This window comes from Peromyscus maniculatus, chromosome 8, assembly GCF_049852395.1.
Source record: "Peromyscus maniculatus bairdii isolate BWxNUB_F1_BW_parent chromosome 8, HU_Pman_BW_mat_3.1, whole genome shotgun sequence".
Classification (NCBI taxonomy): Eukaryota; Metazoa; Chordata; class Mammalia; order Rodentia; family Cricetidae; genus Peromyscus; species Peromyscus maniculatus.
In genome coordinates, this window is record NC_134859.1 from 44,305,296 (window position 1) to 44,427,191 (window position 121,896).

General features: G+C 50.3%; 3 protein-coding genes and 1 long non-coding RNA gene across 7 annotated transcripts; 2 read left to right on the forward strand and 2 right to left on the reverse strand.

Moving 5' to 3' along the window:
• The first annotated feature begins 11,153 nt into the window (after positions 1-11,153).
• Positions 11,154-25,453, forward strand: Med9 (mediator complex subunit 9). Its single transcript, XM_006973619.4, has 2 exons — positions 11,154-11,421; positions 23,764-25,453. The coding sequence occupies exons 1-2, from the start codon at positions 11,210-11,212 to the stop codon at positions 23,978-23,980; spliced, it is 429 nt and encodes a 142-aa protein (XP_006973681.1). The 5' UTR covers positions 11,154-11,209; the 3' UTR covers positions 23,981-25,453.
• Positions 25,454-26,339: 886 nt separating this feature from the next.
• On the reverse strand, positions 26,340-32,213 carry Rasd1 (ras related dexamethasone induced 1). Its single transcript, XM_042284116.1, has 3 exons — positions 29,232-32,213; positions 27,692-28,642; positions 26,340-27,555 (listed from the first exon to the last, which is right to left on the reverse strand). The coding sequence occupies exons 2-3, from the start codon at positions 27,975-27,977 to the stop codon at positions 26,999-27,001; spliced, it is 843 nt and encodes a 280-aa protein (XP_042140050.1). The 5' UTR covers positions 27,978-28,642; positions 29,232-32,213; the 3' UTR covers positions 26,340-26,998.
• A 149-nt stretch (positions 32,214-32,362) lies between these two features.
• On the reverse strand, positions 32,363-119,899 carry Pemt (phosphatidylethanolamine N-methyltransferase). Of its 4 annotated transcripts, none has more exons than XM_006973616.4 (7): positions 119,680-119,899; positions 106,865-106,972; positions 48,677-48,792; positions 38,914-39,059; positions 35,728-35,839; positions 32,960-33,034; positions 32,363-32,621 (listed from the first exon to the last, which is right to left on the reverse strand). In XM_006973616.4, the coding sequence occupies exons 1-7, from the start codon at positions 119,740-119,742 to the stop codon at positions 32,564-32,566; spliced, it is 678 nt and encodes a 225-aa protein (XP_006973678.1). In that variant the 5' UTR covers positions 119,743-119,899; the 3' UTR covers positions 32,363-32,563. The 4 variants fall into 4 exon arrangements, with proteins under 4 accessions (XP_006973678.1, XP_006973679.1, XP_015847958.1 ...); XM_006973617.4 differs by lacking the exon at positions 119,680-119,899 and adding an exon at positions 112,324-112,607; XM_015992472.3 differs by lacking the exon at positions 106,865-106,972 and having other exon boundaries at positions 119,680-119,889.
• LOC143266871 (uncharacterized) lies at positions 32,564-45,854 on the forward strand. The gene is made up of 3 exons (XR_013041671.1): positions 32,564-32,695; positions 42,805-43,020; positions 44,867-45,854. It is a non-coding gene; the product is annotated as an uncharacterized LOC143266871 (long non-coding RNA).
• Positions 119,900-121,896: the final 1,997 nt, after the last annotated feature.

Consider the following 121,896-nt stretch of genomic DNA (forward strand, 5'->3'; position numbering starts at 1 on the left):
TCCCTCCCTCCCAAGAGTAGACAATAGAGACTGCGGAGTCACATTCTCAGACAAGCCAAGCAGTAAAGAAGACCGAGACCAGCCCAGCTGCCTGGGAGAAGCTCCATCCAACTAAGTCACTTGGAAAGGACACACTCTCTCTTAGCTGCCAGCAGTAAACTCCAGGTTCAGCTCCTGCAAGTAAGTAACCCCAATAAAACCCACCGGTTCACCAAACTGGACTTTGGTGGGATCTGTACTTTGGTCTGTTGTGGCTTCCTATCTGGGCTGAGTAGATGTGTGTTTCCCCCCAAGAAAAGTCCTCACACAACAAGGAGCAGGAGGAGAAGAGGAAGGGAGGGGGAGGGGAGATGAGAAAAGAGGAAGGGGAAGAAAGGAGCAGGAAGAGAAAGGAAGAAGAGGAGGGGGAGGAGGATGTAGGAAGGAGGAGGATAACGGAAGGGAGGAAGGGGAAGAGGGAGGGAGAAGGCTCACATAATAAAGGCTTCCTGCTTGGCCTGTGATGTGCTGCTTGGCTGCTAGTGGTTGCCTAGTTAGAAAAGGTTAAGTCATAGATGAGCTCTTTTTAATGGGACACTGGTACTCCACGTCTTCCTCTCTGCTTCCTAGCTGCCATGAAGTGAGAAGATTCTTCCATTCCATGCTCCTGCTGTGATGCCCTGCGCTGCCACAGGCCTACATCATCAGTGCCCGTGACACCTGAGAGTGGTAGCCAAAAGGAATCTTTCCTGTGTCAGAGCTGGTCCTCAGGGACTTGTGACACTGACCACTGATGGTTAGCACGGTCACCAGCCATATTTGGCAGATGTGTGCCTTGTAGCTGCTCCTCCTGATTGGTGCTTAGGGAGCCTGGCCCCGCCCAGTGGGAGGAGCTGACCATGACTGGCTTCCCCGTGTGGCTTCCTGCCTCCTCGCTTCCCTTACCCAACTTTCATCTGAATTATTCTCAGTCTATCTGGGATGCTGTGACAGAAGGGTCATGGGCTGGGTGCGTATGAACAGTAACAGTTTGTGGCTCACAACTCTGAAGGCCGATAGTTGAAGATCAAGCTTATGCTGGCAGATTGACTAGCCCACCGCCTGAATACAGACACCCCCTCAGTGGCTGGAAGGGGCCAAGACTCCCTGGAGTCTTTGATAAGGATACTTAGTTTCATTTCCTGTTGCTGTGATAAGATATTCTGACAAAAGCAGCTTAAAGGACAAGGGGTTTATTCCAATTTACAGTTCGAGGGTACAGTTCCTTCATGGTGAGGAAGGCAAGGTGGCAGGAGATTGATGCAACCACTCACATTGCATTCACAATCAGGAAATAGAAACGTGAATGCACGCTGGTATTCGGCTCTGTTTCTCCACTTACACAGTCCAGGATCTCATCCAGAGAATGGCCACCTACAATGGGAAGGTCTTCACACCTCAGTTAACACAATCAATCCCCCACAGATACGCTCAGAGGGCCATCTCCGGAGTGATTCTAGATTCCGGTCAAGTTGACAGCTAACACCAATGATGAGTCGTACTTATCCCAGACTGAGGACTGTCTCATCTTGACCAATTAGCTCCTAAGGCCATAGCCTTGAAAGTTAGGATTTCAGTCTTTGACCTTGGTGGTAGATGCATCAGACCATAACTACTTGCTCAACCCCAATGTACAGTCCAGGGCTGTACCTGGAGGAGGCTAGCCTGCAAGAGCACGTAGCTGAGGCTAGCTTTGACAGTGACAGCTACTGGAAGACTTGTCACCAGGGGCCTTACACTTCTCTGTGGTGAATTTCCCAGGCAGGAAGCTACTCCGCTCCCTGCGCGGAGGACGGCTCTTCACACACATTCTTAGGCCTTTGCAGTTGCAGCCATCCCTGGCCAGGTGGTTACATAAGAGTCCCCCTTGCCAACTGTCAACAAGGCCACCTAGAAACTCAAGACATCCACACACCAGCGCTAGCTGGCTGCAGGCTAGCTGAAGCTCTTCTCGATTCTTTCTACTAGTCCTGATTTTTTTTTTTTTGAAGAAAGAAAACCAACAACATGCATTTCCTGCAAAACTCAGGTGAGTTAAGAGCCCAAGAAGATGATGGAGGGCAACAAATCCCACCCCTAGCTGCGGCGGCGCTATCAGCAGCTAATGGCCCCTGGGAGGAGGAGTCAGTTTTCTTTACAGGTGTGACCATGCTCCAGAGCAGGCTCCACACCTGAGAGTGTTTGGGCACCCCAAACTAGACTTACTGGGTTTAAAAGAGAGAGAGAAAAAAAAACAAGAAATTCGGTTGGTAGAGAGGTGGGGGTGGATCTGGGAGGGGTTGGAGGAAGGCAGGGGAATAGGATCAAAATACATTGTATGAAATTCTTGAAGAAGTAATAAAAATATTGTGAACATAAAAAAGAGGCTGGGAGGAAGCGCCCAGTTTGGAAACATCACCAGAAATGCCACCATCTGTGCCAGGTTTCATCCAAGGACAGGATCATGCAGGTGTCCTCTTTCCGTGCCTGCCCTCTCTCTGTGGACTTGGTGACCTCGGGTGACTCGTGTAGTCTTTGGGCTTCTGCTTCTTCATCTGCAGGGTGAGATAAGGTTTCCAGGCATGCTAATGCCCCCAGTCTCCTCAGAAACACCTCCTTTGTGGTACCCTCCCTCCCCTCCCTCCACAAGCAAGGATTGGCCAAGCTAGACGTTGAGTGCCAGGGGGCCGGCAGAGGGCATGTCCTTACTTTTCCCAAGTCACACTGTTTGGCCCAGGATTCACTCTCTGGGTAGAAGGTAGCCAGACTCTAGCTAGGGCTTTCTGGGTCCTTGGTTTACCTCAGTTCATCTGTGGCATTTTCACAGGACTAGCAAAAGGGTGTCGGTGTTCCCGATGTGCCCCTGAGGAGAGTGTTCCAGAAGGACAGGCCCAGGGACTGCGGTACCCTCACCCAGAGCCCTGTGAGTGCAGTGAGGTGGGGTAGGGGTGCCTAGCTCTGCCCAATGGCTGGCCAGGGCCAACTCCAGAAAGCCCAGCTGTGGGGTCCAGCTGCTCTCAAGCCTCACAGCTGTCTCGTCTGCTCACCTGGGTGTCCCATTCATCGTTCCCACCCCTTGGAGCCAGAGGTTCATCTAGAGAGAACCAGAAGAGGCGCTCAGCTGAATGCAAATTATACTGAAGGGCAAAGGACTCATGGCTTCTGGGGTAGAAAGAGCTGAAATGTGAGCGGTAGAGAGAGGGGTCGTCCCCTACAGGGTCTGTCCAGCCCACCCCAGCCCCTGACCAGGGGTGCGGACAGTTCAGAGCTGAGTGAGGAGGAAGTAAGCCTGCATAAAGCTCAGAGCACAAGCTGATCACCAAAGGCCTCTCAGCGGGCCGGGTGACACATGCCTGGGAGCCCAGCCCTGGGGAAGCTTGAGGCACAAGGATGAGAGTTCAAGCTACCCTGGGCTCTGGAGCAAGCTTGTACCCTGAAGGGAGAGAGGGAGGGAAGAGAGGGAGGAGGAGGGAGGGAGAGAAAGGAAAGGAGGGGGAGACTGGGCCAGAAATAATACACTTTCCCAGGGAGAAATACCTCCACACGTTTAGAGATAATAAAGGAAAAGCTATCTCAGACCCTATGTGGAAATTCAGGCCTCACGCTGGATGCCACGTGTAGCAGGCTTTTTGTTTTGAGCCCCAACCAGCTCCCAAATCATGACATGGAGACTTTTTTTCTGAGACAGAAAACCTGTCTCACCCAGAGAGAACCAGAAGAGGCACTCAGCTGAATGCAAACTGTACTGAAGGGCAAAGCACTCATGGCTTCTGGGGTAGAAAGAACTGAAATGTGAGCGGTAGAGAGAGAAACCGTCTCTGGGTGAGACAGGGTTTCTCTGTGTGCTTTGGCACCTGTCCTGGAACTCACTCTGTAGACCAGGCTGGCCTCGAACTCACAGAGACCCGCCTGCCTTTGCCTCCCCAGTGCTGGGACTTAAGGCATGTGCCACCGCCACCTGGCAACATGGAGACTTCTTATTAGTTAGAATGCTCGGCCTTATCCTATGCCTGTCCCACTGGCTTGTCTTAGAACTGAACCCGTTTCTCTTCACCTGTGTTTTGCCTGGGCTTTTCCCTTTCTTTCCTTCTGCATGTCTTATTTTCACTGCTTCTGTGTCTGGCTCCCTTGTTCTCTTCTCTTCGGCCTAGATTCCTCCTCCTACTCATTCTCTCTGCCTGCCAGCCCCACCTAGCCCTCTCCTGCCCAGCTATTGGCTGTTCAGCTTTTTATTAGACCAATCAGGTGCCTTAGGCAGGAAAGGTGAAACAGCAACATATCTTTACAAAGTTAGACAAATGCAGCATAAACAAGTGTAACACACCTTTGCACAGTTAAAATGTTCCACAGCGTAAGCAAATGTAGCATATCTTTGCCTAGTTAAAGTAATATTCCACAAGCGCCCAGGATTTAATGGTGGTTGCAACCCTGCACTGACCCCTTAGACTGCCCGTTTGAGGTGTGTTCTTTGATATCAGATGAGCCTAATGGCTGGTCAATGGATGAGCCTAATGGCTCCGTCCTCTGTGTGGCACTCGGGATGCCTGTCCCATAATAACCCCCCATCCCCCCCTACACCAAGAATGAAACACAGTGTGGAGAGAGGGCTGTGAGCATCCTGTCCTTTCGGGCACACTGGTACACAGTAGCTGGGGGCAGGGGTCCAGGGGTGGGGTGGGGCTTGCAAAGCTGCAAGGCTGTGTTTTGAAGAAGCTTTAGAAGGAGGTGAGAGCCTGAGGCAAGCCTATCTCAGCCCTCCTTCCAGTTCTTGTTTTCCGTAGCTTTGGAGATAGACCCTGAACATCCGTGGTCTGCCCTCCTGCCCCAGGAGACTGACGACCTAGCCCCAGGGGCAACCACCTTGGCAACTACAGGGTGCTCCCTGTGCCCCTGCCCTTCACTGTTCCTCTTATACCATCAGTTCTATTTTTACTTTATAAGTCACATTTGGAGCTCCTGGGGGTTTAAACCAGGAACTCCTCCACATGGAGCATGTGCTCTCTCATGACTATTATTTCAAAACTGGAGTTAATAGTCAAGGTGAAAGATGTACGGTGAGTCAATGGGACAAAATAATTTCTGGGGAGGGGTGCCAAGAGACAAAAAGACGAACTAGAGTAGGGTGTTGGGTTTTTTAAGGGGTAACAGAAAGATTGGAGGCCGAAGCTTCGGAGCAGCTGGCATACAGAAGAAAGCCTCGGCTAACCAATAATTTGAATGAAAATGACTTGCTAAAAAGCTCAGAAGGAGTATGGCCTCAAAACGGTAATGAACCACTTTAGACAAAGTTGGTTCCTGGAAAGAACTGCATTGTTTGTGTTCTACCAAAAAACGGTTTGGTGATATTCAGGGAAAATGGTTGGAAAATAGCAAAAAGGAGAACAGGGGACTAAAAGAAAATTTTCTGAGTCTAAAAGAAATAGTCTGATTTTCTGTGCTGAAAGGTGCCCACGAGAGGGCTTCTGGGAGAAGTTGGGTGGTGGAGTCTCTTTTGTAAGGAGAGGTGACTGAGAGGAACAGAAAGGAAGAAAATTAAAGGGGAGGCTGGGTGGATTGGGGCAGGCAATTCATCCAAGGTTCATCAACAGCTCACGGTTTACAGTCCAACTCGACACACATAGAACTACCTCTCTCTTGAGCTGTGATTGCTTTTTTTTTTCCCTTAAAGCCTCACAAAAAGCAAAGCTTCTCCACCTGCCCAACATGCCAGGTGAAAAAAAGGAAAAGAGGAATCACAGGTAGGAACACGCTCAGTTAAAGAAGCCCCCATCACATGATGGCGGTGGCGGCTGGTGGAGACGAGAGTAATTTTGGACTTGGTACAGAACTCAACACAAGAAAGCCCTTGGGTATTTGGACGCAGATCCTCTTTAAACATTCCAACCTGGTTTTGCTTTTCTTTCTTCTCCATGGGACAGTTTAGAGCTGAAAAGCAATTGCCTGTGCACCCTGCCTGCACTGATCACCTGTCTCCACACATTTGCACCAACACTTGGCACAGCAGCTCTAAGCATCAGTGCTCTCATGGGCCCATCTGCAGGTGAGGAAACTGAGGCACAGGACTTACCACAGGTGGTACAGCCAAGTCCCACATAGCAAGTCCCTTATCATTTATTTTTACGTGTATGTGAGTGTCTCTCTCTCTGTGTGTACATATACCCATGCACGTGGGTGCTAAAGGAGCTCAGAAGAGAGCTTAGATACTTGCGGGTGCTGGGAACTGAACTTGGGTCCTTCAGCCCCTCCCCTTGCAACTTAAAAAACAAACAACTACAACCCATGTTTCTGTGCCTGACATCTGTGCCATTTTCCAATTCTCTGTCCCTTTAGTGGGTGGCGGTAAATCCTCCAGTTCCTTTTCTCAATCACACACACACACACCACACCACACACCACACACACACATTTATATCGATATCTATATATGTGTCTGTGTCTAGGGACAATATATGGTGTGGCTTTTTCATATCTTAAACATTTATATAATGCTATGGGTTGGAAAAATGTACCCTAAAGGTCCCTGTGTTAAAAGCTTAGTTACGGGTGGCGGTGGTGGCACACGCCTTTAATCCCAGTACTCAGGAGGCAGAGGCAGGCGGATCTCTGTGAGTTCAAGGCCAGCCTGGTCTACAGAGTGAGTTCCAGGACAGGTACCAAAACTACACAGAGAAACCCTGTCTCTAAAAAAACAAAAAACAAAACAAAACAAAACAAAAAAAGCTTAGTTCCCAGCCCTGGTGCTATATATAATGATGGACACTTCAGTGGGAGGTCTTCTGGCCATTGGAGGAGTTCCCTTATAGGGGATTGTGACCCCTGAGTCCTGTCTTCTTCATTTCTCTCCTTTGCATTTTGGCCATGAGGTGAAAGTTTTGATACTCCTTGTCTCATCACTGTCCCTAAAGCAATGGGCCAATTTGTCATCATCTGAAACAGCAGTTCTCAGCCTTCCTAATGCTGTGACCCTTTAATACAGTTCCTCATGTCATGGTGACTCCTCCCATAAAAATCATAAAATAATAATAATTATTATCATTTTGGTTTTTTGAGACAGGATTTCTCTGTGTAGCCGTGGCTGTCCTGGAACTCATTTTGTAGACCAGGCTGACCTCGAACTCATAAGAGATCCTACTGCCTCTGCCTCCCAAGTGCTGGGATTAAAGACACATATCACCATAAAATTATTATTACTGCTACTTCATAACTGTAATTTTCCTACTGTCATGAATCATAATGTAAATATCTGTGTTTTCCAATGGTCCTTGGGGTTCTTGACCTACAGTTTGAGAACTGCTGCTCAAAACCTTTTAAACCTGTGTCCCCAAATCAGTCTTTGTTTGTTTGTTTTTGAGATAGGGTTTCTCTGTGTAACTTGGGAGCTATCCTGGAACTGGCACTGTAGACCAGGCTGGCTTCAGACTCACAGAGATCCACCTGCCTCTGCCTCCTGAGTGCAGGGATTAAAGGTATGTGCCACCACTGCCCGGCAAAATCAGTCTTTTTTCTTTGAAGTCGGATGCGTTTTGTCCAGACGTGTTTTTAGAGACAGTTAGACTTGGTTGTAATACACTACTCAGGGGACACCTTTGTGCCACTTGGTTTTCCCACCAGTTCAACTACTGTGATGGTGAACTCTGCCTATGTTTATGTCTTTGGTATGTGTACACCACCCAGTGTCTGCTGCGAGCCGCAGAAATATCATAAGAACTCAGCTGGTTATGGCAAAGTCACTACCTGGAGGAATCAGGGAATTCCTCCAGAGGAAGCCAAATCCCAAGTTTTTGGTGTTACTTGGCTTGTTATATATCAGCTGTATTCTGTTTTGAAAATCATGTGTGCCTTCATAGTTTTCCCAATTGACTTTTCCCTAAGAAGGGCTAATAGTGTGGACTGGTCACTCTCTGGACATACACATTCCAGGTGTTTGGAGAACAACCTCAGGAAAGGCTTTCTCTGGAATCAAATTATCTCTCTTGGCTACTTTCAAGGACTAGCAGTAATAACAGTCCACATGCAAGTCTCCTGAAATCAGGCAAGAAAGGAGCTAGATATGAGAACAGAACTGAAGCTGTGTATAAAGGATGTTATGCCAGAGGAATTAAAGCAAGTGGACAATAGAGCTCGGTGTGCTGAGATTCTATTTCCTGAAAATAGTCCTCGCCGTTAGTAGTTCTCTCTCTTGAGCCCCTGGGATGTATAATATTAAGGCTGGACCCTATAATATTATACAAGAAGTGTCGGGGGGGGGGGGACACTTGCCACATTTGGTTACTGATCACTTGAAATGTGGCTAGTTCAAATAGTGATGGGACATGGGTATAAAACGCACACCGGATTTCAAAGACAATGTGGTGAATAGGATAAGCACCTCAGTAATGATTTTTAGCATTCTTCTTTGTTGAAATGATAATAGTTTTTATACTGAGTTAAACAAACTATGCTATTAACTCTAGTTGTTTTGTTTTTAATATGACTACTGAAAAACTGGAAGGCCCCATGCCTTACATCTGTGGTGCATGTTGCATTTCTACAGGAGAGTGCTGATGGAGACCAGCTTCTCTTTTTAAAATGAAAAATCCTAGTTAAATAATTAAGATGATGTTTTAGGAGCATTAACTTTGGGTGTATTTTTATTTTATTTTAAAATTTGAATTTAATTTACCATTTATTTATGGATGTTTTGTCTGCTGTATGCCTAGTGACCATGGATGCCAGAAGAGGGCATCATATCTTCCAGAACTGGAGTTACACACAGTTGTGAACTGCCCATGTGGATGCTGGGAATCAAACCAAGGTCCTCTGGAAGAGCAGCCAGTGCTTGTAACCGCTGAGCTCCCGAGTATATTTTAATATGCTGCCACTCTAGGTTTTATTAACAGGAAAAGGAAGAACACCCCACACCCAAGTGAGAATACATTTTATATTACTTCACACAGATAGTTATCCCCAGTGTTAGTACATTTTGTATTCTAGCAGACCACAGACTGGATGATTAATAATGAACAGAGAGTTTGTACATAGTTGCAGAGGCTGAGAAGGCCAAGGTCAAGGGGTCACGTTTGTCAAGGGGCTTTTGGCTCTGTCACAGTGTGACAATAAGCATTGTGTAACTAGAGAGCAAGAGAGGACAGAATGTGCCTTTATAGCAAACCTATTCCCTTCGAAAGAATTCATTCCTAAGGTAACGCGAATTCATCCATGACTCATAAAGGAGCTACCCCTGACTCTGGGATTGTTTCTCACACATGAACTTTGGGGACACATCCTCACTATTGCAATACATGAAAAACCCACTCAGATTTCTTGTGATGCTATGGAGCTATTCAAAGTGAAGTTAAGCAACTCTCCAAAGTCATACCACTCCCAAGAGTGGAGCCCGGCTTGAAGGCAGGCAGGCTGCTCAAGCCTGGCCTTTTAGCCACAAACCTGATGGAACAAGGTGCCCTGAGAAGCCATGCAAACCTGCCCAAGAAGGTACAACCGCAGCTTAACTGGATGAAGCCTCTCACATAATCTCTCCATGTCTCAGTGGCGCCCTCCTTTTCTAACTTTCATCAGCATGGCTGCACAGACACACACACTTATTTGCAGCGATTTCAGCTTTAATGAAACCAGAATACAGAACATTTCTCTGACATCTGTTTTCAGTGTTGTGAAGTCAGCTCTATTCTCTGCCACTAATTATATTAACTATTTTTAGGGCAAACTGTCAGTGCACCATACTTATTCATGCTTCCTACATTCCCAATCTGTTTTCTTTAGCCATATCTATTTATATCTTAAGGGCTTTTTAAAGAGATGCCCTCATTCTGCCAATGATAAGTTTGGGGCTTGTAATTAAGTTATAAAACACACTGGGGTGAGGAATGACATGCCATGAGGGTATTACTGGTGGCTACTAGATTGCTTTTTGAATTCTGAATAAAAATTCATGTTAACACTTGGAATCAAAAAGTTGCAGATCAGGAAGGGACCTAAGATCACCTACCTGTAGATTTTAGACAACAAACTTGGAAGCTCTGTGACCCTGTGATCCTGGGGCTGCTATTATAGCCTTTGTTAACTTCAGTTTCCTTCTCTATAAAATGAAAAACTAAGATGGACCTTCCAGAGTTTCTCGGTGGGTTAAACGAGGGCTTTAATTGTTTCTTGTCACTTTCATTCCACCATAGTAGTGGCAGCTGTGATTTACTAACACTGCTATTTTACCATAATTTCCCCCCGCTACCTCCAAAGGTGTCTAATCTCTTCTGGCACACTTGGTCCAATTTCAACAGGTCATTCTGTCCTCTATTCCCCACCTCCCAAGACTCATGAACCCTCCCCTTGGGTGGAGAGATCCTGGGTTAGAAGAAAACTCTACAGTTTCCTGCAGTAAGAAACATTTTTCTGTCAAAGACACTTAGTCCCACAAGTGCTTATATTTCCTGAGCCCCCTTCCCCTTTGGGTGACTAGCCCTTCATGTCATATTGTGAAGTTGTGTTGCCACCAATGGGATGAAATGCAGTCACCACCTAAGTCAGGGTTAAAAGGCAGTGAGTGGGCATTTTGTTGAGTATTTTTGCTGTCTTGGTTGGGGTTCTGGTGCATTCATTTTTCAAAAAGAAATCACCAAATCTCACTGTTTCTGTGTTCCTTTATGCAACACTGCAATTATTCTCTTCCCAACACTTCCTTCATCCCTCTGTTTGGGACGCTCTCTGCAGGCCCAAGATACGTAGTCTGGCCCCTGCTAGATGCAGACTAAGTGCTTGAGAACAATTCATTTCTCCCTCAGCAACCATGTGGAACGTGGAGAGACAATGTATTTGTATGGTGTGTTTTGCTGTCGCCAGTCCGGGGCCCTCCTGGAGGCCGGCGTGACCCAAAGAAGCGTAGGTCCTTGTCATCCGGATGCTCACTGCCTAGAGCCCCATTTTCACACGGCGCTCGCTGGCGTCATCCGTTCTTCCTGCCATTCCCAGCGTGTGTGTGGGGTCCTCGTTGGTGTTTTGACCCTTCTCCGTCATGCGAACTGGAAAAGGATGACTGAAATAGGTCCGTTACTCCAGGCTACTTAATTTAGCGGTCCCGACACCTGTCGCCTAGCAACAACTCGCCCGGCGGCGCCCAGTGCGCAGGCTCAGAACCTTTTCCCGCTCGGCCTCCCGGGCGCGCAGCTGTGACGCAAGCATTTCCGCGACTTTCGGCAGTCACCGCACGCGTGGTCCCATGGCTTCCTCGGGGGTGGCGGGTGGGAGACAGGCCGAAGATCCACTGCAGCCACCGCCCGAGCTGCTGCCGGAGTCCAAGCCGCCGCCGCCGCCTCAGCCTCTGCCGGTCGCCGCGCTCCCGCCGCCGCCGGCTCCGCGGCCTCAGTCCCCCTCGGGCGCCAAGGAGGAGAATTACTCCTTTTTACCGTTGGTTCACAATGTCATCAAATGGTAAGGGCCTAGGAGAGGTCAAGACGCCAGCTTTCCCGGCCTCGGGTGTTGCTCGTTCGGTCGGAGCCGCCGAAGCCTGGGCTCTCTCTGGGCCACGCCCCATTTTCCCAGGGGGGCCCACGGTCGCCTTGGGAGTTCAGCCACCTCCCAGGCCTGGAGAGCTGCACTGTGCACCCGGGTAAAGAAGCCCACGTACCGAGCAGATTCACAGGTTCTGCGGTGCAGTCCTCGTCTTCGTATCCCAGATCCCGCAGCGTCTTGGAGATGGCTCTCAAGTCCTTACACACTTAGTCTGGAGGCGTTTGTTTGTTTGTTTTTGTTTTTCGGGGTAGTGTTTCCCTGTGTAACAGCCCTAGCTGTCCTGGAACTCGCTTTGTAGACCAGGCTGGCCTAGAACTCACAGAAATCCTCCTGCCTCTGCCTCCCGAGTGCTGGGATTAAAGACGTGTACCACCACGCCCGGCCACCTGAAGGCAATTTTATACATATGTAGTTTTAATTTACCTGCATTTTGACTGTTCACACGAAGCCTAGTGTGGAATTTCCCACTTGTAGCATTATGTGGGCCCTTAAAAGTTTTCGAACATTGGTGGATTTTAGATGTTAAGATTAGAGAGTCTTGCCGGGCGGTGGTGGCACACGCCTTTAATCCCAGCACTCGGGAGGCAGAGGCAGGCGGATCTCTGTGAGTTCGAGGCCAGCCTGGGCTACAGAGCAAGATCCAGGACAGGCGCCAAAACTACACAGAGAAACCCTGTCTCAAAAAACCAAAAAAAAAAAAAAAAAAAAAAAAAAAGATTAGAGAGTCTCACCTTGTACACTGTTCCCATTTCAGTGTTAGATAGCATCTTTACCAGTGTGGCACTGTACATACTATGGATGTATACTGGAAAGGAACCAGCGATTTGCCATCACAGGACTTACCAGTTAGAAGCAGAGAAAAACAAACATAATAGTCTATCGTTTTTTAAAACTGGAGAGGGGAGGGGTAATGCTAGAAAACATTTGAAACAAAGACACGGAAGTTGCTCCACATGATTATGTCCCAGTGTTAACTACTCTAATGGAACATCCAAAGATGTGGGTGTCATGTTTTTGGCCCAGCATCTCCAGTCTCCAAGATGGCTTACATTTTTTGTTGTTATCCCATATATAGTTGTGTCAGTTCCAAGAGGTACACTGTTGTACAAGCATTCTCATCTCAAGTGTGCTTTGATAAACTTGGGTGGCCCAGGACAGTCACCCCCTGAGGCCCCTTGGTGCTGTCAGGATTCTTGGTCACAGTAAGAGAGAGGTGGATGGTTTGGTGGGTGAGGATACCTGCAGTGCAAGCAAGGACCTGAGCTTGAATCCCCAGCACCCCCATAAAAAGCCAGTCATGGCTGCTCATGCCTGTGACCCCAGCATTTCAGGGCAGAGACAAACAGGTCTTGAGAGGTCTGGCCAGCCAGCCAGCCTGGCTGAAACTGTGAACTTCCCATTCATTAGGAGACCCTGTCTCAAGGCAATAAGGTGAAGAGTGACAGAAAAAGACACCCTACCTCGGCGTGCCTACCTGCACACTCACAGGCATTCACAGACCTGAATAACAACCCCACCTCCCCCAAAACACACATACAAGGCATACCACACAGATAATAAACAGAAAAGAGTCTTGGTAACATGGGAGGTATGAAAGTTGCTGCTGGAGTATTAGGACATCTGTTGAAAGGGGGAATTTTATTTATATATGTGTGTGTTTGAGACAGGGTTTTGCTACAAAGCCCAGACTGCCTTTGACCTTTTGATCCTCCTGTCTCAGCTTCCTGCGTGCTGGGACTGTAGGTGTGTACCATTACACCTAGCAACTGTGAATCTCTTAGTAGGAAGGAGTGTGCTTTAAAAATCACAGTAAAAAGTTCAGTATAGTAAATGCATAAACTAGTGACATCGTTATCATTATCAAGCATTAGGCACTATCTGTAATTGTATGTGCTGTACTTTTATACATCTGGCAGTAATTATTGTTTTTTTTTCCACAGTAGTGTGAGTGATGTATTCTGCTGCAGAGTTACCACAGCTACCGTGTTCCTAGGCACATTTTGGTTACATTATAACCATTAGACTATCACTGTTTATATGATCTGCCATTGACCAGGTTATTCAGCGCTGACTGGATAGCCACAGGACACTAGGTGCAAACCCCTGAACTTGTAACTTCTGCTAAACCATTAAATACTAAAAGTGAATTAAGACAAGATTACAATACCAGTCATGTTTATGAACATTGACATGCCCTTAGATGTTTCACTGATATGGAACTGCCATTTGGCCTAAACATCTTAAAAGCCAGCTTCATTGGAGCTGAGGCAGCCTAGGTCCCTTGCTGTTGGTGGCTTGGTGCTTGCCTTAGGATTATCATTGCTGTGATGAAACACTATGCCTGAAAGCAGATTGTGAAGGAAAGAGTTTCTTTGGCTTACACTTCCATTATCACTGGAGGAAGTCAGAGCAGGAACCTAGAAGCAGGAGCTGATGAGGAGGCCATGGAGGAATGCTGCTTAATGGCTTGCTCCACATACCTTGCTCAACCTGCTTTCTTTTTCTTTCTTTTGGTTTTTGGAGACAGGATTTCTCTATATAGCCCTAGCTGTTTTGGAACCAGGTTAGCCTCCAGGTTGGCTCAGAGATCCAACTGCGTTTGCTTCCCGAGTGCTAGGATTAATAGTATGGGCTACCATGCCCAGCTTCAGTGTGCTTTTTTACTAGAATCTAGGCCCATCATCCTAGGGGTAGCTCACCCACAATGAATGGGCTGGGCCATCCTGTATCAATCACAAATTCAGAAAATGCTTTATAGGCTTGTCCTCAGCCAATCTTGTAGAAGTATTTCCTCAGTTGAGGCTTCCTCTTCTCTGATGACTCTGGCTTGTGTCAAGTTGACATAAAACTAGCAGCACAGTGCTCATGTGCAACTTTTCAAATGACCACAAAGCTTTGGTTCTCACGTTAGACTCTTGGCTTCAGACAACACAAACGTCGTGTTTGTGGGGTAAGGCGTACCGTCCCCTTTGTGATAGCTTTTGGTGAGACAGAAGAGAGGGAGGCAAGCAAGCAAACAACAAGCCCTCACATCTCAGGCAGTGCTGGAGTGTTGGGGTTATCCAGAGTAACCTGGATAGACACGGAAAAATTAAAGCACAGATGGGTGCCCATTCACCCATACTGCAGAGCGGATGCTCCCAAGCCAGCAGAGCGCTTGGGTTGGTTGGGCCAGCCTTAGGGACAGGAAGTGAGATGTACCAAGAACATGCGATGGACTCAGAGGGTCTGAGTTCAAGTCTGTACTGAGGCTCACCTTACCATCTTTGTAAATACTTAACCTTCCCAGGCCGTCATTTTCCTGTCTATTCATCAGTAGATCCAAATGCTGGGCATGGTGGTGCACACTTTTCCTCCCAACACTCAAGAGACTGAGGCTGATCTCTGAATTTGAGACCAGCTTGGTCTCCATGTCTAGTTCCAGGCCAGCTAGGAACAATAGGTTCAAACTACAGCTCTGTGGCTTTTGGCTAGGTAGCCTTGGGCAGGTAACTCCACTTCTCATAGAACTGGGGGAACTCTAAGGTGCATGCCTATGAAAGATGGCAGGTTGATCATGCGGGCTTGTCTAAAAGGATTTTTTTTTTCTTTCTTTTTTTGGTTTTTTGAGACAGGGTTTCTCTGTGTAGCTTTGGAGCCTGTCTTGGAACTCACTCTGTAGCCCAGGCTGTCCTCGAAAACAGAGATCGGCCTGCCTCTGCCTCCCGAGTGCTGGGATTAAAGGCGTGCTGGGATTAAAGGCGTGAGCCACCAACACCCGGCCTAAGAGGATTTTATATTTTATATTTATTTATTTAGCATAAGAAGAGGAAGGACAGGCAGTGATTGCTGGAAAACAGCTGGCAGGGGCTAACTCACCCACTGACTTGGAAGTAGCTGCCTTGACCATGTATGGCATCCCCACTCCTCAGGGCCTGTAGTGGTAGAAAGGAGGTAGTCTAAGAATGGGGAAGTCTAAGAAGGACACACCCACAGTCCTGACTCCTCCCCTGCCCGAAGCAATCAGATAATACCCTTCTTCCATCCTGTGGACAGTGAAACATTGCTCTGCTCAAGATTGGTCCTTTACAAGGTAAGCCAGAGTCAGGGTGGGATACTGCCTACTTCGGGGCTGGGAAGGAAAACCAGCTGGAAATGGGGTATGAGCCCCTCGGGCACCCCTGCAGTGTGGCTGCTAGCCTGGCAGAGAGTAAGGTATCCTCCTGGAGTGTCTGACCAGCCAAAGGGAAAAGACACTGGGAAAGAAAAGGACCCGGGGGAGAAGAGCCTTCTTCAAGAAAAACCAGTTCCGCTCATCCTACAAGAGTGAAGATGTGTCATTCCTACTCAGCCGTTAGCAGCTGACGTGTAAGTATGTGACTGGCAGCTCTGGCCACTAGGCACGTAAAAGAAACTGCAGCAAGAAAGACAGCCCCCAGGCGGAGGCGGCGCACGCCTTTAATCCCAGCACTCGGGAGGCAGAGGCAGGCAGATCTCTGAGTTTGAGGCCAGCTTGGTCTACAGAGCGAGCTCGAGGACAGCCAGGGCTATTACACAGAGAATCTTTGTCTCGAGGGTGGGGGGAAAGAAAAGGAAAAAAGAAAGACAGGATCCAAGAGAAAGCAGAATGCTCAGAGAGGTACTGCCAGCTGGTACTGTCTCCATGAAAAAATTAGGTCCAGTTTGAAAGCTCTGGGATATTGGGTGAGTTTTTAGGCAAGTGAGGGGAAGAGATTAGGACTATGGCGGGGACGGGAAGGAAGGGACTTGGGAAGCCTGGAGTGGCAGCTCAGGGTGAGTGCTGCCACTGAGTTTGATACTCCAAGAGGGAGGAAGGTCGGGTAGACAAGCCGTGCACTCAGGACTCCCGAGGGCACAGTGGCTCAGTGTGCTGTGTTCAGCAATCCAAGGGAAGAGGGAGATGGTGGAGGAGCCAGGACACTGAGGGCAGCATTTCCTTTGGAGGGTAATCCTTTTTGGAGGACTAAGCTGCCAGCAAATCTTACAGGCTGGGAGTCGGGGATGAGGACCACCCTAGTGGTCCAGGGTGGCTCTGCCAGGCCCGGATGGATGCCGTGTTCTGTGCTTCCCTCAGCAGCCCTTGAGCTGTGTGCCCCCCTTTTCTAGGATGAGTAAAGACGGAAAGTCTGAAGCAGAGGACATAGCCTTGTTCTAAAAAGCTCAGCATTAATTACATCATAAGGGGGTATTAATTAACAAAAGGAACAGTTGCCACATATAACAAGTTGTGGCTGCTGGAAATGCCTTAAGTTTCTTCCCTGGGTTTATATACGTGTGTGTCTTTTCAGAAAGTCATAGAAATGGGAACCAGGCTGTCTTGTGCCATTTCCTTAGGCTGCTGTAGATTCCATCCTGTGCACATGCAAAAGTCTATCTCATTAAGGGAGCTGCAGAGAATCCCATCTGAGATGCAGCCGGTCTTCACATGGAGGCATTTTGGTATTTCATTTTTGCAGCAGGCACCATGCTGGGATGAACAGCCCTTTGCTTGAGCTGGAGTGAGGTAATCCTCAGCCATGGAACCTCTGAAGCAGGGACATGCAGTTTCTATTTTGACAGCTACTGCTCATTCATCTTTTTAGCTGACTCCTCCAAACTTCAGATCAGGCTACTTCAGTTAACTTGAAAACTCTATTAACCTGAAATGGCCCATAAATCTGCCACCTGAGAAGCACTAAGACAGATTAAAGATCGATTCCATAGATGGACAGTAGGAAGTAATCTGTCTCCTAGTCCTCTCCACTGCCTCCCTCTCCCAGATCTGTGCATAATTCCACGTAGGACTGAGTCATCAGTCCTTGAAATGTTCCACCCAGTGACTCTTAGTGCATATGTGCTCTGCTCCTGTAGTTGGAGTTGAAATGAGTACGTGGGTCTCACTTTCTCAGTGCGTTCTCTGGAGTCTCCAGGAGAAATTTCTAGTGATGTGGTATGTGAATATAACATTCCAGTCACTATTAGCAAAGTTGGAAAGAATGCATCGATTTATGCTTCTGTTACCAGTGTATTTCTCTTTTCCCCGTACCCCTGCTGTTACCATTAATCTTTTAACTGGCTAGTCTGATAGACAGATAGGTCAGAAATGATAGTTGATTGGTATATTGTATTATTTTCAGTATATCATCTTTTTCATATGCAATTTTAATTTGTTTGTTTTGAGACAAGGTCTTACTATGTAGCTCTGGTTGGCCTGGAACTCACTATGTAGACCAGGCTAGCCTTTGACGCAGAGCTCCACCTGCTTCTGCCTCCTGAGTGCTGCATTAAAAGGTGTGCACCATCATGCCTGGCTTGCAGTTTTAATTTTCTGTTACTGTTGTTTTTTGTGCCCTTCCCTGCTAGTTTCCTGGGCTTCTATTGAGGCAGGCTTCTCATCTCTGCCTTTCAGATGTAAATTCCCAGGTTGTTGACTCTTCTTTCATTTTTGGTAATGGTCATGGTGATTTTTTTTTTACTACTTCAAATCGTGATTTCATATAGTCAGATTGGCTCAGCTTTTCCTTCACAGCTTCTGAGTGTGAGTCTGTGTTTGTTCTTTTTCTTGTCATGTGACAAAACCCTACAGGGTAGGAACCCTACCAGAAGATGTCTGTTTTGGCTCACTGAGAGTGTTTGTCCATCATGATGGAGAGTTAGGCAAAACACAGTTGCATCTATCTATCATGATGGCCAGGAAGTAGAGAGAAGGAAGAAGGAAGGGGCCAGGGAGGGACAAAATACTTCCCAAGGACATGCTCCCAGTGTCCTAATTCTTTCAGCTTTGTTCCCCGTACCCCGTAGTTTCTAGAACTTCCCATTAATAGTGTCACTAAGTGTTTAAAATATTAGCCTGTAGGAAACATTTTGTATCAAACCTAACAGATGCTTAGAAAGGCCTTGGAACTCATTCTAGAGCAGGCTAGCCTCGAACTCACAGAGATCCACCTGCCTCTGCTTCCCAAGTGCTGGGATTAAAGGCGTTCACCACCACTTCTTAACTAGTCTCTTTGCCTTTAAAGTCTCTCCAATTCATTCTGTGGGCGTTATCAGGTTCATTTTTCTCTGCCCAAATTTTTCTGGAGTATTGTGCACTACAGTACCTCTCTGTACTGACACTCAGGAGACTGAGCTAAGGGAGATCTCATTTGAGGCTAGCCTGGGCTACATGGTGAGACCATGCCTTTAAAAAAATGCTTCACTCAGTTCCCTTTTCCCAAATTGAGCCCAGACTTTTAGCCTTTTATTTAGGGGTCACAGCAGACCATATCGTATGCCCTGACTGGACAAGCTGCCACTGCAGAGCCGGGTAGTTACATGTGTTTTTGCCTGGGCAGAGCACTCATGGAACCTTTAAGGACTTATCTAGAGGCCACTCCTACACTCAGGATTTTGTGAGCCAGAACTTTCCACTGCACCCTGTGACTCCGCCTGGTACCTGAAAACTGTGGCTGAAACAGCCCTGCTTAGAGTTGGAGTCCAGACACTGGCTTTGCGCCCATCGTCTTTCCCATAGTTGAGTGAACAATTATGTGAACTACATGTTTGCTAGGCCTGATGGTGCAACCTTGTGATCCCAGCCACTGGGGAGGCTTGGGTGAGAGGATTGTGAGTTCAAGGCCTACCTAGGCATTAGAAATTGAAGAGGCCTGAGGATGTAACTTAGTGGTTCAGTGTTTGTTTGTCAATCATGAAGCCCTAGATTCAGTGCCAGTGCTAGAATTTACAGGCTGTGTACTTACTTATTATGTTGAGAGAGGGTTTCTCTATGTATCCCTGGCTGTCCTGGAACTACTATATAGATTAGGCTGGCCTTGAACTCATAGAGAAGTGCCTGCCTCTGCCTCTCAAGTGCTGAGATACAGGTATGTGCCACTACACCTGGCCTGTTTTTTGAAGTTTGAACGAATGAGGAGAGGAAATGCTTGTAAGAACTATTATAAACCCATTCTTTGAGGCCTTCCTTTGTATATAGTGAAGCTACAAAGGACATAGACAAGAAAGGAGGAATAAAGTGTAGTCTTCAAATTCAGCTTGTCTCATCTGAGATTGAAACTAAGCGTCCGAGCCTACCAATTCTGAAGTGAGGTGTTCCTGCCTGGATGCCGCTTTTTGGTCCACCCAGTTAGTAAGTCTGTTGATTTGAGTACTTAAGCAATGTGGCTTTAATTAAATGTCATACTTTTGTCAGATGTCTTAGGTTGCTAGTGGGTACAGGAGAGCCATTCTTGTTGACCCAGCACAGGGAGTTCAAGTGACGGCTCAGGCATCCCTCCCGCCCGCCCATGCAGGTCAGCAAGACCTCTATTCTGGGAACAGGGTGTTGCTGACCTGCCTCTTCCCACACACAGGCTCCTTGCCAGCTGAGGCCTGCTGGGCTGTGTAGGAAGTGCCCCTACAGACCATGTCTGGGATTCACAGTTCCGCTGCCCCGTGTCCACTGTGTCCACCCTGTGTCCACCCAGTGCCCACTCCTTCCGCTGTGTTCTGGAGCAGAAAGGGTACCATTAGAGCCTGTCTGGAGACTGTTTGGAAAAGCTGCATCCTGGCCTCTACGTCTGTTCTTTTCAGACTCACAGTAGAACTACCCAGGCCCTGATGGTAGTTCAGGGTACTTCATAAGGGCGGCTTCCCCAGCAGAAAAGACAGTAAAAAAAAAAAAAAAAAAAAAAAAGCTGCCTGGGAAGGAAGGGGTCCAGGAAAGAGTAAGTTAAGAGTGCTCTCCTGGTGGGCTCCTTCACAGTTGAATTTGCCAAAGTATGGGTGTGTTGGGGTGGAGAGCCACCCCCAGCTCAGACTTGGATTTCTAAAGGTGGGTGGGGCAGAGAGATTAGGAGGAGGGGAGGACTTGGGTGTCTAAGAAGCAGTGGCAGTAGTTGTCTGAAGTGTGTGGGGGAGGGGAGTTGGCTGGACACATGGCTGGGAGAATTGGAGAGGGCCACCTTAGGTGTGGGGGCTGCTGTCCCCTTGAAGGATGCAGGCAGAGGCAGGCAGATGGCATTTCCACTGTGGATGCTTGCAGGCTCCCCCGACTCTGGGAGAAAATCTGGATGCTGGAGGAGGAGATAGACTTGGAAAAGAGGGCTGTGGGAGTTAGTCGCTGGAGTGAGGGAACAAGCCCACAGGCATGCTGTAAAGCAGTTTTTTCAAACTTCTCTAAGGAACAGAATCTTCTGTAAGTGATCACTAAGAGATTGAAAACATCTGCAATCCTGTGGCAAATGAAAGCTAGTGTGGGAAGTCCAAAGCCACTGCACCAAAGACCTGGTGGATGTTGGCAGAACTACAGAGAAAACCAGATCACTGCTAGGCAAGAAGTAGCCACTAATAGCCAGATAAGATTGCTCCCAGTCAGGGGAGAGACAGCCATGAGTTCTGAGGAGATATGTGTTTAGGTTTAGGAAGGGGTCTTCCTGTGCCGCTTGGACTGGCCCCCAACTTGGTCTTCCTGCCTCAGTTTCCCAAGAAACAGGGATTATAGGTGTGTGTTGTTGTGCTCAGAGGGTATTCTGTCAATATATATGAAAATTTATATAAAGCCTTTGACCCAGAATTCTCCCTGGTAGGACATTATCTTTCTAGAATACTTGCACAGTTATACGAAGATGCAAATATACGATGTCCATTGCCATTTTAATGAATTACAGGCATTCCAGATAATGGTCCATAAATATTTTCACAATGTAATCAAATGCATATTAATGTGGAAAGACCTCCAATATGGATTAAGTGAAAAGACAAGAATGGGAACCATATTTGATGTGCTTCTGTCAAAATAACGAAAGTTACACATGGTTGTATGTTAGTGCACATTTTGAGATGATCTACAACAGTTTACATCATATGCTAACACAGGTGTCTCTGAGACTGGGACTGAAAGGACTTCCCTTTTCCAAGCCTTGATATCGATCACTTTGAATTTCTTGCCTCCGCATCTACTAATATTTAAGAGAAACATTTGGGGACGTGAAAGCCGCTGGAGTCGGTACAGTGGGAGAAAAGGCTGAGGACAGAGACGACTGAGGGGACTAGCCCCAGGGTAGGTCAGCAGGGCCGGGCATGCTTCTGAGGGCGACAGAAGTTTGTTGGAAGAAGACGTAGGCAGCCAGGTCAGGTTACCCGGAGGTGAGGAGAGTGACTGGCCGGTTTGAGAGGTGGTTGGCCTGCTGACCCCTGGCCTCCTCTTGTTTCTGCACTGCTGGAGGATACGCTGCTCACTTGTTGCCAGTTTGTTTCTGTGCCAAAAAGAAATTGGGGGAAATCGGCATTTCTGAGATGCACCCATTGTTCCTAGCTTTTGTTCAAGAGCCTGGGACTTGTACCTGAGTGCCTGTGCTGGCTGCTAAAAGGATGCCCTGCTCTTCATGCCCCCATGGCCGTAGTATTTCTGCCCACCCTTTGAGAGAGCACAGGAGGTGGACGTGGTGCTCTAACTTTGTCCTCGTTTGGATGATCTCCATCGTTCCTGACCTAGTCTCTCTCTTCCCTTCTAAAGTTGGATGGTGACTAACGCTGAGCACAAAGGCAGGCCCATTTAGCGCTTTCGACTTTTATTCCCTCACTGTGGAGCCTGACCCTTTTCTTTAGGCCTGGGGATTTCACTGTTTCACAGTCATCCTTCCATAGCAGGGTCCCTCTTGGTTTGAGCAGGTTCCTGAATAGAGTGTTTTCCTCACCCCGGGACTTCTGTGCTATTTACCACTCCCAACTAGGGCAGGTGAAGAGCCTGCTGCAGACGCCTGCAGTCCATCTCCTCTCCAGGCGCCTTTCTCCACGCTTCTCTTTCCTGAAGTCTACCCCCTCCCCCAAAGTTCACCCGGTAAAAATGGATCTGTTGAGTTTGGAGTTTCAGAAGTGAGCATCTTACACATGGCCCACACTTGGCTTTCTAAATTAGAATTTCTTCAGGGCTGGTTAGGTTTGCTTCAGGAACAATATTACTATAATCCTCCTTTCATGTTTTAATTATGTGAGGTTTGTTGTTTGCTTTTAATATATGTTTCTAGACTTACAATGTGAACCAGATTTCTTAAAAGAGGATTTAAAATTCTGACACCTGATCAGTGGCAGTCCTCCATGTCTGTGCTCTGAGCTGGAGCTTGTTCCAAAGCTCATCTGTTTCCTTGCTTCCATGGTGATTCTTTTGTTCTTAGGGTTTTTGTTTTTGAGGGGGGTGTGGTTTTTCAAGACAAGATTTCTATGTGTAACAGCTCTGGCTGTCCTGGAACTCGATTAGTAGACCAGGCTATCCTTGAACCCACAGAGATCCGCCTGCCTCTGCCTCCCGAGTGTGTGCCACCGCCCAGCTGTTAGGGTTTTTGTTCTTGTTTTGCTTTTGCTTTGATGGCAGGAGTGGGGATCTGAGTGGGTCACAGCTGTGAAAGGACATGAGTGATCCACTTTCACAAGGAACTTGACCCAGAAGAAGGCATTTGCAGAACCACGGTAGAAGAGAAGATCTGTCTCCTGAGAACTTGCAGTGACTTGTAGCTGAGTTAAATTCATGACTAGCGCGATGGGAATTCGTCTTTGTTAACTAAAGCCTAAGCCAGCATCACACCTCAGTGAAATGAAGGTCCTGCTAACTCAAAGTCTCCTGGTTGGCCTGAGGTCAGGTGGAGCAGAGCATGCCAGCAAGTTTGCTGTTCTTTGTTTGGGGTAGCAGGCAGCTGGTGATTGGTGCTGGTGCGGTCATTAGCGTGCTGTGGCCTTGCTCTCCAGGCAGTCACTCTTTGGACAGGTGGTGTTTTGAAAACTTAGTTTGGTGTACTGTGGTGGGTGCGTGTGTATGGTTGGGGAGGCCAGAGGAGGGCATATGGATGTCCTGCTCTCTCACTCTTCCTGTATTCCCTTGCACAGAACCTGAGGCTTGCTACTTTAGCCCGTTGGCTTCTGAGATCTGCCTATTTCTACACCCCACCCCACCTGTGCCCTTCTACTTTACATGGGTGATGTGACTCCAAACTCAGCTTGTCATACTTGGGCAAGCATTCTTTAGCCACAGTTGTTTCCTGAGTTTACTGCCCTGTGCAGAGGGCCAGGCCAGCGAGACACCTGTGATTTGTCAAATGTGCTAGTCAAGGGACTGTTTGATGATCTAACTTAAAGCTAAAGAAAAAACCAGAGACCAATCCCTCTCTTCTGGGGTGGGCATCCTAGTCAGGGGGCAGACATGGCAAACAACATTCTGAAAGGTATCAGAGGGTGTAGAACAAGGAAGCCCCTGTGGAGATGAGCTGCACCTGCTAATAACTGACTGCCTTCTGCTCCCCCTGCCGCCCATAGCATGGACAAGGACAGCCCAGATCTCCACCAGGACCTGAATGCTCTCAAAACAAAGTTCCAGGAGATGCGGAAGCTCATAGGCACCATGCCCGGCATCCACGTGAGCCCTGAGCAGCAACAGCAGCAGCTACAGAGCCTCCGGGAGCAAGTCAGGACCAAGAACGAGCTTCTGCAGAAGTACAAGAGCCTCTGCATGTTTGAGATCCCCAAGGAGTAGGGCCAGCTCCCAGGACTGCTGCCAAGGGACTGAAAGCTTCACCCGGTCCTGTCCAGCTCCTTGGGAGCCCTTCTCTAAACTATGAGGCCACATGTGGCTGGTGGGGAGCCTCAGTGGCTGTACTCAGCCTTGACTAGCTATGCCCAGGCCCCATCAGCAGATCTAGAGGGCACAGGAGGAGAGGAGGACGCGTTCCCGTCTTTCCCTCGGCTCCTCCCGCTCCCGATACCATCAGTGGGTATCAGGTACATACTGTTCCCGTTAACAGCAGTTTCATGAAGCATTTGCATAGAGTTTGTGGGGTAAATTAGGCCTGCACTCAGATGGCATGAATTTAATATAATTAAAGAAGGCTGGGAGAGTGTGAACGTTGTTTTGAAAGGCCAGCGGGTGGGTGGCTTCTCCCCGCCAAACAGTTCACTTCCTTTTTTGTTTGAGCTACTGAATGAAAGTGTATCTCCGGGGCGTCTGCCCAGAGTCCTGCCAGCCACCAACTCCAGTTTCCAGCCTCCTGCTTACTAGCCTTATAGGCTCTTGCTCCCTTTATCTCCATCACTCCAGGTAGTGCTCAGAATAGCCAAAGCACTGCTTGCCTGGGGCCCTTTGTTCTTCCCACGCTGGCTCAAAGAGGCTGTTAAGTAAGCAGCTCTGCCCTGATTCATAGGCCCTGGCTTACAGCGTCATCTCCCCTCTAGCCAAGGAGTCAGCCACATTCGCTACCCTGCACATGGTCCCTGCACACTTCTGGTTTGAAGCAGAGTGGTTGGAAGGGGTAATCGGGTGGTTTCTCAGCCAGGGGTGGGTGTGTGGTCTGAGTTAGGTCTGAAGGGCAGGGGGAGCTAAGCCTGGAGGTTCCATAGCTGTGCTGTAGAGTGTGCCCAGCCAGTCCCAGGTGGAACACTGTGTTCTCTCCCTCCCAGGCTGTTACACTGAGGGCAGGGTGGCCCTTTCTGTCTCGGGAGTAAGGTGAGAGTACCCAGTATTGTTTGGATCTTGACATGAGCACAGCCTGGGCTGACCAGTTTAGGACTTAGCAGGTGCCTGCCAAGTGGCCTTGTTGGCAGGAGTGCTGGCTGGGATGTTTTTAGCAGGGTTCTGGTGGCATTGTCTGTCCAAGATGCCTCACAGTTGGGCCCTGGGATGTGTGTAAGAGGGTGTTGAGTTCCAGTCGTTTGGGCAGAAAAGAGGGCTCTGAATTTGAGTGGAGGGTGCCAATTAAGCCGCATCTACTTTGGAACTGTTATATAACTGAATCAGTTATTTTCTAGGAAGTTTGAGCAGTAGGTGAGCCAGTTTTAAGGCTCTGCCCGGTTTCTGTGAAGCACAGAGCACATGAAATGAAGGAGCTTCAGATCCTCCCATAGGCGGAGAGGGAAGAGCTCCTCAGAGGCTCGAGGGATGGAGTCTTCTCTGCTCCAGTGTGCTGACCTGTCATTTTCAGACATGTAATTAAAGTGTGCTCTGCTCCCAGGACACATGGTTTGCCTGTCTTTTTTCTTCCCCCAACAGTGCTAGGAGTCAAACCCCAGGATTTCAGGTTTTTTCTAATTTATGATGGATTAGAATGGACTGTTGATAGTGTAGAAGCAAGATGGCTGCTCCTTCCTCCACCCAGCAGCATGTGCATCCCGCCATCCGTTTGTTGTTAAGTGAGTGTTTTCCTGTGATTTGAGTGGTACAGTTCCTTGAAAGTGGCCCTTCCCAAAGCAGGGCTGAAGCCTCCCACCCCAGGACAATCTTGAGCATCCCTTAAAGCTCCAGACTCTCTTGAAAACCACTAAGTACCTGGCTCATGGGGTGCAGCAGTTGTGCTGATCCTGAGATACCATGCTGATCCCCACACACAGTGCCTCTGTTTCTCAGCAGCAGAATTGGAGGCTTGGAAGGTGACACTTGCCCTAAGTTGACATTAGGAGTGGCAAGGAGGTCTGGGTCACAAGCCATGAGCCCTCAGCCACAGAGGGAGAGAGCAAAATGCAGAGATGAGCCTCACTTGGTGAGTGCTTTGGGGAGCTACACTGCAAGCAACCCTGGGGCAGGGGGCAAGCATCTAGCATTGGTGTCTTCCCAGGTACTCTCTCAGGCTCAGGCTCCTCCTGATTTGTGATCAGGATCAGAGCTTCCAGAGTGACGGCTTTCTGTAGCCTGCCATGATTGAGTGGCCCTGTGGAAGAGGAATATGAGTATCCTCCAGAAACGAGGCCCTCTGTGACAGGCCAGGATAGGCCAAGAGTGGACAGAGAAAGCCAGAAAGGTCTAGAGCACATCCCAGAAGGCAAGGTCCCATCCCAGTTCTGTTTGGCCACTGCCACTGAGGCAGGAACCCAGCTCCCTAAAAGCAAGAGCAAAGGAAACATCGTTTTTAATTTTTAAAATTATTTTTATTTTAAATAAAAAAATAATAAAGACCTCACACAATAGAAATGTAGAGATTTTGTTCATGTCATGTTGACACTGGAACTTAATTAAAGTGCAAGTTTTGTGTTTTTTCTTTGAGCAATTCCACACACACACATGTAAACAAGTCTCTTGCCTATGATTGAACCCCCACCTCGCGCCCAAGTTTCCAGTCGCGGAGGGCTGAAGTGGCTGACAGCTGTCATGGCAACACCAATCACAGACAGGATAATGCCTTGTTGGTCCTGGCCCTTCAGCAGGCAGGACCGATACTTGAAGTCTCACAGGCTGATGAACTTCACACACTCTCATTCTCAAGTCTGAGAAAAAAGCCAAGTACCTCTGCTGGGTCCTGGCATCCCACAAGTGAGGGCAGGCACCAGCGGGGGGTATCAGTGGCTAGAGAGTCCAGTCTTAGCCAGTTCTCTTTCCTTTCCCAACAGATGACTGTCCCTTATTGGTCTGGCAGCGTCTCCCGGTACGCAGGGCTAGGTCGCAGGAAGCGAGGGAGAAGGCCAGTTGGCACCCCTCACGGCACGGAGCGCGCGGGCTAGCCCGGGAATCTGATTTGACTTTTGAACAAAAAAGGTCCTCAGGTTGTGTGGCCGATGCTGGGGGCACCTAACTGATGACACAGCGCTCCTTGTCCTTGGCCTGGCTGCCGACATTGGTCTTTTCACGAATGTACATGAGGTCGCTGTGCACGCTAGGTCTGCGCGCAAAGGGCGCCAAGATTCCAAAGGCGTCCCCGGGATCGCCGCCGCCGCCGCTGCCTGCACGCAGAAGCTTCTTGTTCCTCAGAGCCTTTTTGTGCAGCACGTCGCAGTACTGCACGGACACCTTGCGGTGCAAGTCAGGGCTCATCTCACTCGGCAGCTTGGCCATGGCAAAGAGCGCACGGAACATCTGGTCCAGGCTGCTGTTCTTCTTGGCCGAGATCTCGAAGTAGGCACAACGCTGAGGGTCGTCGCCCACCAGCTGCTCAATCTCCCGCTGCTCCACTTCGCGGTAGAAGTCCCGGTCCCCTTTGTTACCGCAAATGACCAGGGGCACGTCCACATTTTCGTTGGTTTTGTTCTTGAGACATGCCTTGGTGTCCAAAATCTGCTGTTTGAGCCTTTGCACCTCCTCGAATGAGTCGCGGTTGTCCAAGCTGAACACCAGAATGAAAACGTCTCCTATAGGGAAATGAGTGGGAAAGGTGAGGATGGTTGTCAGGAGTTAAACAGCGTACAGCCCCGGCTCCATGCTCGACACACCAGTCCCCCAACCCCAAGACTCCGACCTCAGGGTCCCAGCCGGCCCCCCACTCACCTGTTAGGATGGAGAGGCGCCGCATGGCAGGGAATGGATGATTGCCGGACGTGTCCAGTATGTCCAACTGGTAGACCTCGCCGCGGATCGAGTAAAACTTTCGGTGGAAGTCCTCGATGGTAGGGGTGTAGGCGTCCTCGAAGCGGCCCGTGAGGAAGCGCGATACGATGGCGGTCTTGCCTACCTTGGATGAGCCGAGGATGACCATCCGGTAGCAGTTCTTGGCAGGGATACTCAGCTCAGAGTCGCTCGGGCACATCTTCTTGATCATCGCGGCCAGTTTCATTGGGCAGAGAGACCCCGGGGGCAGATGCGGGGCCGAGAGAAGGCAGAGGCTCGGGAGTGGTGGAAGGGCTTGGCTTCAGGACCGCTAGAGCTTGGCTGGGCGCTTGGAGACAGCGAGCTCTGGTTTTCAGCGCCCCACACCGCCCTTATATGCAGCTGGCCGAAGCGCCGGGGCTGGCGCCTCCCAGCCAAGGTGCGTCACGTCCCGCCCCCGGGCGCGCCCTGCTCCTCCCAGACACAGCGACCTCCGCCTTGGAGCCTGCAGCTCCACTCCAGCCCTACGTGCGCTGGGAGGAAAACTAACTCCAAACTACCGCAGTGCGAGGATCTGGCGCTTCCCAGCTTCGGCCACAGGGGTCCTGGCTGTGCGGGTGACTCTCTGACCTCTGGGATCCCCATTCTCTCAACACCAATGTGCGGACATTCACTTCCTTGGGCCCCGGTTTCCCAGAAAATATGATTTGGTGATAACAGCATGTTTGCTGGGCATTTGCCCCAGCGCCAGCCCCTTAGGTACGCGGGTCCGTGCCAACTTTCCGGGCGTTGTGTTCCGTGTTTTGGGGTTTTTCTGCGCGAAGGTTCCGCGCTTTGCGCTTCTGCCACCAGAGGGAAGCAGAGAGCCCCGCGGACACGCTGGGAGGCCGAAAGTTGTGGCAAGGAGAGGAGCTGTAAGGTGTAAGGCAGGAAGCCAACTGAAACCGACCCCCGACTCCTGCTATTCTCCTAACTAGAGATAATCTGGTCTGTGGGGACCTCAGCAAGGGACAGCTACCATTATCTGTCCTTGACAACATACTTAGAGACACACCCTTGAAAGAAAAAAAAAATCAACCCTAGGACTGCATCTGCCTACCGTCTTCTCTTATGGCTTTCTTGCTTTTTCTCTCTTGTGGGCCAATCATCTCATTTTGCATTGAGGGAGCTGAGTGGGGCCTGAGAGCAGGGCCTTCTCCATAGCTTAGTTTCCCTTTCTGGGAGATGACATTGGTCCCTTGATTGTGAAATTATAAATGCAAACACTTTCCAAGATCCAGGCCTGGTCAGAACAATAAAAGTATATAGTACCAGGGAGGCTGCCCAAAGAGGAAGCCAGCAGCGGGTTGATCAGTAACCAGGACTGAGTCATGCTTGGGGAGAAAGAGGATGTGTTGGCTGCTCGTAACTGGTGATGAAGGCAAGCTGTGTTTTCATTCTGTTTTGACCTTGTCTGATTAGGAGAAACCCAGAGACCCACCAGCTGACAGATGCCACTCACCCTAGCAGGTAGTCTTTGTGCCCCAGGAGCAGGGCTAAGTCATCCCCACCTGTTGAGATATTTGCAGAGTGCCCCCAAGGTTTTCAACCCTTCCTTATGACCCAGGATCTCAGCAGAAGCTCAGCCTCTGTAGAGCAGCAGCAGCCATCCTGCCCGGCGCTACATGGCCTGGGGGTGTTGATTTGGTGGTCCTGGTCCTGTGATAATACCCTCCTTGGAGAGAGCACTGGAGACAGAGAAGCAGCACTCTGTACTTTACAGATGAAGAAACTAAGGCTCAAAGAAGCAAGCTGCTTACCTAGCAAGCAGGCCTGGGGCTTGGACCACCTGGTTCTCATTGTCCCGTCGACACCTCTGCTTGTGCCCCCCACAACAATGTCCACTGCAGAAGCTGCTGCAATTGTCTGGCCCATTTCAGTCCAGCAGGACATCCATATTCATTCCCCTTCCCTCCTAGGCTGCTTCAACATCCATAGCCATTGAGCAACCCGGGCCTCATCGGCTAGATCTAGGACAGGCCAGGTGGGGTGAGTCCTTCGCCACTCTCAGTTCTTGCCCCTGCCGATGCTCCCCTCCCTTCTCCATCTGGGGGGAGTGTCTCTCCTCATCTGTGAGAAGGACCTGAGCCCGAGCCAAACACAGGACTGCTATGTATGTACAGGGTGCTCGCTGCAGGAAGGGGCCACTCAAGGCTGCACGTGAGGGCAGCTAACCCCAGAGCGAGGCCCTTTGCCTCCAGAAGGCACTGTGTGGAAGGCTGGGGCCCTGACTCAGGAGGGCCAGAGCCAATGTCACCATTCCCCTGGGTCTCCAGTCCCAGGAGATCCAAGGGGTAAGAATAGAAGGGTGGGTGAGCCGGGCAGTGGTGGAGCACACCTTTAATTCCAGCACACAGGCAGGTAGAGACAGGCGGATCTCTGTGGGTTTGAGGCCAGCCTGGTCTACAAAGTGAGATCCAGGACAGCCAGGGCTGTTAACACAGAGAAACCCTGTCTTGAAAAACAAAAACAAAAACAAACAAAAAAAGATCAGAAGTGGCAGGCCAAAGATCTGGTCCAGCTCTCCCCACATTGGAAGAGCAGCAGGGGGGTGAGTCCAGCAGGACACAGGTGTGGTCCCATCATGCAATGCCCTAGGGGCACTCTGGGACTCTGCAGTCTCCACCAGCAAGGACCTCACCAAACACGGTCACTTGCCAGAGTCTGGAGGCTGTAAGTCTGGGTCCCCAGAGTGTGCTCTTGAGAAGCCTTTGAGAGGTGGGGCCTGGTGGGTAGCCTTGAGGTTATTGTGAGAGTGCCTTTGTGAATGTGATTGTGGGGCCCCAGCCCTTCTCACTGCTGCTGACTCTTGGCCATCAGGTGAGCAGCTTGCCCTACTGTGTGCTCCCACCACAATGAACTGACGTGGCCTGGGCTCAAAGCAACGGGGCCAGCTCATCGGGAGGCGGGCCCAGCTCTCTGGCAACCGGCCCACCTCGGCCTGCAGAGCCTCCCGGGGGCTCCATCCCCTCTCTGTCTCCTGCCGGACTCTGACTGACATGTTGGGGTTCAGACACACGTGCCCAGGCCTGCTGAGTGTATGACAAGAACACATATGGCCCTCTGTTCTCAGAGAACAAACTGTAGGTTCCCGTTCCTCTCCCTAGAGCCCTCTGCAGCTCCTTCTCACCTCTGAAATCATATCACCTCCATGTGTGCCTTGGCTGTCGCCTCTCCCCAGCTGTCAGAGAGCTGGTGCTGCCTCTTCCCTCTGCCCAAACCCGCAGCCTGGCAAGCGAGCCAGTAGGTCCATGTGGGGACAGCAGCGATCAGAGCTGAGTCCCTTGGTGCGGAGGATCAGATAAGGGCCAGCATTGGCAACGGAGCCATCTCTGCTCCATTTGGTACCAACGGTACCAGTGTTCCTCTGGCCTGGGCTTAGCACGACATCTGCCAGGGCTGTGGGATGGGACCTGCATGGGACTAGCTACAGCGAGGACACGGGTGAAGCTTGATCGCTTCGCTGCTCTTGGCATCTTCTTTCCACCCACCAGAAGTGTATGAGGGAGGGCAGGGCTCAGGATGACAGCCCTAGACTCTGTCAAGGAACAGGGCAACAAGAATCTGAGGCCACACTAACAGAAGGTGTCATCCTTGTCTGCCTAACCTGAGACTCCAGCCCGTGCTCTGGCCTGGGGCCGGGAGGGGAAGCTCAGGCCTCCTCAGAGGGCCTGGAAATGTAAGCTGGGAGATCCGTGCACAGTGAGCTGTTAGGCCCAGGGCACTTGTGAAAATCCATTCAAGTCTTGGCCAGGGTCCTGGGTGACAATAACAAGATGTCAGGTGAGGGTAGCACTTAGATACTGTCCTGTGAGCCCCCCGAGGCTTCATAGCCTTGGGCTGGAATGGACACAGGCTGATCCTTTGGACTCCTCAAATCTCACAAGGCTTTCTGGGCCAGTGAGGAGCCCTGACAAAGGAAGGCAACGGAGACTAAGGGATGAGGGCCTCTGGTGAGTTGGGACAATCACCCCAAAGTCCAGCAAGCTTAGGTACCCCTAAGCCATCCACCAGGAACCTGGAATCCTAGGGGTCAAGGTGGGCCCAGCTGCTAATGGCCATACAGTGCCAGGAGGAGCAGAGGAAGGCTGTCCTTTGGTCCCCTCTAATGCCCAATGTCAACTTCTGCCCACACTTTCCATCTCTCCAGCTGAATTTTACCCAGCTCGGGTGGATGGGGGATGGGGAGGTGGGGAGTGGGGGGATTTATCCACTAGCTCCTGCCTTCGGATGGCAATCTTAGTGGAATGTCAGTGTCAACCTGATAGACCTCCACCCTCAGGATGATCTGGGTCTCCCAGCAGCGAGGGCATGTCCCGTGAGTGCTGGGGCATGGATGGCAGGTGACCCAGGGTGTCCGCTGCCCAGGAAAGGCTGTGGCTCCAGCCTATTGCTGAGGTCTTTTGAGAAACAGTTCTCTGTGAATCCCAGACAGCACCAGGAAGCTACACTGGAAAGAAAGGGCCAAACCAGCCTGGGCCAGAAGCCCTCCAGGGATGTAATGCTTCTTGCCCTGCCCAGTCCTCCTACAGCCTAGAGCCTATGCCCTGTCTTCCCTCCTGGGACCAGATGGAAAGGGGCCCAGAGAGGTGCTGAGGTCACAATGCCTTTATTAGTGTGTCGGGGCGTGGTGGGGATGGGAGGCTCAGTGGTCACATGGCATAATGCCTGGGCTCCCCACGACTGGTTTCCAAGGCCCAGGCGCAGTGGCCAGTGCTGCTCTCCCCAAGGACGGTTGATGCCCGGGGCAGCCGGGAGGCCAGTCCGGCTGTCCACAGATCCCCCACGGCCCTGTTAGCTCCTTTTGTGCAGCCTGGTGGCTTTCTGTTGGTAGATCTCAGCAGTGAAGGGCCTGTGGACAGGAAAAGGCTCCAGGAGGCTGTTCCGGGACACCGCTGCACCCCAGCTCCAGAACCAACCCCACCGGTAAGGACAGGACCCACATTCCCACGTCTCCCAGAACTTTCCCAGAGGCTTCAAAGTGCAAGAGGGGCCTGGAGGGACCAGGACCACTTGCTTGCCGGCCTAGGTCTCGGGTACCAAGTGTCCCCTCCCCACCCCCAGCCTCTTGAGCCAGGCCAGCAGCAGGCCCGGTGAAGCTCGCCAGGCCCCATGAAGCAGCTCTAAATGAGAGGCTTGGTCTAACTTGGCCATCACATCCATCTCCCTCTCCACCACAGCTCTACTCACTCCTCATACAGGAGAGCCACCACGTAGACGAGGGCCACCAGCACCGTTAGCAGCAGGCCTGTGGGACTGGCGTGCCTGCAGACAGACAGACCATCAGTTGGAAGAACAGAGACACTCCTGCCGACACAGTGGGTCGGTCCTTGACTGATGCTGGGATGCTCGGGATGAGCTGCGCCTGGAGGGACCCCTTCCTAAGTCTGACTTTCTAGAGAGGCTCAGGGAGACAGGAGGGGAGGAAGGACACCTTGTCAGGCCGCCCCTGCTTCTTAGCCTGCTGAGATCGAGGCTCAGGGACAGGGATCTGCCCACCAGACAGTGTTCTTAGAAAATACGGCACTTGTAAAAAGCCAACCCAGGGCTTCCATGGGCACATGGCCTCATGGGCAAGTTCTGTCACTTGACCTCTGGCCCATAGAGAGGTGCAGCCCATAGTCACCATCAGGGTGGCCCACAGCAAGACCTTCCCCTCAGATCCAGCAGTCCCACACTGGCCCTCTGCCATGCCCACTCACACTGGTCAGTCTGTCCATAAGTCTGTCTGGGAAGGGCAGGAACACAGGGTCCTGCTTTGCACAGGCCCATCTGCCCCTGCGGTCCATCTACCCCCTCTGCCATGCCCCAGCCCCAGAGCTGTCCTTCCTGTACCCCAGCAGTTCCAGCCCAGAGGAGAGAAGTCCTTGGCAGAGTGTCCCGGGCATATCTGTCATGGCTCTGCAGGTGACCAGTCTCTGACCTCACTCTGCCAATGAATGCAGACAGCCTGTCAGTGACAGCAGGGAGGAGCCCAAGCATGTCTGCCTCGGGTTTCCAGAAATAGCTGCTGCCGAGCGCCCCCAGGCTATTTCTATGGTAACCTCTGGCTCCTGCAGGGCCTGGGCTACTTCATCTACCTCAGCAGGAAGGGAATAAACCAGAGAGGACAGGAACAGACCTCAGCTTACAGGGAGAATCTGCTCTCCTCGACTGCCCCCATCTAGATACCCAAGGGCAGAGGGCACACGAGTGTGTGTGCCCTACAGCGCCCTCTGCCCTCTGCCCTGTTCACTCACTAATGCCCACTTGGACCTCACACTCACCGGTCTGCCCATGTGCCCATCTGAGAGGGCAGGGACACAGGACCCCTCCACTGGACAGCACAGAACATCTGTAGGGCTCATCTGCTCTCACACTCTGGCCACCACCTCTGCCACTGCCCCAGGCCCTGAACTGAATTCCCTCAACACTTTCAGGTCCCAACTTGTGTCTCCCCCACAGAGCTCAGCTGGGCTCTAACTGGGACTCTGTCCTTCCTGTCCCTTTCAACTTGGAACTTGGGACAGCTCTTGATGTGGGTGTCCTGGCCTGACCATGGGCATGATATTTCCCCCTCCCTCCTGGCTAAATAAGCACTTTGTCCCTAGCCAGGGGTCAGCTGCGGTTCTGGCCACATGAGGTTTATGGGTCAGGGAAGCCCTTGGAAGATGGCTGATGAATGAAACCTTGGGTTGGTGCGTTGAGAGCCCTCAACATGAAGCTGGCAGTGAGCACGGCCCCACGGTTCACTACCACACAAAAAGCAAGTATAGCTGAAGGGACATGCTTTGGAGCCAGGAACTTAAGCACCAAGGCCATCTCTGCCTCAGTTTCCCCACCTGTCATGGGAAAGGATGGACTCACTGCCCTTGATCTTCTGTCATGATTCCTAAATGAAGCAAGTCTTCAATTGCCTACAACAGTCACTGATACGACCCCAGTCAAAGGCTTGTGGGAGACCCTGGAAGAACTTGCCCTGCCTTGACCCAAGACACTGGGGTGGGTGACAGTGCTCCCAATGGCTCTGGGAGGCCAGCTCTCCAGCAGGGGTTAGGTACTGTGAACAAACACCCCCTCCTCCTGCCTCAGCTAGCAGCACCAGGCTCATGGTAAATCAAGTCCCAAGACCTGCTAGGAGGTGGGGATATGGGCATGGCCAGTCCTGTCTGCTGGGTCCCTGACACCCCCATCTCCAGGAAAACCTGGCCACTTACTGCCACAGCGGTCCAGCTTGACTTCCTAACAACCCAGGGTAGACAAGGTAGATCACTGACAGATGGTCACACTGAGCGGAGCCCAGGGTACCCATTCCTTGTTGTAGGGTGGGGAGGTGGAGGACTGGAGAAAGCGAGGCCCGGGGCCTGTGTCAGTCTTCGGCACCTAGAAATAAATCCCTTGCCCATCTGCTAGGGATTCATATGTGCGAGTGAGACAGGAGAAGCAGGAGACGGGCCTGCTGGGTCAGTGTCTGCTGCCACTGTGATGATGTAATGGTGGATCTCTACTCAGCCCTCCGACGAAGGCTCCATCCGCAGTATGCTGGACCTCTTCTTAGCAGTGCACATCAATACTCTCTGGAGGCAGCTGTCCCATGTCACAGAACCCTGACCTGGCCACCCCGAGCTTGGAGTGACCTTCACTCTTGGGCACTGGGCACTACTGGTGATATAGAGGGACATGTGTGCGGCTCTGCCATAAGCGAGGAGACAGGCCGTTGGTCGCTGACTCCCAGCACGGGGCACTAGAAGCCCAGAGGAGGCAGGAAGGACTTTCTGGAGGAGGGGTCCCCATCAGGTGGGTTTGGAAGAATGGTCGAGGATGGAGGTGGGCAGGTTCCAGTCAGAAGGGACAACACGTATGTAGCATGGGAGAGGAAGTGTGTGTTCTGGGAGATCAGGAGGCGGCAGGATGAGAGGACAGAAGAGAGCTGGGCTTGGGTCTGGACACCAAGGGTCCTGAGGGTACCAAGTACTCACATAAGTGCCCAGCCCAGGTAGTTGGCTGTGCTTCCCCAGTACATGGGGTTGTCTAGCACATTGAAGGGAAATGTGGTCACTCTGGCCTCTTTGAGGATCCCAAAGTAGTCACCTGTGGATGAGACGGGGTTGGATGTGAGGGTCACTTAGCCATCTATATCCTTGGCCACACTATTACTGAAGGAAATCCCCATTGAGCCTTGGAAGATCTGCAGGAGAGGTGGGGTCCTGTGCCCCAGGAAGCTCCAGTTAGTGGTGGGATCCACACCCACAGCTAAGGATCAGAGCCTTCCCACCAGCTCCACGAGTGAGCCGGGCACTGAGCCTCCCAGCTCGGCCCTCTTCGGAGCCCCAGCCACTGGTCTCTCCCTTCTCCCCACCAGGTGCCTGCCTCTGTGTCTGCCTGTCCCTCTCTTGAGAAGCCCTGTCCTGTCAGTGCAGATCTCCCTCCCAGGGCCTTCCTCCCTCCTTCAGAAGCTCTTCCCACTGGTTCCTTCAGAGTGTCGGTCCTCCCTTATCTGCCCGGCTCTTCCCTCCTCCCACCCTGGCTGCCCCCTTCCCCCCTAAGCCTCATTCTTCCTCTTGGGGTGGCCAGATGCTAGGGTGTGTGCTGATGAGCTCTGTTACCTTGACATGACCTAGAGTCCCCTGGGAGGAGGGACCCTTAACTAAGAAATTGTCTCCATGAGATTGGCTTGTGGGCCTGACTGTGGGGGCATTTTCTTGATGAATGCTTTATATGGGAGGGCCACGGCCCAGCTCAGTGTGGGTGGTGCCATCCCTGGGCAGGTGGTCCTGGGTTGTATTTTTTTTTTTTAAAGGTAGCTGAGCAAGCCATGGAGAGCAAGCCAGTAAGCAGCATTCTCCCATAGTCTCTACTTAGTTCCTGCCTTAATTTCCAGCCTTGGCTTCCATCAGCGATGGACTGTAACATGTAAGCCAACCACACCCTTCCTTCCCAGGTTACTTTTGTTCATGGTGCTCATCACGGCAACAAACTGGGGCAGATTAGCTGAGGCTCCAGCCTGCCCACCACATGCCTCCTGTCACTCTGGAGGTCAGCTCAGGGGAGCTGACATGGGGCAGGGGGAGAGACCACCAGATGGCCAGTCATCCAGCCACCTAACCAGGCCACTCTCACAGAACAAAGCATCTGGCCCAGGTCTCTACCTGGTGAGTGTCTCCCTTGGGCCGGGGCAGCCCTTCCCAGCAGCCTCTCCTCTGCTCCCCATTAGAGCGGAAAGACAATGCAGCTCCATCCCAGGCAGAAAGTAGGGCAGCCAGCTCAACAAGGGGAGCCCCTGCAGGAGGGGCCTGGCAGAAATGGTGCTGTCATTGTCGGGGACAAAAGGTACAAGAGTCCAAGAGGATGCCTGGGGACCACTGGGAGGAAGCAGGAAGCGGGGCAGTGGGGCCTGACGGTGGGTGGCACAGAAACCTGCTTCAGGCTGAGTCACAGGAGAGGAGCGGCCATTCTGCTCTACTTCCAAAGCTTGCAGGGCCCTCTGCTTTCTAGGCCATTCTACCAAAGCCATGGCAGATCCAGATCCACCTGCACCCCTCTGACTCACTCTCCTGCTAAGTTTCCCCATCTGGCCCTGACCATCCTCGGTGGGCGCCCCAGCCTGTCCTCCGACACCCGGGTACCTCCACCAGCTCCGTCCCTGGCTCTCCACCCCTTCTGCCTGCAGCCCTCCCCTCCCCTCCGCACCCCACCCTGCTCATCTGTCTTCCAGGACTTAACAGTACCTTGTTTCTTTCTTAGGTGGCCACAGCCCTTTTTCTACTCACAAGTCCTGGGGGACCCTCCTGCGGTTCCCTGCTCCCTATCTCTGTGAGGAGGACCACTTTCTACACTCGGCTCCCTCCTCTGGTCCTGGCCCCACCATTCCCCATCCCCAACTCTTTGTTGCTGAGATCCTTTCAACGGCTCCTACCTCCTTGGGAAGGTTCAGTCCTCCAGGCAGTCTTCGGGGTCTCCATCTGCTCCCTAACCCTGTCCCGACTGGCACAGCTCTCCAGCATCACTGCCTGCAGCCCCCACTCTGACCTGCCCTCTGCCAGCTCGCGCTCTGCCTCTCCTCTCCCCAGGCCGGTCTCACTCTCTCAGGATGACTCCCAGCAGCTCCTGCCTGAGCAGCAAGCACCGAGCCACCAGTGACAGCACCAGGGTGTCTAGTTCATATGCTTCGTGGTTCCTCATGGCACTGTCACTCCTGAGCACACACTTCACAGCTCCAAGTCTGCTGCTGAGCAGCCTGGCCCAGGCCGAGCCCAGGCCAATATGTCTGTCCTGGGAGGCTAGGTGATAGTAGTGCTTTGAAGACCACTAGGGCCCTGGTGGAGGTTAAGGCCAGAGACTGGTCTGGTTTTTGCATGATCAGAAGCCAGGAGGGACCAAATCTGATGGCCCTGTGCAGAGCCAGCTCTCTTCTGTAGCTGTGCCAGCCCCGGGGACATCCTGGGAGCTGGAGCGGGCACCGTTGTAGACGGGGCCTCTACCTTCCCCCCATCAATGTTCTGAAGGCCCCTTACCCTCAGGCTCTTCCGTGGAAGTCTCTCTTGAGCTTGCCCTCTCTTGCTTTCAAGATGACGGAAGTCACTGTTGTCGTGAGTTGAGGTGTCTGGCCAGACCAGACCACTTTGGGTTCCCAGGCCGAAAGTACCAGGGCCCCAGGGAGTGGAGGATGGAGAAGAGACCACATCTCTCTACCCTTCACCCCACCCTAGACCTGTACAAGTTTTGCCTGTACCTACCATAGCCAAGATCCCACCACCTGGTAGCCAAGTGTGCTAAGTAAAGCCCAGAGTGGTCACGTGGTGGAGGGTCTCAGCCCTGTCTGCCCTCACCCCAGTCCCAATGGTACTCTGCACACCCTGTGCACCCAGGCACCCTACTACCTCACCCTTCCATGCAAACAAGAGCTGAGCTTCAAGGGGAGCTGAGCCCAGGAGAGCGCTCTGGGGCCCACAACCAGGGCTAGGGTCTTTCTTGTCTCCCAGGAAACAGTTTGGTGCCCTGGAGTCCGATGAGCTAGCAAAACTGAACCTGTCCTAGCCATGACAGGCTGGGTCCCCCAGTGGCTTCTCAAGGCACATCAGAGATAGTAGATGACAATCGCTGGACTCTGCTCCTCCTTGCACCCCAGTATCTGCCCAGAGACACCCCCTACCTCAGGGGCTTACCTAGAAAGGTCCCAGTGAACCCCAGTGCAAAGAAACTGGACAGCACAAATACGATGCCCCCACCCAGGAGTACAAGGCCCAGGAAGTAGGTGGCGTGGTTATCCAGGCCCTCCATCTTGGGCTGGCTCATCATGGCCTGTGTGAAGCTGTGGAACAGAGGACAAGGAGAGACAGCATGTCATAACATGTATGGCAGGTGTGCTGCCTTTCTCAGAGTTGTCAACCCTGGGGTCACACGCTCAATAACCACAGAGGCACTACAGGCAGGGCCCAGGCTCCTGCTGCCAACCATCCTGGGGTCACATGTTCAACAACCACAGAGGCCGGGCAGTGGTGGCTCACACCTTTAATCCCAGGACTTGGGAGGCAGAGGCAGGAGGATCTCTGTGAGTTCAAGCCAGCCTGGTCTACAGAGCGAGATCCAGGAAAGGCGCCAAAACTACACAGAGAAACCCTGTCTCGAAGAAAAAAAAATCAACAACTACAGAAACACTACAGGTAGGGCCCAGGCTCCTGCGTGAACTAATTATCCAGTCTTCAGTGTCATGAGGACCAGACAAGACCAAAGGCCCAGGCTGGCCAGAGTTTTGTTTGTTTGTTTTATCTTTTCAATGAGAATTCATAAATTCTGGCATATATGCAGAATATCCTAAATTTTATAAATAGGTCACTCATAAAAGCCATGGCTTTATGCACGTTAGTAGGATTTAGTCCAAGGGCCAGCAGTTTGCACATTCCGGCCTGTCAACTTGTACTATGAAGGAGAAACAAGCTCATAGAATGGGTACACTTCCAGTACAGGGTACACAGCAAGCCCAGACCTGGGGCCTGAGCTTGGCATGTGCTACGTGTGGTGATGGGCACCATTCTCCTTGCACATCCAGGCCTGCGGCTGGCTGTGCCCATAGTGCTGATCTGCTTGCCACAGCCCCTGACTAGGCCAAGCCACACCTGGGCAACTGGCCTAAGTTTTAAGTCCCATCAAAGGCCCTTTATGTCCTCCCCTCAACTAGGCTTTGTGGCCAAGTGACTGCAGCCCTACTCAAAGGTGGAGTCTGAGCAGAGGGGCTCATGTGAACAATGGCAGTGCGGTGGCCTTGGAGGGTCAGGTTCTCTGTGGCACTTGGCACAGGAGAGGGTGCAGTGTTTAGGGAAGCAGGTCGGTGACAGGTCTGGGCCTCCCCAAGAGGAGTGTGGTACTGACATGAGGAGGGTGCTGAATATGCAAGTGTTCAAAAGAAGGACGTGTAAGGCAAGCACTCCTGTACAGACACATTTCCACTCTGTCCACAATCACAGTGCTCAGAGGAGACATGGAGATTTGTTGTTCACATACAACTACATGTACTTCTCTCTACAGGTTCCCCCAACCCACTGATCCACCCACCCATCTGTCTGTCCGTCCATCTATCCACCCACCCACCCGCTACCCACCTACTCATCCATCCATTCATCCTTTCCTCAATCCATACACATGCCCATCAATACATCCATGCATCCTTCTCCTTCCATTCATTAACCTAGTCACTAGAGACCCAGCTACCTGCTTATTCATCCACCATCACCCAGAAGCTTTTTTGTCTTTCAGCAAAACACATCATTCACTCGCTGGAGAAGGTGGTTCCTGTATGCTGTTCCTGGAACACACTAAACCTAGCCTCGTTGGAATTCTTCCTAAATCTGGTGTTCAGCACAGACCAGGAGGCAGATAAGAAAGAAGGGAGGAGCCTGGCGGTGGTGGTGGTGCGCGCCTTTAGTTCCAGCACTCGGGAGGCAGAGGCAGGTGGATCTCTGTGAGTTCGAGGCCAGCCTGGTCTCCAAAGCGAGTTCCAGGAAAGGTGCAAAGCTACACAGAGAAACCCTGTCTCAGAAAACAAAAAAACAAAAAAACAAAAAAAAAAAGAAAGAAAGAAAGAAAGAAAGAAAGAAAGAAAGAAAGAAAGAAAGAAAGAAAGAAAGAAAGAAAAAGAAAGAAAAAGAAAGGAAGGAAGGAAGGAAGGAAGGAAGGAAGGAAGGAAGGAAGGAAGGAAGGAAGAAGGGAAGACATAGGCCCGAAACAAACACCACGACAGAGGCTGGAAGGTGACCTGCCACCAGCAGTGTATGGTGTCAGGGCAAACCCACAGGTGACCTGTGACCAACAATGCATAATGTCAGGGCAAACTCAGCCATCAGTTCAGCTGCCCTGGCTCAGAGTTCTCCTGCAGCTCCAGGGTGAGCTGCTGAGATGGATTTGCAATTATAGCTGCCATGGAGCTAGGAAGCATCACTCACACTCTGTGTTGTGAGAGGTAGCTGCACCGACAGCCCACTCTGGACAGCACAGGGACTCCACCCTGCAGCTCCTGCTGCTGAGGCTATGGAGAATTAGACTCCCAGTCTCATACCCTTCCTGCTCTCCCCCGAATGTAAGTGCAGTGGGAGAGACATATAGACCAGGCCTTCAGGCTGAGCTATGCGGGCTACCTGCAGATACCTGCTGGGCCACACTGCATAAGGCCCCACAGCACAGAGAAGGTTGACTCTTCAGTAGGCTGAGTGACTCCAACTGCCTAGTAGCCTCTGGACTCCATCTACCTGAACAGAGGACAGAGAGCCTGTGGGGCTCTTTCTGGCCAGGCCTAAGCCATCTGTCTTGAGTTCTCAGCGACATCATCAGTGGCCACATAAGAGCTGCAAACTCCTGGCAGAAAGGGGGAAGGATGCTTCGAACAGACTTGGAACCTAGTATCGGTCTCTCCTTTAAGACACTGCTGCTGAAGGGCAGCATCCACCGAGCAGATCACAGCTCAGACTGCAGAGAGCGGAAGGACAGGAGCAATCTGAGGCTAACCCCATGACCAACTCTGGGAAAATGCAGAGCATGTGGGGCACTGTGCTAGCGGAGGTGGTAACGTGGGTATTGAGGAGCTCATGCTTCAGCTGAGATCTGCAGGAAGAATTCACATGGTGGGGTGTTACAGAAAGACTATTCCAGAATGAGGAATAATGGCCAGGGCTAGACGCCTCGAGGCTCAGGAAAGAAAAAGTGCAGCACAGAGGTGTTTGGAAGGGGCTACACAATTGCACGTGCACACGCTGGGCGGAGCAGAGGGCCAAAGACTGGGGGTCCCTGTGGAGGGAGACTGCTGGAAACACTCTCTACCAGTGACTGCTGGTCCAGCTGGGAAGGAAGGAGATTGCAGACCTTGTCTGGAGCCCAGAGCTCAAAGACTCAGTGCCCCTGTGCCCAAGGATGGTCCAGCCCGGCTCTGTCTGCATCACTGGTGGACTTTCCTCCAGTGGTTGGGCTAGGAGTAGGCAGAGAGGCAAAGTGCATCCCAGGTGCACACCTGCTGAGATGGTGTGTGCGTGTGTGTGTGTGTGTGTGTGTGTGTGTGTGTGTGTGTGTGTGTGTGAGCCTAGTGGCCCACACATGGAGGTACACTAGAATTGATGCCCAATTAGGTGGCTGGTTAAATGTTTTCATATATCATGGAAGCACAGTCCAGTCCACAGGGAGAATTAACTGGAAGCAAGTGCTCTGTAACCACACTCCAAAGCAGAGTGGGGTAGCAGGAGCAATTTTCCTTCAGAGCTACTCTGTACCGGGTGTCAGTGATGAGATTCTGGGGTCTGGGTTTGCCTTCTATTTTATGTAAATTTTATTTTATTTTATATGTATGGGTGTTTTGCCTGCATGTATATGTCTGTGCACTACTTGTATGTCTGGTTCCTGTGGAGGCCAGAAGTCACACCCCCTCTAACTGGAGTTACAGATGATTGTGAATCACCATGTGGGTGCTGAGATTTGAACCCTCATCCTCTAGAAGAACAACAAGTGCTCATAACCACTGAGCCATCTCTCCAGCCCCTTGAGTTCTGTCTTATTGTTGTTGTTGTTTTTAAAAGGATTAAACCTTCATCAGCAGCGAGACTGGAGGCTGCCTGCGCTCTGCTCCTCATACCAGACCACTTGAGGTGTGCACAGCTCCAGAGAGGCTGTCACCTGTCCCCGTGTTTCTGTGGCTTCACTAGTGGGCTGCGTTTGCAAACAGCCATGCACAGGGTGGCCTCAACTCTCCTCAGGCTTCTCTTCAGCTGCTCTTCACAGTCCAGCCAAGCCAAGTAAGACCAGGGAACAAGGCATCTGGTGGGCTTATTTTCCTAATACAGAGCACAGTAAATCAAATGCTCATCACATTATTCCCTATAGCAAGGCCCTGAGTTCATGGCTACCACACCACACTAACCAAAGCAGCCTCCCAAGGTTTCCCTGAGCCCTGCAGCATCCAGAGGGACTCATTACACGGGAGGAGGGCAGCAGCATGGGATAAGGCAGCCACCAGCTGGCCCTGCCTCTCCTGTCCTGTGAACAAGCAGGTCCTCAGCCTCACCATGTGAAAGGTGACACATAGCACTGTCACTCAGAACTGCAGGCTGTGTTGGGACCCCAGCTGAGAGGACGGATTCAGCTCTATTTGGGTACCATTCTAGCCGGTCTTCTCCATCCTCCCTTCCTGGGATCCAGGAAACTCAACTCAGACCCCCTTTCTGCTTCTCCAGCCAAGCACAGGGACCTCCACTAAGAGAGAGCAGGGCAGAATGGCTTCAGCGGTTCCCTGGTGCCCAGCCTCGTTGGTCATCCACACTACCCAGGGGCCTTTCTTTAGCCTGTGGCCCCGGGAGAGGGCTGCAGCCCAGGCTGGCTGCAGTCAGGGGGCTGCTGAGGGAGGGGTTTCAATGGATGCCTCCCAATCCAGCAGGCTCCCTCCTCACTCAAGGCACAGCCAGAGCCCAGCCAGAGCCCAGGCAGAACAAACAGTTCTTTGCTAATCGCTCCCTTGAGTCTAGACTTTGCCTTCACCTCCAAATAGCAAGTTAGTTTATCCGCCCTGGTCTCTTCTCAGACCACCAGCTAGTGCAGGCCAGCTGATACATCATGAGTCCTAGAGACTCGCCCACCACCGTGGAGTCCTGGCATTGCAAGAGGCAGACAGACTTGGCTCAAGGGCACATGTGTTCTCCTCCCATGCTGCCTCGGTGGGGCACACACCATCTGGGGTCATATCATCCCAGGTGACAAGGACAAAAATCAGAGGGAGCATCCAGAATCAGGGTTGGCATGTAGCTTGACAGTGCAGCACCTGCCTAGCAGTGTGGAGCCTGGGCTCCATCCTAGCACCATAAAGAGTAACAAGCACCAGGCTGACTCCGGGAGACCAAGGCAGGCCAGAACTGCAGAGACTGGCAGGACATGGTAGCCACTGCATGGGCATAGAGCTGTCATGGGGAAAGTTTGAGAACCAGAAGGTGGCTGCACAAGGCTGGGACCACCAAGTGTCACCAAACTGCGTACCAGCTATTATTAGCTTGTGTGTACTTTAACATACACCTAGAACATACACCTACATATGGGTGACAGTCAGATACAAAGATACTGGGGACTAGATTAGAAGGGGTATATGGTGATATATTGTATATCCTAATAAACCTATCTGGAGATCAGAGGACAGAGCCAGCCACTAGATTAGACATAGAGGCTAGGCAGTGGTGGCACACGCCTTTAATCCCAGGAAGTGATGTCTGGGCAGAGAAAGGTATGTAAGGCATGAGGAAACAGGAACTCACTCTCTTGAGGCTGAGGATTTTGTAAAGGTAAGGACGTGGCTGGCTGTTCTGTTTCTCTGATCTTTCAGCTTTCACCCCAATATCTGGCTCCTTTTTTTTTTTTTTTTTAATTATAAGACCTTTTAAGATTTGTCTTACAGGGATATAGCCAGAGGACCAAGGGACAGGGTCTTTCCAGCTGTCTGCTGGAGTCCAGTGCTTGAGAAGGTGTTGAGTCCAGACACAGAAGCACCCTCCACCCACTCTTGCAGGAGTCATGCACAGCTGGGAAGTTTTTTTCTGTGTGGCCCAAGCTGGCTTTAAACTCCTGGGTTCAATCACTATTCCTGTCTTGACCTCTCAGGTAACTGGAACCACAGGCATGTACCACCAGGCTCAACTTACTGTAACATCCACTGAGTCCTCTCTTCATGGTCCTACCTGGGCCTGAGGTGGGCTGTGATACCATTTCCCTGGCTCCCCCTTCCTGGCCCTGGTGCCCCAATAAAGTCTCCTCACATGCAGCCATGCATGCCTGTGAACCCAGCCTGGCTCCTGTTTTCCTACCAACACCCTCCAGGAAGAGGCTACCAATCCACTTCACAGAGGAGAAAGCTCCCAGAGGTAACCTGCTCAGGGTCGCCAGCACTAAGGGGCAGAGCTGAGGCTGACCAGGGACCTTCCCCAGGCTGGCTTTGATTCACAGTAGGATCCAGAGAAGGCTGTTGAGCCAAGGATGCTTGGAACACCTTCCTGTCTGTCACAGCCGAAGCAGGATGTTGCTCCTCTGTTATGACAGTCACAGTCGAAAAGACAGGGAGCTCAGGCTGGGAGGAGTACAGAAAACCTGGAGCACTCCCGAGCTGCTGCTGGGATGCAAAGTGGAACAACCACTGAAGAGAGCAGTGTGGCAGGACCCTGAAACATTAACAGAGTGACCCTGGGATGCAGAGCGTCACTCCTCAGAACACACCCAAAGGAACTGAGGAACTCAGATACTTGCACACCATGCCCACAGCTGTACTTCTCAAGGGAGCTCAAAGTGTCACAGGCAGATGGATGAGCAGAACTTCATTAACCCCCACAGCAGAACGTCACTAAGTCTCGTGGAGGAGAAAGTTCTGACCTGTGCTCCAGCATGAGGTCGTTATGCTGAGTGCAGTATACTGGTTACACACCCTGATTCCTCCTACACAGAGTTCCTGGAGAAGTGACATGAAGGACAGAAGCAGAGAGGGGAACCAGGGCCAGCACATGGGAGGGGGCTAGTGCTTAAATGGTACAGAGTTTCGGCTTTGGAAAATAAAGAGGTTCTGGAGATGACTGATGGTGGTGACAGTTATAAAACATAACCTGGTGGTGGTGGCGGTGGCGGTGGCGGTGGCGGTGGCGGTGGCGGTGGCGGTGCATGCCTTTAATCCCAGTGCTTGGGAAGCAGAGGCCAGCCTGGTCTACAGAAGGCACAGTTCCAGGACAGGCTCCAAAGCTATACAGAGAAAACCTGTCTTGAAAAAAACAAAACCAAAAACAAAAAACCACAACCAAAAACAAACCAACACCGAACTGTTTAATGTTACTGAACTAAACCCTTGAAAATGGGTAGGGGTACAGTGCTTCCCTGAACTGTCCTTATCCGGTGGGTCACATTTAAACCTTGACCACGGTTCAGCTAGGACAGTAAGATGAGACACATTCCAAGGCTGCTCCCATGACCCAACACAGGAAGGAGACCCCAGGAGCCTCGGGGTCTGCCCACACAGCATTTCTGACAGGCATGCCACTTCCCAAGGGCCGGAGCTCTCCAACTCCCCAGCTGGTGCTGGGGTGTTCCTCAGGCTCCGCAGCTGCAGAGGAAGCAGCAGAAGGGACCTTGTTGAGCCACGGGTGAACGGGGGCCTGCTGGGAAGGAAGGCTGCTGGCCTCCAGCTCTGCATCTTGAGCCCCAGTCACTTCTCCCCTAGGGGTCCTGCATTCTGGGAAGGAAGCCCTGGCCCTCCAAGAGTCCTCAGAGAGAGGCAAGGAAGCTAGACATGTTGCTCATGCCTGTAATCCCAGAATTTGAGAGATAGGATTGCTACAAACTCAGGGCCAGCCTGGTCTATAAAGTAAGTTCCAGATAGCCTGGGCTACAGAGCAAGTCCCTGTCCCCAAACAACAAACAAAACAAACCAGAGTGAAGTTTGAGAAGCCAAGCAGAGCCCAGAGCAACCAGATGACCTAACTACAACGGGGAGATTTTTTTTTTTAAGTTTTTTTTTTTTTTAAGTTTTATTATTTATTAGGTATACAGTGTTCTGTCTACATGTATGCCTGCAGGCCAGAAGAAGGCACAAGATCTCACTACAGATGGTTGTGAGCCACCATGTGGTTGCTGGGAATTGAACTCAGGACCTCTGAAATTGCAGCCAGTGCTCTTAACCTCTGAGCCATCTCTCCAGCCCCACAACTGGGAGATTTTAGAGAGCAGACTTTAGAGAGTAATCCGGGCATCAGCCAGGCTTGTCACAGCTGTGTCGTAGACCGGGTTGATCTTGCTCTGTCAGGAGACCCCATCCTAACAAAGATACTTAAGAATAAAACCCACAGAAGGACGGAATGAGGGCTACAACCCCACAGGACCAAGTGAGAGGTATACCCAGGAAGAACTTCTCACAGCTGAGGGGAAGAAGGCCCATTTAGCACAGCACCTGGACTGGGGATAGGCAGGGCTGGCTGGAACTGTACAGGATGGAGTAAGAGCTCAAATGACCTTTGAGGTTGCTAGGTTGAAAGCACCTGGGCAGGGGAATGACCTCTGATAGTATCCCTTAAGGGTTGGGATGGACATGGGCTCTCTAGGTTGTCTGAGGAGCTTAAAGATGCCTTCCTACCAGGCACCTAGTGGCACCCATTTCTAAAGAAGCCTAGGAAGGGAATAGCTGACTGGCCAAGCTCATAGAGAACATTCCCAAACCAGACCAACTTCATCAGGTTGGAGAACAGAGAGCAGAATGGAGGACCAGTCACGTGGCATGGGGAAATCAGATGTGCAGCCTTAATCCACATTTTTACCCTGTTGTGGGGATGGACAAGGCCACCCTACAAAAGATGCTTCATGTGCCAACCAAGGATAGGTGTCAAAGGACCTGCTCCCTCTAAGGATGATGACATTTGTAGTACTTGTCCAGCCTGGAGATGTTGAGCAGCTCAATCCCTCAGAGACAGGAGGCACGGACCAGCTTCTGGCAGAGAGACAAGCTAAGTGGGACCCTTGCCCCATCCCACACTCCTGATCCACACCAAGGGAAAAAAACCAAGGGTCTGCAGTTAGGGTGTCCCACTATGGGGAATATGAGTATGAGGGACCTAGGCCCATCACTCATATCCCTGCCTGGCTTCCCACACACCAGACACTGGGTGACTAGATGGCCACCTCAGAGGTGCCTCCTGCACCTACAGAGCCAAGCCAGGATAAGAGGAATGGACAGGCCAGGTGTGCGTGTCCTATCTAAGCCTCAGTGGTCGGTCCACACAGGGTACTTTTCCAGCCTCGGCGCTCTCAGCTTCTAAACTGCAAGAGCACGTCAGAAATGAGCTGCTGTCCTGCCCACCCCACCTTCTTTAGTGCCTACAGCAGTACACAGGCTTCCTCCAGCCTATGTATGCACACGGCCTGGGATGAATCCACGGGACCTGAGAAGCGGACACAAGGCTCAGAAGTAGCCATACTAGTCTTGAGCCACATCTGAACAATGGGTTCCACTGTCCACATCTGAACAATGGGTTCCACTGTCTTCCTGCACAGCCTGAGACCCTATGGCACAGCTCAGCTAGGCCCACTCCAGGGAGGGAGGTCTATGCAGAGGCTCAGCTCCCTCGCCTTACCATCTACACCATCAACTGCTCTGGCCATTTTTCTTGATGGGGATATAAGCAAGGAGAATCTCCCCAGGTATTGTCCCTCTGCTCAAGCTGTCCCTTTCACTGGACAATGAAATGTCATATCCAAAATCACAAGGATGCCTCTGCCAACAGAGATCCAGGTGGCTGACAATGGCCTGAGGCCTCTAGGAGTAGTGCTCCCTGGACATTCCGACACAGAACTCCCAAACATCGGTGGACCAGCTGGCCCTCCCTCTCCTGCTGACCATGACTTTCTCATGGACAGCAGCCTTCATGGTGACCCAGGGCTTACCAGTGGGAGCGGAGGACGTTCAGAAGCAGGATGCTGCTGCCCAGGAAATAGCAGGCTAGGTAGGGGGACCCGAAGGCCCTGCTCAACTTGCGAGTTCTCTGCTCCCACCTTGCTACCTGCATGAAGGGCCGAGAATAAGAGCGAGAGGTGAGGTGTTTGCTGGGGTACAGGAAGGGTGGAAGAAGCAGGTCTGAGTGCCCAGGCCCAATTCCACGGAAGGTGAACGATAGGGGTGCAGCAGCTGTGGTCAGTTGGGAGTCAGCGACATCTCGGGGCTGTTCTCCACCATCCCTTGGTGTAGGCAGGTCGGGGTGGCTAACAGGCTGGCAATCATGCCTAAATGTGGCGACTCAATTCTCAGGCTGTCTTGGGGACTGTGTCTCCCATCTCATGCAGTTCCAAGGGCTCCTATCGTCAGAAAGAGACAAGATACCACCAACAAAGAAGCCTCAATGATGGTGGCCCCAAGCCTCTTCCTGTCACCATCAGGAACTCTCACAGGATTGTTTCAAGGGGCAAGACAAAGGAAAGGCAGGCCTTCACCCCACTGTGCTCAGCCTGGCCTCTCCCAAAGGTACAGACTGCACATGCATCATTTTAGTCTTAGAATCCAACTAGTCACATCTCAACTCTCAATGTTAATTAGCCAGTCAGAAGAAAGGAGGCAGCTCTCTCGCCTCTCTGCAGACCCCACCCCTGAGTTCTCTACACACATCCACATCCGGGTTGCTAGGGTTGCCCCACTGGGCTCTGGTGCATTGAGCCTGACCCAGGTGCTCAGATGAACCCTCTGCTGATGCAGAGAAGGGAGGAAGGGTGGAGAGGATGCCAAAGGACAAACATACACTCTGATTGCCTAATTATGAAAGCGAGCTGTCCCCCTCCGAGTCCTGAACATGAATATGTATGTGTGTGCACATGTATGTTTGTGCACATTAGCATGTCCATGTGTCCGTGCACATGTATGTGCATGTGTGTATCCATATATCCCTGTGTCCATGTATGTGTGCGTGGACGGCCCTCAACTCAACTTGGAATTTTTCAGTTTTAGAACGGTGCAAAGTCTTGTTTTGGGTGGAAGCCACACTCAAAATTTGCATTCAGTTCTTCCCAGCCTGTGACGTGTGATCTAATCCCCTCACAGCACTGAGCAGTGTCAGGGTACAGCCCCATCGATCATGAGAGAATTGACTGCTCCTCTACAGTGGGCTATGCAGGCAGAATTTTTTTTGTGGGGGGGACCCTTAGTCAATAAATGCCATGAGCTAGTCAACAGTTTATCATAAAATAGGTTACAGCAAGAGCGGCTGAGCGGGGATAGTTATTTAGATGTTTTAAATACATTCAGTGGGGTTTGTCTGTTTTTATATTTCCTACTATGTTTGCATATAAGTATGGAAACATGTAGACACACACACACACACACACACAGACAGACACACAGAGGCAGGCATGCACGCACAAGTACCGTGGAAGAGATGTGGAAGTCAGAGGACAATTGTTCATTCCTTCTACCATGCCGCCTCTAGGGACTGAATTCAGGTCATCAGGCTTGGCAGCAAGTCCCTTAACTTGCTGAGCCAACTCACAAGCCCCCAGATAAATTTTTTATTTATGGTATTTGATGTTTTCAATTTACTATGGCTCACCCTGACCAGACCCCCACCATAGGCAGTGTATATCCATTGGGGGGGGTCCCAAAGCCCCCCACATTGCTGACACTGCCAGTGATTTTTATTTGTGGAGAGACTGGGCTATTTCTCGTAGCGCTGCACTGTTTCTTTCCCACCATTCTGGGGCACAGGACACTAGGGACCGTCACTACATCTATCACCATCCTGGCCCGCAGTCACTGTCTGCTGCCCAGCTGACTCCTCAAACTGGCCTGCCATTTGGGGGAGCTAACTGGTGGGGAGGTGCTCACCAGCTCCAGGTACTACTGATGAACTAATTGGCGTCGGGCAGCTGATTCTCCATCTCCAGCATCCCCGGAGATGCTGTCCTCGAGCCCACATAAGGGCAGGAGAGGCTCTCCCAGGCCTTCTCCTTTGTCATTTTTGGTGCACTCGCGAGGTCTCTTGGAAGGCAAACAGCCCTTAGACCTTCCTGGAAGGTACCCCTCACCTCAACCCCCTCAAGATGCTGAGTTCTCTTAGGAGGAGGAAGGAAGGAGGGCCTTGGGGGGGGGGGTCCAGGGATCCAAATGCCTATGGCCTAAAGCCACTTCAGCAGACTCTTTGGGACCACTCCATGTGTTTGTGTTTGGACTGAAACTCAAAAGGGTTTTTTTAGTGCTACAACTTCTTTCTTTGGGCGTTTCCATCACCCCACAGAAAAGCCTATACCCATCAGTACCCACCCACCCCATTTTTCTTCCCCACCCCTGGTACCCACCAGTCCGCTCTCCATCTCCAACAATTTGCCATGCCAACATTTCACATAGACCCACAGCCTTTGTGGGTGGCTTCCTGCAATTTGTGCGAAGGGTATATGAATTCGAGTCCTTGAAGCAACATTACCCTGTCCAGTCACAAGGTGGTGGACATCAGGGAATTGTCACTTTGGCTTTTTTGAATAATGCTGGCAGTGAGCACTCACGTCTAGGGTTTTTATGGGCATGTGCCATCCTCTCTTCCGGCCATACACCCAAGTGCAATTGCTGGGGTCGAATGAGGAGGGGGAGGGTGGGCTCAGCCCAGGGAACTTTGGCATGGGTGGAGGGGTTGGCAACCCTAGTTAGTGCTACTGTTGTCAGTGACACTACTATAAAGCATCAGTTGCTGTGGAGTCACTGTTTTTCTTGGTCTCAAAACAAGGCAAATGCATGGGAAATTCCCATCCACAGGGGCGGAGACGGAGACTGGGGCCTTGGAGACTTCCCCTTAGGCCCCAGCCTAGAATTCTTTCTATCCAAACACCTAATCTGTAGATGTAACCAACCGTCTTATTAAATAAGAAACACAGAACCAATGTAAAAGAGAAAACCAAGAGATCAGAGCTCAGAGCTAAAATCTTACCCTTCCTCCTGCAGTGCTCCTAGCTCCCCGAAAGAGACCTATTTCCTGCGTGTATATCTTTAAATAATCTTTCTGTTCTGCCTTCTCATTGGTTGTAAACCCAAACACATGACTGCCTCGTCACTGCCTGTTAAGTACAGCCCTCTAGGTCTTAAAGGCGTATGTCTCCAATGCTGGCTGTATCCCTGAACACACAGAGATCTATGGGATTAAAGGCGTGTGCCACCACCGCCACGCTCTTTCTATGGCTCTAATAGCTCTGACCCCCGGGCAACTCTATTTATTAACATACAATTAAAATCACGTTTCAGTACAAATAGAATACCACCACACTAATCAGCACGTTTGCTTGTTGTCTTAGTGAGGGTCACTGTTGCTGTGATGAAACACCATGACCAACTTGGGGAGGAAAGGGTTTATTTCACTCACAGTTCCATTTAACAGTTTGTCACCCAAAGTAGCAAGGGCAGGAACTCAAGCAGGGCAGGGACCTGGAGGCAGGAGCTGATGCAGAGGCCATGGAGGGGTGCTACTTACTGGCTTGATCATGAGTGCTTGCTAAGCTTGCTTTCTTATGGAACCCAGGACTATCAATTCAGGGTGGCCAAACCCATAATGGACTAATCACTAATAAGAAAATCCCCCAAGCCAGATCTTATGGGAGCATTTTCTCAACTGAGGTTCTCTCTCTAAGATAACTGTAACTTGTGTCAAGTTGACATAGAATTAGCCAACACACTTGTGGTCACTGGATTACCCATCTCTGGTTCACTGATATTTCTTCTCCCAGTTGGTAATATTCTCAGATATAAAGTCTCAGGACATGTGGGATCACACAATAACATCTCTAGCCCTAAGGGACCTTCCCATAACCTGCATCACACAGAGGTCGTGGAATGGAGAGTCACAGTTGGGGGGACTTCCTTGAGAGAGGGAGGGAAAGAAGGAAGAAGAGGAGAAATCCCAATATTGGGTGAATGGAACCAGTGAACAAGGCATTGGAAATGGCCTAGGAAGAAGCCAAAAGGGAATGGAAGGGTTCTACTGTTGATGTGAGCTGTGGGGACATCTGTCAGGACTGAGACAGCTGTGCGTTTCGAGTATGTATGCTTCACTGTACGGACAATGTACTCTAGGAAGTTCTTAGAAATCGCATCTTTAGGGGTTGGGGGTTTAGCTCAGTGGTAGAGCGCTTGCCTAGCAAGCACAAGGCCCTGGGTTCGGTCCTCAGCTCTGGGGGGGGGGGGATTCATTTATAGCCGGGCGGTGGTGGCGCACGCCTTTAATCCCAGCACTCGGGAGGCAGAGGCAGGCGGATCTCTGTGAGTTCGAGGCCAGCCTGGTCTACCAAGTGAGTCCCAGGAAAGGCGCAAAGCTACACAGAGAAACCCTGTCTCGAAAAACCAAAAACAAAAAACAAAAAAAAAGATAGAAATCGCATCTTTGCTGGACCTGACCTCTAGGGTCAGATGAGAGAGTGAGGCCGGCTGCCAATGACATGGACCCTGCAGGCCCTCCCTCATCCCCTGAAGGCAGGTCTTTTCTCCTGGCTCAATGAGGTCTTCAGTACACACCCCTAAACACCCAAGGGTACACGGCAGGCCTGCTGAAGCCCACATCGCAAGAATACTCTCATGCAGCAGGAGGGAGGCCACCCTGTAGCCAAGCAAACTAAGCCTGGAACAGCCCAGACAGGCCTTGGGTCCCTGACACCAAGCTCTGCTCTGTTTCCAGCCTTTGGTGTTCTGGAGACAAGAGGAGGTACCCTTGAGCACTGTGACACCTGGGCCTCCCTCACATTGCCAACTCCACCTGTCACTTAGCCTGTGACAGTAAGTGAGGAATGTACTTTTTGAACAAAATGGCATCATAGAAAAGGGGGAAGGCAGCCAGCAAGTCCTATGAATAACCCCATCACTTGGATTCAACAGCTGTTATTTGAGCCAATCAAATCGTAGCCTGTGAAGACTCCCAGATCCCAGGGTGACTGTTCTGCTGTCCTTTTTCTGGATGCTGAACTACACACTTCATCCAAGAGGCAAGAAAAGGTGCCAGGGCTTCAGTGAAAGCTGCTGACACATGAAATCCTGCGACAGTTTAGAAGCAACCCATGAGCACTCATGAGATCATGCACCAGAGAGAGGCCCATGGATGTGATTGTCACCAGCCTGCTACCACGCTGAGTCAGCGACCTCCTTGTGTGGTGGGAGAGTCAGACCAGGTGATGGACAGGAACTTTCTGGCACAAGTGTCTCTCCCAGGGGTATGAATGCTGTATCTTCCCTGGGTCTAGAGCTACCTGAGCAGGGACCTCGCTCTCTTTCTTCCAGGACCCACTCAGGTTGGGAAGGTGTTCTGGCCATAGCAATGATGCCATCCTGGCCATATCAGTAGCACATATGTGTGCCTCTCCCCAGAGGGCCACACACCTGCCAATCTAGCCAGAAGGGATGATCCTCACTGGAAGTTTCTAGGGTTCTGTTCTTGGTTCACTAGGCACTACACCACTGGCCTCAGACAGTAGTCCATGATGAGTTTTGGTCAAATTCAAAGCACTAAACATATTTTATCCAACAATTAAACATTCTGAGTTCTCATATTAACACTCTGGCTCCAAGTCTGGGATGAAAAATCTCTATGATGAGATCACTGTAGCAGCCACTCTATGTGGCCAGCGTCTTCCCTGCTGCTCATGTATGGCGGAAGCTCACACAGCCTCCAGCAGGCTTACAGTGACCTCACACTCCACAAACCCTCAGTTTGTAAACCGCCTGTCGTCAGACCCCGTGCATTCCGTGGTCCTGGTCAGTGTCCACAGGAAAGAAGACTGTCTTCAGAGGCTCCTGTGGGGTGCAAACCCATGATGTCAGAGCCAGGAGCTTTCAGACCCCCTGGTCACCTGTCCCTGCCACATGGACCCTAGGATTGTGGGGTGTAAGGAAAGGCCCCAGGAGGCTCCAGTGCAAGCGAGTAAAGCCTGGTTATGCTGTGGGTGGCAGCCTGCTCAGATCATGGAGTCCGTCTTTTGTTGGTTTGCTTTGTCTTTTGTTTTCTTGAGACAGGGTCTCACTGTGTAGCCCTGGCTGTCCTGGAACTCACTCTGTAGACCAGGCTGGCCTCAAACTCACAGAGATCCACCTGCCTCTGCTTCTGTGTTGGGATTTAAGGTGTGAGCCCCATGCCTGGTTCAGAAAGTCAGTCTTTCCAAATGAGGTGACCTTACTGAAATAACTCTACCTACCATAGTTACTGAGGGGTTCCAGATCTATAAACATGCTTAGTTAGCTCAGGACCAGGCAAGTGCTTGGGAGATGCTTCTATTTACTCTATTGTCACAAAGAGTCGTGTCTTCTAGGGCCCTTTTCCAGGAATGCTGACAACTCTGTCAGGGGTAGGACCAAAGAAGGTCAGGGTCTGCAGGATATCCTGTGAGTGTACTTTTAGTGCTCATAACCTAAAGCACAGAGTCAGTCTCCAGCTCAAGAAGGCTATGGGAAATACTCTCCCACAACACCCATCCATTCACTCATCTGTTCATCTACTGATATAGATCCTGCCCATTCACCTGTCAGTACATCCATACCCACCCTTCTATCCATCCATTCTCTATCTACCCACCCACCCACCCATTCATCTATCCAACCGTGCATTTACACCCCCATGCATCCAGCTACCCACCTACCCATCCATCCATTCATATTCATGCATCATTCTACCCACACACCCAACATTTACTTGAGTGCTGTTATAGGTCAGTAACTGTTAGAAAGTAAGGTGCTTTGAAAAGCATAGCAATGGTGCTCTTGTTTTTATGCCATGGGTGTGATTAAAGCCAAATGTGCCTCATTACTGAAAACGCCAGCATGAGCTTCTCCCGCAGGGAGCCACTGGGCACAGTGGAACTGACTAATGAGAGCAGGCGGGTTCTTCCAATCCAGTGAGAGCTACAAAGGCAGCAGCACTGCTTTGGGGGACTAGATTATTTTCTGGAAGCATCCTCTTGCTTACTTTTCACAGCTCCAAAAAATCCTGGAGGGAACGGCTAGTGAGGGTAGATTTTCTTTCTTTTTTGGGGGGGAGGAGTTTCGAGACAGGGTTTCTCTGTGTAGTTTTGCACCTTAGACCAGGCTGGCCTCGAACTCACAGAGATCCGCCTGCCTCTGCCTCTCGAGTGCTGGAATTAAAGGTGTGTGCCACCACCGCCCGGCAAGATTTTCTTAATTTAAGGTTAATTTTTAATTTTCATTTGTGGATGTGGGTGGGTGGTGGGTGGCCAGAAGAGAGAGTTGGAGCCCCTGGAACTGGAGTTGCAGGTTGTTGTAGCCACCTGATGTGGGTGCTGGGAGCTGCACTCGGGTCGTTGGAAGAGCAGCAAGTGGTCTTAACTGCTGAGCCGCCTCTCCTGCCCCAGGTGGATATTTTAAATGCCCCATTGGAAAGGGACAGGCTTCCTGTGTTTACTGAAAAACTAGCTGCCAGGCATCTAGATGGTGTCCAGCAGAACACTGAGTATGTGGAGTACTAGCTTCCGGGCTGCAGAACCAGCTCCTCTTACCCCGCCTTAGCAGGTGACTCATTGTCTCTTTGCTTTAGCTTCCCTTTCTGTAAAATGGAACTAATAACAATCTGCCTCAGAGGAATCACTGTGCTTGACATTCGTGGAGAATGTGTTGGGAGCATGCGCACACTGGGGGAGATGCTGCTTGTTTCGTTTTGGTCCCTGAGAGGAAGGGTGCAGTCTTCCCCCACATGGAGCCAGGTGACACTAGGTAAGAGGAGGGGACGCTCCAGAGGACACGTGGCTCCTGTCTCCCTCACCCAGGCAGGCTCCAGAGAAACAGACTCTTAGTGGGGGATCTAGTGTTCTACTACCCATTCCTTTGGCAGATAGGCTCTAGAACGGGATTGGGTTTGGATCCCTCTGGCCCAGAGGTGTTGAAGGCACAGCTAAGGCCACCAAAGCCACCAGGTATCCACTGTCCCGACAGTCCTAGAGGACCGGGCCAGAGGCATGAGAAAGCTCCTCATATGTGCATGCTTCCTAGCCCAGGACAGAGGTGGGAACACACCTGTGCATTCAGCCAGCTGAGGTACACATCACACACACGCTGGCAGGGTCTGGACCATCACTCCGCACTCTGCCTGTGTGCTGTGGCCTGGGAGCTCAGCAGCACCCAGCAGTACCCGTCATCATCTGATGAGCCAGGCAGCTCGTGGCCCAGAGAGCAAGCTCTCGCCCAGGCCTCCCTGCCCAGCATGCCTCCCTCCTGCACTCACGCTGCTGCGGCCTTGCTCTCAGTTGCCATTCCCAACACTCAGTGCCGCCTGTCATCCAGGTACTGGCGGCCTCGCTCCTTTCTGAGGCCTATCTTTGTCTACCAGGGGACATTTTCCTCCTTGGAACTTTGAATCCTCTGAAAGCGACCGTCATGGATCCCAGCTGGTCACCTCGGATGAAATTATCTTCTGCTTCCGTGCTTCTGAAACCAGCCTGATGAGAGAGCCAGCCCCCTCCCCCGTGCAGATTCACTTATGCACTGGACTGCCTGGAGAGGGTCCCAATCACATCTGGCAATCAGGGCACAAAACCCTGGCCAATCTAGTACTGGCTGCCATTTCCAGTCAGCCCACTGCTTGAGCTCACTTTCTACCTAAGGTGCTGTGGCAGGTGGCAAGGGGGGCAGACCTCCTACGGTTCTGTAGTGCAGGGAGACACTGTCTCTTCCTCCCCCTCCCTAGAGAGAGGGGGAGGGAGGGAGAAACCCCAAAGAAGAAGTCCATCCGATTGTTAATTCAATCTGGATTCTAATTTTGGCTACAGAACTGCCTGTAGCATCCTATGAAGACAGAGCCCTCTCCTGAGTCCATCAGGAAGGGGTGGGCACCCTTGAGAATGACTCTGCCAACAAGTGGGAAGGGAGATGCCTACACAATCATCGGAGGAACGCTCCAAGGTGTAATGTTCAGTTAAAAAGCATGCACAGAAGAATCTCAGCTGGTTTCCGTGCAGAAATTAATAGGATTAATTCCATTTAGATGGTAGGGAACCCAAGAGCCAACACAATCCTGAGAAAGGACTGGGAGAGCACCTGCTTCCTGATTTCAAACTTATTCCTAGCAACCGTAACCACACGGTGTAGTGCTGGCACAAAAATGAACATACAGGATCCAGAAACTCCCTATGCTCATCAACTGCTTTTCCACCAGGCACCAAACCAAACAACCAGGGAAAGAGTAATAGTTCAGCAGAGTGCTGAGGCAGTGGATGGATGAGGCAGGAAGAAAATCAGTGACAATTAAGGGGCCATGGGAAGAGAATGAAGCCTGTCAGCCTGGGATCTGAGAGTCAAGAATCCTCAACACAGCTAATGAAGCCAACAGAGACAGGATTTCCTAGACACCTCAAACTAGGATGCTAGAAATAGCAAACTGCTCATCTGGGCCGAGTGTCGTGGCCTGAGTCTATGTCAGCACGCCTCTCCCATCCTGAGTCTAAACAATCTGCCACCAAAGCCTCCTCACATTATATTTACAAGAGGAGAGAGTCTATCAAATAAAAGACATGGGTAAACCAGCTCATGTATTTTGACAAATTTTGTTTAATCTTTCAACCTTGATGTAAATTACATCCTTTAAGCAATGTGACTTTAAAAGGCATAGAATCCTATATATAATTATTTTAGAAAAATTTGCTAGCTCACTTTTTAAAAGATTTTTTTTGTATTTTAAAGGACTTTTTATATTTTTATCTTTATGTGTATAAGTTTTTTGCCTCCATGCACCATGTGTATGCCAGGGAAGCCGGAAGAGGGTGTTGGATCACCTGGGGCTACAGTTATAGGCTGTTGTGAGCTGCCATGTGGGTGCTAGGAATCAAACCCAGGTCCTCTAGAAGCGCAGCCAGTGCTCTTAACCACTAGGCTATCTCTCCAGCCCCTATATAGTCACTGTGAAGACACCTAAGTGTGACCCTCTTCTGAGAACCTACACCCTTGCCCTAAATATAGAATGTCTTTTTACCAAATAATTCTCTCCTCTCCCCTCCTCCCTCTAACATAGCTGCCCTTCAGTCTGAAAACTGTATTTTCTCTTATCTCTACTTAATAAACTTGTTACCTTTGCTTGTCCTGGAACTCCTTTCTGTGGAGTAGTCAAGAATTCAGCTTTACCCGAGTGGAGGTTCCTGGGGAGGAGACTCCTCAGGCTGCTGAGAGCACACACCACCACTGACAAGCCACACACACACAGAATAAAGCAGGGACCCTGCCTTGCACCCCCACACATTTAGTCAAAATAATGAACTATCTGAAGATGAGACATAAACCATTAAATTCTTAGAGGGAAACAGGGATATAAAGCTTCATGATTTTGAACTAAGGGATAGTTTCCCAGAATAATTCTAAAAGTACTAGCAACTAGAGGAAATCCAAAAAATAAAAAATAAAAAATAAAAAAATAAATAAAATAAAATAAATAAATAAATAAACCGGATGGTTGCACACAGAAGAACGCAAATAGGTCCTTATTTGTCACCCTTCACAAAACTTAACTCCAAAGGAGTCAAGGACTTCAACATAAGGCTGGATGCCCTGAATCTGAAGAAGAGAATGTGAGAGATAGGCTTGAACACATGGCACTGGAAAAGCCCTTCTGAACAGGACACCCACAGCACAGGCACTGAGAATATCAGTTAGGAAGTGGGACCTTGTGAAACTGAAAAGCTTCTGTATGGCAAATGACACCATCACTCAGGCAAAGCACAGCCTATAGAATGGGGAAAGATCCTTACCAATTACATATCTGATAAAGGATTGATAGCTAAAATGTATAAAGAACTAAGAAAGCAGAACGCCAAGAAAACAAATAACTCACTATAAAAATATGACACACAATTAAACAGAAAATTCTCAAAAGATGAAACACAAATGGCTGAGAAACTGTTTTTAAAAATGTTCAACACTCTCAGTCATCAGGGAACTGCAAATTAAAACTATTTTGAGATTTTATCTTACACCAGTCAGAATGGCCAAGATCAATAAAACATATGACAGCTCATGCTAGCAAGGATGTGGAGTAAGGGGAACACTCATCCATTGCTGATGGGAGTGCAAACTTGTCCGGTCATTATGGAAATCAGTGTGGCAGTTCCTCAGGAATCTGGGGATAGATCTACCTCAAGATCCAGGTCTACCACTGTTGGACATAGACTCAAAGGACTCCACACCCTACTACAGAGACATTTGTTTAACTTTGTTCATTGCTGATCTATTCATAACAGCCAGAAATTGGAACCAGCCTAGATGTCCATCAACTGATGAATGGATAAAGAAAATGTGGTACGTTTATACAATGGAATATCACTCAGCTGTTAAAAAAAATGAAATCATGAAATTTTCAGGTAAATGGTCAGAGCTAGAAAAAAAAATCATACTGAAGTAACCCAGATCCCAAAAGACAAATGTATAATCTCTCTTATGTGGGTATTAGCTTTTAAGCCTTCAATATGTGTGCTACCATCTAAATAACCACAGAGGTTAGGTACCTAGTAAGGGACTAGGGAAGAGGAGAGGCTCTCCCAAGGAAGAGGAGCTAGACACACTGTTAGACAACGGAGAAACTAGCCCAGGAGGACTGAAAAGGGAGGTAGGAGAAGAGACTTTGGAGGGGGGGCCAACACTGCACACATGGAAACCTACGGTCAAAGCTTCCTAAAACACACACATGGAGGAAAGGAACCTAAATGGCATCAGCAAATAACCGGGGTGATAAGGCCCCAACGAGACATCTTACGCCATCAAGTAAAAGTAAAACCGCCAGTGCCAGGAATGGGTTACATCTTGTTGAGCTGCTGACCAAGGGGGCCCATGCAAACCTCCAAACATCACAGACTATTTTGTCAAGGCTACTGGTTATTCTCCACAACCTGATGGTAAGAACACAGGAAGACAGCACTTACATATGCCACCAGAGAAGTTAAGCTGGTACCTAACTAGAGCCTTCACACCTACTGACTAGCATTCATGGTACTGGAGGGTACTTTGCATGCTACCAGAAGAGAAAATAATCATCAGTGTCTCCCAGCTACAAACCCTGAGACCTGCCAAGTGACCTGCCTGCAAGATACGCAGGTACATTAGGCACAAATGTGATGAGAATAACCAACCACTTTCTGATTGGATTTAAGGCCCAGTCCACAAGATGGAATCCATGCCTGACATTGCTAAAGTGGCCAAGAACCTGAAACTAGAAAGGCCATGGGCCTAGGGGGAAACCTGATACTATTATTCTGCTAAAGAAACACAGCAATAAAACAACTCCTAATGGCATGCTGCCATACCCATAGGTCAGTGCCTTGCTCAACCCACTACAATCCCAGTGCTGTGAAAGATGGAGACATGAATTCCCAAGCTCCTACTTATAGCAGAGCCACACCTGGACAATGTGCAGAGAGAAAGAGACTTTAAAGAACCCAGCCCCAAGTAGGATGTCCTCATCAAACCCCTCCTCAAGGATCAGGAAGCTAGAACCAGTGACAGCATGCAGTGTGTGCACACACATGACAGTCCTCTGCAGTAAGAACCAGTGAAAGACACAAAAATGACCATCACACATCACCATAGAGTAAAAGAAACTGGGCCCAAAACATACTGGATAATTCCACTTATAAAAAAACTTTCTAAAAATGCAAAGTGTTGTCTACTGACAGAAAGCAGATGAAGGGCAGCCAGATGGGGGTGGGGGCAGGACCTCACAAAAACACTCACAGAGACTTGTGGGGGATGGGTATGCTCACAGCCCTAGCAGAAGACATAACTCAGTCTGTAAAGTGCTTGCCATGCAAACAGGAGGACCTCAGTTTGGATCCCCAACATCCACATAATAAGGAGAAAGAAAAACAGCTGTGTGTACCTGTAACCCCAGTGCTGGGGAAGGCAGAGACATGAAGATCCCTGGGTTTGCTCGTCAGCTAGTGTTGCCAAACTAGTGAGCTCCAGGTTCAGCACACAACTCCTTCTCAAAAAATAAGGTGGAGAGTGATACAGGACACCCAACATTAACCCCTGGCCCCTGCACACACATGTATATATATGCACACACAAACACATAAAGCCCACACACAGAGAGAAGTGGTGAGGATTCCCCGTTCTGTCACTCTGTCCCATGTGACCAAAAGCCCCCAGCACTGTCTTAATCTGTGGCAGGAGACCTGATAAGGTCACTATCCTTACTGTAAAACACACACACACACACACACACACACACACACACACACACACACACACTCTGTTGAGTCCATCCCCACAAGGGATAGCAACATATCTCACAAAAGGACTTGTCCAAGGGCATCGAGCAAATGCATCAGACCCAGGGTCTGGTCCCAGTTACAGCCCTTATGAGGATGACCTGACTTGCTCGGCTCCTGCTGTGATAGGAAAGTTCTGCACAGACCCAATCCCCAGGAGAGCTGTCCATCAGCCTTCATCACCATCTGCACTTGGGCATCACTCCAAATCCCAAATCTTGAACCCAGCAAGCTGGAGGTGGAGGTGAGCAAAGGCAGCACCTTTTCCCCTGGCTGACCTCAGGCTCTGTCCTTGGCTACCCAACAAACTCAGACTTTGCAAGGGACCCACCCCTAAGTTTCAAAAGCCATCTAGGTGTTGCTGGATCTTCCTCCTGGAGCAGGGAGGACCTGGGGACACTGTCACCTCCACCGAGAGCTCCATTGGTGCCCTTGTAGAGGACATATTACAAGAAAGAATTCATGAAACTGTGTTCTCTACTCACTAGCTAGCTCCCATGGGTTTCTAGAGCCTGTGGCCCCTTGCATTACTCCAACCATAAAGATTGTCTTCCTGAGAACCATCCAAAGCTCAAGAGTTTGTACCCTAAAGCTGCAGACCTATGGATACATCTGCCTCTCGACAGCTAGCCCGGTAGCTCCCAACACCAGCCTTGGGCAGGACCACTGTACAAATTGCTCACCTGTCCATTGGTTATGGTTCTATCTCCAGCTTTGGTGTTTGTCTTTTTTGGGCAGGGGATATACCGGTTAGTATTTCTGTAAGGTTGACAAAACCTAGAGCCGTCTGAAATGAGGGAACCTCAACTGAGGTTGCCTAATCAGATTGTCCTATATCCATGTCTTCAAAGAATTATCTTATTTAATGATTGGTGCAGAAGGGCAAAGCCCACTGTGGGCAGCACCATCCGTAGGCAGGTGGGCTGAATAAGAAAGATAGCTAAGCATAGGCCAGTGAGCAAGGCAGTAAGCTGCTAGCAATATCTTTACCCATTATCTGGCATCCAGTGTAGGGCATGAACCCATGACCCTGGGATTAAAAGTTCCAAGATTGTTGTCCATTCCGGGCAAGCAGGACACAAGGAAAAGCAACTGCTGAACCTTGCCAAGACAGGGTAAGATGGTCTTTCAAAATATTGTGCTTCTGAAAATGGCCTATCAGATATTCTAAGCTTATAGCCAAGAGTGGATGCCCCAGCGTTGCAGAGAAACATTGGTTGACTGTCCAGGCAGCCAGCTGTCTCTGTCATTTCTTGCATTCTTTTGGAAGTTGCTTGCTTACACTTCCTGTTCACAGAAATACTATTTTCCTTCTCAGGTCTTTGATGGGGTTGAAGACTAGATAGTTACAGTTACAATCCTCTCGTATCTTAGTTAAGAGTATATCAGGTACAAGATTTAGATTCTTCAGGATAGGAGAGCTATTGGAGTAATCTCTGTAATTTGCCATTTTCCTATGGTCTGGACATTTAGTATGTGTTTCTTGCTTGATGGTGTTCTGGTTGGTTGCAGTTCCATTTTTGTTTATGTTATTACCCTTTCTTTCTCCTGGACAATACTTGATCATCATTCTTATTGTATATAGTTTTATATTAGGTTTAGAACCTTCTTATTTAGACAAAAAGGGGAAGTGTAGTGGGGATTTGCTCCACCCATGACCTTGGGCTATCTGGCCTGATAGAGGCAGTGCTTCTTACCTGCCTATGTGACCACTTAAAAGGAAGGATAACATGAGTTGTGCTCTCTTGTGTGGTGAAGACCTGATCAGGTGGCTTGAAGCAGCGTGTGATCAGTCCCCAGCTTTCCAAGGACTCTGCAACTGGATTTACCTTATCCTGTCTCAGTGAGTCTGTTTCTCCCGTAGAACCCCTCCATCAATTGATATATATAGACCATTGCAGCTCCCGTTACAGTAAGCCTCATTTCTCAGTTCCTACTTGAGTTCTTGCTGTGACTTCCCTCAGTGATGGATAGGAAGCTGAAACAAACCCTCGCTTCCCCAAGCTGTGTTTATCACAGCAACAGAAAATAAACTAGAATGCGGTGGGGGTGCCAGGGAAAGATAAGATGGCTGAGAGGTGAAGAGGGAAGTCAGAAACAGGTCTTGGCTTCTGAGACCCTGAGGCCTACAGCTCTGCTGTGGGGGGTGGCAAGGCAGACAAGCAGATGTTTACAGAGGTTTCTGTCAGTGGGGACTGAAGGCCTTCCTTAAGCCTCCTCTAGGAAGGGAATCTGAGGTATGGATAGCCCCGCATAGGGTTAACATGAGTGAAAGGAAAGTAACCTTCCAGGAGGCTTGGGGAATGTCTGCAGACCTGGAGGAAGGTCACAGAGCTGTACTGAGGTAGGACCTCATCTATGTGTCCAAGCTGTGACCTCTAGGAAAGATCCAGGCAGGAGGAGCCAGGGAGCAGCTAGCTGTCTTAAGAAGCCCTCAGGGGAAGAGAAAGATGACTCAGTGGTTAGGAGCACTGGCTGCTCTTCCAGAAGACCTGGGTTCAATCCCCAGCACCTACATGGTAGCTCACAACTGATCCATGGGATCTGACATCTTCTTCTGGCCTCCAAGGGCACCAGGCATGCAGGTGGTACACAGAGATGAAGACAGACAAAACATCCATATATGCAAATTAATAATCAGTTTAAAAACCTTTTTAGAGCCCTCTGAAGGCGAACAGATTGGTTCCTGGTACCCATAATGTGACTTATCCTAACTCCCAGCCCATTCTCTCCTGTCCGCAGGAGGGCATCCGGCAGAGCATTCACTGGCCCCGCGGTCCCTCAGGTCCTACAAAGGGAGATGTGGGATGCTAGAGAATGAACTGCTGGGGGATCACACCACTGCATCAGTGTTTCCTCCAAAGGCAGCTCCCCAAGAGCCTTAGGCCAGAACAAGGACTATGTACCATGGAGGCCTCGGGCTACTGACATCAGTCAACATACTGTGTGTGTATACACGTGTGGTATGTGTGTGTGTGTGTGGGTGTATGCACATATACATCTGGAGAGCCTCAGAAGCTGTCCACCTTTGTCTTTGGAGAACTGGCCTAGAGCTCACTGGTTAGTGCAGGCTGGGTGACCAGTGACCCCCAGTGGCCAGTGAGCCTGTCTCCGCCTCCCCAGAGCTAGGATTACGAGTGTGCTCCACCATTCCTAATTTCTCACAGGGGGACTGGGGATCTAACTCAGGTCCTTATGATTGTGTGGTGAGTACTTTATGGACTGAAATCGCTCTCCAGCTCTCAAGCACATATTCTTTTTTAAAAAATTCATGCTAAATCCACTGAAAAGGAAAGGAGAGGCCGAAAGGTTTGCACCGAGATTCATCTACACCTGTGGCTTTCCTAGCACAATGATCTTGAATTCAGAAGAGCCCTTTTAGATTGTCCTCTTTATTCTAAATAAAACACAGCTCACCCAAGTAAAGCCACTGGAAAATAACCTAGAGATGACTCTTCGGCTGTTAACCAAATATGGTGAAACCCGGTGGCCTCTATAGTCAATATTGACATGGACTTCAGCCTGCCTTGGGAAGGAAACTTGCAAGTATCTGGTGAACACTGGAGTGGTTGTCCTGATAAGCAGTCAGGCCCTGGCCCCAAGCAGCCTGTCACAGGAATCAAAGGAGGTGGGCAGCAACACATTCATCACATTAAGCCAGTGGTGCCTACCGCCAACCAGCTTACAGGCTGGCTTTGTTTTTATTGCAGGCTTAGTTTGTTTTTTTATGAAGAAAGATAGGCAGATTTTCCAGGAGGATGCTTTGTTTTGTTTTTAAACTTAAGGTCAGATCGAGACAAAATTCAGTTTTTTTAAGATATGTCCTGCAATATAGTCCAGGCTGGTCTCTAATTCTTGATCCTTCTGCTTCAGCCTTCCAAGTGCTATAACTACGGGAACGTGCCACCATGCCCAGCAAATGTATCTCTTATACACAGAGTCTACAAATGCTGACAAATAAATGCAGTCATATACACACTGCCAAGACAGGGAACAAACTTGTCTACCCCTTGAAAAATCCCTGGAATAACCAAGTCTGCTCCACCTCTCCCTGGCCTGTGTACTCCTTTTATGCTTTGTGTTCCCCAGAAAAGCAGTCATGTGGCCTGTGGCTCCTTGCATTACAAGACGTCTCTGTGATGTGTGAGTAGATTTGTGACTCGATCCCTGAGTATCTGCAAAGGATTCCACAGGACAGACACACCGGGTTGGCTGACCCAGAGGCTGGCTACTTGGGTTGAATGTAGGATGCTGTTATGCTAAACACAGTTGCAGCAGACATCTGCACATGTAGAGCTGTGAGGCTATGGAGTTTCATCTGAGTGCAACCACAGAGCCTGGCTGTTACCACGATTGCTGCGTAGGGGAGATGAGGTCCTTCCTTTAGGTCAAGGAAACATCAAGCAAGACTCTGTGCCCTCCTCTCTGCCAGGGTTTAAGGAGTAGCTGAATGGCCATTCCTACCCAGAATAGTTCAGGATGTCAACAGCACTATGTACAGGCTTGCAGCAATATGGAGCTCTATGGTGAGCAGGTGCCAGGCACCAGGCTAGATGTTATCTCCAAGAACCCCACAGGAAAGAGCTCCTGGAACATCTTCAGGTACAGTGGCTTCTCCAAGATACGTCAAGTCATCAGAGGACCCAAATCTAATCTAGGCTCTTCTCATAACCCTTCTTCTGCATGGATGACATCTCCGTGACCCAGGCTTCTCACTAGTCATTTGAGGGGGCAGGGAAACTTCTATAGGGACAGGGTCAGTAGCAACTAAGGCTCACTGGTCTCCACGAGCGGGATGGACAAGGTCTGGCTCCCAGGAGGGAAGGCTCACAGAGGTGCTGGGGTCAACAGTGGCAGCTACATCGTTAGAAGACTTGGGCACTGTGGGCCTTCATCCCCAAGGGGCCTGGTCCCCAGCCCTGGATCCCACAGGCCATGAGGGCCATTCACTGGATCTCAAGAGTCTTCTAAAACTAGGGGTGTTGAGCGGAAACAAGGGGCCTTGAGGGGTAAATACCTGGATGACTGTTTTCCACGGATGGATTCTGACCTTCAGAGAGTAAAGACCTTGACAAGGGATGCACAGCTCTGGACAAAGGACTATGTCTCAGGTGCCTGAAGCTGTTTGGTCAGCTCTCTGCAGAGAATCCAGAGTCTCTGACATAGATAAAGGTTTCCCCAGAGGACTGAGCTGCTGAGCCTGGTTCTATGGTCAAGCACCCCGGGCATGGCCTCCTGGGCTAGCTCTACGCACTGCCTGCTAGGTGCTACCTTTTAGGAGGTCCTTCCAGGACCAGCGAAGCTCCCTGAAAGTCTACACTTGGCCAGAAGGGCACAGCTAATCCTGTCATTAAGGTGAAAGCAATGTGAGTGAGTGGAACTCCTGCAGTTAATCTAGAAACAGGCGGGCGGGGCGGTATCTGTGGGCTCCTGTGTCACAGCCAGAGGGATGCTGGCCTAGGATAAAGAGGGCCAGCTGAGGTAAGCTGAGGCATTTGCCCGGCACCCTTGGCCCAGCACACTTTCCCAGAATTACCCCAGGTCTCACCCGCTGCCACCTCTCTCCACCCATCTGGCCCACACTGTCTGCCCTAAGCACCAGGAGCCAGAAAAGGCCTCGGCCTTCTAAGGAGAGCCATCTGAGAAAGCTGAACCACGGCAAGGACACGAACAGCTACAGAGCAGGGCTTCCTGAGCTTGGACAGGATCATCTTTCACACAAGAAAAGAGAATGGTTTGGACCTTGCAGGAAGACAGCAGTCATAACTCTGGCCTTTCGAATACCTCTCAGGGCCCTGGGGCTTCATCACATACACAGATCTGTCTGGTCCTCAGTGGGCTCTGGCAAGTGGAAGCAGTTAGAGCATGTGCATCATCTCACTGAGATGCGGAGAGGCTGCCGTGCCTGCAGCAGCTATGGGGGAGGGGATAAGCTGGAGGCCACCCCTGGTCGTCCTCCCCACAGACCACCCAGGCTGGAACATCTTGACACCGAGAGCCTCGGGACACAGCTCTGCTCTTGGTGGTTGCTTTCCTTAGCGGCTGTCCTGCTCCTCTTCTCAAAACCTGTCACACCCAGTGTGGTTCCCAGCATCACCACAGAGCCTGTTAGAATGCCGACTCCCAGGCTCCACTGGAATGTGGCCTCAGAACTTGCATTTTGTTCGCCCCCAGGGATTATGGGAAGAGCTGAGTCATTCCACTCTGCTCTATGGGCCTCACACACACCCTATAACCATTTCCACGGCCAGGAAGTTCGTCCCTCAAGCCCCGTCACCCTCGGCTGTGATTCTCTCTTCAGCTTTCTGTCCACAGATGCTATGTGAGCATGTTGTCATACTGTAAGCAAAGCTCTAACAATGGCGGTACAGAAAGAACCTGCCCCTTCACCATGGCCAGACACCTTACTATGGGTGGACTGCCAAAGGGGAAGAACTGAATTTATTGCCTTCTCAGGGTCGCTGAAAGAACCAAGTCCTGCTCAGCAGACAGCGGCAAGAACCTTCAGGGACGCAAGAGACATTGGCTGTGTTCAGCAAAGGACAAACCCAGTTCATGACTTTTCTGACCCCAAACAGAACGGCTGAACTTGGCCATGAAGTAGTTTGTGACTTGCAGTTACTAGTGACAACATGAAGCTTTGTCCCTGGAGATGAGGAGAATTTCAAGATGGAGCTCCTATTCTGAGGCACCTCACAACAGAGCCTTGTTACCATCATGCGGGGACACAACAGGAAGCAGACACAGCTCAGAGTCTGTAAATGTCCCTAGTGGATACAGACGGGTGTCTCATGGAATCCTCCGCTAAATATGAACATTTATACAAGAGGCGACAAAGGCTCTAAGTAACTTGCCAAAGCCATAGAGCTGGGTCGTGGGAAAGAGCAGCTCAGTCCACACTTCTAAGTCCTACGGCCTCCTTCGACCTCAACTAGCCCAGCCAGACTAGCTGAAGAGATGCAGTGTGGCCACCTGAGAGGAGGATAGAGTGCAGTTAATAGCTGACATTTCACATCTGAACCGGCTCGGCCAAACACAACTATTCCCCTACTTACTTACTTCCTTGGAGGCCCAAGAACCTTTTCCTACAGGATATGATACCTCAGACCATCCTCCACACACAAAACTGGTGCAGAAACAGGCATCTGAGCCACCACACTCCAGGCTAACACCAATCTGCAGAGCTTCCACCCAGTGGTACACAGCTGTGCTTTGGGAGGATTAGTTCCAGGGCTGCCTTCCTCCTGAGCATGGCCAGATGGAGCCCAGGTCCACATGCCCTGGGAGAAGGCGTTTCCTATTCCACAAAGCTCCCCAGTCTCTCCAGTTTCCATAGCGGCAGCCACCACGTGTCCCCCTGGCTGTGGCCCTGCTGTGTTAGGTGGCTCCCCACGACTGTCACAAACACCAGTGATGCCTGATTGCCATGCGAGAGCATTTGTTTCGCCTCACGGCTTCTGAGGTTTCTATCCACCGTCAGTCTCACCTCACAGTTCCCGTCCATGATCAGCCAGGTCATGGCTTCCAGTCTATGGCACATCATGACAGGTATGTGTGGCAGAACAAAGCCTCTCACCGCAAGACTGGGAAACGAGAGGGAGAGGGGGCAGAGTCCCACTTAAAGACCTGATGTTCTCCTGCTGGGCCATACCCTTTAATGCCCCACCACACTCAATAGTGACACAGGCTGGGGGCCAAGCCTTCAACACACGGGCCTTTGGACACATCTCCCTAAACCTCTGTAACCCGTCTAGAGCGAGACTGCTTTGCAGCCTGTAGGCTGGCAGGCAGGAAGACACTTGTGTCCCTCCTTTTGGCTACCAGAATGTGAACAGAAGGCCTCAGCCTTGTGCCAGCCACAGGCAGAACTTGTCTCTGGAAAAGTGATGTCACGTGCTGGTAATTTTTGGGCCACCTTACAGGAGAGGCTAGAACAAAGGCAATGATGACCAGGACCACACCATGCCTAGAATGACTTAACTGTTTTCCTCTGGCCCTCTACCTCAACCTTACCCTCACATGAGGACCCTGAAAATGGACTGGTCAGGAAAGGGCCACTGCCCAGTCTGTCCCTCTTCCCAGTGTGGTCACATTAAATAATTCTTCTTTTTGTACTTTTAACTATTACTCATTTGTTAAATTGGCCTTTTAAGAATGGGCAAATGGACCTGGTTTATTGGGGCTCTCAAGACCCAGGCTCTGACCCTTAATCTTGGCAACCTAGATGGGAGATAAGATGCATTTTGGGGTGTCTGCCACCTGCAACAAGCTGACCCTGGGTGTGTGTAAAGACAGGATGTCTCAAGCACCTGCTGTAATCTCTTTACTCCGGGGAATTTTTTTTTTTTTATCTCCCCACTTAAGCCGGCGTCAGCTGCTTTTTAAACCTCTATTTAGTGAAGCAGATAAACGAGGATTTGGACTTTGTTTTGAATTCTTGGGAAAGTGTGGCTAGTGGTGAGTTTCCTCTCCACCAGTGTGACTCAGGCTTTGCCTTCCTGTCTTTGGGAACTCAGTTGAGCTGTTGGGGTTCTTTTGTGGAACTCTTTGGCTATTGTGTCATTTATCAGACATTCCTTGCCAATTAGGAAGTTTTTTCCAAGCAAAGTTGTAATTCTGCTGAACTGTCTGGACATGTTCTGTGTGACAAGGGGAGTTTGAGCCTCCATGTCTGAGCCAAAAGTTCTGTAGACAGTTCATTTGAGACAGGAAAAAGAGGTGTTTGTGTGTAATGATAAAAAATATTAAGTCTTTCCTGCCTCTGTGACCATGACCCTTAGGGAGAGTTGTAGCTAACTAGTCCCTCACAAACTTAAGATTGTTTCTTACGACATCAATGGGGCAAAACCAATCTCTGCCACAGAGCTCCTGAAAATAACTGTTTTTAAAAAAATCCCTCTGGCCACTTCATTTCTTTGAACTCATTATGCACTGATAATTGGGATTACATTACTGCCTCAATTTGGGGGGCTTTGTAATCAGTGTTTAGGAGACAGTCAGTCATACATTTCAATGACTGCTTAAATTCTGGTATCCAGATTTAAGCATGTGAACATGCAACTTTATATCTACAATTAAAGCTGTTCATAATTTGCTGTGTTACCAACATAATTTACACTTACTTTGGAACCTAAGTCAAATGGTTTAAAGGAAGTGGAGATGTCTCTAAGACATCTTCCTGGATTCGAATACAAACCACTTCTCCACACACAGGTCTCTTCCCTTTGATTTACAAGTTACTTAGATTTGGAATTTCTACTCATGGGTTATTGTAGTTCAGAGAGGGGACAAAGAATGTATGCAGGACTGGCCTGTGTGTGTGAGAGAGAGAGAGAGAGATGGTACCACAGGAGTAATGCCGTCTAGAAATTCACACACTTAAGCAACAGCTTATGACGACAAACTTCTTTAGGAAGGTTTCATCTCTATGTAATTTGTGCTGTGCCACCTTCAAGCAATAGCTGAGGCCATACAATGCAGAGGCATCAATGAGTTCACTTCATATAACTAGCCTGACACATCTCTACTTAAGTGTTTCTGATTACCGGTTAAATACAGAATTTTAATTCATACCTTAACAATGAAGAGTCACACAATGAAGTCAACACATGCACCTAGAACGTCAGTCTAAGCTTTTCTTCATGCACACCTGAGTCAGGACACGGTGTAACCAAGAGACACTGGGGAGCTGTTAAAGTCATTTTACAGGTGTTGGACTTCTCACACACTGAAATCAGCACATAGGCATGGTAAAGTCAGAGTGCTTGCATTTATTCTTTATCTAGCTTTTAAAATACTGATACTATAGTTGAGTATTAAAACAAAAACAATAGCCAAATGGCAAGTATATTATGATGATAATCCTACATGCTGCGTATAAAATGCCAGCAGTGAGTGTTATTCACTGGCCCCAATGAGAGATTGATACAGAATGCCACCACGGGGGTGATGCTCGCTGTCCTTACACTCTTCTCCATTGTAGTGGCATTGGCTTTGATTTGGATCAAAGTCCTCAAACTACCTAAAGGATTCCACCAGTCCCTTTATATCCTTCATCTCAGAAAGGAGTTTTTCCAGCAAAGAGAATTTATCAGGAGAGAGAAAGCCATTTTCAGTGACATCCTTTTTCACATGGTCAACAGTACACTGGCATGTCTTCACTTAGGACTTCAAATCTCCACGCTCGACCATGTGACCTGGAAGGGCGATGATGCCAACGGTTCACCTGTCAAGAATGGGTACTGGCTTTGGAGGCCACACAATGCTTCAATCAGCTCTAAGTCCACACATATGTAAAGTTCTTCTCCTTGAGTAAAAAAGGCATGGCCCTTCCTGGCTGCAGCCCCGGTTTTTGATCTCTCTCACCATGGATGCCATCTTCTGGCTGTCTTTCACGCTTTGTCAATAGGAACTTCTAAAAGCTGCTTTCAGAGCTCCTTTCTTCTACTGCGTCATTTATGCATGTCTTCAGAACTGATCCATTCCCCATGACACAGTCTGACTTCCCTCTGCCACTCCGGGTCCTATCTGATGAGTCCTTGTGGGCATGCCAGTACCTCGGCAGCTGGGAAGCATTCTACCTGCTCTTCCTTTCTCACCACCAAGGCCTTCACATCCAGCACAAGTCACATTCCTTCCCAGAGCCAGCCAGCTTCCTTCCTGCACCATTACACAAGTCCTTCAAGGTTACTGAGAGCTTATGCACACCTCTTGACCTCTCTTCCCCTTTGCATCCTTCTTCCTCCTCCAAAGAACATACTGAAGATGTCCATGGGGAGCTGAAACCACCATCTGCTCCACCCTCCTGATCACTCCTTTGTCATATTTTTTCTTTGTTGTCCCCCCCCCCTTTTTTTTTTTTGGAAGCAGAGAGTATTATAAATCTGTTTAGACTTTTATCCTTCATTTGGATTCTTATCAGGGTAGTGGTACTTCAAGACCCTTTTCAATTCTGAATGCAGTGAGTCTGACCCCCAAAACATCATAAGAAGTGGTCTCTTTAACCATTTCCTACAGCTGGTGGGTGGGCTGGCTAAAAGAGAACAGAACCAGGCATGTAGCTCAGCTCAGCCAGCCCCTGCTCCTCTGCATCTCAGCTCATGGGAGGGAGCCAGCACGAGTCAGCCTTCAGAAGTGCTTTCTTAGGAGATGGAACCCTGGAGGGGATGCTCATTAGGAGAGAGCTGCCATAAACACATGATGGGAGACCTGAAGGAAAGCCTTCAAATTCCAGGACAAAAGGGCCTTCTGACCCTGCAGGTTTTCAGGGCTAGAAGTTCCGTACCACATGACGTAGCCTGGCCTATCCTATGTGCCAAGGGCCACAGAGACAGGCACTAGGTAAGACTGTAAACTTATCTTGCAGTTGCAAGGGGGAGGAGATGGCTCATTTTTCCCATTGAGGCCTGAGTGCTCTGTCACAGAGGCACCTGTTAAGTCCTTGTCCTGAATGACAGACTGAAGGAGTGTGGCCTAATTCTCTCAGAGTGACCACCTGGTCACTTAAAGCAGTAGGTCCCAGATTGTGATGGTTGGTTTTAATGTCAACTTGCCACAAATTAGAGTCACCAGGTAGCTTAGTCAGTGTTCTATTGCTGTGAAGAGATACCATGACCAAAGCAACTCTTATAAATGGAAGCATTTAACTGGGGCTGGCTTACAGTTTCAGAAGTTTAGTCCATTATCAGCACGGCAGGAAGCATGGTGCTGGAGAAGGAGCCGAGAGTGCTACATTCAGATCCCCAGGCAGCAGGAAAAGACAGAGCCATTGGGCAAGCTTGGGCTTCTGAAATCCCAAAGCCCACACCCAGTGACACACTTACTCCAACAAAGCCACACCTACTCCAACAAGGCCACACCTCCTAATCCCTCTCAAGTAGTGCCACTCCCTAATGACCAAGTTATTCAAATATATGAGCCTTTAGGGACCATTCCTATTCAAACCATCATGCCTAGGCAGGGGGCCTCCACTGAGGAATTGTCCTGATTGCTTTGGTCATGTGGGAAGATCCTCCCAAGCTAGGGCAGCACCTTCCATTAGCAGTGGGGATAAAAAGGGCCATCAAATGGAGAATGACTTGCCTTTTGCTCACCTGACCTCCCTCTCTCCACAGAGTTGATTTACCCTGTTACCACTGATTATGATTCCTTCACTGCTATCAGAGCCAGTGTTTCCAGGCTTCTGTCATTGACTACAGACCAGCAGCAGCTCTCCAGGAACCTTTCAGGTTTTCTGTGCTAGAATGGAAGAGGCAAGGTGCTCAGCCTCATGAACTAACCAACTACCAGGCTATCAACCTCTCCAATGTGAGACTACCACTGTGGGACTCCTCCAACTGCCAGGGTATCTGGCCTCAAGAACCCAGAAACGACTAGGTTCTCAGCCTCCAAGGTGTGAGACAGCTGTTGCTACTAGCTGTTGTCATTAAATGTAAGCTAAAATTATTTAATTAATTCATCCTATCAGTTCTGTTCTCTAAAGAATCCAGACAGATATACAGATCTACCCTGTATGAGTATGTGTATAAATGAATGTGGGTGTCTAGGGGAGCCTTTGTTTTTCTATTTCAGTTTGTCTTCCTTTCAAGAGGAAGCAGTGATGCAAAAATTTGGAAACTTTGAATTTTAGACTAAAAAGAATGATAAACTTTGCTTCATGTGTAAAATGTTAACCACTTGAAGTATTAATTATGAGTGTCTTTGCTGAAGTAATGTTGGTGCTTGACACTTTCAAATATTCTGGAAAATGAGACAGGAAGAAAAAATTATTTTGTTAGATTATTGCTATGGTTTTCTTTTTAAGAATATTGTTAATATAAAAGTGATAAATATGAAGTTTTCATATAACATAAAAATGATGGATATGTATGTTTATAAAAAAATTGTTACATTTCCTTTTTTTTTTTTTGGTTTTTCGAGACAGGGTTTCTCTGTGTAGCATTGCACCTTTCCTGGAACTCACTTGGTAGCCCAGGCTGGCCTCGAACTCACAGAGATCCACCTGCCTCTTCCTCCTGAGTACTGGGATTAAAGGCGTGCGCCACTACCGCCTGGCTTACATTCCTTTTTACAATAGAAATTACAGAAGAAAATATCCCTACAAACAATAGCTTTGAGGGTTCATGCTAGCTTGCTCTCTATATAAAACAGATAAAGGCTACTCCCTTCAAGTTTTACCAAAAGGAGATAAACTAAGACCTTACTTAGTTAAGTAAAATATGCTTTTACTAAATGGTCAGAAAAATATCTAAATTGTTTTTTGCTAGCAGACTTGAAAGGTAAAATTTATTTAGGATTTCTGGGCATTGATCCATATGAAATACATATATATTTTGCCAATGTTGAAATGAGTTAATTTTGTTATTGGGATAATTACTAGTAGATAGCACATTTCATTATAAATAATGTTATAGGATTTAAAATTGGATATCATAATATTTAAATGTGTTACCAGGAACCAGAGTTTCCTTTGAAGGTTCTTAGCTCACTGATAGGAGATTTGGAAATGGACCCAGAAGGAAGCTCAAAGACTGTTTTGTTGAAATTTGGGAGAAGGGGAACATCACGCTCAATGGTAGACACCTATGGGTCACACATGGAGGGAGCAGGCTCATCAGAGAGAGCGAGAATGCTCCCTGTCAGCACCCAAGAGACAGAAAGGGGAGAAGTCTGTTCTTTTTACCTAGAGCTCAAAACTAGAAAGGCAGCTGAGGCTGGCAGTGAGGACCTGGGGGCAACTGCAGAAAGGGGACGAGACTACTTCAGCCAATGGAACACTGTGGGATAGGAAATGGAGCTGTCAGTGAGACCTGTCTCTCCCGGGAACTCAGAGCACTGGAGAGAAGAGTGGGCTCACAGTGTATACAATGTATGCAAAGGATGGGTTCACATTGTATACAATGTATGCAAAGGATGGGTTCACACTGTATACAATGTATGCAAAGGATGGGTTCACATTGTACACAATGTATGCAAAGGATGGGTTCACACTGTATACAATGTATGCAAAGGATGGGTTCACACTGTGTACAATGTATGCAAAGAATGGGTTCACACTGTATACAATGTATGCAAAGGATGGGTTCACACTGTGTACAATGTATGCAAAGGATGGGTTCACACTGTATACAATGTATGCAAAGGATGGGTTCACACTGTGTACAATGTATGCAAAGGATGGGTTCACACTGTGTACAATGTATGCAAAGGATGGGTTCACACTGTATACATTGTATGCAAAGGATGGGTTCACACTGTATACAATGTATGCAAAGGATGGGTTCACACTGTATACAATGTATGCAAAGGTTGGATTCACACTGTATACAATGTATGCAAAGGTTGGGTTCACACTGTATACAATGTATGCAAAGGTTCACTTTACACTGTATATAATGTATGAAAAGGTTCAGTTTACACCGTATACAATGTATGCAAAGGAAAGGTTTTGCCATCCTGGTGGGCAGGACACCTTTTTATATGTTTATTTTTTATTTACTCTCTAATTTTTAGTCTGTTCTGTTATAGAAGGGGTTCATCTTCAAGCCCCTAAGCCTATTAATATTTGTCTCCTGAATGTACATTGTAAAATAATCAAGATACAACCAGTATCTTATTTTCAAAAGGCCCAGAGTCTCATTTACCAGACTAATGAACATAATATTATTCATGTTTGTAAGAAGAACGTTCTGAGGATAGATGCAATACATTATGTAACGGTTAGATCCCAGACCCTCTAGCTGCCTCTCTCCCAGAAATTAGGCACTGCCGCCCACGGTCTGTGCCTTAGGACAAAGGAGGACAGGAACTTGCTGTAACTCAAGAAAAACAGCCCCAGCATCCTCTCTGCTGCCAAGGACAAAGGCAACTTTTAAACTATGGCCCCACCTAGTGCTTGCCTCCCTGCCAAGAGTCACACAGGCTGGACCACATGGTATAAAGGCTGCCCACCCTCTCCGGAAACCTGTAAAAGTCAGAAAGCCCCTTTATGCTCTGGTTTTGAAGGCTCCAAAGTGGCTGCCTATGGCCATGACGTTCTACCTCTCCTGACATTTGGGGATTTGAAGGCTGTCTCCCCGAGGACCCCTGTCCGCTATACATGATGTCTCTCCTAATGTAAGTCCTCTTAGGATTTTGAAGGAAAGGCTCTCTCTCCCTTTAAGGCCCCCTCATGGTACTGCAGGCACGATGCTTTCCCTCTCTCCTAATGCTCGCCCACGTTAAAGCCCTCATTGCTACCATGTTCATGAGTCTCTCTCCTAACAAAGCTCTCCTGAGGGTAACCCCACATCTGGTCCTTCTCATAAACCTGCTTCTGAACTTATGACTGACTGGCAGACACAATGTGCTAAAAACTCTACTTTGAGTTTGGTTCACTTCCTTGGTTTTCTGCACATGTTACTGTTACCAACAGCATGTGACAGTTTTCAGCACCCTGAATCTATTTGGGAGCTTACTTTTCCTGCCTTCTCAGCGGTTGACAGGGGTTAGCCCATCTCCCCTAGTGTAACAACACCAGGAGCCAGTGCTCCTCTCTCCAGCCTCACCGGGACAGTTCAGTTCTTCCACCTGCCATTGTTCCAGCGGTTTTACTCCCGTGGCAGTCCGGAACTTGTCTGTTTAAACACTTGGCCCTCCTCCAGTCTGTGCTGACAGTTTCATATGTTTGAAGCGGTGCGCTCTCCTGCTGTGTTCTGGGTACTTGTTGGATATTGGAGAGGCTGTGTGTAGACCCTCACTAGAAAGGGATTAGCATTTTTAAAGGACAAAAATATTTCAGAAAAGACTGTTAGCTTCATTATCCTGTGTCTTTTCTTTTGATTTTTAAAAACTCTGCAGCTTAGCTTTTTGTCAGTCTTTTAGAAGGGGGCAACAGACTCCTCATCCCTTTTGCACCAGTATCCTTGAAAAGAAATGTCTCGGGTAACTAGGAACACCTTAGGGAAAGAAAGCCAGAACTTCCCCACAAAACCTGACTTTATACTGGCTATTTAAAGTCTTTAAAGTTGTTTATTATTATTATTATTATTATTATTATTATTATTATTATTAGTGTGTGTATGTGTGTATACAGACAACTTCTGAGAGTCATTTTTTTCCTCCTCCATGGTGAGTTCCAGGGATCAGACTCAGGTCATCAAGATGTCTTTTTCCTCCATAAAACATTTAGAATTTTGACCTATTAAATGATTTAGAAATATAACTGTGCTCTGGTCTTGGCTTCTCATTTCAAAGTGTTTATAATTTTGCAGATTCCAGTTCAGATTTCAAGGTAAATAATTAACTACTTTCTTAAGTTTCTATTTTGTCAAAATTATATAAATATTATCACTTAAGAATGTCACCTGATTCTTTTTTAATTTTGGTCTTTATATAAACCTTAAAATAAGCCAGGCAGTGGTGGCACATGCCTTTAATCCCAGCACTCAGGAGGCAGAGGCAGGTGAATCTCTGCAAGTTTGAGGCCAGCCTGGTTTATACAGTGAGTTCCAGGACACTCAGGACTACACAGAGAAACCCTGTCTCAAAAAACCTTAAAAAAAAAAAAAAAAAAAAAAAAAACTCTTAAAAGACTTATAAGTCTAAAACTAAAAATTCAAAATATAAGGGACACATGCTGAGAACACATTTAGAATTGTGGCTCTTCTTTCTTAGTTACCTACTATTTCTCAAACAGTTGGAGAGTCAGGAGGACGCTGGGAAGGGAGACTGATCAGCTGCTTTGCCCTTAAGATGTACAGCGGGTAGATGTGGGTGGTTGTTTCAGAAAATAACATATGTACATTGGACATTTGTCTACCTGAGACCTGGAAAGCTGTACGGTAGTCTGCAGTCATAAATACTTTCTCAAACTTTAAAACTTAAACATCATTTAGTTGATGCTGTTGAGTCTTCCTGTATTTTTTCAAATAACTTGGTCTGTTTTTACCTCAGGTATAGACCAAGGCTAAGAATACAAGAGAGAAACTGGTATCCACAACCTAATTATAAAAATCTAGGCCAAGTGCTGGTGGTGCACGCCTGTAATCCCAGCACTCGGGAGGCAGAGACAGGCGGATCTCTGTGAGTTCGAGGCTAGCCTGGTCTACAGAGCTAGTCCAGGACAGGCTCCAAAGCTACAGAGAAACACTGTCTTGAAAAACCAAAAAAAAAAAAAATCTAGTTTGCAAATTGATGAAATAAGATTCACCTATTTTCAAAAGTCTTAATATTCTAATATTAAGACACTAATATAAAATGATTTATGTATTTAATTGTGTCTAAAACAAGACTTTCTTCAGGATATTTTCTGCTTTTAGTGCCATTTTCACAACAGATCAAAAACCACAAGATTGTTGTTGTTGTTGTTGTTGTTGTTGTTATTGTTTTCAAGACAGGGTTTCTCTGTGCCATTTTGGTGCCTGTCCTGGATCTCACTCTATAGACCAGGCTGGCCTCGAACTCACAGAGATTTGTCTGGCTCTGCCTCCCGAGTGCTGAGATTAAAGGTGTGTGCCTACCACCACCACCACCACCACCACCACCACCACCACCACCACCACCACCACCCAGCAAACCACAAGATTTTATGTTTTATTAAAATCATTCATGTTTTCTGATATTTATGTTTCAGGCTTTTGGCTACTTATGAAATTGCTTTAACAAACTCAAAGTTCATATAAGCATCTCTGTTAGATTAATAACTGCTTTGCAAGCAATTATCTTAACATAATACCTAGGCTGGAAAGACAGTTCAATGGGTAAAGGCGCGTCAGCCAACCTGAGTTCAATCCCTGGGATTGACATGGTGGAAGGAGAGAACCAATTCTTGAAAAGTGTCCTCTGACCTCCACATATACTTTGTGTGTGTGCACGCACACACACACTGACACACATGTGCCATGGCACATGTATACATGCATACACACAAATAAACAATCAGGACAAATCTTAGCAACTGGGGACAGCAAAGGACAGACCACCAGACAGTTCATCAATTGTGTCTTCAGGGAATATTGTTCAGAGACACAGGAGAAGTTGTCAGAATGGCAATGACATCATATTGGGATCGTAGTACCTGCCTGTGACCCCAGTACTTGGGAACCTGGCCCCAGCTGAACTTCTGGGAATCCAGTGAAGACAGCCCTGCTGCCCCATTGAGTCTGCACCCCAAGAAGACCAGAATGTGAAAAAAGTGGACCTGGGCAAGCCAAGGTAGAGTGCTGTCAACAGGCCCTCATCCTGCCCTGCCAGCACACACTTTTTCTCAGGTATAAGGGGATTTCTTTTAGTTGACAGATTTTTAAACCCACGTAAAAGTAGGAAGAACCAACCTCCAAGTACTGGCATCAAAATCCCAGATCATTTTGTATTTGTTGACATCATGGAGTCCAGAACATGTCCTCACTCCTCCTTCATCATTGCATTTCATAATAAGGGCACTTCCTATATCTCCAACAATTCATTATCACAAAGAACATTTTGAGCAGTAAAATTGGCATAGGGACTGTTCAGGAATGGAATGAAGGAGTCAAAGATGTACCGGCCCCTAGGAAGGACAAGAGGAGCCCAAGAACTTTGTTGTAGGTGGGTTGAGTCAAGTGGGAGAAATGAGGCCAAAACTCAGAACACAAGACAAAGACCCACCCTGGGTGGCTTGTGCTGTGGCTGCTCCCAGGAATGGCCCTGTGGCTGCGACCCGCTGGGATACGTGTCCATGAGAAGAATCCTAAAGATCCTGAAAGCACAGGGTGATCCAAGCAGGCAGAAGGCAGGGGTTGCTCACCTGTGGCCTGGCCAAGGGGCTGTGGACAGGAGGAAATAAGCCACCTGCAACGCTCTGACCTGAGCTAGATCTGCCACGATGCTGAGAAAGGAGAAACATCCACAAAACTGTGAGCCACAAGAAACATTTGGAATAGTGGCCTGGTCCATGCCTGCCCAACAGCCATGGTCACCACTCACCATTGCCAGCCTGCCACCAACCTCAGGGCTGAGTTGCTGGCCCTGCTTCAACCTAGTCCCCACCCCACATGCTCCAAGTATATTCTCCTGTAGGAGAGCATGATCAAGGAGACCATTAAGACAGGATGGGTCCTTGGTGGCCCTCAGGGCTCATACTTTGGAAGCAGGTCAGAAATTCCCAATGAGCTGGTTGCTGGTTGCTGGTTGCTGAATGGCCATGACGATAAAGCCTGCTCATTACCCTCACAGAGACAGTCCTGGAAATGCTGACACTGTTTCATTGGCTATGTGAGGACCCAGGCCCTGGTCCATTAGGCTTAGCTTTCCTGCCCTTTTAAAGAACAGAAGGACATGAGTGTGGGCCTTATAACTGAATGGCTAGAGGGGACCATCTATACCAGCTGAGGACATGTCCTCTAGAGTGCCAAGCTGCCTCCTGTCCTGCACATTGTGTATGCTTTCAAGCCCAATACATCCTCAGGCACCCAATGTTTCCCAGGAGCAGTTCTGTTGTGGCAATCGGTAGCCACTGGGCATGCGCCCTTGGAGCTCAACAGTCAAGTTCATGCTGGGTCAAAGGGAAGAATCTGGAAACTACTCACAGCCACCAAAGCACTGGCCAGGCTCAGGCTCAGGTGCATATACATATACAGCTCAACCTCCTCCACACACAGCTAGGAAGCCATGTGCCAGATACTGGGTGTGACCTCTGCCCTCAAGAGGTCTCCTCTCTGTGGGGCACAGATTCTACATTCTAATGCTGGAGATGTCACTGTCCAGAACAAGTTACTGAGAGAAAGTCGTGGTGGGGAATTAGGGAGGGCAACCTTCACACTGAGACCTAAAAACAGGAGACTTTTTTGTTTTTCCAAGACAGGTTTTGGGGTTTTGGGGGGTTTGTTTGGTTGGTTGGTTGGTTGGTTGGTTGGTTGGTTGGTTGGTTGGTTTTGGTTTTCTCTGTAGCCCTGGTTGTCCCGGAACTTGCTCTGTAGACCAGACTGGCCTTGAACTCAGAGATCCGCCTGCCCCTGCCTGTTGGGATTAAAGGCACCACCACCTGCTGAGAAGGAGACTTCTTAAATGACAGAAGGGATTTGGGGGATAGAAAACTCAGGTGCAAAGGTCCTGGCGCAGCCTGCCCATCTCCTGTGCAGTGTCACGGCTCTGGCTGTGTGCCATGAGCCAAGCTCCTGCTGGAAGGCCTGTCTAAAGGCCACACCCCTGCTTGACGCTTCTTCCCCTCACCCCCAGTGTGGGCTATGGCGAGGAAAGGGGGTCATCTTAGCACACGGCCAGCTCCACTCTGCCTGCAGCTCTCCTCCTATCCGAATTCTTAACCCCTGTCTTTGTTCTCCTCCTGTAACCTCATGAGCATCTCCCAGCAATCTTGTCTTGCATGCTCCTATCAGAATGGCCTATTAAACTCGGCTTATAGCTTTGCTTTGCTTTCTTTCTATCTTCTCTCTCTCTCTCTCTCTCTCTCTCTCTCTCTCTCTCTCTCTCTCTCTCTCTCTCTCTCTCTCTGTCTTGTTTTTCAAGACAGGGTTTCTCTGTGTAGCCCTGGCTATCCTGGAACTCACTCTGTAGACCAGGCTGGCCTCAAACTCACAGAGGCCTGCCTCTGCCTCCCAAGAGCTGGGATCAAAGGCATGCGAGCCTGCACCACCATCTCTGGCTACTTGTAGCTTTTCAAGGTCATTATTAGCCCAAAGTTCCAAGCTCTTCCACAATCCTCCCACAAATCAGTTCCAAAGGCCTAAGGACCACACCGCCAGATTTATGACAGCAATTACCCCACTTCTCAGTACCAGTTTTCTGTATCAGTCCCTTTCTTCACTACTGGGATAAAATGCTTGACAAAGGTACTTCAAGGAAGAGCTTATTCTGGGCCTCAGTTTGAGGGCACAGTCCACTATGACAAGCAAGTCTTGATGGCAGGAGCTGGAGTCCCCTGGTCACATTGCACCCGTCAGGAAGCAGACAGATGTGAGTGCTTATGTTCCCTTTCTCTCTTTAATTAAGTTCAGGATCCCAGCCCATGGGATGATGCTGCCCGCACTCAGGATGGATCAACAAGAAACTCCCTCACAGACACCTTCACAGAGATGCCTGGAGGTTTGTTTTCTACGTCCCATCAAGTTGGCAGTCAAGATTCATCACCACAGTATGCTGCACTGGTGTTGCTGTGGGTTTATGGACTGGCAGAGTGGCGGCAGGGCCTCTTTGGCAGCAGGCTGGGAGCTCTTGGACCTCAAGATGCCCAAGCCCTGTGCAAATGTCCAGAAGTAGGATGAGCAGTTCTGGCCTCCTGCAGTGGACTCTGTCCAAGCCATGATCCCAACCTTCTGCAGTGACAAGCACATTTTTTTTTTTTTTTTTTTTTTTTTTGGTTTTTCGAGACAGGGTTTCTCTGTGTAGCTTTGCGCCTTTCCTGGAACTCACTTGGTAGCCCAGGCTGGCCTCGAACTCACAGAGATCCGCCTGGCTCTGCCTCCCGAGTGCTGGGATTAAAGGCGTGCGCCACCACCGCCCGGCGACAAGCACATTTTTAAAACAACCTCTCATTCTAGAATACTTTGAGATCTCTAAAATACACCAGAAACAGTGAGGACTACTACTCCCATGCCTCCGCTAGCTCCCTGCAACCACCACCTCACATAGACATAAGCCAGAGGTCACAACTACAGCAGAGGCATGCTGTCCAGACTCGGGCAAAAGCAGTACTCTTTGACTGGAGGTGAGGGTTCCTTAGCTTCGAGGTACAGCAGATTGGAGAAGCCTCATAGCTACCATGTCCACGTGCCCAACTACTGCCTGCACATCCACGGCACGCTCGCAGGACCACCTGGTGCCTATGTAGCCACCCCATGCTGTGGTCCTCCCCCTAGAGACAGCGCACTCCTCTGGGTGGGGGGTGCTGTGAGCATGGGGAGGTATGTACCCTGGCTGCCAGCCATGAGGAACAGAAAAAGTCAGCCTGTTCACAGAAACCCAATCTCCACACCACTTCACAGAGTGGTGTGACTGTCCCTGAAAGCCGTGTCTGACAGCTGGAGGCTGGCAGCCGCTGGGCACAGGAACTCACTCTCCTCACTGGGTACAGTCTAAATTCTACATATCATGTTCTGTGCTAGTTAGTAACCCCACTACCAACACACACACACACACACACACACACACACACACACACACACACACACCAAAATGTTTCAGAAGACAAGGATGCTCAAGGATGTCACCCTGGGGAGTGGGGGACACACAATGTAACAGAACAGCACGCTCTTTGCCTATTCACAGCCTGCTGCAGCTCAGGCTCCCTGGGGGATGATCTGGCATGGGTCTGCTGTACCACTCATCAAGTCAGGGCTAAGCAGCCCCATAATGCTTTGCAAATACACAGCTAGGACAGAGTTTGGAGGCCCCTGTGACCCTCAGATTGCAAAGCCACACTGAAGCAGTCTAAGTTAGAACACAGGGTCTCCATCCTTCAGAAACACAGTCCCCTCCCTGTAGCTGTCGCTGTCACACATCAATTCCATGTCTCCTGGGGACCCATCATAGGCCTGCCTATGGGGCCCATGAGTGGCATGAGGCAGCTCCCATGAGCACTGTTCACAGTAGTAAAAGTTGGAGCAAGTCAAACAGTGAGGGAATAAGGCAAGAATTAGAGGGCATCTTTGGGGCAGAATATTGACTGGGCAGCTGTGGAAAAGAACACGAGGCTCTACAGATACCGAGTGAACCCCAAAACCCACCGAGAGCCACAGGGCTGCTGGGGGCGGGGCGCATCACACCCAACACTCCAGCACACTCCAGGGTGTGTGCAGGAAAAGGCACAGAATGACACATGGGGCTGCCACATCAAGAGGGAGGTCTGAGCTGGGTGTAGCAGTGCACGCCTTTAATCCCAGCACTGGGAGGCAGAGGCAGGCGGATCACTGAGTTTGAGGCCAGCCTGGTCTACAGAGTGAGTTCCAGGACAGCCGGGACTACACAGAGAAAGCCTGTGTCAAAAATAAATAAATAAATGGTAGTTCTTTTTGTGCCCTGAGACACCTCATGCAGATGAAACCTAAGAAGGATCCCCAGGAAATGGCAACAGGGCACAGGGGGGAGATTCAAGGAGACACGCTCACCTATGCCTTATGGCACTGCTGGGAGTTCTATCACACACAGATATTGCCTGCTTTAAAACTCAAATGAGTTACTGTGGAAAGACTCAACACCACGAACTACTCCTGACAGTGACTGGCAGATGGCCACCTAAGGTGCCAGCAGCAGCTCCGGGAGCGGTATGTGAGGGCTGCCACATGTCTTTGTGCTCTCAGTCCTGCCAAGGGTACCAGTGAGGGTGAGCATGCTGTAGGGACAGCGGGTCCTGTCTCAGATCCTGTTGCTTTTGCTTCTCTGTGTTCTAACAACCAATCACCTGGAGGCGAGAGGTGTGGTACAAAGCCCTGGGCAGGAGGGGAGCAGGGCACCAGGCCCTTGTGCAGTGGGATGAGGGCGGGGTCGGAAGAGCGGCGGCGCACAACAGGCTTCTGAAGAACATGGCGGCAGGCGCCCCAACACAGCTGGGTCCAGTGGCACCTGGCTAGTACCTGGGGACTGCTGGGGACTGCTGGGGACCTTCTACCACTGCAACATGGGAGGACTGAGGAGGGGAGGGAGCCTGGGTGACCCAGGAAGACTGCCAGCAAGGAGACAGAGAGGACAAAATATCCTGGGAGTTCACTAAAAGCTGGGCGTTCTCGGATGTGAAACAGGCCCCTGTGTGGAAGCTCTGGCTGACAAGTGACCTCATTTGCTGCTCAGACTTCTTGTCCTTTTTATCTGTTAACAATGAATTTACCCCAAAGGGCTACATTAATCACTCCAGATACCTTGTCTCCACGCTCTGCCATTGTAGGAACACTGCTTCTATAACTAAAACACACTTGCTGTCTGCAGGGGCCTTAGCCTAACCTAGGTGCCCAAAGAGTCACCCCAGGCCAGGCAACTGAGAGGCCCCCCATCAGCAGCACGCAGTCACGATGGGCCTGTTTCTCTCATGCAAACGTGGGTGACCCACAATTAACGAGGGACAAAGCCATGCCGTCATTCTTTCTTTCTAAATATCCTGCTGCCATTTTGACATGGAGACCAAGGTCTAAAATTAGCTTCTCACACCTCATTTTCCAAGCTCCAGTGGAAGAGGTGTAAATCCACCTGAGAACATTGTCTTCTGAACAGAGAACAGGCTGCTCCCCCAGCAGCCTCGCCGCTCAAGCAGGAGCCACAGCTGGGGGGAATCTGCTTTGGTGGGCCTAGGGCGACCTGGAAGTCTCTGGCTGGAGCAGCCCAGCACCTCCCTTACCTCCCAGAATCCCCTGCTACAACCCTCCCTCTAGGGAAACACTTGAGTGTTAAGAACACCTGTCCAGTAGGGATTCAGAAGGCGTTTACATGCTGTATCCTTTGCTGACCTAGTACCCAAGGCCAGAAAGGAGCTAATGTTACTGCCTCCCAGTCCAGGAACAAAGTCAGATGAAAGGACAAAAAAACAGGTGCAGGACAGGACCCCTGACAGCCCAGAAAAGTAGACCCAGCTACCCCTTCTACCTGTCACCAGGCCAGCAGGTAGGAATACAACATGCCCTTAAGGTGGCCGTCCTAGGCTAGGCTGTGGACATATAAGACATAGCACATCGGGACTCCCTGTCTGCTCACCTGTCTGTGACGCTCCCCGCTTCCTTAGGAAGGCTCTGAGGACTCGAGGGACTGAAGAAGGAAGGGGACACTCATGGGCACCCATCAACAACCACATGGGTTCCCTGGTGGGCCGCTGGTCCCTTTGTCTCAGAGAAATCCCTCAGATGAAATTACAGGCCAGCCCCTGACTCTGGGACACCTGTGTCCTTTCAGCACACTGAAGAACCTCATATCTACCTGACTCCAGTACCAGACTGACCCAGACACCTCCCAGCTTCCCATGTATGGCCATCTCCCTCAAGAGCCACTTACAGAGACATCAGGTCACTCACACAATCATTTGAGGCCCCAGGTTCTTTCAAATGATGCCAGAGAGTCCAGCAATATCCAGTTAACTCTCTTTGGTTCCCCTGACATCTGTTGCCATCTTGGAAGACCCGGCTTCTGTCTATGACTGCATCTGGAGTAAGCACTCATCCCTCCCTCCCACCTAGCACATGCCCAGGCAGCAGGTGAGGAACGCCAGAGTGAGTCTCAAAGCTTGTTTGAGTGTGGGCTTTGGATCTGTAGCCTGGCCCATAAGCAGGAGCTGGCCTGGAGGAGTCAGGCAGAAACCACCAGAGCAGGGTCTTGTAGAGAGGACCTTGAGGCATCCTCAGCCTGGCCTCAGTTCTCCCCTGTATCTACACTCTTTCTCTCCAAAGTACCTCCCAGGGAGGTTAGGTGAAGGGGGCATCGAGCATGAGAGACTTGGGCCTGCCCTCTGGAGCCAGAGGCTGTGAAGTCAGACCCTCTATCCTTCGGCAAACAGGACATTGTTGACAGTCCACAATGGTGCAACAGAAGTCAACACACCACTGTTGACGAATTTTCCAACCACATCCTGCTGCAGGGCAAATGGTCAGCTTCAGAGGCATCAATACTACGTTTTAAGCACACTCCACCTCTACTGGCAGGGTGGAGCAGCCTGCTTCCCCGGCCTCTGGCCACGTTTAAAGTCAGCAGACATGTGCTCTAAGTCTTGTGGGCCTTCCATCAAAGAACTCTCGAACTGTAGAGTTTCTCCAGTAATAGCCAGTGGGGTTTCACCAGATTTTTAAAAATCCATACAACACAGGGTGAAAATCCAGGGAGGAAGGACACAAACTTTGTACATGTTCACAGGTGCATGCACCCACCCTCAGGCACACCCTCTCTGAGAGCAAATGATGCACACGCAGGAGCCACAAATGGCAAGTTAGGATCACTTCTAGGCCCCAGGATAAGGAAAAAGATCAAAAGGTTCAGAGGCAAATGGACCTGTGCAGAGCACAGGCTCCCCAAAGCATGGCCAGGCCCTGATCAGTATCACTTCCCGAAAACTTAGAGGAAGCCAATGAAACTCAGCACAGCCCTTGAGATTGGCCCACTGCCCAAGAGAAAGGCTTGGTGCAGGTGCCCAAGGCATCAGACACTCTGGCCATGCTGGAGCTGCTAAGGGCCAATCCCCACTCCTGTTGGGGTCCTGTGGACCTCTAAACACTTGCAGGGGCTCTGAAACATCCCCTCTCTTCCAACAGAGGCCAGATGAGCCACACAGCAGGGGGAGTTGAGACAGTGAGGGACACACTTGGGTTGGCTGGAAAGACCTCTACAGCAGGCACTCTGCGGCTCATGGAGAACCAGATGCACAGAGACAGTTCAGTAGCACTGTGGCAATATCACAGCTTCTCATATTCAGCTGAAGAGCAGGATGGGGAGAGAGCAAGATCACAGATCCTGAAGAGCCCAGGGGCTCAAGCCCTCCCCTACCTCCCCTGACCCCTTTCCTTCCATACTTCTACCCTTGCAGACCCAGCAGCCCTTCCCTGACCTCTCAATAGACCAGGCTACCTGCCCAGCTATATCCCACCTAAGACACAGCCACCAAGAGCCATGCTGCTTCCCCAGCGTCCCTGAGTGGCTCAAGCACAAGCCCAACCAGTTGTCTTGCACTGGGCTCTGAAGCTTTTGTTTCCTGGTCCCTCCGCCCAAAGTGAGGGGCTTACAAAAGCACACGGGGCTGGAGAGATGGCTCAGCAGTTAGGAGCACTGGCTGCTCTTACAGAGGTCCCAGGTTCAATTCCCAGCAACCACATGGTGGTTCACAACCATTCATAATGAGATCTGGTGCCCTCTTCTGGCCTGCAAGCATGCATGTAGGCAGAACATGGTATACATACATACATACATACATACATACATACATACATACATACATAAATAGATCACACACATTAAACAGGAGGGGAACGGAAATGAGACATGGAAGATGAAATGTTGGTGCCCATGGAGCTATGCAAGAGGCTGACCAGACAGCTGGCAACCTCACAGGCCAAAAGGCTCCCATTGCTAGGAACTCAGTGGCCATGGAGGCCACTCAGCAGACTCCCAGGATACGCTAGCTTCCCGTCCACTTCTAACATCCACAACTCCTACCAAAACAGTGTTGTCCATGGGGAAAAGTCCAGGAAATGGGCACTGGATGAGCAAAACCGCGAGCCAGACTCAGACTGCATCGACAGTCCCAGCTACACAGAATGCAGAAGGCCAGCTCTGGGACATAGCAAGACTGCCTAAAACAAAAGTAAGACAACCAGAGAACGTCAGCGAGAGCAAAGGATGGACACAAGTCTTCACAGAGCCAGTAGGGGACAGGCCAGGGCTTCAAGCAGCAACGGGTGACACATCTGCTCCCTGGCAGAGGCAAGTATTTCCCGAGGCCTGGGCAGCTGAGAAACAGCCCTGCTCCTCCAGGGGCTTTGCAGGGAAAATGGTACCCCAGATGACCAGAGAAAGCCAAAAACCAGCCAAGGGGCAGCCAGGTCAGCTAAGCAACAGAGATGCAACAGTACCTGGCGGGCTGGCCTGGACCCAGAGGCCCGAATGATTGACAGACACTGTGGTCAGCTGGGAAACAGAGCAAAGGTGCTGTGGAGGCAAGAGCAAGGGAATGAACTGGTACCCAGGCAGACAAAAGGAGAAGTGACTTCTTGCATCCTTCACACAACAGCATAAATCACACCTCAAAGACCGCTATCTCTGTGTCTTGCCCTTGGCACAAATAATCTGATTTTTAACACCAAACAAACACCCAGGTAGAGTCATCTGAGGAAGAACTGAGGCCCTGAAAGGGCAAAGAACTTGCCCAACTATACACAGAAAATCAGCAGCAGATGCTGTTCCAAATGCCTGCCCAGTCTACGAGAGCCCACAGCCCTACATGCTACTACTCGGGGCCCAGAAGCCTGGGAGGAAGATCAGAAAGAAAAGGCCACAGAACCCACAGTGGAAGGAGTCCGGAAGCAAGTCAACACAAATGTCAGCACTGGTAACCAAGTGGCCCACGAGGAAAAGTGCCGTGCCACAGATCCAAAGGGCAGTACGGTGACCAGCAAAGGGCTCTCACTGTGCCTACGGCTCTCCATTCAACCAGTCTCGTGCTGACCCTGCTCCCCCTGCGCCCTGGTCCCACCTCAATAATGAGTGCAAGGCAGCAGCTGGCTCCTCCACCCACTACATCATGCAGCTCCACCTGGCCCTGCTCTTACCTGCACACTCCATAACTGCCTTCCAACCGAGCCTGGCATGTGTGAGATGTGACAAGGGAGTACTCAGACCTCTTCAGCACCATTTTGTCCATGTTCTCCCCCACTTTCCTGCCCTTCCTCTGAACCCTAATTTGCTCTTATTTGCTCCCAGGGCCCAGGGGATCCCACAGGATCATTAGGACCCAGGTACCCCCCAGTCACCAAACCTTTACTAGGCACCAGTACGACAGGACAAATGATACTCACAGTTGCTCCTGCCAAGCTGGGGCCTGCCCAGCACTGTCTTGGGTACTCGCCTCAGGGTATTTCTTTAGCTTTCACCACAGGCCAGACAGGGTGTTGTGTGACAGTTTCCTCCAAGATTAAAACCTTCCATCTTGGAGGGACAGCCCTTCACTCCTTAAGACGGGGAGGTGAAACAATGGGATATTTTAAGACGGGTTGTTTACAGGGAGCTAAAACAGCAAGGTGTTCCAAGGGGAGGTGAAGCATTCCACCCTGTGGGGAAGCTCCTTAAGCCCAGGAAGTCCCTCAAACTGACCAGCTTTGCTAGGCCACTCCCTCCCCAAGTGTATCTATGTAAGGATTGCTAAGAGACACCCCCAGACAAGCTGGGGGCTTTAGAAGAGGCTCAGACCAGCAGAGCTGCCTGGAAAAGCCAGGACAAGCTGAACCGCCTAGAAGAAGAGCGCCTAGCCAGGCTGCCTGGAAACACTCAGACCAGCTGAGCCGCCTGGAAAGGAGCTCTCCACCTGCTGAGCCGCCCACGGGCTGCTCAGTGTGCTCCAGGCTCCCAGCTTTCGTGAGCTGTCTCCCATGCTGCGGTGGGCTTTGGTGATGAAGCTGTCTTTGAGTTATTTCTGCTCCTATAAGTAACCCTTCACCCATATTCCTATAAGCAACCCCAAGAGAACGTATTGGTTTACCAAGTTGGGCTTTCGTGGTACCAGTCCCGGAGAACACTCACATGGTACTCTGACCTGTCATCAGTTCCCTATCTAGTGTGAGTAGATATCTATTCATGCCTCCCCAGGAATAACATCCCACAATACAGGGGTGGGGGAGAGCTTCCGCTGATGCCGTTTCACAGGTTAGGAAACGAAGGCACAGCTCCCAGGCTCAGGCCTTGTGGCAGCTACTTAGCAAACAACACCCAAGACCCATGATTGGGTTCGGGGGTGGGGAAGGGGGTGCTCAGTGAGCACACTCTACAGAAGCCTGAGTGGACCCTACAGACAAGAGGATGGGCCAGTTCTCTAAAAACCAGAGAGCTGCCAACCGTGAGAGAGAGACAGGAGGCAGGAAAAGACAGCCCACCATAGCAGGTCGGGCAGCCTTCTCCCCAAGACCTTCCTTGTCTTGTAGCAACATGCCAGGCTGCTACCCCGACCCGCTACTTACAGAAGAGAAAAACCAGGGCTCCGAGAAGCCAGGAATCCTGCCCAGGCCCAAGTACTAAGAAATAGAAGGGGAGGGGAATGATGGGTCTGAGTGTGCTCAGAGGCCCAGGGAATGGGAAGACATGACTGCACATGACAAGCTCCTGAGGATGGCCAGGAAAGGTGGCAGGCTGGAGGATACGGAAATGTCGCTTCCACGTGACTGCCTCACGAGGCTGGCCCATGTGAAGCCCTGCCCACAGGAAGACCTACATGTACTCAAAACATTGACACAGGGCAAGCACACACCAGCTCAGAAATAAGACCGTGGAGAAATCCCCGAAGGGCTGCAGGGCACGTGTGGCCCCACCCAGGCTCTAACAGGCACTGATGACAGCAGGGCCTAGGATTCGGCAGATCTGGGCCGGCCAGGCCATGCTGCCACCCCAGGCTAGGTCTCCGTCCTTCTTCAACACAGCACAGCATCTCAGCTCGCACCACACCGTGGCTGTGGGTGCACACAAGGGCAGGTGGAGGAAAGCACACGAGCAGGCAGGCCCTGGTCTGTACTGGGGGCTATGCGACTCAGGCCTGTAAAGAACCTCTCTGACCCTCAGTGGTTATTTCTGTAAAATCCGACGTCCAGTCCTCAGTGGCCTAGTAGAATGGGCTCGGGGCGCAGTGTGGCGGCCAATCTTGGTTATCACACTGACTGCATCTGGAATCAACTAGAACATAAGCTACTGGCACTCCTGTGGTAGAATATTATTTTAAGATGTGTTACGTTTGTTTGTGCTGTGGAACATTTGTTTAATGATGCAAAGATGGGTTGCATTCTTTTATGCTGCATTTGTTTAACTCTGTGAAGCTGTGTTACTTTGCCTGTCTAAAATACCTGATGGTCTAATAAAGAACTGAATGGTCAACAGCAAGGCAGGAGAAAGGATAGACGGGGCTGGCAGGCAGAGAGAATAAATAGGAGGAGAAATCTGGGAGGAAAAGAGAAAGAACAAGAGAGCAAGGAGAGAAGGATGTCAGGGGCCAGCCACCCAGCCACCCAGCTGCACAGCCAGAGAGTAAGTAAAAGTAAGGTACACAGAAGTAAGAAAAGAACGGATTAAGAAAATGTGGTACATATACACGATGGAGTACTACGCAGTAGAGAAAAACAGTGACAGCATGAAATTTGCAGGCAAATGGGTAGAACTAGAAAATATTATCCTGAGTGAGGTAACCCAAACCCAGAAGGACAAACATGGTATGTACTCACTCATAAATGGATACTAGATGTAAAGCAAAGAACAATCAGACTGCAACCCATAGAACCAGGGAGGCTACACAGCAGGGGGGACCCTAGGATGACTGTGGTTTATAATAAGTTTTGGTTTTACTCAATCACTGGGCAAGCCTCAGTGAAACATTTCACTATTAGGATAAGAATTTGTACTGTATGAAGCTGTTAATAGAAAAAAAAAATAAATGAAAATTTAAAAAAAAGATATACAGAAGTAAGAAAAGGAGAAAAAGCCCCGAGGCAAAAGGTAGGTGGGTTAAGTTAAGAAAAGCTGGCAAGAACCAAATCAAGCTAAGGTCGGACATTTATAATTAAGAATAAACCTCTGCATGTGGTTTATTTGGGAGCTGGGTGGTGGGCCCCCTAAAAGAGCAAAACAACCAACAACACACTCCTGTGAGGGATCTTCCTGATGGGATTACTGCGGCAGGAAGACACACCCTGTACGTGAGGTACTCCTTCCGGTGGCAGCCACGTAACAGGACGTGGGGGAAGGAAGCTTGCTTCTTGCATGCTTGTCCTCACTGCCACTGGCCAGCTCACCTAGCCTCTTGCTGCAGCATTGGTTCACTAATAACAGAACCAACTTAATGAGGATTCCAACACAGACTTAAGACCAGCAGCTCCCAAGAATCCCCAGGCCTCCAACACCTATTGGGCCTGATGAGACATCCAGCCTTGTGGACTGAACTACCAGATTCTTGGCCTCTCCAGTGTGAGGCAGTTATTGTTTGACCACCTGGATCACATCCTGTAAGTCAGTCTAATTAATCCCTTAAATAGGGCTGGAGAGGTGGCTCAGAGGTTAAGAGCACTGCTTGCTCTTCCAAAGGTCCTGAGTTCAATTCCCAGCAACCACATGGTGGCTCACAACCATCTGTAATGAGATCTGGCACCCTCTTCTGGCCTGCAGAGATAAGTGCAGACAGAACATTGTATACATAATAAATAAATAAATCTTAAAAAAAAAATCCCTTAAACATATATAGTCATTCTATCAGTTTTGCCCTTTGAGACTATGCCAGGGACACAAAGGGGGCCATTATGGTGATTGTAATTATCATGAGAGCGCTGTGGTTATGGAGCACTGAGGAAGCCACTGACACCATCCCCCATTGTCAACACAAGAGTCACTAAAAAGAAGGAACCTCAACTGAGGAGTTGCCTCCATCAGACTGGCCCGTGGGAATGTCTGTGGGGCAGTTTTTTGATTAATGATTGATGTGGGAGGGCCCAGCCCACTGTGGGTGGTGCTACCCCTAGGCTGGTGGTCCAGGATTGTATGAGAAAGGTGGTTAAACAAGCCTCGGGAGCAAGCCAGTAAGCAGCATCCCTCCCTAGTCGCTGCTCTCAGTTCCTACCTTGAGCTCCTGCTGTGGCTTCCCTCAGTGACTGAATGTGACCTGCAAGCAAAATAAACCCTTTCCTCCCCAAGTTGCTTTTGGTCAGTGTTTATCACAGCAATAGAAACCTAACTAGGATATCCACCCATGTGGCTGCTCTACCCCTCTGCCTTCCAGGATGAGATCCCTTGATACTACCCTTATTAGGGCTTGTGGTGGTTTGAATAGGAATGGCCCCCATACACCCATGTATTTGAATGTTTGGCCCATAGGGAGTGGAGTGCCACTATTAAGAGATGTGGTCTTGCTGAAATAGGTGTGGCTTTGTTGGAGAAAGTCAGTTACTGGGGGCGGGAGTTTGAGGTCTCAGAAGCTCAAGTCTGGCCAGTGTGTCTCAGTCTTCCTTCTGCTGCCTATGGACCAAGATGTAGAACTCTCAGCTCCTTCTCCAGTACCATGTCTGCCTGCATGCTGCCATGCTTTCTACCATGATGATAATGGACTAAACCTCTGAACTGCAAGCCAGACCCAATTAAATATTTTCCTTCATAAGAAGGCGTGGTGGCACACGCCTTTAATCCCAGCACTCTGAAGACAGAGGCAGGAAGATCTGAGTTTGAGGCCATCCCATTATACAGAGTAAGGTTCCAGGACAGCCAGGGCTACACACAGAGAAACCCTGTCTTGATAAAAACAAACGAACAGTAGATGGATCTGCAGAAGACAACCCCCAACCCTGGCCCCCTGTTCCATACTAGGCAAAAGTGCTCCTTGTCTCCTTGCCTTCCCTCCTAAGGGAAGAGAGGCCCAGTGGGAGCTGGTGGATTTGATTTCTGCCCTGGACACCTTGGCTGAAGCTTTGACATGCCTTGGAGAAGCACGGGACCCTACCAGAGTCAAGGTTATTCCCTGGTGTGCAGAGGTCAGGGACTCTCCACACCCGGCATGGGAAAGCTGCTTCCTACCTTGGAGCCCATACCCTGCCTACCCCAACATGGCTCCCAGAGACAGCCAGACACCTCTTTGGGAAGTGTCAGCAGGAGGACCCACTGTATAAAGCCAGCCTTCCTACCCACACAGATGTCCTCTACATCCCTCTAGGCAGGCAGGAAGAGCAAACACAGAAAGGTAGATACAGTCCTTCCATGATGGGGGCTGGAGGTGGACACTTGGCCTATGTAGGTTGTTACTGGTGTCCTCGTAGAAAAGGTGGGAGTTACATGACCTCTGGCCCTATGCACCCCTAATAATACACCTGCAATCCCCTCAAGTCATCTCATGGAGATGTGACTCTGTTGAGACACATTCCCCAAACAGTCAAGGAAAGCCTGGGAGTTTGGAGAGCAATGCAGACCAGGGCACAGAGAGAAGGCCAGCAAGGCAGCCAGACTCTCTAAAGCAGGGACTGGGCAAGCCCACGGGTGGAGCACTCACCTAGGATGCACAAAGGTTAGACCCCCAGCACTGCAAACAGCAACAAAGCCTCCTGATCAATCCTGCTAATGACAAGGACCCTCGAGTACTGAGTGTCCGGCATTACATATGAGCATTATTCCCCTGAGGCCCATGTCACCCACGGTGCATGCAGCCAGGCACGGTGGAAGAAGGAACTCTGTGTCACTGACTGGCCCACTATGTCCACGGCCAGGCCTCCACTTCCCACCTACTTTACTCTCCACACCACAGACCAAATTGTCCCAACTTCCCACCGTGATGGACTGAATTGACAAGTTCTAAGTCGGTGAGAGACCCTGTCTCAAAAACTTAAAGTGGAGAATGATTTGGGATGACATCCAATGTCAACTTACAGCCTCCACCTGCACATGCACACATGCACATACACATCCGAAACACAACTACCACGGGATCCAGCAAACCCACTAATATTCACATAGTCAAAGGCGATGGGACCAGTGCCCCTGAGAGATACCTGCCTCTCGTGTTTATTTCTGCACTACTCATATCAGCCAATGATGAATGAATGGGGAAGGAAATGAGGCATATAATACTATTCAACCACACAAAAAAGAATGAACTCCTGGGCGGAGGAGACAGCTTGGCTGATAAAATGCTTGCCAAACAAGCATGAAGAATTGAATCCCTGGAATGAGAGGGAGGAGGAAGGAGAGAATATGGTGGTGTATTGTGATCCCTGAACTGAGAAGGCAGAGATAAGCAGATCCCTAGGGCTCACTGGCCACTTAGACTCAGCATAGCCTACTTGGTGAACTCCAGGCCGATGAGAGAACCTGTATCAAAAAAAAAAAAAAAAAAAAAAAAAAAAAAAAAAAGACCTGATGGCTCCTAAAGAACAACACCCAAGGTTTGTCTCCAACACACACACACACACACACACACACACACACACACACACACACACAAATGGAATCCTCTTATTGATCGAAAAATGGGTAGAGCTGGAAAATATTACACTAAGTGAAATAAGCATGATTTTACTCATATGGAAGCTAAAGCAGATGCAGTCAGAGAAGAGGAGGGGAGGGAAAAGGAGAGGAGGAAAATACAGATGGAAAAAGAGGGTAGAGAATGACTGCCTGATGTAAAGAATTATCTTTTACAACAGTTTATTACAAGTTTGTAAGGAAGCAGAGGAGAGTTGGAAGGCTCTCGGCACAAAGCAATGATAGATGCTTAAGGAGACTGAAAGGTTGCTTCAACCTGGTGTAACCAGTGCACACTGCAGACACACGTGGAACTGTCACTCTGCTCCACGCATGTTAGTGCTGTTGAAGACCCAAGGATGGAGTGAAGTGAAGGAACGGCCAGGCTGGCTCCAGGCTTGCAAGGGCCATGGTTGTACCCCACAGATCTCAAAAAGGGCCGTGTGGGGCCCACTGGGGCAGCTGCAAGTCCCTTTTACAGACGGAGAAAGAAAGATGGAAGAGAATGGCCAGCAGAAGTCTGTGTGCTCTTAGCAGAGTAGGAGCTGATCACTCCAGGCTCTACTCCTCCCCGGGGCCACCACCGGCTCACTCTCCAGGAAGGAGGGCAACCTTGATCCATCTATCCTTTCCAATCCTAGGCTCAGCCCTGTGTGTTTCGTTGGATGGTTCTAACCCTTCCCTGAGCTTTCAGGAGCTGAGTCTGGGAGAAAGCAGAACCCACATCAACAGTTCCCATGGCCAGGGCTCAGCTCCACAGTGGGCAAGAAGACCTAAAGGAGGATACTGAGCCATGTTTACTTAGGGCTAGAATCAGGGGTCTAGCTGAAGAGGGGACGGTTAGCCAAGCAAGGCCACAGTGGAAATCCCTTTAGGAAGAGTGAACAGAATGTCCAGAGGCACACGGAGAATTATCTGTCCGTAGAATGGTGATAAGTCAGGTGGCCAGGGCTCCAGAAGATGTCACAGGAGGAGTGCCCCTTGGAGGTGCATCTGTGTCATGAAAGTACCTCTCAGACCACGCTACAGCAGCCAGGATCTATGAAGGTCAGATGCTAGGGGTGTGGCTCAGTGGAGAAACACCAGCACATGTTAAGCCCCTGGGTTCAATCTTCAGAGAAGGAACAGGAGGGAGACAGAAAGGGGGGAGGGGAAGAGAGAAGGAGGGAGGGACGGAGGGAGGGACGGAGGGAGGGAGGGAGGGAGGGAGGGAGGGCATTGCAGTAGAAAAGCCTGGTCTGCCAGAGATACAGATGAAACAGCGAAGTACTAAGACCCATTTCCTGTGTCCCTGAGCTCATCTATATCAAACCACACGGCCAAGCATTCTGTCCACCATCTTTCAGGTATATTAATATCATCCGTGCTTTGGTGTAGGATAGCCTTGAAACAACAAACTAATCAAAACCACCCAAATAGCCAGTATCAAAATAATCATGGAGGGAAGACGTCCCTGGCCCACCCAGCTAGCATACTCTAAGATAACGAAACCAGTGCCTAGACCATGGCACCAGCTGCTCCAGGGACAACCCTCACTCAGCAAGTTTGCCCACCTTCCTTCCCTTTGTTCTTTGCCGTGTGTCTCTGAGCTGTCCTGGCAGACACTGTGGGGCACCTCACCCCGCGTTGCTGGGATGCTGGGTTCTAAAGCAGCCTGGTGGCTGGAGGCAGAGGCACAGCTGCTGGGTGGATGGGGTCAGCAAGGAGGCGAGGCTGCTTCCAGCTACACGCGCATCTGCTGCCCAGCTCAGAAGAGCTTACACACTCAAATGCCCAAATGCCCTGAGATATTCTGCGCTTAAGCCAACACCGAGGGGCAAACGGTGTGGCCGCGTCACTGCTAACGGAAGCCGTCCTCCTCAGCCCAGGACGAGGCTGGGCCTGCATTGGTTCTGGTGGAACATCAAATGTACAGCTGAGACAGAACCAGGGGAGACTTAGTGCCATGGGGCATCAGGCGGCATTAGTCAAAAGGGATTAGTGGCTGGCTGGTGCAAGCCTGGTGAGCCCACAACCAAGGTCTCCTGCTCTGTGAGCCAGTTGGCTCTGCTCAAAAAAGATGCTTAGCTGCCTTGAGCTGCAGCACTGGCCAGGCCCGCCTCTGTAGCTCAAGGCAAGAGAAGACATATTCTGATGCCCAAGCTCCAGCTCTGAGCCTAGTGGGTACAAGGTCACGGCCCCAGTGCCAGATTTCTGAGGCAGATGGACCAAGAATCCCAAACTGCACATTGATGCTCCTGTCCTACTCCAGCTGTCTGAATGAGACACACTGTCACACTCATTCATGCACTCTCAGTCACACCCCTAGCCTCCAGGAAACTAGAGTGACAGGCCAGCAGGCAGGACCATCCTCAGGGAAACCAAAGCCCTCTCTCCCTCTCCCTCCACATCCCCCTCATTTTCCCTCCTCACTCAATCCTCCTCCTCTTCTAGAAAGTGCATATGCGCTATCTTCCACCCACCTCGAGACACACCCTCCGATCCACAGCTGGACCATTTACCAGCCCTCACCTGCGCTTGTAACGCTCTCTCCTGAGCGCCTCTGCAGCTGTGACACTGGCTATCACTGAGCTCACCTGGCTATCCTGCTGCTCTTCCGGTATCCAAGCTTACCTGCCTGGCCAAGTGCTCACCCAGGAGCTCAGGGTAAGATCCCAAGACACAGTGCCAGGCCTGGGTAAGTGCAGGCTTCCACAGCTGGAGAGACCTCAGTGCTCAGACCTCACCTGACCAGCAGTCAGCACCGCCAGAGCCAGACTACAAAGCTAGGCCACCCCATAGGATGCACAGGGTGAGCGTCTCTGACCCGAGAGCCTCCCTTACATACAGAGAAGAGAGGAGCAGGCTGGGATCTGAAAACAGATGCGGACACAGAAGACACCTGAGGGCTCTGGCTGGCCACCACCACAGCAAAGGACCCTTTACCACGCTGTGATCCACTCCAGTCCCCGGTGACTCCCTCGCTGTCACCTCCCCCTCACTGTCACCTCCTCCTCCTCCTCACTGTCACCTCCTCCTCCTCACTGTCATCTCCCCCTCACTGTCACCTCCTCCTCCTCACTCTCACCTCCTCCTCCTCACTCTCACCTCCTCACTGTCACCTCCTCCTCACTGTCACCTCCTCCTCCTCCTCCTCCTCGCTGTCACCTCCTCCCCCTCACTGTCACCTCCTCCTCACTGTCACCTCCTCCTCCTCACTGTCACCTCCTCCTCCTCACTGTCACCTCCTCCTCCTCACTGTCACCTCCTCCTCCTCACTGTCACCTCCCCCTCCTCACTGTCACCTCCTTCTCCTCGCTGTCACCTCCTCCTCCTCACTGTCACCTCCTCCTCCTCACTGTCACCTCCTCCTCCTCACTGTCACCTCCTCCTCCTCCTCACTGTCATCTCCTCCTCCTCCTCACTGTCACCTCCTCCTCACTGTCACCTCCTCCCCCTCCTCACTGTCACCTCCTCCTCCTCCTCACTGTCACCTCCTCCCCCTCCTCACTGTCACCTCCTCCCCTCACTGTCACCTCCTCCTCCTCACTGTCACCTCCTCCTCCTCACTGTCACCTCCTCCTCCTCCTCCTCACTGTCACCTCCTCCTCACTGTCACCTCCTCCTCCTCACTGTCACCTCCTCCTCCTCACTGTCACCTCCTCCTCCTCCTCACTGTCACCTCCTCCTCCTCACTGTCACCTCCTCCTCACTGTCACCTCCTCCTCCTCACTGTCACCTCCTCCTCACTGTCACCTCCTCCTCCTCCTCACTGTCACCTCCTCCTCCTCCTCACTGTCACCTCCTCCCCCTCCTCACTGTCACCTCCTCCTCCTCCTCACTGTCACCTCCTCCTCCTCACTGTCACCTCCTCCTCCTCACTGTCACCTCCTGCTCACTGTCACCTCCCCCTCCTCACTGTCACCTCCTCCTCCTCACTGTCACCTCCTCCTCCTCCTCACTGTCACCTCCTCCTCCTCCTCACTGTCACCTCCCCCTCCTCACTGTCACCTCCCCCTCCTCACTGTCACCTCCTCCCCCTCACTGTCACCTCCTCCCCCTCACCTCTCCCCTGCCTTCCCTCCTGTTGGCGTTCTCACCTCCTCCCCCTTGGGAACAAGGGTGCAGGCCCTCGCCCACAGTGCCACCTACTGTTCAGCTGCCCCCATCTCCTCCGCGGCTCCTGTGCCATCCGGCCACATCCCAGGACTAAACATCCTCTGCGTCCAGCACAGCTGCTCTTCCCAAGTCCGGAAAGGACTGTCACCTTCTCAAACCAGCTCCCCAGACACAGTGACCACTGTCCAGGGCCACCGGGGGCATTCAGGACAGCCTGCGGATCACCACAGGTACCTCCTGAGCTGACCAGGGTTGCCTCAGATGGTGTGTGCCTGCAGCTGGACTTACCCTGCGGTGGTTGTGAGGCCTGGCGCTGTGGGCAGCTGGTCCACCCAAGACTTCCTCAGAAGGGTGCCTCACCTTCAGGGGAGGGCAGCTGCTCTCTGACCTGAGGGAGCAGCTGGAGTCACAGCAACAAGCGTACACGGAAGGAGCCTGTGAGGAGCTCCGCCCATCACAGCAGCTGTCCTGACAAGGGTCTTATCAGCAGCCTGCCCCTCAGATCCAGGGCCCTAGGGTGGACTGGTTCAGGACCATGCTCTATGATCATCACAGTCTGCCCTGGTGTCCAAACAGGCTGTCTCCACTGGCTGCTGCCTGTTGTCGCCAATCTGTTCCATCTGGCTAAGGATACCAAAGCCTGTGTGACATTTCCTCAAGTAAACAGCCCAAGCTCAAGGCCATTGCTGGGGCCCAGGCTCTGACTTTCCAGGGCTCTGCCCAGGCAAAGCATGGCCACCGGAGCTTTCACGGAGCCAGGGACCTCATCTCTCCTGGGATCTGTCACAGACCCTCTAGTGCTCTACCTCCCAGGTTTACCAGAGGGAGGGGGTGTGCACATCAGATGGAGACAGAATGTGTTCGCTGGGTGCCACACAGCAGGCCAGTCATGAGCTAGTACATGTCCACAGAAACAGCAGCACTTCCTCGGCATCAACCAAACAGGCACAAGGTCATGAGCACCGGAGGGACCAGGGCTGGACCCCTCAGACGCAGGCCAAGCAGCAGCTGCTCCCCAGAACACAGTGTGTGGCGGGCTGGGGACAGCATGGGAAAGCAAGCACTCTGGAGCACTCCAGGATGCAGACGGGAGCACTGTCCGGAGCGGCTGCACTAAGATGTATGAGACACAGAGCGGACAGTCAGACTCCACTGTCCACTGTGTTGCTGACCTCTGCTGGGCAGGAGCTAGGGCTGCTGAGGACACTACAGTGCACTCGGTAGCTGGCCCCAAATGTCTGCAATCTAGAGCCAGAGAAGGCAGGTAGAGAGCGGGAAAGACCAGGGAGGTGAGCTGACAAAGATCACCACAGGCCACAGGGACAAACGTCTTCTAGAAACCCTTGAAAAGCAGGGGTCATACATCCAGTAAGAGGCTAGGGCCCAGGGTAACCAAGGAAGTGGGTAAAAAGACGCTTGACCCAAAGGCCCGGCCAGGCTAAGCGCTGCACTTCCGCCCTCCCTGCCAGTCCTGAGCCCGTAACAGCCACCAGCTTAGAAGCTAGAGCAGTGCGGGTGCCAGCAGCAGACACGGGTCTGATACCCCGCGACGACTCCTGCTGAGAGCTGCAGTTTGTGAAGACAGACCCAGGGGTCATGGCAGAGGATGGTGGCCAGGCCTCCTGCTGGCATCTCCCCTACAGGGCCAGGGGGAAGGAAGCACATTGGGAAAACCTTGGCCCAGCTCCCTGGGGCCTGGAGACACCCGGATGGGCTGCAGACACTGGGTGTTTAGACCTCTGAGCAGAGTCTGGGCCACAGAGATCCACATCTCAGAGTGAGCCCCACGTGGCCCCTTGATAGCATCCTGGCCCTTCCTCTCTGCCCCGCCAGTGTTCATGACCTTTACATTTCTTCCTGTGTCCAAACAGAGAGGAGTCTCCGGCACAGAGGGACCGCCACACTTATCTGCCAGCTTCGAAAATGTGAGGTGTTGGAGAAACGCGTCCAGGGGCAGAAGAACACCAGGAAGGCAGCAAGAGGAATCAGCAAAGCGAGCCCCCAGGAAAGGAAGGCCCTGGTGAGGAAGTTCTCAGAGGCCCCAGCACAAAGGGGCTGGGAAGGCCTCATCTGAGCTGACCAACAGAGAGCCCCTCGAGGCCTCGAGAATAAGGTCCCCAAGGGTGGTGGATACAAGTCAGCTGTGATGTGAGGAAAAAGTAAAAAGGGGCCATGGTCGGAGAGGAGAGGAGAGGAGAGGAGAGGAGGGGAGGGGAGGGGAGGGGAGGGGAGGGGAGGGGAGGGGAGGGGAGGGGAGGGGACAGGAGAGGAGAGGAGAGGCTGAGACAGATGGACGTGAACAAGGAAGGATCGCCCCACCTGTCCAAACGCTGCCACCTGAAGTGCCTCCTCCCAGCCCAAGAGGGGTTAGATGGGGACCCAAGAGCAGACCTATGTCGCCCAGGCTCAGCCCAGGGCAGCCACTCTACAGCCCCAGGCACTGCCCAGAATCCTAGACCCACATCAGCCTCTGTGGTGGTGTGAACACTTGGTCCCCAGTGGGCGGTGCTGCTTGGGAAGTCTAGGTGGTCCAGCCTTGCTAGAGGAAGTGTGTCACTGGGGCTGGGCTTTGAGAACTGCACGTGTCCCGGTCCTCCCAGTTGGCCCTCTCTGCTTTGTGCTTGTGGTTACAGATGTGAGCGCTCGGCTTCCTGCTCCAGCCCATGCTTGCCCCTTGCTGCCAGGCCTCCCTCTCCAAAGGCTCTTACCCTCTGGAACCGGAAGTCAAACAAACTCTTCCAAATGTGGCTTTTGCTCATGTTATTTCATCACAGCAACAGGGAAGTGACCAATATGGCCTTTCCTCCTGAAGCTCACGGACAAGTCATCCTTCCCTCCTGACCATCCTCAGCTGCCCAGCTCAGCCAAGAACCAGCCCTCCTGCTGGCCACACAAGGTCCACAGCAGAACGGGCACACTGCTGCTGCTGCAATCCTTCTAGACCTTTCCTTGCTACTTCTCCCACCTCCACGGCCTCATTCTGCTGCAGGCCACCATCTGGGCCTCCCAGCTCACCCCGGCTGCCTCCCCACTGGCCTCACTACACCACCTTAAAAAAACCGGCTCAGGGCCTGCAACTTTCCCCCAGAAACCCAGGCCCTTCTTGTGCAAGTGTTAGGTTTCGGTCAAAGGCCACCCCTTCAGACAGGCCTTCCCTGACTACCCTTCCTGTCTCTCCCTCTTCCCTGCTTTGTCCCTGAGGGGTTGATTTGTGTCTTTATCCACTTTCTACCCTTCCTAGAGGCCACCACACCAGGGTCAGGGTTTCTCTGTGTAGCTTTGCGCCTTTCCTGGAACTCACTTGGTAGCCCAGGCTGGCCTTGAACTCACAGAGATACGCCTGCCTCTGCCTCCCAAGTGCTGGGATTAAAGAGGTGTATGCCACCACCGCCCGGTCAGCCCACACACTCTTACTGGTAACCTCAATAAGTATCTGAAGAATAAATGAAATTTTTTCTTTGATATGGTTTGGACATGATTCCAGTGTGCCCACTAAAGCTGATGTGCTTGGTCCCAGGCATGATGGTGTTGGGAGATGTTGGAACCCTTACGAAGGGCAATGTGAGGTGGTTGATCATGGCAGACCCCCTGGGAAGGGAGTGGTGCTGGTCTCTGAAGACTGTTCCTTCTCTTGAGGGTGGACTCCTATAAAGTGAAACTACTCACACACACTCGGCCTCTTGTGCATGTGGCCATTTCCCTTTCTGCTTCCCTGTTATAGTTTGATACATCCAGGGGCCCTTTCCAGGATGCTGGCACCACACTGTTGGGGTCTCCCAAAGATTATGATTTAAACATCCTTCTTCCCTCTATACAGTTCTCAACGCCAGTTATTCTGTTAAAGCGATGGTTCTCCACCTCCCTAATGCTGGGACCCTTTGATAAAGTTCATCTTGTAGTGACCTCCAACCATAAAATTATTTTCATTGCTACATCATAACTGTAATTTTGCTACTGTTATGAATTGTAATGTAAATATCTGATATGCAAGAAATCTGATATGCGACCTCTGTGAAAGGGCTGTCAACCCCTAAAGGGGCTGTGACCCACAGGTTGAGAATCACTGTATTAAAGCAGCAGAAAGGGTTAAGCTAAAACCGTCCTTACACCCACTTCCTAGGGTGAAAACGACAGCACCTTGCAGTGCTCCCTTGCAGAAAGGCCAGGCACAAAGCCTGGGCACAGAGCCCCGCCCAGTGCAGCAGTCAGTAAGACATTGCACTACTCTCCCGGCATGCACCTGCTCACAGCAGTGTCCGGTCCCCACCAAGTACAGAGCTAGGCTCCAGCCTCCTGCCCTCTCGTCTCCAGATGCCACTTCAGCTCCTCTGAGCTTCAGCTGACCCAACCACAGCACTCATTTTTCTCCTTCTGAACTGACTCTAAGAGCTCACTCATTCCTCCGCTAAGGACTGTACATTCTTCCAAGGAATATGTTTTTCAAAACGAGTCAAACAAAAAACTTACGACCAAAAGAAAAGGAACCATTTATAACAAATGCACAGACACAGGGCACTCACTCATCTCCAAATCTGGGCTGTTTGGGCTGTTCCTGTGGACCAAACTCAGCTTCAAAATTAAGTGTGCAAAGACATACTGCTTCAAGGGTCACTGGGAAATGAACAAAGGGGATTTGGGCGTCAATAAAAAGTATCCGCCCCCCCAGTGGTAGTGGCACACGCCTTTAATCCCAGCACTTGGGAGGGGAGCCAGATGGATCTCTGTGAGTTCGAGGCCAACCTGGTCTAGAGCGAGATCCAGGACAGGCTCCAAAGCTACACAGAGAAACCCTGTCTTGAAAAACCAAAAAAAAAAAAAAAAAAAGTATTCCCCCATACCCAGTGTGCATCTGGCCAGCTGTTCTCCCTGTGCTGGGAGCCCAGTCCACATTCATTGCTAATCAGCCTCGGGCTACCAGAAGAAAGAACACAGGCTCCACACAGCTATGAGGCCCCGCAGCCTCCTGAGGAGAGTCCTGTGCACACATCTAATGGAGTGAGTCAGGACTGCACAATCGCCTAGCCAGGCCACGAGCCTCTGTAATGCCCTGTACTAGTTTCCTCTGGCTCCCTGAAAACAACAGAAACATTCTCGCATGGCTTAAGTCAGTATTTGTCCCCTACAGGGTCCTGCAGCCTGGGGTGCTGGCTCTGCACCATACAGGCTCTCAGGCACAGGTAGGTCAGAGAGCACCCAGGAAGGGTGAGGAGTGAGTGGGGCAGGCTAAGGGCACAGAGCACCATGTGTCTGGTCTGACCAGAAGGCTATCAGGGAACCAGGGCCAGCATCGACACGCCAGCAGAACACTCCAAGGCCATGGTTTCTCTGGAGCAAGGCGAGGTCACACCTACACAATGGTCTTGGCTGACATCTGGACCCCTCCCAGCAGCCCCTCCTAAGGCAGGTCCAGCATGTTCAGGACTGCAGGGACAAAACATTCAGAAGGTGGTGGCTCTGAGCCAAGCATCCCTGCCCCCATCCACCCTGCTCCTCTTGGCCCAGGTGGAAAAAAGATCCAAGCCACAAACCAGATGAAAAGAATACAGTGTTCCACCCTGGTATGGCTGATCTGACAACAGTCTGGGAACAGTGTGCCTTCTACAGACTAGCTCCAGGGCAATCACAGGGTATCCCAGGCTCTGCCTCAGCGAGCACTCTGGCCTCCATGATCTCCTTGTGTCGTAATGAACTGGGTACCACTGTCTTCAGGTTTCAGTCCCTGTCCTCCATCAGGCACACCCAGCCATCGTGTGGGCTGCTTTCAGGAACTTCCTGTGAGAAAAGCAGTGCTGCCACGGGTCAACCCAGGGAGGAGCACAGGGGAGAGCCTGGACAGCCCAGGCCACCCAGTGAGAAGGCCGGGTACAGGTGGAAGCCCTCCACCACGCAGCTGTCTGCTGCAGGCTCTTGGGACACCCTAGATCATCCTGACATTAGCCCAGGGCCTCCACAAAGGCAAGAGGCTCCCGTCAGTGTCCATTCATTGAGTGCCACCTCGGAAGGGCAGAAGGGAGAGGACAGGGACAGGTGTGGAAAGGCAGAGAACAGGGCCGCCATCGACCCCTCTGTCCACGTGTCTGGCTTACTGACAGCCGTGACCCCACCACACCAGGCTCACCAGCTAGCCAGTGCCGGCACAACGGTACTCACCACATTCCAGAAGAGAGGACTAAACACAATGGTGAACACGGCAGCCACAAAGCTGGGCTCTGTGGGGTCCACGAACCCCAGCAGCCAGGTCATAACGAAGAGATCTGCCTGCAAGGACAGAATTGCCATCAGCGGGAGACCTGTCCAGCAACACCCAGAAACTACCAGGACCTGTGAGGCCCAGGATGCAAAGACCTCTGGGAAAATAAAGGAAGCTTGGGACATCCAAGTCCAGACAGAGTCACAGTCACTACACTTGCCTCTCATAAAAGGGAAGATGAAAGGCTGAAAACTAGTCAGCCATGTCAACTATCAGGAGGGCGCTAGGCTAATGATTGCCGAGGTGCTTGTGGGCACTGTATGTAGATGTCCGTGGCTCTCAAGACAGCCCGAGAAGGAAGTGACACTAACCCTGGATGTGATGGAAATCCTCGGAGGGGGGTTCTCTGGAGACCCAAGGAAAACTCAGGTGGCCCAAACACATGGGAAGAGAAGCTCGGCCTCAGGAGACAGCAGCAGAAGTTAATGACCACGGCAACGGCCGCCTCTCCCAGCACCCCAGGAGGAGCAGTATGGCTGCAGCTGAGGACGGAAGTGGTTCTGCACACAGCATGAAGAGAGCAGGAAGCAGCACTCTCTCCAGCTCGCACCGACAGGACCAGGCGTCCTGAGACACAGCCCCGGGGTATGGGGATAGCTCAGTGGCAGGGCACCTGCCTAGTATGTACAAAACCTTGGATTCTACCTGCAATACCATCCCCAAAACAAAGCCACCAGATCAACCCATGTGCCCAACCTAGAGAAATAAGGTATGACCGGGTCTGGAGCCCCCAAACCACAAAGGTCAACAGCTCCATCCGCGCATAGAAATCCGACAGCGCTTGACATCCGGTGCAAGTTGTCAGTCCTAGGTTGTGCCATGCACTCTAGGATGCCTGGCAGCCCCTGACCCTGGCTGCCACCCACTGGAAGATGGCAGCTCCTCCCCACAGAGGCAACCAGAGGCGTCTCCATATGTCCCATGGAAACAAACTCTCCGAGTGGGAGCCGCTGCCCACAGGAGAGGAGAGGAGCAGCCAGACACTTTCAGCACCAGCTTCTTTCTCAGACAGGGAGAAAGTTCTGGCGCTGGGTGGTATCGCTGGGTCCTCGTGCTCTTCTCTAAACAGCCTTAGTTTCCATTTTAGGAAGAATCTTAAAGGCCCAAAGCATTGGTGCTACTGTGGAGTCTCCCACATGCCACTGAAATAAAAGTCACACTAAACTGTAAATAAGGTTTCATCCACCAGGCCTCTGGCCTTCCTCAGACTCTGCTCTCATGGCATGCTTAGGTATTTCATTTCAGGATAGAATAATTTCTTTCAAAGAGTGCTTCCATTCTCCACATTAGGGGGAGGAGGGGAAATAATGTGCTACATTTGCTAGTACGCCACCCCCTACCCCCAGAGCTGCCCATCCCTGGAGAGAGAACAGCAACCTCTACCCGGGCTCTTACTTCACCCAGTAACCCAGGTCTCCTGGGAAGACTCAGCCTGCCGTCCAAACCACACTGCCCAGTGTGACACAGAGATACTGGAAAGTTACTAGCCATGTAAAGTCTTCCACTGCGACCTCTCTGTCCAATCACACCACAGTTCTCACCAGGATATGGAACCAAAGGTGGACAAGACAGATGCTAACTGCTCAAACCCACCCATATCCACAAGGGCTACACCAAGACCCCTACAGATGCCGAAACTGCAGCTGGCACCCAAAACTGCATACGTTATACTGTTGCTCTTCTAATACACGTGCACCTCCAATAGAGACTATTCTGTAAGTCAGGCACATCAAGAGGTAACAATAACCTCTTGGTTCTAGTTACTCATTAACTCAACCAGAGCTGGCCTTGGTGGTGCGCACACCTGGAATCCCAGTACTCAGGAGGCAGAGGCAAGCTGATCTCTATGAGCCAGGCTAGTCTAAATAGTGAGTTCCAGGTCAACCACGGCTACAAAGTGAGAGCCTGTCTCAAAAAAAACAAAACAAAAGTGAGGGAGGGAGGGAGGGAGGGAGGGAGGGAGGGAGGGAGGGAGGGAGGGAGGGAGGGAGGGAGGGAGGCATGAGACTAAAACAGATGAACTAGGTAGGTGGTGTGAACTCTCCTTCCTCGCTTCTGTTCTCTACTCACCCTCCTGCTGTGGAGACCACAGACACAGGCTCGGCCTGCTCAGCAGATAAGGAGCCAATAGTGTGCACTAGTGTGGGAGCAAGAATGTGAAACACCTCAGTGAGCACACTCGGGGTGCTGATAAATGAGTGACAGAGATCCTGCTCAGGAACCTGCAGGGAGAATGAGCCTGAAGGCACAGCCTTGTCCCAGGCTGCGGACAGTTCAAGAGCACACAGGCAATCCAGCAGGCAAGCCTGCCCTAGCCTTTCAGAGCCCCTGGACAAAGCCGCAGGAAACCCTGGACGAGATCAGGGCCTCTCAGCACACCCTTGGGCTGTGGAAAGTAAGGTCATGTGCTCCCAGAGCGCACACCACTCATGTAAGACAAAGCCACTGGATCAGACCTCAAAATAGACCATGCTGCCTTACAGGAAAAGGAGGGGAATGGAGCTGTGGAGCCCTAAAGCTTCTAGAATCTGAGCCCACTGAGAGAGACATGTATTAAGCATCCATGATCACAAGGCCCCAACCACTCGTGAGGGGCGGGCATTGCAGAAAAAGAGAGGACGGGCAGCTGGTCTAGGCACAAGAGTCCTGCCTTTGCCCGACCACTTCCGGAGCATGCTGACGGTACTTCCCTCACTTGGACCACATGTCCTCAGCCGGTAAGAAGTCCTTATACATCACAACCCTTCCTTCCCAGTCTGCCTTTCAAGCCCCAGCCAAAAACTTACATTGCTTAGGCACCCGCACCCCTACACCCCACCACACCCCTGTCTCATTGTCTTATCTGTTCAGTCTTTTCTTACCTAATCACTCAATCCCTTTCTTACCCTCACCACCCCTGTGCTCATGGCTCCCCCATGATTAGGAAAAGCCCTTCACGGCCTCCTACCTTTTGGTCCCCCCTGAGCCCTCCTAGATAGCACCTCACCTCCTGCTGGCCACCCTCACTCACACCTCCTCACCTACACCTGGCTCACTGGGGCACACCAGCAGGTGGTTCCTACAGCACCCCACAAAGTGGACCTTCGCAGCCTGCAAGTCCCTCACCTACAGCCCACCCTTCCACAAAGGCTCTGTGCATGCCAGGAATACCCTCTGTCCTTTTACACACTGTGAACAAACTCCTGCTCATCCCTCAACCCAGATGGAGCAGGCCCCGACTTCTTACCAAGGCACTCTACTGTATTCCTGGGGTTCAGCCTTTGTGATTATCTAATTATCACCCCTGTCTTGCAACTGCTCCTCAGGCTAAGGACCACGTTTTTATTGATCTTTGTGTCTCCATTTCTGACTGCCAGGGCTGGCAGAAAGTAAATATTTGCTAAGTGAACAGAAGCCCTTGTTTCATCATCAATAAAATTTGAAGGCTAATGGTCATCTCCAAGGGGCTCAATGGCTGAGCCACCCTGTGACCTCCTCCAGACTGGCTTTAGAAAGAGACAAGAAATTGCCAAAGCAGCCCCTGGAGGGAGTTTTGCAAGCAACCAGACAGCTGGACAGCAACATGACTAACAGGCCCCTCTGGACACAGAGGCATGGCTTCTTGTAAGATTGCAAGACCTGGAATCACCAGCTACAGAGGCACTATGCTTCAAAACTATGCATTTCTACAGGGCTGAAGGATAAAGCAATGCTTTACAAGGTTGACAGGGGTGGAATGCCAAGCTAGAGGGAGAGACGGGACTCCCCACGGCAGCCTCAAGTCCTCAGGTAGGGCTTGTTTGTGCCTAGGTATGAAGTTAGAGGTGGAGGAGGACATGGGAGACAAGGAGGGAGGGCTAGCAGTCCTGAGGCTCTGTCTGGCCTGGATCCCAGCGCCCACCTTCCCTGGCAGACCCTGCCCCGCCACTTGTCTCCTCCACCGGCTGGCCTCCATGCAGCTCCCACAGAAGGACCCCTTGGGCCTGTATGTCCATAAGACCCTACACATGCTATGGCATGTGAATGCATGCCCACACATATGCAAAACCAAAAAACCCCAATGTCATTTTAACAGTGAGCTTGCCATATTATTGGAGCAAGGTGGAGGGGGGGCACCTGCAGGAGACAGCTTTTTGTCCTTGCAGTGAGAACTCTCCCTCTTCCTCCATGGGCTCCAGGGTGAAAAATGTTCTCGCAATCTTTAGGGATTGTCAAGAATTCAACTCAAGCCAGGCAGAGGTGGTACATTCCTTTAATCCCAGCACTCGGGAGGCAGAGGCAGGCGGATCTCTGTGAGTTTGAGGCCAGCCTGGTCTACAAAGTGAGTTCCAGGAAAGGCACAAAGCTACACAGAGAAACCCTGTCTCAGGAAAAAAAAAAAAAAAAAAAAAAAAAAAGAATTCAACTCAATGTCATTCTCCAGGTGATGAGCACCATGAAGGGAGCCTACCCTAGTATAGGGTGTCGAGGACTAAAAAAAAAAATGACCAGGCCTGAGATCATTCCTAGGGCTCATCACCAAGGTCTAAGGAACCAAGCTCTGAAAGAAGAGTTATCACTGACCCCACCGAAGATAGGACATCCAGGGTCTGGAGAAACCTACAGAGCCCAGGCTGTGAGGGCCAGCACTAGCCTTGACTAGATCAGCCCTTCTGGATCCTAGGCAAGAAACCCCACAAATGTGGACTTCACCAGGGGAGGACCACCCACCCCAGTGGACAAGGATAAAAGACAGTTTCTGGATCCTGGACCCCCACCATAAGATGGGTGAAGTGAATAGGGAAAAACATGATTCTTCCACCCTTTGTGGAAGCTAAGACAAAGGAGGGAAACTGAGGCACTCAAAGACTAGTAAACATGGCTGATCCCAACAAACACTGGCATCCATCTGTCACTCAATTAAAACTAAGGGATCCAAACCAGAATATGGCCACACAGCCAGGTCCCAGTGCCCTGGTCAGCCTGCCTCGGCAGGTGGGGAGGGTTCATCTGGAAGCCAGGTCACCTTGAGGGTTAGTGTTGCCTGGAGAAGCAGCTGCTTCCTAGGAAAGAGTGACTAATGCTGAACAGAAACCAGAAGCAGGGAAACATGCCCCCAGCTCTCCACACCCGAGACACGAGGCCCACATCCCAAAGCCCACTCAAAACTGGGTCAGCCGAAATTAACCCTAAATCCCTCTGACATGAACAGGGGAACCATGGCTCTCTCATCCAGGCTCTGCCTCCCAACCAGTGCCAGAGGCTCCATATGGGCCACCTCAGTAAAGGAGAGGGGCCCCCTCCCAGTTTCAACCTGCTTCAAACAGGGAAGCCTGACTCCTAAGGAAGGACTTTCCCTCAGGGTCACAGGCCTCCTGGAGGCTAAAGAGACTCAACCTACCAGAACCAGAAGGAAATGGGAGCTGGGCTCGAGGGACAGCTCAGGTCACCTGTCCCTGGTGATGAACTCAGCTGCAGAACCCCCACAGGCTGGTAGGAAGGAGGCACATAGCAGTTCCGATGCACTGGGGACCTGGACACACTTCAGAGCAATGTCCTGTTGTTAGGGAATGATTTGCAGGGGGTCAACAGCACCCAGGTGCAAGCCACATTGTGACATCCAAACAAACAGCAAGAGCACAGGACAGTCAACTCCGCATTGATCACCCGACAGTAATGGGCCACTCTGTGGCATGTGCCATACACGTCAAAGGATAAAAGGGACAGGATCTTTCATCTCATACAGTGGAGCTCTGTGGTTGCATACCCTTCTCCCTCTTCCCGGCTCTCGGTGTCTTGGTTTTGCTAGCAGATCCAGGAACATTCCCTGGGCAATTCCACAAGAGCCCTGTGCCCTGAAAGAGGGGAACCAGGTATTGGGACATTTCCATCTAGGTCTACGCCCCAGGAGGAGTAGGCGCTACATTTAATATTAAGGAATCCCTTCCACCCCATTTGCTACAGTGGGGCCTGCCTGGGTCTGAGGTGGGATCTGGTGAGGAGCAGAGCTCTACCTTCCTCCTGATCCCCACAGAGTTCACAGAAGCCACCAGGGCCAATCCGAGGCCAGATTCCCTTACTGAAGTGGGTTGACAAGAATGGCCACCTGAGACTACCTGTGCACAGAGTGAAAAGCAGATGTGAAATTCAGGGATGAAGGTGCATGCACACAGGACTGCTCTGGCATCAGGCCACTTGGACTCTTTCCTCTGCTCCACACTAACTATGAAATACAAATGTGTCACCTCTCACTTTCTGGAGGGACCTCTTGGGAGGCATATCCTAAAGCAAGAACCAGAAGACACTGATCCAAACCTAGCCCTGGACAGCGGGGCCATCCTATGATAGGCAGGAGGAAACAGAAGAGAGGAGCAAAAATCAATCCTATCCAAGAGGGTGGGGGGGAGAGGGGCGGGGGGCGGGGGGCGGACAACACAAAACCCATAGCTGGTTCTTTGGGGGAAGAAAGCAACAGACCAACCCTAACCAAACTGACTAGGAAGCAAAGGAGACAAGTCCAAGTTAACAGCTCCTGCCTGCCTTCACCCGAGGAAGGAGCAGCCTGGGGGTTCTGCTACCCAGGACAGGGGCCACCCTGTCAGCCTCCCACCGCAATGGGCTGGCAGCCCTTGGAAGCATGAGCCAATAAATAAACCCTGTCATCCCAGACGGGATAGAGATGGCTGTGGGAGCAGTCACCAATATCAGTAATAAGGATTCCCTCTACAGATCTAACTCATTCAAATGATATTAAGAAAACATTATGAAGACTCTTTTTTTTTTTTTGGTTTTTCGAAACAGGGTTTCTCTGTGTAGTTTTGGTGCCTGTCCTGGATCTCACTCCGTAGACCAGGCTGGCCTTGAACTCATAGAGATCTGCCTGGCTCTGCCTCCCAAGTGCTAGGATTAAAGGCATGCGCCACCATCCGGCTATTATGAAGAATTTTATGCCCATAAATTCAACAGTGAAGATGAAATGCACCATTTCTTGAAAGACACAAAGTACCAAAATTCTTTCAAGAAGAAATAATAGTACTTTGCCTATGAAAGAAAGTGAACTCATAGTTTAAACTATCAAAAGAAGGAAGAAAAATTCCCAGGTCCAGATGATTTCACTGGATGAATTCTACCAAAGACTGAAGGAAATAATACCAATTTTACAGGGTTGCTTCTAGAACATGCAAGAGGAAGGACTGTTTCCCATTTGCTCTATCAGACCATAGACATATATATATGTTTGAGACAGGGTCTCACTCTGTAGGCCAGGCTGGCCTCGAACTCAGAGATCCACCTGCCTCTGCCTCCCAAGTGCTGAGGTTAAAAGCATGTGCCACCAGCCCAGGCTTGACCAATAATATCTTAATACTATACTAAATAAAGATACCACAAGGAAAACAAAAGCCCCATTTCTCATTGGCACAGCTGTGCAATCTCATACAAAATAATACCAAATCAACTCAGCAATTTACTCAAATGACAACCTGGCAAGACCAAGAGGCAGCCATCCCTGGAGCTCAAAGGTCTTCCACACTCAGCCTCAGTGCCGCTCACCATGCTCGGAGCCACACACAGGTCAGCAGAAGCAGAAGAAGCACCTAAGACTTACCCAAGGTTACTAAGAGCACCAAAGAAAGCTCGCATCCTACTCTACCTTAAATGGAAAAAAAAAAAAAAAAGGGGAAACAAAAACCTAGAGATAAAATGTATGTTTACAAAATAAGCTATTCAAATTACTGCCTGATGTTCATTTAAAAGTAATTAAACTGAAAGGTATCTTGGTTTGGCTTAGTTTGGTTTGGTTTTGGAAAGGATCTCACTATGTAGCCCAGGCTGTCCTAAAACTCAAAATTCTCCTGCCTCGTCTTCCAAAGTACTGGAATTAGAGGTGTACATCTCGATGATCAGTTTAAAAAATAATTTAATCCTGGTATGGTGGTGCACTCCTTTAATCCCAGCTGCCAGTGGATACAGACAGGAGGATCTCTGTGAGTTCAAGGCCAGCCTGATCTAAACATATAACAAGTTCCAGGCCAGCCAGAGCTATGTAGTAAGGTGTGGTCTTAAGAAAGAAAGAAGCACAGGTGGTGGTGGCACATGCCTTTGATCCCAGCACTTGGGAGGCAGAGGCAGGCGGATCTCTGTGAGTTCGAGGCCAGCCTGGTCTACAGAGTGAGTTCCAGGAAAGGTTCAAAGCTAAACAGAGAAACCCTGTCTCGAAAAACCAAAAAGAAAGAGAGAGAGAGAGAGAGAGAGAGAGAGAGGGAGGGAGGGAGGGAGGGAGGGAGGGAGGGAGGGAGGGAGGGAGGGAGGAAGGAAGGAAGGAAGGAAGGAAGGAAGGAAGGAAGGAAGGAAGGAAGGAAGGAAGGAAGGAAGGAAGGAAGAAAGGAAGAAAGAAAGAGAAGGCTTGGTCTCTAACTGATGGCACTGTGAGAAAACAGAAGCTTTGGGAGCCAGGGCTTAGTGGGAGGAAGGTAGGTCACTGGTGGAGAGACCATAAAAGAGATGCGGGGACCGTGGACCCTTCCTCTTTTTCCTCCTGGTCACCATCAAGTGAACGTGCTGTCACATGCCCCCACCATGATGCACCATGCCACCACCAGCCCAAAGGCAAAGGAGAAAGTGACTGTGGACTGAAACATCTCAATCTGTGACGCAAACTAAACCTTTTATCTTTTTAAATTGATCCTCTTGGGTATTTGGTCACAGTGTTAGAAAAGCTGAGTAGTACAGTCGTCAAGACACCACATCTGCCACCAAGAAGGCTCTGGGTACCCTAGGGTGATCTACAAACAGGGATGCCCTAAGGAGACAGCACACTGAGTCTTAGAAGTGCTCCCACATGTGGGCAGGCCCTTCTCAGCTTTCTTCATACAACTGCCACACAGGGGACAGAAGTACCTTGGGCTGTGAGCTACGACAGGCCCACTTCTTGTCCTAACCAATGACTTTTTAAACTAACCACCAAAACCAGACTACAGTAACAGCTGAGTGGGCTAGCTGGTGCCTGGCTGAGCGCTGGTTCCTCAACATCTGGAATGATCAGTCAGCACAGCAGCCACAGCAACAGGAAGCCATGAGTGCCTTAGCATCACGTGGTGAAATATCCTTATATACATGTAACACGAATCTTAAAAGGTCTTATTAATAAAAACAAACCCGGAGCCAGGTATTGGGGTAAACCCTGAAAGACCAGAGGAACAGAAGCAGCCACAGCTTCCTCACCTCGCCAACTTCTCAGCAGATCCTGTTTCCTCAGACTGGAAGCCTCTGTGTCCTCATCTCAACTGAACTGCTGCTCAAAAGCCTAAAAGCTTAACTAGGCCTAGTTCCTGGTCCTCACGCTTTATATACCTTTCTGCTTCCTGCCATCACTTCCTGGGATTAAAGGCGTGAGTCACCATGTCTGGCTGTTTTCAGTGTGGCTTTGAATTTACAGAAATCTAGACGGATCTCTGCCTTTGGAATGCTAGGATTAAAGGTGTATATGCCACCATTTTCTGGCCTCTATATCTAGTGGCTGTTCTGTTCTCTGACCCCAGATAAGTTTATTAAGGTGCACAATATATTGGGGAACACAATATCACCACATATACAGTTAATAATCAAATACAGACATCCCTCAGACACTCCATAGAAGATTGGTTCCAGCATCCCCTGCAGACACCAACACTCTGGGCAGCTGAAGTCCTTCATGTTAAATGGCATAAGGTCCGAATAGAATCTGTGCGTCCTCACATGCTCTAAATCGCATCCCAACACAATAGAGGGGCTGTATAGATAGTTACTGCTATATGTTTAGTGAATTATATCAAGAGAAAAATTCTATCATGGGTGCACACAATTTCTTTCAATCTGGATAAGGTAACGTGCAGATAAAGAAACTGCAGATATGGAAGGAAATTGTACTTTGGGAAAATTCTTTGTTTTGTGTGTTTAGGGTGATGTGTGTGGAGGTCACGCATTGACATTAAATGTCTTCCTCTATGATTTCTACTTTATCTTTTGAGACAGGCTCTCTCACTGGACCTGGAGCTCACCAACATGGCTAGACTGGCTGGCCAGAGGGCCTCGGGGGCCCTCCTGCCCGCACTTCTCCAGAGCTGGGACTGCGGGTGCTGTGGCTGCACCCGGCCTTTATGTGGATGCTGAGGGTCTGAACTCAGGTCCCCATGTGTACACAGCCATCTACTCAGCCCCTCTTTTAGATTTCTCCTTAAATAATATGGTTACTAAAAAAACTATTGCTTTTGTTCGTTGAGATGATGGGGATCAAACTCAGGGCCTTGAACATGTTAGGCAAGCATTCTACCTTTGAGTCACACCCCAGCACAAAAGCCTAAATTATATATGGGACACACAACACTTCATTGAGACGGCATTATGAGACACCTCAGCTCAGGTGTCCATAGATGAAGGGAAAACCTGGACGTTTCTTAGGCCAGGGACTATTTTACCCAGAGATTTTTTTTTTTTTTTTTTTTTTTTTTGGTTTTTCGAGACAGGGTTTCTCTGCGTAGCTTTGTGCCTTTCCTGGAACTCACTTGGTAGTCCAGGCTGGCCTCGAACTCACAGAGATCCACCTGCCTCTGCCTCCCAAGTGCTGGGATTAAAGGTGTGCACCACCACCCAGCTATTACCCAGAGATTTTGACAGAGGAAGATTTCCTGCATAAGAGAAACCTTAATGTTGTATATGTAGTGGTTTGAATGAGAATGGCCCCTGAAGACTCAAATGTTTGAATGCTTGTCCCATGGTTTGTGGAACTGTTCATGAAGGGAGGTGTGGCCTTATTGGAGGAGGTATGTCACTGGGGGTGAGCTTTGGGGCTTCAAAAGCCCACGCCATTCCCAGTTAATTCTCTCTGCCTCCTACTTGTGGATCAAGATGTGCGCTCTCAGCTACTGCTCCAGAACCATGCCTGCCTGCTGCCACACTCCCCACCATGATGGTCATGGACTCTAAACCTCTGAAACTGCAAGTCCCCAATAAACTCTTCTATAAATTACTCGGGTCATGGTGTCTTATCACATCAATAATAAAGTAACTAAGACTGTGATGTTATTGCTTTTATTTTATTAAGAAAAATCCCTTGGAAATAGGAAGCTGACCAGGCTGTAACACAATGTTAGTCAACAAGGGTCATCCTGACCTATCTTGTGAAACACCCATGGCTCTCCAGCTGTATGAGGCTGGGAGCATGCAGGATAGGAAAACCCACTAGAACTGAGAGGGTTAGGAGGAGGACAGGAAAGTGTCACACCCAGGGAGCTATCCCAGCCAGGACAGACTTCTTGTCTCTTGGCTCCAGGCCTACAACACAGGCCTTGTTTCCATCATCCTGGGGTAAGCCAAGAACCCTCGGTTAGTGCTAGCGATCTACAGTGTGTCACTACCCTCTGCCTTCTAGCCTGCCCCCTCACATCTTCCCCACTCCCAAGCTCAAGGTTACCCACCACTCCGGCCAGTATTATTGCGATGTGTGACGCACTGGGTTAGAAAGCATGACTCACTGGAGCTGAGGCTGGTGTAACACTTGTCTCACATGCCCAAGAAAAATACTAGGAGGAGAAAGAGGTTGAGAGAGGATAGGGGATAGAGGGATGTGGGGCATGGGAGGTCCTGCCTTATTCAAAGGCTGGAGAGAGACGCACTTAGGACTTGCCAGTCACCCAGCTGGATGGAGAATATGCTTCAGTAACAAATATTCTAAAGGAGAAAACTAGTCTCCGACATCCACTGCCCACCCATCCACCCCAACTGCCCTTCACACTCTTAACACCAGTGGGTAACCATCACCTGTGTGCCTGCTGTCCCTCCACAAGGAACTCCTACTCAATGGCTTCTCACTCACTGCTTATGTTTCCATCCCTTCCCTGGCACACAAGGCAAACTTTCACCTGATATTCTAAAACACGGATCAGTTTCCTCTCTTTTCAAGAACCACTTCTTTGCCTGTAGTCTTCTTTACATGAATGAAAGCTCAGTGATAGCCAGCGATCGTCTGTCCCAGAAACCGGACCTCAACAGTCCCTTTCTGAATATTGACCATATCTGTAAATAAGTGAGTATGATCACCCTGAGTTATGAAAAAGGGAACAAATGAAGTGGATTAGAGGCTTCTTCTGGCAGAGATTTTACAGGCTCTGTGAAGCATGGCTGGTAGGAGGCAACACGCAGGAGAGGAGACTCGATAGAATGTCTTCTGTCCAACCTGGAGAGATGCCCATGAGTTTGCTCAAGTTTGCAGGAGGTCGAATCAAGTCCCAAGGTGGCCCAGGGCCCACCACTCCCATCCCGTCCCTACTGGAAACTGCGTTCTCCGCTCTTCTGACCAGTGTGAAGCCAGGGATAATGATGGCTGCCCCACATCCGCACAGCAGGCACCCAAATGCAGTAAGCCGCCTTCTCCAGGCACGCACTCACACTCTGGACATCCCTACACAACTCTAGGAACTCACATGCAAAACCCCAGGCTCCCACCTTCCGAGAGACTTCCACGCACAATTTCCCAGCGCTACATAATCACAGACACAGAGGCTCCCCTATGCTACAACAGAGATGACAAGATTCGCGCCACGTTCAGACAATCACCACCACCGCCACCACAACCAATCGAGCGCTCCCCTCTCCTCCAGGCCCCGCCCATCGTTGCTTGGGAACAGGGTAACCCCGCCCACCAAGCGTTGAAGGCGTTGCCTGCGTGCTCCGGCCTGGACCATCTCTTTTCAGTTGAGCGGAGCTGCAGTGTGAAGTTTACCTGCCTGAAGTCGATATTGCCGAGGCCTCCGCAGCAGTCGTGTCCCTCTGCCAAGCTGCTCATAAGTGCGGCTGCCGGACTCGTTATCTCCTTCCACCCCGTGAGCCCCCCTCAGAGGGTGACACGTGGGGACTTCGCCCCGCCGCTTGGCTGGGGAGCCGGCCCCTTGGCATTTAAGGAAGCGCGGCCAGCCGGTAGACTTTCCTGGTGTCCCCAACGTCTCCTGGCCTTCTGGGAAATGTAGTTTCCGGGCTCTGCCTCGTGGGGCGTACTTCCAAGTCGCAAGAAGCGGGGGACTACAAGTCCCAGGGCACTATTAGAGAGAGGCTGCTGGTTAAGGAGGGACTCGGGTAATGTCCCTCAGATAGAGGCTCTTACCCCGCCACTTTGGGCCCCATGGCTTCACCGCATCGCCCAGCTTAGCTAGTTTCCCTGAGATAGGATAAAAAGACACGGGCATTTATGGAAAGTAAAAGGACCTCACTCCAGAGTATAGCTGTAAGACATTTGCCAGCTGAGGATCAAGGATTCCAGCACAGTTAACTCTTGCTGTGAAAGTTGCCTGTGCAGAGACAGTGTTCCTCTTATATGGATATGGATATTTTCTTTTGGGGCGGGGGGGGGGGGGTGTTTTTGTTTTGTTTGTTTTTGAGACAGGGTTTCTCTGTGTAGCTTTGGAGCCTATTCTGGAACTAGTTCTGTAGGCCAGGCTGGCCTCGAACTCACAGAGATCCGCCTGGCTGTGCCTCCCGAGTGCTGGGATTAAAGGCGTGTACCATCACCGCCCGACTGGATATTTTCAAATAAAAATGTTAAAATAGCAATTCACTGAGTTTTAAGGCCTGAGGTCTATGGCCTTTCTCCTTTTCCTGTTACAAACCTACAATTCTCTAGGAGTCTCACAAACCCGATTTACAGCAAAAGATATTTCTTGACCCCTTTGTGCAACCCACTGTTTGTTTTTCTAGACTACCATCCTAACCAAGGCACATCTGGAGCCACCCTATGATCTCATTTATCGAGGGGTGCAGTTATCAACCCTCTAAGATGTAACTTGAGAGTCACCACAATGGCATATTTGGGCTACCAACACTTAAGTGTGGCTCTCCTCTGAGAAGCCCATATCCACACTTTTCAGTGTCTTTCTTCTTCTGAGCACTTCTTCTTATTAATTCTCCATGCTTATATCCATTCTAAACTTTTTTACCAATAAACTCTGCTTTAAACTAGCTTCTCCTGAAATTCTTTTCCACCACAAAGTGAAGGAAGCTTTACCTGAGAGAAAGTCCCTAAAGGATAGGAAGCTAGGTCTTTCGGTAGATAGGACTAGAGACTGCAAACAGTGGACCAGAAATATAAGTAACTTTGTGTACACCCCTCTACCATCTTGCTTTTAAGCCCAGGCCAGGCTCCCTCAGCGCAATCCAGAGGTAGTGCCAGGTCAACCACAGCTCCTCTGGGTTCCCCCAAAGTCCCCAGAGCCTTTGATTAGACCAGAGATCCCTCCTCCGCTCATTCCTTCATTGATTTCCATATTCATAAGCGTTTGCTGAACATGTTGGTGGTGCTATGGACAGCAACACAAGATCCCTGACCTCTGCTTCCAGAGATTTAAAAAAAAAAAAATGGGTATAACTTGAGTAAGTAGTATGGTGGGAAAGACTGGAGGCTAGGTGAGATATAGCATGGAAGGGCACAGCTTTAGAATACTAAGAGGAAGTGCCAAGTATGGCAAGTGCCAGCACAGGGCAAACCAGGAGGCAGAACAGCATTGGGAGAGCTGTGAATGGGAAGTACAGGTGAGCACTGCATAGTGGTACAATGTGGGGAGCAGGTGGGAATTTAGGGGACTGGGGGCAGGACAACCACTTTTGTAGCTACTTAGATCTATGGAGAAATAGAATCCAAAATTCTAAGATTGGCTCAGGTACTCAGCCAGCCCAAGGCCAGACAGGACATCATCCACCTCAGCTGATTCCTAACTCTTTGTGGACCACTCCTCTGCACCTCGTTCCCACCCCCTGCACCAAGAACCAAGCATATCCTGAACAGGTTAGTTCTATGGGACCACCTCACAAACGGTCCCAGGCTTCACAAAATGCCTAGGATGGGACAAGCAAACCAAGGAGACAGGAGGGGACACTGGCTTTGAAGGACACACACTAGCTCCGAGGCCAAGCTCAGCTCTCCCCTGCTTTGGAGTAAAGAGAATACACA

Bases quoted from the DNA above. Each gene is read 5' to 3' on its own strand.
- Med9 (XM_006973619.4), top strand. From the start codon at position 11,210: ATGGCTTCCTCGGGGGTGGCGGGTGGGAGACAGGCCGAAGATCCACTG. The intron at 11,422-23,763 runs GTAAGGGCCTAG...TGCCGCCCATAG, and splicing joins GTTCACAATGTCATCAAATG to CATGGACAAGGACAGCCCAG.
- Rasd1 (XM_042284116.1), bottom strand. From the start codon at position 27,977: ATGAAACTGGCCGCGATGATCAAGAAGATGTGCCCGAGCGACTCTGAG. The intron at 27,556-27,691 runs GTGAGTGGGGGG...ATTTCCCTATAG, and splicing joins GCGCCTCTCCATCCTAACAG to GAGACGTTTTCATTCTGGTG.
- Pemt (XM_006973616.4), bottom strand. From the start codon at position 119,742: ATGAGCAGCTTGGCAGAGGGACACGACTGCTGCGGAGGCCTCGGCAAT. The intron at 48,793-106,864 runs GTGAGTACCGTT...CCCTTCATGCAG, and splicing joins GTCCTCTCTTCTGGAATGTG to GTAGCAAGGTGGGAGCAGAG. The intron at 33,035-35,727 runs GTGAGTACTTGG...GTCTGTCTGCAG, and splicing joins TACCTGGGCTGGGCACTTAT to GCACGCCAGTCCCACAGGCC.